The sequence below is a fragment of the Fundulus heteroclitus genome, chromosome 14, assembly GCF_011125445.2.
Source record: "Fundulus heteroclitus isolate FHET01 chromosome 14, MU-UCD_Fhet_4.1, whole genome shotgun sequence".
Taxonomy (NCBI): domain Eukaryota; kingdom Metazoa; phylum Chordata; class Actinopteri; order Cyprinodontiformes; family Fundulidae; genus Fundulus; species Fundulus heteroclitus.
In genome coordinates, this window is record NC_046374.1 from 33,249,041 (window position 1) to 33,357,089 (window position 108,049).

At 40.6% G+C, this 108,049-nt stretch overlaps 3 protein-coding genes and 3 long non-coding RNA genes across 6 annotated transcripts; 3 read left to right on the plus strand and 3 right to left on the minus strand.

Moving 5' to 3' along the window:
• The first annotated feature begins 4,551 nt into the window (after positions 1 to 4,551).
• On the plus strand, positions 4,552 to 11,982 carry LOC118565847. The gene is made up of 4 exons (XR_004932655.1): positions 4,552 to 4,891; positions 8,256 to 8,356; positions 11,538 to 11,589; positions 11,696 to 11,982. It is a non-coding gene; the product is annotated as an uncharacterized LOC118565847 (long non-coding RNA).
• Positions 11,983 to 11,991: 9 nt separating this feature from the next.
• Positions 11,992 to 18,386, plus strand: LOC118565849. Its single transcript, XR_004932657.1, has 3 exons — positions 11,992 to 12,037; positions 12,105 to 12,182; positions 17,532 to 18,386. It is a non-coding gene; the product is annotated as an uncharacterized LOC118565849 (long non-coding RNA).
• A 5,394-nt stretch (positions 18,387 to 23,780) lies between these two features.
• On the minus strand, positions 23,781 to 51,663 carry LOC105920089. Its single transcript, XM_012855595.3, has 11 exons — positions 51,453 to 51,663; positions 48,378 to 48,467; positions 38,256 to 38,321; positions 37,316 to 37,446; positions 35,305 to 35,395; positions 33,069 to 33,098; positions 31,948 to 32,027; positions 31,760 to 31,850; positions 31,553 to 31,657; positions 30,369 to 30,548; positions 23,781 to 24,091 (listed from the first exon to the last, which is right to left on the minus strand). Exons 1-11 carry the CDS (start codon positions 51,481 to 51,483, stop codon positions 23,955 to 23,957), a joined length of 1,032 nt encoding a protein of 343 aa, XP_012711049.2. The 5' UTR covers positions 51,484 to 51,663; the 3' UTR covers positions 23,781 to 23,954.
• LOC118565854 lies at positions 39,657 to 40,324 on the minus strand. Its single transcript, XR_004932666.1, has 2 exons — positions 40,273 to 40,324; positions 39,657 to 39,778 (listed from the first exon to the last, which is right to left on the minus strand). It is a non-coding gene; the product is annotated as an uncharacterized LOC118565854 (long non-coding RNA).
• Positions 44,091 to 47,827, plus strand: LOC118565822. The gene is made up of 2 exons (XM_036146852.1): positions 44,091 to 47,291; positions 47,786 to 47,827. Exon 1 carries the CDS (start codon positions 44,493 to 44,495, stop codon positions 46,815 to 46,817), a length of 2,325 nt encoding a protein of 774 aa, XP_036002745.1. The 5' UTR covers positions 44,091 to 44,492; the 3' UTR covers positions 46,818 to 47,291; positions 47,786 to 47,827.
• A 19,478-nt stretch (positions 51,664 to 71,141) lies between the features above and the next one.
• LOC105920088 (protein FAM160A1) lies at positions 71,142 to 101,299 on the minus strand. Its single transcript, XM_012855594.3, has 17 exons — positions 101,126 to 101,299; positions 94,493 to 94,745; positions 92,909 to 93,098; positions 92,599 to 92,820; positions 91,492 to 91,654; positions 90,218 to 90,329; positions 83,088 to 83,189; positions 81,771 to 81,827; positions 81,527 to 81,613; positions 80,130 to 80,297; positions 79,963 to 80,042; positions 79,631 to 79,803; positions 79,435 to 79,546; positions 75,771 to 77,089; positions 73,954 to 74,132; positions 73,766 to 73,886; positions 71,142 to 71,750 (listed from the first exon to the last, which is right to left on the minus strand). The coding sequence occupies exons 2-17, from the start codon at positions 94,595 to 94,597 to the stop codon at positions 71,518 to 71,520; spliced, it is 3,423 nt and encodes a 1,140-aa protein (XP_012711048.2). The 5' UTR covers positions 94,598 to 94,745; positions 101,126 to 101,299; the 3' UTR covers positions 71,142 to 71,517.
• Positions 101,300 to 108,049: the final 6,750 nt, after the last annotated feature.

Sequence of the window (108,049 nt, forward strand, 5' to 3'; positions counted from 1 at the left end):
TGAAAGAAACCAGCGGAGCATCGTGAACGGCGGTGGCTTTTCAGGATTTCAGGATTTCTTCGCCCTCAGCTGTACAACCAAGAACTGGCGTTTAGCCATAAACCACATTTACATGAAAACAATGAGCAGAAAATTCCAGATTGTTCCTTTTTCTGCATCATTTGTAAATTACCTGCATGTTGCTGATTTAATGACAACAGAAGAGATACTAGCATGTAGGAGTAACTCAGAATGGCTCTTTCTTTCTACAACATAGAAGAGAATTTAGGCATATTTAATAAACGAGCTGGTACCAAGAAGCTCTTCACGTTAGGCGGTATCAGGTTTCTGTGTTTTTAACTCAGATGATGGTGGAGATGAAGTAAAAGGATCCATTTATCCTTGGGAGTAACAGGAAGATCTCATGGGCATTGTGGGAAATCCTCGTGCAAATTAGCAGACAATATAATGCCAGGGAACGTAGAGCAAAAGCAAGCGGGAGCGTCGTTTTTTACAGCGATGGCTTCCATTTTTATGGTCCTGTAAAGACAGAAATGTGCATCAGCGGCAGGTGAAGCACGTGACTGCAGAGACGTCTGCCTGCAGGATGCAGCATGAGCCCGAGCTTTAACTTTCTGTCTGCAGCAGGAAGTTTGTTCATTGTGAATCATCTACAGCAGCCCAGATAATAGAGATAGCATTTAACGGGGCTGTTTACCCGGCTAAAATAGAATAAATCCCACTTTCCTGGCGTGTTTGAGTGCCACACTTCAACTGTCTTAACAGTAATTCCCAGATAAGTGCTGCAATTTGGGGAAACAATCAATAGCTGTGCCGGCATGCATGGATAAAAAAGCACAACAAATACAAGAGAACGGCCAATAAAGACACGATGAAGCAGAGACAGGCGTGATGAGGGGAGCAGGCTGGCTACATTTCTGGAAGACCGACTCAGAAAGGATTTATTATTTCATCTATTTGTATTAGTTTTATTATGCTGATGTTTTATTAATTGGTGATAGCTTTATTGTATTTTTGTTTGCTAGAGCTGGCCGGGGTATTTCTGTATTTTACCAGTTTTTATCGGTATGCAGCACTTTGATCAACGGTGTTATTTATAAAGGTTTTCATGAATATGGTTGTATATTATTGTGTTTGTTCGTTGATTTGTTTACCACCGTTTGGCTCTATGACACCCATCCGTGGAGGACTAAAGTTTTTGCCAACCTCACTTTTATATTAATTTTCTTTCAAATATATTTATATGTTTTAAGTTGATGTAAAGGCGGTGATAGATAGATAGATAGATAGATAGATAGATAGATAGATAGATAGATAGATAGATAGATAGATAGATAGATAGATAGATAGATAGATAGATAGATAGATAGATAGATAGATAGATAGATAGATATCAGTGTATTTAATGCTATGGAAAAGCATCTTATCCACATAATCTCCTTCATAGTGAAGTAGGAGTGATGATGCCAGGGGCTTTATTTTCTTTTCTTTTTATCATTTAGATCAGATGTCAGTTTGGTCCTGTTCTGTTTTATTTGTATTTTTGATCGGGCACAACCTAATGCACCCTTTCATCCCCCAACAGCAGCAGAAGGTGCGACTCTAAAGCTTTCCCCACAGATCATCATCATCGACCTTTACTTAACCACGAGAAGACTCCTTGAGATCGAAGATCTTTTACAAGGGAGTCCCGACAATGAGACAGTTAAACAGGTAGTTACAAAAACACACAGTATCATATCAATAACATTGTTAAATCGTTAAATCAATTTAAACAGTGGCATATAGACTGTCTTTCTGCCAAATCATTTATAAGAGCCTTGAAGGAATAAAGAGGGACCGGCTCTTTGAGATGAAGTTCATCCTGAAGCAGATTTCAGGCTGATGGCGCTGAAATATGAAACGCTTTTCTACCAAATTTAGTGCAAACTCTGGGCACAGCCAATTAAAAAACGTCCTGTGAACACAGCTGATGTACGACACTGTAGGCTTCTGATAAATGAGAGAAAATCAAATAAGGAGGAGATAGTTTTAGTAAGGCCTTATAAATGAAAAGATGCCAGAGAATCTAAGGTCGCACGGAAAGAGAAAATCAACCAACCAGATAAAATGAGTTCCAGCTACAGCTGCGATTACTTAAGTATTTCTGCTGCTGCAGTCATATTTTGGTTGTTTAAGTGTTTTAAATGAAAATAATGATAGAAAATTATTGTGATGCGTTTAGAGATACAATCAGTTAATGTGAAGCCAGCGGCAGGAGACCTAAAAGTCACAGACCACGATGAAACTGACAGTTCAGTTTAATTGAGCAGATTTCTTTGTAGTTCCTGCCCACAGTGGAGAAATGACTGATGCAATTCTGTGTAGGGCAACTAACAGTGACACAGATAAAAAGATCTAGTTTCAAGTCACGATGGGAAGATGGGACGATTCACAGAGGGTGGACAGAGTGTCCCTGAGCCAAGAATTAAAAAAAAAAAACATTTATATTTCAATGCAGGGATTTGCATTTGGATTGGATTGTCACATTTATGCCACAGTCATTAAAAATAAGTTATACTGGAGTTTAAAAAGAGGAGGAATCCTTTTCTTCTTCATAAGTTCAGCACAATAATAAAAGGAAATTAGTTTTCAGAGCCACACGCAGAAACCAAAATGAGAAAAACATTTATTTCAGGTTATAGATTTTAAGTTGGAGCAAAGCGGCTCATTGTTTACTGAGGAGCGAAGTGGAGATGTCCAAACTGCTGGGAAACGTGCGAGTATGTGGCAGGTGAGGGTGAACAATGGTTTACTCACCTGAGAAGAGGAAGTTAGCTCAGAGGAGTTCAGGTGGTGGCGGAGGTGGAAGAGGGCACACAGGGAGGTTGGTGGGGTTTGATTTTTCCAGGGGAATCCAGGTTAGGTATGCATAGAGTGTAGAAGAGGTGAAAGCAGAAGGTTCAGCTAAATAAAGCTGGGGCTGTTCCTGCTGAACACCAAGGCTCCCACGCTTGATTCAGGAGGAGAAAAAGCATGACAGGTCACATCTGAACAACCTCCCTGCCTCATTCAGGCTGCATCAGCAGACTGTTTTAGTTGGCCTGGCGTAGCTTTGAAACAACGCAGTGATACCAGTTCAACGTGGAAGTAGTGGCTCCATGTCTCCCCCGCACAGTCAGTAATATTTAAAGGATGTCGAGGATTTGAGCATAAGAGAACAAGGAAATGATGTTCACATGGTGCGTGCAGGACGCCTTGTTTACTCTCTGATACAAGGTACAAATAGTTTATTATGAGAAATACCGTTCCTCAGTTTCCAACTGAACTAATCTAATTATGATTCTGATGCCCTTTTCTGTAGCAAAGGAAGAAAGTCTTCTTAACAAGCAGTTAGAACTTAGATAAGGGTCTGCCTCATGATGTCCTGGAGTGAAGCGTTCCCAGAAAACACCTTCAGTGACATGAGTCCAGGCGGAAACATGGCATCAGAGCTACCGCAGCTGAATATAGTGGAAAGCTGTGGGCTCACTGTGCCAGATCCCTCATTATAACCTGAAGGATAACTGCATAAAATGTAATAAGAAATATGATGCTAGAACAGACATTGATGGAAGTGAGGGTGATGGTTAGGAGGATTTCCAGCCCAGATTTATCCTCTGCGCTCCAGGACAATTGTCAAAAATAACAATAAAATGATGCAAATAGCTGCTCAACACATAATAAAATGATCTCAGTGCTTGAGATTGTTTATAAGACTATTAATATTTTTTAACATGCCATTCTAATAAAATGTAAACGAAACAGATTTTTAAACTCATTACGCACCGGGATGTTTAGAAAGATGCCTGCTTCGTTTCCTTCTTGATTGAAAATCTTTTTAGATGTAAATGTAAAAAAATAAATAAATTATGTAGTGTTTGTTTCATCACACTTGGGATCTGTTGGGATCCATTCGCGCGGGTCTATCTAGAAACAAAACTGGGTTTTTACAACAGAGCAGCCAGCAGTCACGGACTCTACGTGGAGTTTCTGTTGCAGGCCGCAGAACTTGTGGAGATGCGACACTTTCAGCGCAGATAGTATTTTCGTCAGACTTGTGGTAACGACCACAGAGCCGTTTACCTCCTCAGGACGTGTTATATAAAAAGTTTAACTTTAACTCGCGTTATAATGTCTGCCTTGATTGAGTTTAAACATCAGTGATTCGCCCCAATAAACAGTCTCGGTATGTTGAAACAATCCTGTACGCCGGAGATTTGTCATTTTAACCGAACAATAAAGTAACGGCGCAACTCTAGTCGTTTGGAAATGAGACGGAGCGGCCTGGATCCTGGATGCGCTCCTCCTGCTGAATGCGCGCTCCCGACGCTGGGAGTGTAATTTCTGTTGAGGATAATGATTCATTTTGGCACACCTGTGCGCTCCGGTGCGCATATATGAGCGCCGTTTATGTGTTCAGTCAGGCAACAGCAGAAACACTTCTAATTATATACATTTATTCACTTATTATGATTTTGTATCATTAGTTATCTATGTGGGAGTGGATGTTTCAGCCGTGGATTGATCTGATCTGATGAGACACTCTCCCTGGCTCCGCTACACCTCGCTGCTGCTGTAGAGCGCAAACCGCAGAGAGTTTCCTTAGAAGAGCGCTATTCCGTTTCCGCGACTGGGCACTATTCTCTCATTCATTTCTCCGAACAGTGTGTATTTATTCACGCTCGCCTCTGATTGGCTGGCACTCGTTGGCCCTTCTGCAGCGTCAGTATTCACCAATAACTCCGCTTTGATGGCGACGAGCCCGCTTTGACACTCGGCACGGATGAGGAAATGTGTTTCCCCCCCCTCTTTGCCACTGACCGGGATTCGCAGCAGACCCTCATGACTTTTGTGACCTGCTGACATCTTGGTAAGACTGCAAACATCCACTTCCTCATTGTAAAAGCCGCTCTAAAGCGCCGTGCAAATGTTGGGTTCAGTGTGCGCTGCCGTTCCGCTGAATGGAAGCGTTATTATGGTTCCAGCAGAATAAATCCATCCCAGATAAACGCTGTTAATGCGTTTTGACTGGCAGGAGAAATAATTATCATGCAGCCTCGGTTAGGAAAAGGAGGAAGTGTTTCTTCATCTTGGTTTGCATCAGATTTGTGGCGTCACGTTTGTTCCTGCACGCATGCAGTGATGGAAAGTAATTAGCTCTTACTATTGTGTGCGTAAAGACGAAGACAAGGAAATTATGCTTTAATTTTAGATGCAACAGCATAAAATAAGCACCGAAAAAAATCCTCCTCCAATAGGAAATAAAACACATGCGCGCATGTTTCCAGCATCCTTAGAAGTGGGACAAACTCAGGACCTTCTGGAGCTGATTATCCCACTTTACCCACGCAGTAAATGTTCAGACATTGTGTGAAAACTGTTTTAGATTTAAGTTTTCCGCCTTGTGCAGATTAAATCTCACCTGTTAACATATAAAGTCTAAGTTACATTCAGAGCAGGACTAAAAAAACACTGTCAAGATGTTTCAGATGATAACTTCAAAGCAATGGGCGAACACATAAACGTGATTAATAACCAAAACAGTCTGCCATCATTTCCTCAATATATTTAATAAATAAATTCACCCAGAGAAATCAGATTAATGATTCAGTTCCTTTTTGGAGATGCAGAGAAGACTGGCTCCTAACTGTACTGACCGATGGGAGAAACTCTGGGATTGGAGGCAACTTCTTCCAGCTGCCTTCTCTGTAACCTTTAGTTAGAACAGCATAAATAAATTTACCCGTTTTACAGTGTGGTCGAATAAAAGCAACAAACTGAAGCTTAAAGGAGGACAAGAGAGCAAAACCTTCTAATAATGTCTGATTTTTAACGGCTAATATTGTGTGAGCTTTCATTAAAACACGAGGATCACAAAATAAATAATTTATTTTAAAGTTTTATGTTGTGTTGCACTAAATTCATGATGGAGACAGGATTTTATGCCCACCAGTAACGGGGCACAAAGGTGCAGGTTGAATTCCCTGAGAGACACGTGCTCTGACTGACATCCTGATCCAGTTTTACTTCACTGTAACTCCAGCATTTGTTGGATTTATTTAAATTTATTTAGCTCTATAACGCTTCACATGTTTAATTATCAGCAGCGCACATGTAAATGTGTCTACTCTGCAGTTTATGGTTTGTTTTTATCCCCTAACGTCATCAGTATGAGCCACAGTCTGACAAACTTTATGCGTGGACTAAAAATCAAGTCTGTTTAATTCAAGATTGTATGATTTTTAATATTTCAGTAGGTCTGGGTGTCGATTCATATTTCAAGAGTCGATTTGATTTAGATTCTCAACATTTAGAGTCAATTATTTTCTATCCGATCCAATCTCCAATTGAATGGCTGCTATTAAAAACCTTTTTTTAGCTCTTGCCTGATTGAATGCATGTGGAGATATGCAACATGTCGATTCTAGTATTGTTATCAAGATTGAGCAGCAAATGAATAAAGTAATGGTAGTTCATAAGGACCAAACCCTCTCCCTTGTTGAGGCAATTGCTTTTAAAAAAACGCTGATGATCCAAACAGATCCAGGATAGAAAACAGAGACACCAAAAATATCTACAGCTGCTATTTAGACACTAAACTGGTGCATTATTAAAAAATTCACCTCCTGGAGTGGAGAGTGAGCCTTAAATGCAGACGCTTAAAAATGCCTTTAATGTGGAAAATGCTTTTTCTTTTTAATCAATATTTGGTTGTATGAATCAATCTTGGGGATTAATATAAGAATTGATTAATAATTTTAAAATTGATTTTTTTTTAACACAGCCCCATGTTTCACATTCATCTTCTTATTTGAGTTCATTTGCTTTCCATTGAAACTGCTTTAATTTGCCCCAGTAAAGATAAAATTAATAGGTTTGCTAGCTGTCTAAATGAATTTTATGTTTTTTTTTTTTTTTTTAGTTGTAGTTATTTCGGTTTATTCTGATTAGAAAAAGTCTTTCTTCTGTTTTTTTTTTTTTTTTTTTTAAGTTTGGCAGTTGAATGAAGAAGTCAGCAGATGACTGAAAGACGAGTCATAGAACATCTCAGGGCGGCTTCTTCCTTCACAGTCACCTTTACAAAATGTCACTTTAAACTCTTCACTGTGCAGAAAATAAGCTTCTCAGAGGTGGAGTTAACTTCTCTGCGCTCAGATGCTTCTGGGGATGTTTAACCAAGCAGTGGAAACGTGGACTGGAGGAGAAAAGACGAGTATTTTCCTGCATCAGGCCCGCTGCTCCGTTGTCCTCTTTTCCATCAGCCCACGTCCAACAACCAGGTCCTCTGGAGGTTTCAGCAAAGCTCGTTTCTACTTCAACAACACTGGATTGTAAAAAAAAATAAAAAATTACTGACTTTTGAGCTCCAATTTATAATGGAGTAAAACGTGAGCCCATCTGTTCAACAGATGATATTATAATTTTAAACCGATTGGCAGAAAGAGAATTAAGACGTCAGCTTGTCAAAGTCACTGGAGCCGTCAGTGTGAGGGGATTATAAGAGAGCCTTGCTAATGCTCCTCATACCTCACAGAAAAAGGGGGCAAAATTTCCTCTGAGATGAGAGGAAGTTTAGAAAAATACCCTTTCTAGGTTTGGTGGCTGAACTCCTGAATCAGTTTTTAGGAGTTCACTCCTCAGTGAAACACCAGGTGATTTTTTTTTTTTTTGGTGACCTTCTTTTCCTGCATCATCACCAGTCATAAAGACACATAATGACATCAGAATTGGCCACAGTGACGCTTAAACACGTTGTTTGGTGTCTTTGTTTGTCAAAGAAGACAAATTTAAGTTTTTTTTTTTTTTTTTATCGTTCTTTTTGTTCGTCTCTTTTCTGAGTTGCTCAGATCACACGTTCGCTTTGTAAAACTCTCTGGGGCCTTTTAAGCGCATTTAAATAAAATCCAATTAGGAACTATGTAGTTTTAAATTCTTTAATTATTTAAATCTTTATTACTATTATTTAATGATTTAAATCGTTTAATTGTGAGTTAACTTTACTTAATGGCTGTACCTTCCTGTGGGGGGGGGGGGGGGGGGGGGTGGGGGGAAGCTGTGGGGAGCCTTTTGTTCCTTTTTCTGCTTTGTGCCAACATGGCGGCTCATGAATTGTAACCTTACATCGGTTTGACACCAGAACACTTGTGTGGTTTTCATGGATTTACCACAGCTTTCCTTTTCAACTGGAAACTGATTGTCGTGTAAAAACTAACTTCCTCTGCCCGTTTCTGCAGATCCAGAAGCGGCGTGTTGATGTGGAGACGCAGCCCCTGGCAGGAAATGCTCCGGTCAGCGCAGGACGCCGGCAACGTCTGGCGCTAAATCTCCAGCTGAAGTAAGTGCAGACTCCTTCGCTCACAGCGCGACTGGCCTGTGAGTCAAAGCGTCTGGAAGCGCGCCACGTCCGCATCTACAGACGTTTACTCAACGCAGACATAAACGCTTCTGTGAATTTATTGCTTTTAAAGAGGAATTTGCACAGTTTACATCCCAGAGTCTGAGTGATTATACAGCAAAGCCGCCTCGATGAGTTCAGAAAACAAGAAGTGGGTGGAGGAGTGCGGTTTTATCTCTCTACTCCACAGGAGCGTAGAAACACTCACCGGCCACTTTGTTAAGCACACCGTGCTAGTTCTGGGTCGGGTCGTCTTTGGCTTTCAGAGCTCTCAGTTCTTTGTGGCACAGACTCAACAAGATGCCGGAGTCAAACTGATTGCATAAAGATCAGCAGGCTGTCTTAGAAAAAGAGGGAGAAAACACAGAGAGGGGTCAATGATATGTATGGTTGGTATGATTCTGGCCGGCTCTCTGCTCCCCTACTGTCCTGTAGCATCTCCTAATTCTTGTTACCTGCGGTCCTCTGGCAGCAGCTCCAGCCTGAAGATCCAGAACTACAGCTCCGTCTGGGACGATCTCTGGAACGCCTTATAGGCCTGTAACGCTAACAAATTTAGCTGGACCATAGTTATTTTCTAAAACTTACTGCAATAAATCACGTTATTGTCACTTGGACACCTTTTTCAACTAATGTGATAGCGCCATAATAACGCAAGTACGTCATCTGGACCTGCCGGCTCAGACAAACTAAGCGTTTGGCGTCATTTGGTTTAAATCCCAAAAACTCTGATTCTGCAGCGGTCGTGTTTAGCCTTGACACCAATTTAATTTCTTTTCAAACCAGCGTTTCTCTGGCTCTCATTTTAACTTTGAGCCTAACCCAGGGGTGTCAAACTCATTTTGGTTTAGGGGCCGCATTCAGCTTAATCTGATCTCAAGAGGGCCACACGAGTTAACTCATTGCAAGATTAAATAGAACTAATAAATGTGGACTTGTTGCTTTTTATATTAAGTTAATTTCACTTTTACACAATATATTATGAATAGCGTTTTTAAGAAAAGTATGTGCAATTTCAACAATACTTTTACTCAGTTAAACATTTACTTAAGTGCATTATGCATAAGAACTGATCACAGTGATAATACAATGTTGAAAAACATTTATTCACATTTTTTGGAACTTAAAAACACTGTCCTGCATGACAAAATACATCAAACAGATAAAAATTAAGAAATGATTTGAATTTTTCCACACCTGAAGCTTAATCTGCTAATTAAAACACAGAGCCCCTCGTGGACAATATAGGAACTGCATATTTTCAATTAATTGAAGTACATGTTTTTTTCAATAATTGTTTTATCATTCTCTTCCTTTTATCTTGTCCACTTGTGAAAGTCAAATCTGATGAGCTCTTTGTGGCATCTTATTGCCACATTGCCAGACAGGACACTGGAAAAAAATAAAACTAAAAAAAAATTATTATTTTTTTTTTTATATATAATGATAATGCATTTAGCCACAGGGCCGGACTAAATTTTTCGGCGGGCCGGATCTGGCCCGCGGGCCGTATGTTTGACACCCCTGGCCTAACCTGACACAAGCTGGGCTTCCCTCACTGCATTACTCAACTTCTGGATGGATTCTGGTTTCTAGAGCTTCTGTGTGGGTTCCCTCCTGCCAAGCTCCAGGTAACACCAGACGCTAATCTAGTGCCAAGACAACTAGTCTGCCCAGCTCAACACAGGGGACAAAGCTACTAAGCAGCGGTTCTTCAGACGCCTCTGCCTTTCTTTGAGGCGTCTCCAGCCTCCATTAGCGCTGCACCAATGTCATCGTCCAAGGTTCCCGCTCCTGAACTCAAGCTCCGTCTGGGACGACCTCTGAGCCACACGTGAACTTTTGCTCTGCACTGCATGCGTTTTGTTTTAGTATTATTATTATTCTCACCCTCTCTCCATGGCCCCTCCTCCCATCCAACCTGTCTGGGTTGAGTTTTGTTGAATAACATCTATCCCTATTTCTCTGTTAGCCACTACGCCACAGATCCTGTCCAGCTTTGCTGCAGTTACCGACCTAGATCTGCTACAGAGCATCTGCCCAGTGTTGCCTGTGTGCCCCATGCCTAGTGCCGTCAGCGTGTTTACCTGCTTCAGGGCTAGTTCATTTCACACTGCAAAAAGAGAACTAAAAGTAAGTCAAATTTTCTTGAAATGAGTGCATTTGCGCTTGATTTGAGCAGCTAAATAAGATGATCTGCCAACCGAATAAGATTTTTGCACTTAAAAATGGAACAACTCATCTCCATCATCTTATTTTCAAGTAAATATATATATAATTATCTGAGTTTAGGAGTAAAAACACAAATTCTATTGGCAGATAATCTTGTTTAATTGCTCAAATCAAGGACAAAAACACAAATTTCCAGAAAATTTGACTTACTTTTAGTTGCCTTTTTGCAGTGTATAAATAAAAACGCAACACTGCCAGCATTGAGTATCGGGTTTTCAGCCTTGAAGGGCACAAATTCAGTCCATTTATAATTGTATCATTTACAATTATAAATGGACTGAGTTTGTGTACTGCGCCAGTAAAGCCACTTTAACGCAGATCAACTGAGCCACACACTTTCATGCACCAGTAGACGTATCGGTGGTGATTACTTTTCACCTCCCTGCTGCGCTCCACAAGGATATACAGCAACTCTTCAGTTTTAAGGAGGATGCTCCATATGTTTGTCTGTTTTTCACAGGAGTTAAAACTCTGACACAAACCTCTCCTTTTGATTTTTTTTTTTATCTTTTCCCAGCTCTAATGTAAAACAAAAGCTGGACACATTGTTTATTGCCTTTTATTCGTTGTGTGTACCTCAGGAGTATGTCCTGAAGGGAATGCTACCACGGTAAGACGCAGTGGCAATAAAGAATCTTGAATTTTAAAGCTTGTTCTGTAACCGCTGCTCATCTTTGGTTAAATCTGTGATTTGTGGCTTTATTATTCATTATCATTCATTATGAATAAATAGGTGTAGTCAAATGTTTTGTAAGCTTTGCAGAAGAGATTTAAGTGCTGTTAAAGTATTATTTTTTTTTCAAATTAAGAATGGCAGACGAATATTTAAATGTATAGATTTTTCTTTTTATGCTCATTTCTAACCAGAAACTTAATGAAACTGTTGCAGGAGAACACGATGTGGGCGCTTGTTTTCCCAGCCTTCATCTGTGGTCTGTGGGGTCAGTTTTTACGCACAGTAATCCTTTATTATTTTTATTCTAAGGTTATGCAATTTAGATTATAAGTATGCATGAAAAACAGTATTAACGTTGTCTCCTTTCCAAGGGATGTGTGTCACGAAAGGCTCTGTGGTCTACAGGGCCAAAGAAAACGAGACCGTCACCGTCGAATGGAGCCTTCAGCAGGAAACTGATTTACCTCTGATGAACATGATGTGTGAATTTCACTCTGACCCTGTAAAGATTGTGTACGAAGCAATAGGAGGCTCTTTTGGGTCTCCAGATGAGCAGTTTGTGGGCCGGGTTCATTTTGACAGAGACGCTCCCAGAGAAGCAAAGATCAGACTCAAAATGTCCCGACTCAAAATGGAAGACTCTGGGAATTACTGCTGCTACTTGAATGCTAATTATGACAACGTCGCTTGGAAGTGGGGACTTCAAATAAAAGGTAAAGACTCAAAATTCAGGTGATTTCGTACAAGACATGAAAAATGACACTGTTTTTTTCCTTACAGAATACTTTGATCTGAATGTCACGGCTGGAGGAAACGATGATCTGTCAAACAACACCACTAGCTACCCAACCACTCCAGGTCAGTGGATTTCAGACTTAAAGGATAAATCACCCCCCCAAATCGACTTTTCTTTGCTAATAAACTGTTGGCATGGTTGTCTTATAGTGCTAGCTGTATTTCCTGGTGATTATTTTTGACAAATTACTGCATATTTGATCAAATCCTGCTTTACTTGTCTAAAACCGTCAATGTTGCGCCCTCCAAAGGTTTAACGGGTGTCTTACATTGAATTTCAAATCAATATTGATATTGGTTCAAAAGTTTTTCTGACGTAATTTGGGGAAACGGACGTATCATTGGGGTATAAAAACCGATCCATCTTGTGCCTCCATAGCGAGTTAGAGTTTGGGTGGTGAGTTTTGCGGACCATCAATCGAGTTTCAGGTTAAAGATTTATTAGCTTAGCATTCAATTAGTTTATTTAGCTTCTTTTTTTTAGCTTTTGCTTGTAGCTTAGCCCTCACCCCCCACTCATTTCCTGGGCTGCCAGTCACCGCCTCCTCTTGGCACATTTTTCAAGTATGAGACTGGTATGGGGGTGAGATACACTTTAAAGGCTAGAATTAGTCCTAAAATTTTTCCAGGGCCATTTACGGTCCTTGGAACAATGTTGTTAGTCCCCCGACAGCAGTTCAGAATCTGTAGTTCAAAATGGAAAAAGTTTGGCCCCCCTGGAAATGGAACTGATGCAGATGGAAACTTTTTGTTACCCTTTAGGACGAAATTTCTATTCTTACATGAAAAAAAATGTATTTACAATTCAAAGTATTGCTCTTTTGCTAGTATTATTTTTTGCTTTGCATTTTAACATTATAATAAATAGAACCATAATCCTCCAGCGTATTTTAGCTTAGACAAGGACACACATATTCATTAAATGTACCTAAATACAACAAGGGTTCTAAAAGATACTTCTTGATTTATGTTGCTGGTAATAGACTAAAAACTTTTTCTAGACCAACAAAATGGAAAACATTCGACCCAAAATGTTTGAATAGTCCCTTTTCCATTGCAAGACCGAGGATTTGGTTTCAGTGGTGTCAAAAGCACACACATTTGTTACTTAAGTAGAAGTATAGATACTGCAGTTTAAAAACACTCTGGTAAAAGTTGAAGTATGAGACTCTGTTTTCCAATGACAGATGAGGTCTGAAGGTGTTCTTTCTTGCCTAAAATCTTAAAACTACTTTTCGTGGTAAAATTTGGGTATAAAATCAGTAGATTTTTAAACTCATCTCCTAATTGCTCTTTACTCCTCTAATTGCGAACTGTTTTGCCATGCAGCACAGAACCCGACCCATTGACCAAAGACCCAGGCTTGTTGAAAAGTACTACCCTCATACCAGGACCTTTTTGGTGGAAATGGAAATGCATGCTGGGCTTTCGGAAAAGGATGGGGCCTATAGTCATGATCCCAAGGCATTGGTTTTGGTTCTTTTTTGTGTGTTCGCCTCCCCCAAATGCCAGTTGAAGCTATAGTTGTTAATCCTGTTAAGAAACACTCTTTGTTATGCTGGGTAAAATTGCCATTCCAGTCTGAAAGTAATTAATGCATTATGTATTCACAAAAGGAGGTAAAAAAAAAAATACTTCTCCGTAGGAGATGGAGGCCTTTAAAAACTAACCAATTTTTGCTGTCCGGTCCAAAGGGCATTGACTTGTCAGAGTTTTAGTCCTGCTCTCACCCCTTCTGTCCCTCAAGTTACAAGGGAATCACCTTATCTATTGGTTGTCCCCACGCCCGCCGACAGGGGGGGGACAAACGGGTCAGTTGTCCCGGGCCCAGACAGAGGGGGGGGGGGGCCAAAACGGACCCTCTGATCATTAAAATAATGCTTCTAACTGCAGCAGCAGTCTGTGTGTCCCGGCTCACTGCTGCTCCCCCTCCCCTCTCGTACATGGCTCAGTGGCGCCAGCCAATCAGCACGCAGGCTCAGTCTGTCCCGCCCACTCAGCTTCTCTTCACTCAACACACAAACAACCGCGCGGCTCCTGTTGAGACTGGGAGAGAGACAGCACAGCGGAAAAGCAAGAAGAGGGGAATAAGCGGCGTTTGGCTTTGAAATCAAGCTGTATGTTCTGTAAAAAGCCGGTTAAATGCAGTGGAAACACAACAAATTTATCTAAGCACGTGAAAACCCATGAGCAGGAAAATATGGAATAACAGAAAAGGAGACGAAACTTCTCTCATTGCCCCGACAGACCCACAGACTGACGTCACTGACTGAGGCGTTTCAGTCCTTCAGAAAACATCCAGGTGGATCAGAGTGTTCATCTTCAGCAGCACTTCATGTTAACTTTCAAAGTAGATATTATCTATCATATGCTACTGGAGCCCACAGAGAAAATGTAATTAAGACCTTTTAAAAACCTTTTAAGAAGTACATATATACAATTAAAAAGTTTTATTTAGCTAATCCTTTATTTATCTCACGATGGGGAAATTTATAGGATTAAAGCAACAGGCAGGTGCACACAACACAGACATAATTAAAAAAGGATTGAAAAATATATGAGGTGGATTAGGAAGAAAAAAAATTCATATTATTATTATTATTATTATATAATTGTAATAATAGAATAGAAATCACAAAACCCGAAAGGTCAACAGTTTCATGATACATCAAGCTAAAATGTCAAAAGTATCTGTGACTGTTGTGCGTTTAATGGCAAAAAGAAAGCCTTTCTCAGAGATTCAGAGGGCAGAGAATTCCCAAAGTATCTAACATATTCTACTTCCTGCAATGGAAGGGAAAAAAATTGTTAGGGACTGGCTAATATACAGCAGGTCAAAAAAAGGCCATATTTTGACGGCAGTGCTGCTGTTCTCTAATGAAGAAAAGATCATCTAATGCACTAAATTCTATAGATGGGTTGAAAATATCCAGTATAAAATACAGAGATTTTCAGGGCATGAAGTATACAGTTAAGTTGACTTGTGTGTGTGTGTGTGTGTGTGTGTGTGTGTGTGTGTGTGGTGGGTGTGTGGTGGCGGCAGGTGTAGGGGGGGGCCCCAAAAAGACTGTGTTGTTCCGGGCCCTAGCAAAGCTGTCAGCTGGCCTGGTTGTCCCACATGTCAATCAGTCTGACGTGATCACCAGTGTACGTGCTTGTTCCTTTTGATCCGCTTGCTGGCTGCGCCTGTGCACATCTAGTGTTTATGTATCGGGTTAGCTTAGCGGTTAGCTTAGCAGTTAGCTTCGGGGTTAGCCGTTCATTGTAGCTCCGCTGTGCTCACCGTATACTTTGAACATGGCTGAGAGCTGCAAGAAGCATTCATGTTTATGAGAAGAAGAGGAAGGTCTCAGTAGAAAGTAATATGACTAGAGGGGATTTGGGAGATTTTTTTTTTTTTCCCACGATCACCCTGAAGAGCGGAAGAGCAAGGTAAGATGGTCCTGCGCATGTGCTGTTATTCAAAAAGGAACTGCGGAAACTTCTGGAAAAATTCTACCATTGGGTCCTACTCTGCAAATCATGACTAGGAAACCGTACATCTTTCTTTTATTAAGGCAAACGTCTAAAGCCCTGTCTCGATCCACAACAATTTCTCCTTTTCCACTTTGTTTCAATAAAATATTGCATGTCTAATTTATTAATTAACATGTAAAAAATAATTGCCTTGTTACTAAGGCAGACCTTTGAACATCCATTTTCTCATGGCTTCAATATTCATCAATGCCATATTACTTCAACACTGTATTTATCACAGTGAGTCATTAGCAATTTTTCTAGAATCTGTAATGAGGGAAAATTGTTTCAAACATCTAACGTATATTTGAATAGAATAAGATAAAAAAAAGAACGTGCAGCACATTAGGATTTAGGATCTGAGTGGGGAGTAATAAACAAGCAGCATAGCGAACGGCACATCGATGCAGGGCGACATTGGTCATAAAAAAAGGATAAAAAAACAAGTGAGAATGTTAAGACTAAATCTACTGGCTGTCAAGAAGGTTTCCTGCATAGCCTTTGCATGTTCTCCCCGTTCATGTGTGGGTACTTTCTGGGTGCTCTGGCTTCCTCCCGCAGTCCAAGAACATGATTGTTAGTTTACTTGGTCTCTCTAAATTGCCTTTGCTGTGAGTGTGTACATGGCTGTTTGTCCTGTGTGTCTCTATGTTGCCTCTATGATGGAGTGCTACATACTGTTCTTTCTGTTTTTGTTTTTTGTTTTTTAGTGTTGCTCATGCTGCATGAGAAAATGTAAAAAAAAAGGGAACGTACATGACTGCATAAAACAGCAGAGCACAGCTCCCTAAAGGTTATGCTTGACACACGTACGTTCTGTGTGGAAATGAAACGTGCTGACACATCTGCAGCATTTGTGCGCCGCCCTTTGAAGTTGCACTTTTCTATGAGACTCTAGAGGGCAGTGTTGCGCTCCTCCACCAAGCATACTACACCCCACTACTAAAATAGTAGTTATTTTCACCATTTAAGACTCTTATTTTCCTCAAAAATAAGTCTTATTAAGTCCATACTACATCAAAAATGGCATAATATGGCCATGTGTAACGCGTGGATGCTTGACGCACATACGTTCCACGAGGAAATGAGACGTGCTGGACACGTCTGCAGCATTTATTCTCCGTGCAGCTCTTCCTCTGCAGTAGCACTGTTGTCCTAGACTCTATGTTGCGCTCCTACGCCCAGACTGATACAACCAATTACACAGAGAAGTAGAGAACATAGTCGTTTCCAACATTAAAGCCTCATGCTTTCTTCAAAGAGTGAGGTAGAAATAGTTACATTGCGAGTGCATCAAGCATAAAGCACGTTTAAAGTAGGCGTTAGACTGCGTCTGCATTTCTGTCTCAGTGGTCTGGACGTAAACAATGTTGGACCAGTTCCACAGCAGACTTTTTTCTCTTGTACTTTAAAATTTTCTCATTTCGTGTAATGTAAATTCATCTCTAGCGATTTAGATTTGTAGAAAGGAAATCAATCTCCGACTCTTTGTTGTAACGAAATGCTAAGCTGGCCAATCTGATCATTACGAAGCAACAGAATTTGTGGGAAGACTAAGCGAGGAAGTTGTGGAGTGATGTAATGGTTTCACATTTAGAAGTGAGGGAATTATTAAACGTGTGCGACGAGTAACTGTAGAGTAACTGTAAAGGGGGAAAAAATGCTGCTTCAGCTAGTCATTTCTCTCATGTATTTAACTAGATGCCGTCGCTACCAGTGGGAATTTCCCAACTTAAGTCAGTTCTCCAATTTTAAAATCTTACTAAGATCGCACCAATACGTGTTTCTTTTTTTTTTTCCTAGTGTGCCTATTAGATAACCTGATAAAGCTGCTTAAGAATTTAAAGTTTCAATTTTTGTGATTTTCGGAAACATTTCTGCTTTTTCTCCATGCAGATGCTGAACATCCTTCTACAGGACCAGACCAAAACATTCGATGGGGTATACGCTTATCAGTCGGTGCAGTACTTTTGGCTGTAGTTGTCTTTTTGTTCAGCAGAGCTCGAGCTCGAAGGAAGCTGAAGATCTACATCTGTCCAAACATTATATAACAGCTATGCTTTCTGTGACTCTGCCTTAGTCAGAGAAAAGGAGTTCACTCTAATTAAGCTTTCTGCTTCTTTAAGGATGGAAGCTGAATCAGTACTGCTCAAAACAGTTAAGAAATTACACACAGTTGTGGAAAACACTTAGCAAATTCTTTAAATGTGAGCGAATGAGGGGGAAATTTTGCATTTGAAGACCATTTTCAGAGGAGTGGGTGTTTCCGTTTCATGTGCTCCTACACCCCTCCAAGCCACACAGCATGCACCATGTCTGTGTTCATTAGCTACTGCAGATCTTGGTCCTGCTGAAGTATAACCAATGCACAGAAATCAAACCAACTCTAATTAACTAATTTCACCAGTCTATCTAAAAGCATCTTTTTTACACTGAATAACAATATTTTACCTGTAGTAAAAGAAACATCAATAATAATAATTAACCATTGCCGTTTTGGTCAATTAATTTACGCACCTCTGCTAATTAATCTTGATCCAGGATGTTTGAGTTGAGCTAATTATGTCAGTGGAACTATATGTTAATTAGTTCATTGAAGTGCAAATGTGATTCTTGTTGTTTTCTTGGTTTTGGTCCTCCTGTTTTCCATCCACTGAGGTGTGCAAACGATAAACAATAGATTAGCTTCTGTGCACCATTAGCTAATGTCTCTTTGCGCTTTCTTTGAGATGGACACAGTGCAAAAAGTGAAAAGACCGAAGAACACATTTCAAGTCAAAACTGCGATTTGATGCACTACAGGGCTGCAGGAAAATGTTTCATATTGAAAGTTCATTGACTTACTCTAATCAAGTGATGGATAGCGAGTAACTCCATACGTGGGTTGCTTATTACTGCACCTCTTGAGTGAATAATGATTCAATGAATCCACAATGTTATGGAAAAAAAAACGTTACAGTGTTACATTTTTAAACTTGAAAAAAAAAACACATGTTTTCATTGCCCCTGCTCAGACAAAAATGTTCATTTTTAGTTTGGTTGTTCATTCCCGTTTATCTGCAGGGTTATTGTAACTCTATGTTTTTCTAAGTGCTACATGTTTTTTTTTTTTAAATAAATAAAAAAAGACAACTACCTGATAATTTAAGAAAATTGTTTTTTGAGCTTGAATGTATATTTGATGTATATGCTCTTAAATGTAATAAACTTGAAATTGTCATCAAACTATGAAGTTTTATTGTGTCTAAAACTTTCTGAGATCTTATAAGAAGCCCACTAACCTCTGCATGTAAAGGTCACTAAACTAGTTCCTGACAGCCACAGTTTTTGGTATGGGCCATATTGGCAGCTGCCCAGGGTGGCATTAGAAAGGGGCTCCAAAACCATCAGATTAAAACATTCTATAACTTGTCTCTCCTGTTTGGATGTGTATTAATTTGGGTTGTATTGCGACACTGACTAATATTTAGTCATCTTCTGCGTGGGCCCCTCCCCGATCTCACTGAATATCAATTATATTTCAGCCATTTTGGAGCCAGTGAGGTCTAGGACATAAGGGTCTGAACCTATAATGTAGGTTTAAAGATGCACCCAACTTTTTCTTTTGTAAAGACCTCGCTCTTTTAAGCCTGTTACATGCTCCACGAGAAGCAAGACATTTGTTCTTGTAGCCATGCCCTGGGAGTTCTCGCTGCTGTTCTTGACACATCATCCAGGCAGAATGAAACCTTTAGGAAGATCACAGCATGTAGTAAATAATTAAATGACCGTAGATGTTTGCAGTTCATTTTTTTAAAAGCAATTTCTGTGTGTACGTGGTTGCTCTGCTACTTTCAGCTGCCCTGTGCTTGGCTCCGTCTCTACTCCTGCTTTCCTCAGTCTTCACGTTTCACTGAAAACAACATTTAAAAATTTTGTCCTTCTCTTCCTGCCATGTCTGCCATTGTGGTGTTGTGTTTGTCAACTTTCCACAATCTTAGCAGAGGTGGGACACAGGAGGCAGGACGTTCTGGGAAGTCAGCAGCTGAGTTTCTTCTGAGTTTTTAATAGTCAGAGCCATAATGAACTTTGTTCTTGCTCTTGCCACCTCGAGAACAAGAACTAATTTCTCGTGGAGTATAGGCTACGTTTACACTGCGACCCATGTCCGTCGTTTTCATGGCAGGTTGAACGGCCCACTTTACGATCTTTTCCACCTCAAAAGAATTTCATTTGTGCCACTTCCATAGACGGTATTAATCTGGATATATATCGGATATTTTTTAAAGCGTTCACAGTCTGAACGGCCATGTCCCATTTCATCCGCCGTTTATGTCACTCTCCTGGCTCCAACTACACATCCACACAGAGCAGTAGCATTTTTAAAAGCTGTGCTGCTTTTTCTGCTGCTTTTTCTCTGACCTTTCTTCCTCTTGCTCTGACGTGGTCTTAATATTGTCAAGGATCTTTTATTGTCACCATGTTTTAGTCGAGGCAGACACCGGCTTAGGATACACAACTCCCACGGCTCCCAATGCTCAACAATTTCATAATAACGCACAGATGCTGGCCGATATCCACGGGTTTTTTTTTTTTTTTTTAAACAAACCTTTATTGAACACTTCTAGAAACAATTACATTCACCATTACTTCTGTAAACTCATATGGGTCGCTTTGCGGTCTTGAACCTCTCCAACAGTAGTCTGATGGCGGTTCTATTTAATAAAAAAATGAAAGAATGAAAAAAAAAAATCAGAATTGAGCATCAATGCCTGCAATGTGAACGTAGCCTAACAGGCTTTAAGGCGACCGCGTGGGCGTTTTTCCCTCCCGTGCAGCACTCAACCTGGCACCCCCTGCTTGTTACTGGATTTTTTTTTTTATGTGTTTCGTACGGGACTGCAATGCATTTTATCCTGCGCCAGAGTTTAGATCATTTCCTGTATTTCGATCTGCTGGATCTGTATAGGATTTCATTAATTGAGCTCTGCTGCAGGATTTCATGTTGATCCGATCGCTGACTGACAAACACATAAAATACCAAAAGGTTCAACGTATCCATGGCATCTTTTGGTGGTTTAACCGTGAAAACGGCGAAAGTGTAGGAGATGACATCACAGTCCTGGTTGCCCCCTGCTATATATTGACTTATTTTGTTGATGGAAGTCAAAATTCAAGTCAAAACTGCATGGGGTAATTTTAACTAATTAGATTTGCCAGTGTATGTGAAAAGTGTGTTCAGTGCAGGTAAGGTGGGATCTTCTTTTAGGCACGCCATGCAGCTTCTCACATGCAAAGAGAGACGATGATCAGGTAAAAATAGAGCGGGAGAGTGTTCAACCAACGGTTTCCTCAGTGGTACAGGAAGGCACACAGAGCAGGTGGGGGACCCAGATTTAAATAATGCAAACACATCATGTTGTTCTGTTTCTTGTGGTTCTTGTGGTTCTGGGTTCGCTTGATCAGTGAAAGGTCAAAATAACATCTGAATGATTAGTAACGATCAATTTTTGGGAACCAAAAAAGAATGAAGACAAGTCTCTGGTGGAAATCTTGAACAGAAAGTAATTTTAGCCTATTTCTAATTTAGGCTAAACCATAAAGACTCGCTCTAGGTCTGAATGAAGAGCTCCTTGGGAGGTGTTAGCTCTTAGACAAGCAAAAAGAGCCAAATGTTTCTGAAGAGTCACTTTCCATCACTTTATTTCACCCTTTCTCTGTCTCTCTTTGCATTAAATGAAGACAAACTAGAAAGCAGGTTTAGTTTAAATGTATAAACTGCTATTTTAAAAAAAATCGGTCTGTACTTGTTTTAAGATTGCAGCTGAAGATATTCTGGCACTTTGCTGGTTCTCACACAGTCTGAGGAAGCCGAGAAGGGGAGCGACTGATGTTTTCTGGCTGCAGGAGTCTCTGTAACGGGATACAGTTCGCATTGTGGACTCAGATAGGCATGCCTCTTCTAGTTTGTCTGAAATATTAGTGAAACGGAAACAATTTAAATTGCAGAGCAGAGGACCTTCTTGCTTTCGGGGAGTTTGTTATCATGGAAACTGATTTGTTTAGAAGCACAGGAAAAAAAAAAGAAAACTGAGTTTTACTTGTGGTTGCATTGCTAAGAGACGTTAACCAAACGTAGGAAAATATAAACTGATTCAACATATTTTGCAGGTGAAAGTGTTCATCAGTGCAGAAAGACGTGACTTCAAGCCGAACTAAAGGTGTAAAAAGATGCGAGTGCTGGTAGAGGAGTCAAAACCACTTGGCAATTACTGGATGTACCTGGAGATTCCCCGTGAGTCTATTTCTCTGTTCTTCTGAAGTTTTTTTTTTTTTTTACACGTTATGAGTAAAGAGAAACGTGAGCTAATTTAAAATGTGACTGTGAGGTAGAGATAAGTAATCAGTATCTTACCAGCAGGCGAGATTTTCAAAAGTCGTCCTGCAGAGATTTCATTCTGTTTCATGCGAGTACTTCAAAAGTCTCTCCACATCAAATAATTACGCTAACCGTCACATTTATTTGAGCGCATATATGGTTGTTCTGCTTTGAAGGGCTTTAAGGAGATTGTTTTGTTAACCTGTTATGAAAAGCCCTGCTCCAAGCGGGACCCCCCCCCCCCCCCCACTGCAAAAAAGATTTAGCCTTTTTTATTTTTATCAGGGCAAAATAATTTCAAACTGGTTCAAATCTTACAACTGAAAACGTCAGCATTCATAATTTAATAACCACACTTTTTACATTCTCTTTGATTTCATAATAAGTACGATCGCATCTATCCAATGACTTTTTCTCAACTGCAGACTTTGGTGTATTAAAATCTGCTTTGAATCATTTGTTAAAAATTACAAAACTATAACAAGCGATTTTAAAGAAAGTCTGACCCAAAAAAAGAAACTTGTTTGCATATAAATGAATGAGTTTTCATTTTTTTATTATTTTGAGTGCAAACTATTTAGCAAATTGGATGAACATCTTTTGATAAGGCAAATAAGAAAAAAAGCATATTAAATTTTTGAATCCACAATAATTTAAACATCCCTTTCCTAAAGAAAATCTGACATATTTGTTCAGTTAAAATTATCACATCCTTTAGAGCCAAAAAATACGGTAGAGGATTAGGGCCACTCAAAAAAAAAAAGTAAATAAATTAATTAATTAATTAATTATGAGAAAAAGGTCCGAATTGAGTAGACTTTTTTATTTATTTTTTGAGTGGCCCTAATCCTCTTCCGTAAAAAAAAAAAAAAAAAAAAAAAACACACTCCCAACACAGTTTTATGGCTATTTTTTTTAATAAATTTTAAATGAATGTATCAAACGGGAAATATTAGAGAGATGAGACGTATAGAAAGTCCAATTTTCAAGTTTAATTCTAGGCTAACTAAGGAAATTAGATGGCCTACAGAAAATAGCCACAAAAACGTTTCTTAATGCCGTTTGTAGAGAATAATTTGTTGAATCTTATCTATCCGTCATTTAAGACCAGAACTGTGTTTATTTTAGGACAGCTCCTTTTACATGATGTAATGAAGGTACTCAACACAGAAAATCAAGAAAAACAATTTTATTTTAAACAAACCTTAAACAAAATGTGCTGCAGTGACAGGAAGTTTGATTCATACATCGTATAATTCAGTCAACTATAAAAGGATATAATTTTATTCTGAACATTACCAGCTCTGTGTGTGTTACATAATAAAGCTTTTAAATAAAAGAAGGTTCTGTCAGTTTGGGCCAAAGCATTAATTAAAGCAGAGGCTCTTTAGTTTGATTTTTGCTCTATAAAGAAGTAATTCATAAATGTAATTAGTTTAACACAGTTCTTCAGGATCAGAGGTTTCAAAGCCTCTGAGCTCTTTGGTTTGATGCAAGGCAATCTTCAGAGATACAAAACCCAGATTTTAAATGTATGTTTGTACAAAATTTTACATGTTGAGCGTAAATTAGGAGACAACAGCTTCCAAGCATCTTATTTATACAGTTTGAGAAACAATCATGTGTAAAAAAAAAACCCAAAAAAAACAGATTAAGATTTTTACAAAAGCTAAACTAAAACAGAATCTGACAAGAAAATATTGTGTCAACTCAGACATTGTGAGTTGAAGTAATTTTCTGGATTTTTTTTTTTTAGTCATTATAAAAAAAAAAAAAAAACATAAAACCATCCGTGAAAAAGAACAAAATTCAAGAAGTCGTCGTGGACAAAGTTCAAGCTCACTTTGAGCTAGCTTTGTGTTCATCTTGTTGTCGTTTCAAGTAAGCAGGGAGGCCTTTTGTTGAAAAAACAGAGAAATCTGAAAAGATCTTCTGCTCCTTCTGGTGCTTCCATGTTGACGCTATGAAGAACCGGATGTAGAGGAGGAGAACGAGGAGAAGGGGAGCACCGAGGAGGTCGGCTGAGGAGAACTTAGCAGCTCGGACCACGCCGGCTCGTCCAGGTTTATTTCCACAAATGGATCGCTGGAGCAAACCGCTAAAAAGGAGCAAAAAAAGGTCAGAGATAAGTTTAGATTTATTTAATTTACACTAAACATAACCTTTTCTTTTTATATATTTACAGCTTTTAACCAGTATAAAAGATGTTTAACGTATTTTTACACATTTTCACTTAATACAAGTTTCCATTTCTCCCCTCTTTCGTTTAACTTTTGGTAAATCTAAGCAAAAACCTTTTGCTAAACGTTGATGTTCTTAATTCTACTTGTCTTTGAACTGTAATATTTTGGGAAACATTTGATACATTATCCTTTGTAACAAATATTTGTTTCCACTCAGATAAAAAAAACTTTCCAAAAATGCTTAAAAGAACAATTTAGACAAACCTCTACTCCAGAACTACAGGCCCATCTCAAACCTCCCCTTTATCAGTAAGATTATTGAAAAAGCTGTTTCAATAATTAAACACCTTCTTAACTACGACCAGCCGCTTTGACGTATTCCAGTCAGGTTTCCTCACCACAGTACAGAGACCGCCCTTATCAAGGTGTTTAATGACATCCATATAAATACAGACTGTGGAAGAACCACCGTGCTGGTACTATTGGATCTCAGTGCAGCATTTGGATCTAGAAAAACTAATCCATGCGTTTATATTTAGTAGAATTGATTACTGCAACGGTGTTTTCACAGGCCTGCCTAAAAAGTGGATCAGACAGCTGCAGCTGATCCAGAACGCTGCTGCCCGCGTCCTCACTAAGACTAAGAAAGTAGAGCACATAACCCCAGTTCTAAAGTCCTTACACTGGCTCCCTGTATCTCAGAGAATAGACTTTAAAATACTTCTGTTAGTCTATAAATCCCTGGTTTAGCACCTAAATACATCACAGACTTGTTATCAGCGTATCAACCCTCCAGACCACTCAGGTCTTCTGGCTCCAGCCTACTCTGCATACCTAGAACCAGAACTAAACATGGAGAAGCAGCATTTAGTTCCTATGCTCCGCTTATCTGGAACAAACTTCCAGAAAACTGTAAAAGTGTGGAAAGCCTGAGTTCCTTTAAATCAAGATTAAAAACACATTTGTTTAAAATTGCCTTTGACTGTTCTAGTTAAACCGTTTTACTGAAACATCATTAGTTAAACTTTGTAGTCCAACTGTTTCTAATATTTGCTTTTAGTCTCCATTTTCCCATGTTCTATTTTGTTTCAATATTTCTAAATTTTATTCCAACTTGCATTTATTCTGTCTTTATTTTCCTGTATATTAATCATGTAAAGCACTTTGCGTTGTCTCTGTACTGAAATGTGCTACAGAAATACATTTCCATTGCCTAAATGCCTGAATTATGCGGCTAGATGGCGAAAACATTAATATTTAATAGTGCATGAAAATTCATAGGGAAGTCTTCTGATTATGCCCAGACGATGGCTGTTGATTGACCTTATCAAACATTAAGATAAGATAAGATCTTTATTGATCTCACATTGGAGAAATTCACTTGTCACATCAGCTCAATAGTCAGTCAATAGTCAGGAGAAGGTGCCAAAAGTAGGAAAAGGTGCATCAGTTGTATACAGTGTATCTTCCTATATACAGTGGATCAAAAAGAAAATTAGAAAAAATAAGAATAAAAATACAAAAGAATCTGAGTAGGCAGATGATTTCAATGATGTCATGTGTACTTTCCCAGTTTTATATATATATATATATATATATATATATATATATATATATATATATATATATATATATATATATACACTTCTGCTGCTATCAACAGGTGAATATATATATATGTATGTATGTATGTATATATATATATGTATGTATGTATATGTGTATATATATATATATAGATACACACACATATATATATATATATATATATATATATATATATATATATATATATATATATATATATATATATATATTTATTCACCTGGTGATAGCAGCAGAAGTTACCTATTTCAGGATCATTGCACAGGTTATAGCACAGTGTATTAAATAGATTATTGCACGTTAGTTATTGCCTAAAGTTATAACAGTTGTGGTTACAGTTATTGATAGCAGCAGAAGTCACTTCTTTTAGGATAATTGCACTGGTTATCGCACAGTGAATTAAATAGATTATTGCACATTGGTTATTGCGCATTAGTTATTACAGTTATGGTTACAGTTACGGTGCAGCATTGTATATGCAGGACCTGCATAAAGTAAAAAAAAGATTAAAGGGTCTGTTTAGTGCACTAAATATGTATTTCACAGATGACACAACCGTAAATCCTCCAGCAATGTTGAGGACCCCGCTGACCCTTTAATCACGCAGTCTACCGTCCTGCAGTCCAGAAAGACATACCGGTAAAAAGAACAGGCAGAAAAATGAACCACCAACCCAAATCTAACCCTCCATGAGAAAAAGGTGGCTTTCCCCCTCTGGGTCAGGTCAGTCTCTGCCTCAAGATGATTAGTTTAAATTATCGAGAGAGCGAGAGACGGACGGGTAGACCGGAGCTTCATCTGCAGCAATGCAGGAGCTGCTCTGGTCTGTTGTGGGAAAGAAAGAGGCGAGCCAAGAAGGGAAAGCTCTAGATTTACCGCTCCGTCACCTCTGGTCATTTAGTATGAATCATGGCTGCTGCTTCTCCGCATCAAAAGGAGCAAGTTGTTAAAATCTGATCAGCAACGCCTCTGGGTCTTTCCATAGGAAGGATGGTTAGCTGCCCTAACCACCAACCCACCAATCAACATCAATCATGATGTATGTTAACAGAGATGTGATTTGTGTTTGAAAAGCCCATAGATGATCTCATCCTTATCATTACATCAGCCACTTTCTGCCCCCCCCCCCCACACACACACACACACACACACACACACACACACACACACACACACACACACACACACACACACACACCATTTACTGATACAATTGATCTAGTCATTAAAAACCCCTCTGGGGAGAACTGGGACTGAAAATATGATGTAACGTCGGTTCTTCCAATTTCCTCACGTGGAAAGAAAAAACTTGCCGTGTCAACAGTTTTCCATCTAGCAGATGTCAGCAGACGCATGCTTGTGAAGCAAGAACAAAAACATGACACCGAATGGCAAAAGAAAGAATTAGCAAGATATCCCCACATGGCATAACTTTTTGATTCAGAAAACTAGAAAGTGGATTAAAACAGACAAACTTCTCCGTTCGACTGTTTCACTTTTACTGATGTTTAATTTCATTGACTGAACTAAATGGGAGCAATTTATGTCCTAATGCAAGGCTGGCTGTAACGAAGAAAAGCTCCGGCTTATTAAAGTTAGTCTGCTTGTTTCTCTGTCGGGTGTTGAGATAAAACGGGTTAAACATCTAAGGTTAGAGGTTAGAGGTGTTGTTGTTTTTTTTTCATGTCTGAGTGATTCATAGGTCAGACCTAAAAAGACCTTTTCAAGGGGAAGAAGTCAGAAAAAGGACTAAAAAAAATGTGAGAAAAGCACCCAAAGAAAACGAGTTTAAGAACTCCTGACCACTAATTACTAAGGTCTCTATTTTTAATGTCTTTAAGTGTTGTTACATGGGTGGCAGAGAGAGTAATGCAGAGAAATAACAGTTGGATCGGGACTTTTACTCGTTGCTGATGGAGGGAGTCTGCCACCTACTGGTTACATCAATCCCCACCCAGCAGGGTAAAATGTTCCTTTGATATTTTAAACCTGCTTTAAACACCTTCAACGTCCTAACGCACAGTCTGATTCCTCGTGGACACTCAGGACCCATTTAGTCCACGCTGTCAAAGAAGGACAGAAACATGATGCCAAATGGGGAAATATTAATCTACTTTAATGTATTTACCAGAAATGGGGCCGAGGCATTATGGTCAAGTCTCATGTGGAGGCCCTTGGTTTCACTGTCAAGTCAATAACAAGTGCTAATTAGCTAAAGGAGTGTTTTTAATATCAAAAAGCATCTAAAGCACTGCTTTTATATTAGGGTTTAACATTTCTTTTAGAGGTGTTCTGAAGCCCTGCAGTGAGTGGTAACTTGTTCAGGGTGTAGGCCACATTTTGCTAAATGCCAAAAGGAGCATTTCTGTTGATCATTCCTCCCAGCTGCAGTCAGACTGTATAATCTTAGCTGCTCCCAACAGACATAATATGTGTTTAAATCATCCTAATTGTTGCACAGGTTCTGATTCAACCATTAATTGTTTATGTTTGCAGATGCTTAGAAAACTGTCTACGTCATGCAGATCTTTGCAGAGGGTTTTACTCTCTGCACCCAGATGCTGAGGTAACTTGAACGCGCCTTAGCTGGGATGCTGCTGGACTATCATATATATTATATAAGCTTTGTTTGTTATGGAATTGTATGTATGGCAATATTGCATATTGTATTGTCATGCATTAGTAAATAGGCTGGAGGTAATGTTTCCACTATAAAATAATTTAGTTTTCCTTTGGTCAATAGTTACTCTGATATTTAACATTATATTATATTCTACGCTTAGTGTTTTTTCTCTAGCGTTATCTTTGGATTAGACAGTTCACATTTCTTATTGTTTTCTCTTTTCCTTCCTGAATGACTAATAATTTTGTGTGTTTTACACTTTCACACCCTTAATTTCCCCATTAAGGACATTAAAGAAATTATTATTCTTATTATTGCTGGCATCTGGGATCGTTAACCCAGCTGAGACCCTGGATATGATGTCGCAGAATACAATAAATCAATTAAATAAAGCATAATTTACATGGTAGTGGCATAATTCAAACGTCAAATTTTTATCAAAATTATTAGTGGAAGTAAATGTGTTTTTTTTTTATTTATACGCCTATTCTTCTTTAAACCTGTCAAAAGGAAAAAACGTGCTAGAAACCATGAGGCCTGTATGAAAAGTGTTCAGATGAAACATGAACTAAATCATAAATTGATAAGTTTTTGGACGTAGCTCTCCACCATTGATCCCTGCATGTAGCACCATGGGTGGAGGACATGGATCAACATTTCATTTGTACAATTATTGTTGTGAGTTAATTAGAGCATCAAGTCTTTTCCAACATCATTAATTTTCCATTTGCTAAATATGTGACTTGAGTCGAGTCATCAAAACACTTCATCTCTGCTTTTTACAATGTATTTGGGTTTTTGATAATATTCAGCAAGATACTAAATTATATTTTCTGGCATTCAAATCCAAAAAGGCTGGCTCCAGCCTACTGGATCAATCTTCAAACTAACTTAAAGTATTCCGATAGTAACCAGACTTCAATTATACTTAAACAGGTTAGAATTCAGTCCAAAATGATTCATACATCTGAAAGATTGTAAATAATTTTCATTCTACTTAGTATTTTGAAATGAGACATCTTCCTCCTCGGAAGATCATGAAAAATCAGCCAGTTTTGTTAACATTTTGTTCAAAAACAGCATGTTGACAATTATTTACGCCCTTATCAATGATAACGGAAAATATATTTATCTCTGTTTCAAGCAGTCGAGCCCTTCTTATACCTGCTGAGCAGCTTTTTGAATGTTTCCAGTAGTGTTTCCGCAATTTATGTTCAGCGATGAGCTCCAGGTCTTTGAGGTTTTGGAAGGCCTCTTTGCCATCACCCTAATCATTAGCTCCCTCCACAGACTCTCTATCTGTCGGATTCGAGTCTGGACACCCAAATGTTAATGTTGCTTTCAGTCAGAAGAAACATGGTGAGTGAAAATAAAATATTTATTATTGTTATATTAATTCAATATATTCAACTTAAACCTGCCAGGGGTATGAATAATTCTGGGTATTAGCTATACTTTTTTCTCTTATTTCATACATCAGAATAGATACTGGAGGGTTTTTTGCTCTTGGAACTATGCGTCTGAAACAAAGAAAAAGATTTCCCATTTTTACTGAAAACAATAAAAAATGCTGTCATGTATAAAACTACATTTTATAAGGGTTATTGTAATGTTCAAATTTAACTGAAAACTATTTGATTCTGTCGTATTTAAGGCCTATTTATTACAATATAAATTTGAATACTGGAAAACTTCAAACGAGGCATTTTAGAGTAATCCCTGTTCAACTTTTCTGAGTTATTTTCCAACTGGAGCTTCTCCCCGTTCGTTTCCAGGCATGACGCAGAAAAGGAGGTTTTCTAGGGCTTTAAAGGAATTTTTTAAGGATGCTGTGGCCGTTGGAAATGAGGGGCAACATGTGAACTGGGATTCATCCCTAATCTGAGTTCAGTTATCAGAACTCTGTGTTTTTTCCACCAATACAACTTTAGATTTTAGAGGTCTGCTCATATGCACCAGCTTACACGGATTGTTGTTGTTTTCGTTCTTCTGCTGCTGCGGCGGCTCCTCGGATGCGTCAAAGAACAAGTTGTTGCTGCTCATCTGGTTGGACTTCTTCTCGTCCAGGAAGTCCTCTGACAGGGAGCTGCTGTTGCTGGAGGAAAGGTTCTGCGGGTCGCTCGCTGCCGCCGGTTCCTGGGGAGCTGCGGGAAGAGCAACGAGTCAGAGAGAGGGAGCCGCTTTCTGTCCGGTTTCCAGACTCGTCATTAAATGTTTGCCTAAGCTTGGATGCAAAGTTCCAAAAAAAAAAGTAAAAAAGCAAAACAACTGGACTTTTTTCCGAAGTTTGAAGTCGTTTCGCTTCCCATCCAGAAAGTTTTTTCAATTCACAATGTCTGGAGTTCCAAGTTTTATATCATTGCCCAACAAAGGCCTTATTATGGTTTGGATAACATGCAAATTAAACTGAAAATGGTCCACCCCTTAGTAATGGGGAGTCGTTAGGGTCATTGTTGGCCTGTCTTACAGGGGAAATGTTGTGATCCTACATGGAGGAGAGGATTGAGGTGAAAATTGGAAGGAATCAAACCTATAGCTGTGTTGTAAGTTTTTGAAAGCTGAAGCCTGAGTCCTCCTCCTCTGTTTAAAGTTGGTTTAAACAGTTGGTAAAGTTGGTTAAATCACCTCCATGCAGGTGATCACAACATCTCCCCTGTAAAGCAGGCCATCAATGACCCTAACAACTCCCCATTGCAAAGGAGTGGACCAGTTTTGGTTTAACTTGCATGCTATCTAAGCCATAACAAGGCCTTTTTGGGCAATAATATAAAGCTTGGAACTCCACGCTATTACTCCAGACATCTTGAATTGAGAAAGCTTTCTGGATAGGAAGCGAAACGTCTTCAAACTTTGGAAAAAAAGTCCAGTTGTTTTTTTGTTTTTTTACTTTTTTTGAATGAAAATGACCTGGATGACTGAGAATCATCAACAGCAACTTGGATGCAAAGGTGTGCTTATCTCTAAAACCTCTGTAGTTCACGTTGGGACACCTAGGGGGCAGTATTCCCCACATGTTTGGGTTCAGTCTGTGACACAACCGTAATAGCTTAGCTATTTGTCAATGGTTTCTGTTATTTAAATATGTTAAATTGCTAAAAATTAACTGTCTGAAAGCAAACAAAAGCAGACAAATAAAAGATCTTGGTACCATTTTCTTCACTGGCTGCCTTTTCCTGCGTTGGTGGACTTGTGCCGTTGGGTACCGGTGTGGTGGGGGGGTCCTCTGTGAGCCCATCTTTGGGAACGGGTCGGTCTGAGAAACAAACACGTATAACAAAGCGTTCTTAGTTGGGTTATTGTATTTTTTTTAGAAGTTTTTAGACATTTAGATGGAGTCGGTCAAGCACAGACGTACCCAGATCATCCAGGTAGACCTGACCAAAGGTGCCAGTGGGCTCGTAAGGGTTGCTGACGGGTACGGGGCGCTGCAGATCAAACGAGTATGTCTGGAGAAAGCGAATGGATGAACAGAAAAACATGTTTTAGGAGGTAGAGTTCTGCTGCGTCATGGTGTGAGGCTTTTATTATGTGTTGGTGTCTCACCCTGGACGCCCTCCTCAGCATGTAAAGGATAATACACAGCGTCACGATCAGAATGATCATGAACACCAGGATTCCATAACCTGTGGAGGGAAAACAACGAGAGTGGTTCTGAAATGTAGGTTTACCTTTCCAAGCCAGATGATCTACCAATGATTCAGATTTTAGAGTCACCCTATAAATCCAAATTATTTCTGAGACCTCTACCTCTTCAACAAAGTCAGTATCATTCAGAATGTACAGTTTTCAACATGCAGATGAGTATGTTTTACACTCCCTCTATAAAAAAAAAAATTCAGAAATCATGAGGAAAATGTATTTTTGGTCTAATGTATCAATTACGATACGAATAAAATTTGAGTCTGACATTTTATTTAAATTTTTCTTAAACGCAACCAAAGAGATTTTTCCGCCCCATGACCTGTATCGGGCTTTAAAGGGTTAAAACAAAGACTATCTGGATGGTTTGAAATATTTCTGTTGTTCTGGGTTAACTTGTCCTGCGTTGTGTTCATCACTACAACAGCTAGGGGTCACTAGAAAATTACCTACATGTACACTGCAAAAACAAAACTAAGAATAAGAAGAATTTTCTTAATATGAGTGTATTTGTCCTTGAGTTGAGCATGCAAATAAGATGATTTGCCAATGGAATAAGATTTTTGCACTTAAAATGGGAACAACTCATCTCCATCATCTTATTTCAAGTGCAGGAAATCGAATTATCTTATTTTAGGGATCAAAATGCTCATTCCATTGGCAGATCATCTTATTTAACTGCTCAAATCAAGGACAAATACAGTAAGTACAAGAAAATGTGAATTATTTTTAGTTCCGTTATTGCAGTGTAGTCTTGAACCCTCCGTAAGGGATCAGCCGAAACCCACAAAACAAAACAAATACATTTAAAACGAAAAGCATCTACGGGTCAGTTCTGAAGCACAAATGACTCGATTCTCTTTGCATCTATTTGTGTATTGTTAGAATCTGTTTCAGAATGATGTCGCCTGGTTAAACCATCCAGCCGGTATCGTGGCGTTGAGACACATCAATGGAAATTAATTCAAAGAACGATGAAACTATGACAGAGTGAAGATGTACTCAGCAAAAACAACCAGACTTACCCAAGGATGAACCGGACGCAGCGACAACCACTGAAAAAAAAAACATAGATTTAGTTATTCACTTAGGATTAACCTGATACAGGATCAGTTTTGTTTATTTATAACTTTAGTTTGATTTATTTGCTGATAAAAGAGCAGGCGGCGATTTTACTGGACAAAATAAATATATAAACCTAAGAAGAAGAAAAAGAAACACAGCCTAATATTCTCTAAAAACAAAACAAAGAAATAAAATGTTGCAGAAAGCTTTCTAGTAGGAGTGCTACAGTTTAAACACTGCAAAAAGGGAACTAAAGGTAAGTAGAATTTTCTTGAAATTAGTATATTTTTCCTTGATTTGAGCAGCTAAATGAGACCATTTGCCAATGGAATGAGTATTTTTACCCATAAAATAAGATAATTAGATATCCTACACTTGAAATAAGATGATGGAGATGAGTTGTCCTTATTTTAAGTGCAAAAATCTTATTCTATTGGCAAATAGTCTTATTTACCTGCTGAAATCAAGCAAAAATGCACAAATTTCAAGAACCTTGAGTTCCCTTTTTGCAGTGAAAATACATCGAAACACTGCTGTTCCTGTTGTGTCTTTGTTTTATTTTTATCTGTAGCTCATTAATAAACAGTGTGAATTCATTCAGTACTTGTAAAGGCATGCTGACCACTCTGAAACCATATTCACCCAGTCGCACTCATCCATACACTCATATGCAAACTAAGGTTAAGTACCTTGCTCAGGGGAATATCAGTGTGTGACAGAAGAACCTGGAGTCGTACCGAGAATCTTTTGATTGCAAGGCAACTACTCTATAATAATAATAATAATAATAATTGTTATTATTATTATTATTATTATTAATATTATTATTATTATTATTATTATTATTATTATTATCATCGTTGTTGTTGTTGTTATTGTTATTATTATAATAAGTGGTCTAAGTCTATTATTATCAACTCCATGCATGCAGTGTTCTAAATGTACAGTTCCTAATACATAGTGTGTTGTAGTAGTTTAATAAATAATAATAATAACAGTTATTTTTATTAATTATTATAATTAACATTTATTATTATTAACAATTATTATTAACAGTTATTATTGTTATTATTATAAGTTGTCTAAGTCTATTATTATCAACTCCATGCGGTGTTCTAAATGTACAGTTCCTAATACATAAATAGTGTGTTGTAGTAGATTAATAAAATAATATTAATAATAATAATAACAGTTGTTATTTTTATTAATTATTATCATTAACATTTATTATTATTAAAAATTATTATTAGTAGTAACAGTTTTTATTATTATTATTATTAATAATAATAATAATGCACAGAAAACAGGTGTTCTGTGCATTAATAGGTGCTCCAAAGCTATATTCATTGCGCTACCCTTAAAACGCCTGAATTGTCCGATTTGAATGACCAGTCAGTAAGAAGTGAGCAAAAGAAGCTTAAAGTGAATCATTGCCTTTCATCAGCACTTTGAATCATTTGTCATTGAAAATTGCTCTATAAATAACCTTGCTTTTCCTTTGCGTCGTTTATTAAGCTGTAGCAGGTTATAAATTCAACTGAATCGACGCATCTGTGGGAGTCGCAGCAAAGAAAAACAGCATTTCTCAGGCGAGGGAAGTTCCTGCTCATGCTGCTGCTCTCAGCCAATCACGGCGCTTGTATTTCCTATCCTGCACTCAGACGGCTGCACCCAAAAGGCTCCAGCATCTGTCTGACATTATACTCGTAGTTTGTCCTACGATATCCCAAAGGCTCATTCACTGAATCTCAGAACGTGCCATCATGCGCTCTCATCCAAACTTTACCATCCTATTCAAATGTTACCAAAACTGCAGGAAGCGCAACAACAAATGCATAAATAGATGAATTTGACATAAAAAAAAAAATTAAGAAAACGCTGTTGACATTTGCACAATTGCTGTAGCTTCTTGATGTCTCTGTACTCCGTTTAGGGACCAATTAAAGCAGGTTATCGTGCATTTCCTTGGTGGTGGTGGTGGTGGTGGGGGGGGGGGGCAGCAAAGTTGCAAGGTTTGGCTGTGTTCGTCCTCTAACTTGTCTGCCGGGTTAAACTCTGCGTATTTGAACGTGTTTGTGTGGCTTCTGGCGAGCAGTTAGAGAGAACAACGCTACGCGAGGCGTTGTGGTTTGATGCACAGGAAGACAGACTGAGGCAGAGCATGAAACTGCAGCCTGCACCGAGCTGTAGAAGTACCTGGGCTGGAAGAAGTAGGAGCTATTGTCGTTGAAGCCGACGCACTGGTGGACTCTTTAGTTTGGTTGGTTTCTGCTTTCTCTCCCCCTGTCTGTCAGAAAAGAAACACAACCACATCAGTTTGTGTTTGTTACATCAAGTGAAAATGACATTGTCACATTTGAAAAGCCTCTGCTCCTGTAGTTCTCAGTACAGGCTGCGTATTTGAAGGTGGGCTTTGCACCATAACCCGGATACTCATTTCCTGTCTGTTTGGTGTTTTTCTAGAGCACTAGCAGTGGTTTGGGTTGATAAAGCTCACATAAATACATGCAAAGCTTTTTAAAGAAGGTTTTTTATGTAACACAACTTTGTGAGCGACTTCTAAAGCGCCACAGCTGCCTTTTAGGTGCCCTGATGTGAAGACCTGAGGTTAATAATTACATTACATGCTGGATTTGGTGCAGTGATGGAGGACTTATTGTATTTTTTTGTGTCAGGGCCTTTTTTCATTCAAGTGTTGAGTTTCTAATACAGTTTTACGTTGACTACTTCCCCGTTATAAATCCTAAAGACTTCCTTCTCACTCTCAAACTGTAAATCTTAAAGAATTACCTTTATTTATTCAACACGGAACTATTGAATAAATTGGCAACAGGAACACACCTAGTCCCTCTGGTAGTTCCTACACTACAGCCTGGGGCTTTTCTCACACTAACTTGTGATTTATGTACCGTAGGAATGAGCCACAGCAGAAACTAGATCAATTCTAGCTGGAAAGCCGAGATTAAAACCAGGACGTTTTGCATTGTGAGAGATAGAAACCAGTAATCCACAGTGCAGCAAGCTGAACCTTGATGGTATTAAAGGAAACTATATTGAACAGGGATGCTTCTGTACCTAAGGTACAGAAGCATCCCTGTTGCTTCTGTACCTTAGAAGAGCCCGTTCTTTAAAGGAGCATAGCGTAATTCCCAGGATTTTAGCAGACATCTGCCCCCTCTGGTGACAAGTTGAAATTACACCAGTGTCGTGCACGAGCATGGAAGAGAGGGAAAAGCATCTGCAGCTGCGACTGCAAAGGTCTTTAGTTTAGAGAAGTGACGACTTCTGAGGCAACAAAGCTATAAATATGAAAGTTAGCCCGTGTTCTCTCGTTAATGCATCGATTTTTGACGAAGACTCAACAAATTAGCCATGAACTGACCAATGGAGCCTGTAGTGGTTAACTCATTTTATACGTCGGGCCATTGTAAGGGCATGTATGGGAAAGATGATAAATAATATTTAACTTCAAAACTTGCACTATGCACCTTTAACTTTACTGCACAATATTCAAGTGGTGGATAATTAGGGAGGATCTTTGTCGCTCTTTGTTTAGTTGAAGCAAATGTCCAAAAAAATGTTGGATCTGACAAAAACCTCTATGAAATAAATGCAGTTCTCACAAGTGCGAGTTAGCAGTTTTGCACCAAAGATTTCAGAAAAATTTTGATTGAAGCCAATTAATCTGTTATTGCCTAAAAACATAATGAATATTTGGGTCTGTACCAACATATAGTCACGGAATTAAGGGCTGCACCATTTCATGAAAGCATGTAATTTGAGTGGCACTTTTACCGATTTCTTGACTGTTTTGTTGCTGTTCAAGCATCACTACGTCACCGCTCCTCTGTGTCAGCTCCAACATCTCCACTAACTGAAGACACATCGAGTGTTGTGATCCAGGGCAGAGACAGCCTTCCAGACAGGCAGAATATTGTTTGTTTGTCTTTATTCAAGCGTTCAGTGTAAATGCTGAACATTATAGCGTTTGTCCTTGAATAATTTGCAGTGCAGGTCCCCAGATGGGCCTTGAACAACATAACGCTGTTTAAAAGACAGTACAGTATGGCCCTTGAAACACAGTATCCTGCCAAATGTTGCACGCAAAATGCACTGCAGTGACGCAACCACAGACAGACATGTTGTGTTTTTTTAAACCTACACCTATTAAATGAAAAAAGAAACTTAAGTTGGTGGCATTTCTTACCCTGGTTGCTGATGATGTTGGTGAGGTCGGGGCCACTGTTGTTGGTGTCAGTGGACCTGTCTCTGATGTATTGGTAGCCTCCTCCACGGTTTGGTTGAGGGCCAGCCGTGTTTTAGAGACATTATGACCTCCTGTGGCAAACGTAAAGGAGACAAGAATTATCCAACGCGTGTTTTCTGATTAAGCTTCCCAGATGAAACAGCTAAAGACTTGAAACTGGTATCAATGCTCTAAGGAGACCCATAGACCGGAAAATAGCAGCAGAGTTTTCAAAACGTTCCAGAATTTCTTGAGGAGAAATCATATTCCTGCAACTTAAAAAGTAAATTCATGGCAGTTCAGGCCTTTGGATGTAAAGCAGGGGGTCCTCAGTCTTTTTGTGTTTTGTAGGCATCTCCCTGAGGGTTCTGTGGCACGTGTCGATGTTTGGAGGAGTTACAGTTAAGTAAAAACTTAGTAAATCATCTCGTTTAGGTTCCAGGTAATTCTTTTGCAAGCGTGTTGCTTCTGACTGGTACTAAAAACAAGAACTTGTTAAGGTTGGGCGCTCGTCACTAACAATTAATCATCATTAGGAAAGATGCATAAAGCTGAAGACAACAATTATACAAAGGGTTTGATTACGCTAATGACAGCAAAGATTTTTCACTATAATATAGAGAAGGGAATATGTAAATGAAAATCCTTTTTTTCAATGCGGTTACTCCTTTTACATTATTTTATTATATGTTCAGAGGTCCCTGTCTCATATCTGATCTGAAACAAACTTTTTGGTTCAATGAAATTCACTTTAAATCTAAATCTTTCAGGAGTTTGAATACCAGAAATATAAGTCCTCTGGCCGGAAGTCCCGCAGAATGAGCAGAAGAGTGTAGCTATGGATAGATGACACAAAATATCTTAATCTACAATAAACAGACTCATTGGAGAATAACTTTACCTTTTTCATCCATGTCAGGGTCCACAATCTGTGTTGTTTCATTTAGTTGTTGGGTAGCAGGCGGGTCTAGAAATAAACCAGAAACGAAATAAACAAACAAACAAACAAAAAAAGGATTATTGAATTTAAACCTGGAAAGCAGATCATAATAGTTCGGTTTATTACAAGGGGGAGAGCAGACATTAGCAAATATGCTATCAGGGTTTACTAATTAACACAGAATTTTACATATTGGATCAGGACCTTTTAATTTAAGGAAAAATCTGAAATATGAGACTGGACGTTCTAAGAGAGCAGTAAGATGAAACAAGAAGCTAAATGTTAGAACACTACAACCTGAGATAGGAAATACATACTTCATCTGCATCTTTGTTTCTCTTGTTACCTAAGCAAACTTAATTAAACTTTCCGGTAGTTTAATTTAGACTGACTCCAAACATGTCCTGATAGTCACAGCTTAATCCTGAGACCTGGTGCTTATTGTTTATCTTGTTAAATTATTAACTTTGGTAACCATAGCTGTGTAGAGGATCTGAAACTATTTTAAACTGTAGGCTAGACAGTGTATGCAAGTAAAAAATTCCCTTTTGAAGTGTAACTCACCCCAAAATCAACTTTTTTGCATATAAACTGTATAAACTGAGCCTAAGGGTGCTACTTGAGAGTCATTGTAATTATTATTTTTTCCAGATTTTCATGTGAAATATTTTAGTTTGGAAATATTTTACTTAAAATCGTCTTAGTTGCCCTCTTAGCGTTGAACAGTGGCTACTGCAGTTTAGTTTTCCTACTGGCTCAAACGGGACATGCTTTCGTTGTCATAGCCCTGTCTTTAAGTATACACCCCCCCCCAAGTCAGACTCTGCAATCACATCGGGAGCAATGATCAATGCTTAGCCTTTGTTATTGCTTTGAGCGTTAAGCGACATTAGCAATGACGCTGCTAACGTCACTTTGCCACGAAGAAACTGCAAACCATTCTGTCCCCCACTGCCTCAGCAGCACCGGCTTGAGGCGTGGCTGAGTCAGTGCCTTAAGCTTTCTAACCCGCTGGACCCCACAAAGCCTCCTTCTACTCCTCCGGTGACGACAGGGCTGAAAAATCCACCAAATGTGTCTGAGGGTGGAGTTGTGCCTTTGCATTGGGTGACCGGAGTCTTATGCCTCCCAGTCTTATACTTGAAAAACGTGCCAAGAGGAGGCGGTGCTAGGCGAACCAGGAAACGTGCGGGGGCTGGGCTACTAGTAAAAGCTAAATAAATGCTAAATAAGCTAGCTGAATGCTAAGCTAATGTGGCGCACCCAAAACAGGTGACCACATTGGTCATATGTTTATTAGTAAATGAATATGATCTCTATGTACATATATATATATATATATATATATATTTACACTGTCGCTTTAAGGAATGGCACAAGCAGTTGCGTTCCGGTTGCTATGGGAACGGACCTCCGCTCGCTCTCAGATCCAATTTGGGAGAAAACATGGAAAGCTGCTGTGTCTAAATCTCCTTTCATTTCACCTGTCTTTCAGGTCAGTAATGGGTAAACTGTCCATCTTTACATGTCTGTTTGATAACTGATTGTAGTGTTGTTTATAATCTAACAATAAGAGTATAAATAGAAAGTTTGCCGTTGATCGAGGCAGTTAGCTGAGGTAGGCTACTGTAAACCGTTAGCCAGTAGAATAACGGTTTAACTGAAATAACGGTTTAACTGGAATAACGGTACTGCAGTCGGTTAACTGCCGTCTCTTGGTTCATTTTCAGGTAACATAGCATGTTGAGCTCCGACACTCTGCTTGTTAGAAGTGGTTTTGTATGAATTGTTATGTATGCATTGCTATTTACTATTGTATATTTGTGTATTGTGTGCTTTGTGTGTTGTGCACCACACTGGAGCTTGAGCGAGACAGTTGATGCACAGGTGTTTTGTGGTTTATTCTGAATAAATAACTCAGATCCAATTTGGGAGAAAACATGGAAAGCTGCTGTGTCTAAATCTCCTTTCATTTCACCTGTCTTTCAGGATATTTAAATTTGTTATTACAGTCCCATATTTGGGACCTGTAACAAATTTTGGGGGCTCGAGTCCGGGATTGGCGCCACCGCTGACAGCTGTTGGAGGACGCCAGTCCAGTGATCCATGAACCTGTGGACCAGACGGTGACGTGTCATCAGAGTGAAGAGGGTCTGTCCGAATCCAGGGCGTCTGACTGCTGCCAGAGCGAGGGAGTTCGAGGACCACAGACATCTGACAACCGTCCACCATGAGCCACGAGAGAAAGAAGCTGGTGTGGTCCATCAAGAAGGGACTGTTCCATCTGTCTGTTGATGAACTGTTCCAGCTTGCAACTGACATCACGCCAACACCCGACCAGGACCTAGCTAAGTTGCACCAACATGATGACGAGAGTGGTATTGAGTATTTGTGCTCATACATGGACAGTGTAGCTTTACTGGAATTGGAGGATGAGGGCATGTCGCAGTTACTTCTGCTAAAAGACCAGGTTGACAAAATGATTAACAGCCATAGTCAGAGTGTGGGTCGTGGGGGTAGTGGAGATTCTAATGTGTCTGATATGAAGGTGGTATCTGATGTGAAAGTATCACCGGTGACATCTGAGGTTGCACGCATGAACACCCAGGGTACCAGTATACACACTGCGACAACAGATTTAGCTTCTCAGACCAAAGATCTTGAAACACAGATTAGTAAATTGTTCACTGTGTACAATGAACTCAAGCTAAAACAGAGTAGTGCTCCACCCACCACGCACATGGTAGACAATCCACCCACTGCTCGTGACAGTAGCCAGTTTCGCACCCCACATGACACACTGCAACTGCACTCAAACACCTCACACACCACCTATAGCACAGAAAGCATGATTGCCCTTAAAGACCTTCCCCTCCTACAAAGGAAAGAGTTCAAGATACATGGTGGGCAAATTGGCGATAACACTTCAGAGATCAGTTACAACAACATCACTAGGCAGATTGATGAAGGCCTCAGAGAAAATCACACTGAAGGTGAGATCACCCGCGCTGTGCTACGTGTCATAAAGCCTGGCAACTTCAAAGACATGCTTGCTAGTAAAGAGGACCTGACGGTAGGTGAACTTAAGAGCTTCCTTCAGTCACACCTAGGAGAGAAAAGCAGCACTGAGCTCTTCCAGGAACTCATGACGGCCAAGCAGCACGAGCATGAAACACCGCAGCAGTTCCTGTACAGGATGATGGGGCTGAAACAGAGAGTGATATTCACATCCAAGTGGGCGGGAGCAGACATCAAGTACGAGGCACTAACAGCACAGAATGTGTTCCTCCACACCATCTATCAGGGCTTAAGCGAAAAGCATGACTACGTCCGTCGTGAGTTAAAACTCCTCCTCTCCGACCCTGCAGTCACTGATGAGACACTCTTGAGGCAGGTCACTAAAACAACAAGTGAGGAGAGTGAGAGAAAGCGACGCTTGGGACGCAGCACCCATCCAAGAACCGCTCATGCTCAAAGTACTGAAGCCAGCAGCAGGGACGAGAGTGCAGGGAAGTGTACCGCTGACCACAAGGACGAGCAGATTCATGAGTTGAGTGCTCAAGTACAGGCCCTGACCCAGGTAGTGAGCACCCTTCAGTCCAGTGCCTCAGCAGTGAAGCCAGCAACCTCAGAGCTTCAGCCACAGTGTAACTGTGGCTGCCCCAATAGGCAGAGTAGACCACTGAGGACAGAGAGACCCCGTGGCTGCCCCAGTTGTGTCGCTAATAGCCGTCCTGACTGCAACCACTGCTTCGCTTGTGGGGAAAACGGACACCGTGCTGTGGGATGCCTGAAGAGGACCAAACCGTCGGGAAATGCACCCCGGTCACGGCAAGGGGACTACCTGTGATCGGCTATAACGTTCAGTCCCATCAAGGTGCTGATATGCCAGGTCCAGCACGGGTTAATTACAGCCGTGCCATCCCCCCCCAGCCACTGACTGGTGCAAAGTCATCAGCAGAGCGAGTGGCCAAGCTTATCGGGGAGAAATGCACATTGAAATGCAATCTCAGTGGACATGCCGTGACTGTACTTCTTGACTCAGGCGCTCAGGTCAGCATCATCAGCCATGCATGGAAAGAAAAACACTTACCTCAACAACAACTGCGCCCTCTCAGTGAGCTTATGGGTGATAGGGACCTTGACCTTACAGCTGCTAATGGTGAGCCAATACCATATGATGGATGGGTTGAACTTACCTTTAACTTGCCTGGAAATGAAGATCCAAGGCTCTCCATCCGAGTACCCTTTCTGGTCAGCCGTGTGAGCCTCACAAGACCCATCGTAGGCTTTAATGTGATCCAGGAGCTAATCCAAGGACGGGAGGGCGGAGTTGAAGTGGTCACTATCGTTGCTCAATTGCTGCAGAAGGCCATGCAGATTGAAGGGGATACAGCTGAGGCCATTGTGAACTTTGTGCAGACCCAGGAACACACCCAGGACCAAGCATTGGTGAGAGTTGGCCGGCGGGATTTTGTCATCCACCCTGGCCGAGCTGCTCACATCAGATGCAAGGTGCCTGTTGAGTTCATCTCACCAGTGGTGCTGTTTGAGGTCAGCCAGGAAGACCCAAGACTGGAACAGCTAGACCTGGGTGATGGCCTGGTTGAGGTCCACCACACCAGACGGCCTTTTGTTGAGATCCCTGTATTCAACCATACTCAGCACAGCATCTCACTCAACCACTTTACAATACTAGGCAGTATCCAGTCAATTGACAAGGTGGTAGAGACAGACCAGAGGCACAGCTTCGAGGTAAACAGTGTCAACTCACCTGAGCTTGTTCCTGTTGGGGAGTATGACAAAGACCGAGCAGAGCCTACGTCCCAGCTGTGGCACCCTCCTGTTGATATAAGCCATCTAACAGATGAACAACAAGCAACAGTGAGAAGAATGCTTTATGAGGAGTCCAGCGCCTTTGCACAGGATGACAATGACATTGGGTGTGTCCCAAGTCTCCAGATGAGCTTAACACTGAAAGATGACATCCCAGTGCAGCGATCCTATGCGGCTGTCCCCAAACCCCTCTACAAAGAAGTCAAGGAGTATATCCAGGACCTGCTGGCTAAGCAGTGGATCGTAAAATCAAAATCCCCTTATGCCGCTCCTGTTGTTTGTGTCCGCAAGAAGGATGGAACCTTGAGGCTTTGCATTGATTATCGACTGTTAAACCAAAAGACCGTTCCAGACAGACACCCCCTGCCCCGTATCCAAGATCTTATCGACACGCTGGGTGGGTACAGCTGGTTCTCAATCCTAGATCAAGGAAAAGCCTACCATCAAGGTTTCATTGCAGAGGGGTCACGGCACATGACTGCATTCATCACCCCATGGGGCTTGTATGAGTGGGTACGTATCCCTTTTGGCCTTTCCAATGCCCCAGCAGCATTCCAGAGGAGTATGGAGGAGATGCTCAGCTCCTTGCGGGACGAATGCTGCATCCCCTACTTAGATGATGTCCTCTGCTATGCCAAGACGTTTGGAGCTCATGTGGAGGCACTGAGACATGTTTTGAAGGCCCTCCAGCTCCACGGTGTGAAGCTCAGACCAACAAAGTGCGAGCTTTTCAAGAAGGAAGTTCGCTATGTGGGAAGGCTGGTGTCTGCTGAGGGAGTAAGACTTGACCCCAAGGATCTGGAAGCCATCCAGGCGTTGAGGACCAAGACCCCGACCACCGTGGGAGAAGTCCGTAAGCTGCTAGGGTTCCTCAGCTATTACCGGACATATATCCAAGACTTCTCAAGAATTGCCAAGCCAATGTATGAACTCTTGCAAGTAAAACCCCCTGCCACTGGTACGCCTCCACCCAGAACAAACAAGGGAAAAGGAGCACAGCTGTCATCCAGGACTCCTGTCCAGTGGAGGGAGGAACATCAAAGGGCCTTGGACCAGCTCATCCATGTCCTCTCTAACCCACCAGTACTTGCCTATCCTGACTTTAACCTCCCTTTTGTCTTACACACAGATGCGTCAGAAAAAGGACTTGGTGCTGTGCTGTACCAACGGCAGGGAGGGAAACTCAGAGTAATCGCCTATGGGTCCAGAACACTCACGCCTGCTGAGCGCAATTACCACCTTCACTCAGGCAAGCTTGAATTTCTGGCACTGAAGTGGGCAATATGTGAAAAATTCAGGGACTACCTCTTCTATGCACCCCACTTCACTGTGTACACGGATAACAACCCATTGACATACGTGATGAGCACTGCTAAGCTGAATGCTGTTGGTCACCGTTGGGTGGGTGAGCTCGCTGACTTTAGGTTCGAAGTGAGATACCGACCGGGAAAAGCAAACGTGGATGCAGACACACTGTCAAGGTTGCCTGTGAACATCAACAGCTATGTCGACTCCTGCACAGAAGAGCTGTCAAGAGACACCATTCTGGCAATGTGGGAGGGCAGTAGGGCAGCAAAGCAACAAGACGTTGCTTATGTGGCTGTTCTGAACCTCTCACAACGCCCAGCATCTCAGTCACCAGAATTGCTCCCTGCCATAAGCCATGCCGAACTCATGAAATCTCAGCAAGATGATCCTGTGATCAGTCAAGTCATCAGACTGAAAGAGAACACCAACATACTGACGAGTGACATGAGAAGAGGAGTAAGTGGCCTGGCCAGGAAACTACTGCATGAGTGGGGGAGACTACAGCTGAAGGATGGTCTGCTGTACAGGGAAACCAGTCAGAGAAGTCAACTTGTCCTGCCATCTCAGTACCGATCCTTGGTCCTTAAACACCTCCATGACGACATGGGTCACATGGGTATGGAAAGAGTCCTGGACCTCGCTAGAGACCGGTTTTACTGGCCCTACATGAAACAGGATGTTGAAGCTTATGTGACAAGGAAGTGTCCCTGTATCAAGCAGAAGAAACCGGTCTCCCACATCAGAGCACCAATGGGGAGCATTACCACCAGCTCACCCCTAGAACTTGTGTCCATTGATTACCTGCATCTAGAACCTAGCAAGGGAGGCTTTGAGTATATCCTGGTTGTTGTAGACCACTTTACCAGATTTGCCCAAGCCTATGCCACCAGAAACAAGTCCGGGAAGGCAGCTGCAGAGAAACTTTTCGATGATTTCATTCCACGGTTCGGCTACCCATGGAAACTACATCATGACCAAGGGAGGGAATTTGAGAATGACCTTTTCAAGACCCTGCAACAGTTGAGTGGAGTGGGTCACTCAAGGACCACTCCCTACCACCCCCAAGGAAATCCTGCAGAAAGATTTAACCGCACACTGCTTCAGATGCTCAGGACCCTGGAGGAGAAGGAAAAGGAAAGATGGAGAGAACACCTACCCCAAATCCTCCACGCTTATAACTGTACCCGGCACGAGGCAACTGGATTTTCACCCTTTTACCTGATGTATGGCCGTCACCCACGTCTGCCTGTGGATATGATCTTTGGCTTGCTGTCTGAAGAAGAAGCAACTTCCCCAAGAGGCTATGCAGAGAAATGGGCCTCTCGGATGCAGGAAGCATACAGACTCGCCTCAGAGAACAGTCAACAATCCAGCTCTCGGGGAAAGAGATACTACGACCAACATTTGAAGGGTGTTGTCCTTGAGCAGGGTGACCGCGTCTTGGTGCGGAACATGAGGGAAAGAGGGGGCCCTGGAAAGCTAAAGCCGTACTGGGAAGACACAGTTCATGTTGTGAGGGAGAGGATCGCAGATGGGCCGGTGTATAAAGTGTCTCCAGAAACAGGTGGAGGTCGAGTACGAACTTTACACCGCAACCTGCTTCACTTGGTCAACGACTTACCTGTGGATTTACCCCAGTCATCACAGAGATCACCTGTCAGAGAAGGAGGCTCACCGAGACACCTACCTGCTCTATCAACAGACCAGCCACGACAGAGAGCAAGAAACAGCTCTTCACGCCACACAGAGAGACAGAGTGAGTGGCGCCCGAGTAGTGACTCCTCCGACAATGAGGATGAGCCTCGATACTGGTTGAGGATACCATCAAGAATGGAGTCTGAGAACAACCAAACCCAGCCTCTCCAGGAAGAATTCCAGAGGACCTACAGTCCAGTAATCTCCCCTCAGAGACTCAATGTACCTGAGCAAATCCTGCCTGAAAGGGAAGACCAGTGGACTGACAGTGTACTTCCAAGGAGAGAGAGCATGCCTGTAGTAGAAAGCAGACAAAGTGAACATAGAGCACTCCAAGAGGAATACCTACCCGTCAATCCAATGCCTGCAGTAGATGGACAGGAAGATGCCATGCAGGAGAGGCCAGTAACCCCTGAAGCAGTCAGTGAACAGTCCAACAATGAACAGTCCAGCCCACTACAGATGCGGAGGTCAACACGTGAAAGGAGGCCTGCCCAGATGTTCACGTACAGCTCCTTAGGACAGCCCTCTTCCCAACCCCCAGCCAGTTGCAATACAGTAGGGGCCTATGGGACGCCGTCAATGCCACCATGGGGAGTGCATACATACCCCAGTTACTTCCAGACACCACTTCCATACCTTATTCCCATTCATAGTATACCTTATATGTGTCTGGTGTACTGATTGGCCCGCATACATACACTCACACACATGCACACACACACCTACATACTTACCTGGGACTGGCCTGCAGGGTTGAGCAACAGACAGATACACATACATACACGCACGCGCACACACACATGCTCAAACACACACATACTTACCTTTAGTCACACAGAGATTCTCACTAGTGATTCTTAGGTTTAGTTGCTGATAGTAGCAAGTGTCAGGAGCCACTTTTGAAGTTGGGGAGCGTGTGGCGCACCCAAAACAGGTGACCACATTGGTCATATGTTTATTAGTAAATGAATATGATCTCTATGTACATATATATATATATATATATATATTTACACTGTCGCTTTAAGGAATGGCACAAGCAGTTGCGTTCCGGTTGCTATGGGAACGGACCTCCGCTCGCTCTCAGATCCAATTTGGGAGAAAACATGGAAAGCTGCTGTGTCTAAATCTCCTTTCATTTCACCTGTCTTTCAGGTCAGTAATGGGTAAACTGTCCATCTTTACATGTCTGTTTGATAACTGATTGTAGTGTTGTTTATAATCTAACAATAAGAGTATAAATAGAAAGTTTGCCGTTGATCGAGGCAGTTAGCTGAGGTAGGCTACTGTAAACCGTTAGCCAGTAGAATAACGGTTTAACTGAAATAACGGTTTAACTGGAATAACGGTACTGCAGTCGGTTAACTGCCGTCTCTTGGTTCATTTTCAGGTAACATAGCATGTTGAGCTCCGACACTCTGCTTGTTAGAAGTGGTTTTGTATGAATTGTTATGTATGCATTGCTATTTACTATTGTATATTTGTGTATTGTGTGCTTTGTGTGTTGTGCACCACACTGGAGCTTGAGCGAGACAGTTGATGCACAGGTGTTTTGTGGTTTATTCTGAATAAATAACTCAGATCCAATTTGGGAGAAAACATGGAAAGCTGCTGTGTCTAAATCTCCTTTCATTTCACCTGTCTTTCAGGATATTTAAATTTGTTATTACAGTCCCATATTTGGGACCTGTAACACTAACACATAGCTAACCGTTATGGAGGCACAAGATGGAGCTGCTTTTATACCCCACAGCGGCAGAGCTACTGACACGACAGTTTCTCCAAGTCACGTCACAAAAACTTTTCAACCAATAGCAATACTGATTCTATATTCAATGCAAGACCCCCACTGAACCTCAGGAGGGCGCCACACTGACCGTTTTAGACACAAAAGCAGAATGTCAGCATATATGCAGCAAAATAGTCAAAATAGTCACCGTGATAGGTAGATGGCACTATAAGAAAACTATGTTATCAGTTTATTAGCAAAACAAAAGTTTATTTGGGGTGAGTTACCCTTTAAGTCTGAAAAGACACGAATGCTAATTGGTTTAAAATCTCAGATTCCAGTGTTAGTGTCTTTCTGTAGCGTCCTTCACTCTTGTAGAGGTAACATTGGTCTGGATGTGCGAAAAGTCTTAAAATTAATTTACCCCTCATTATACAAGCATAATCTTTCACTACGTTTTTGTTAAAAATACATTTTACATATATTACAATGTTTTCCATAACAAATCGTACCTTTAGTAAGCCCATTTTTATCTGTTTCCACCTCATTATGACCCGTCTCCGTTAGATTCTGAGCTCCCGCAACAGATGGAATTGCTAGAACTGCAACAAAACAAAGAAAAATGCAATTAAATGGAATATTCAAAAATGCATTCAATTGTTGAAGGGACTAGCCAAGCCATACAAGGATTACTGAAGCAATTTCTTCGTTTGCATTATTTCACAGTAACATATGTGGGTATGCATATAGTTTAGCGGAAACATTTGACCTCTGCAGCTTCTTTTAGCTGCTGCTGTTTTTCAGATGTGTGAAAAAAAAAGACAAATGTTGGTGCAAAATGTGAGCGAAGAGGTGTTAAAAGTCTAAGAAAGACGACAAACCTTTCTCAAGTTCTAACATGACTGTACATGTTTATCTGCTGAAAACGTAAAAGTTTGACTGATGTTTAGATCAAACGAAGCATCCTGTTAGTGCATTTGCTCAAGTTTTACATACATATAGATAATATATTTTAAATCTTAAGCTCGTAGAGATCCAGAAACATCCTATGCATGTATGTGGATTGTTGTGCAGCTTCTAACACATTTGGACTACGGTTGAAGTCAACATCGTCCAGGGTGTGAGGTCAGTGGTGACTTGTGGCGGCGGCCCATTCTGCATCTTTGTCGAAGCAAACAAAAAAAACTGTTGCTGAATGTGTTAATATCTCTCCTGCCGCAGAGAATAGGCGTCCTGAACAGCACTCATGACCCGATGTGGCGCTTGCATTCAGCGATGCACAGTTAGGCCTCGTACACACGCAGCCGGCTATTTATAAAAACGAATATGTCCGTCACATCGTTTTTTAAAACAATACCGTACACGCAGGATCGTTTTTAGAAGAGTTTTAATTCACAAAAAACCCGCTTAAATCCACCACTGACCGATGTTTTAAACATGCCAGACACAAAGTGAGCAGTGTACCGCAAAGCTGACACCTACGTCAGCCAGTCAGACTCCTTCAAAATAAAAGCGATGTTAAAGAGCATTGGGCCTTAAGCACTTTTTCTCCTTTGCAGCTCAACGTAATGGAGCAGCTAGGCTTGTAAAAACGGATAAACTTAAAGCATATGAATCAGCTGTAATGCTTTTACTTTGATGTCTCAATATGGAGGTGAAGACAGGAAATGCTATGCTTTGCCGAGGCAACATCAGTTGGAAATAAATAACCAGAGATGCCGTAGGTTAGTGGATTTGTCCAGTTTAACCCTGATGAGACACAAACTGTTGACAGTCAATCACAACAACCATGCAGGAATCAGGTCCTTTGACAGCATTAATTTTTTTACTCCACTATGGCCGAGTCCATAACGATGACCGCACATGTGACGTCAGCGCCGTGGTGCGCCAGACTCTAAAACTCCGTCTTCTCATGTACACACGCAGGCTCAAAGACGGAGTATTTAGAAATCTCCACTTTGGCCGGAGCTTTCAGAATCGTTCGTTTCTAGGGACGAAAAACTGCGTTTACGTGTGGAAGAAAGGCCAAACCGCATAAAAATATATCCGTTTTCCCAGACTCCCGGCTGCGAGTCGGCTAGGCCTTATGTTAGCATGGCACAGCTAAGCTACAAGCTGACATTTGTATTTAGTTCTTAAAAAGTTGTTTATCTCATTGGGCTTTCTATTTAGATATGATTGTGCCAATATAAGCTAAACAGCTGCTGAGCTGAAGGGACACCGTTTTTGTAGTTTAATACTTGTTCTAGATCTTGTAGTCTCACAGACGCTGGAGACCTGCATCTGTTTATAAGTAAGTTAGTGAGACAAAATGACCTGGAAAAAGTTAAATAAACTCCCTGATGCTGTAGTTGATGCAGCTCCTTGGTCATCGTCAGTCATCTTGTGGTGTTGATTGTTTTCATCATAATTAGCATTAAACAGCAGCTCAGCATTTCATTATTAGGATGGAAATGTTGACAGACTGTTGCTTTATTTACATAAAGGTTTTCCCAGATCATCTTCTTTCCACTGGCCTCTTTTTTGAGGTCAACAAGGAGTCATACCTTTGTGTCTCAGCCTTCTGCTCTCTCACACCATCCCACCCAACTCTGAGACCCTTATCTGACGACTTCCTCATCCCTCCTCTCCTCTGGACGTTAAATTGTAATTACTCTTCCATCATTACGGGTGGTGTCTTATTCTAAATGATCTAAAACACATTTTATCTTGATTGAATCTGACACCCTTGACAGGGAATAAGGTTCTGCTTCTATCATAGCCTGATTTTAACCACTGAATCTACTAAGAATCGATGCATTAAATCTCTATTTAATGATGCAGCTTAATGAACAGGACCCTAAACAATGCATGCATGGACTTTGGAGCAGCTACAAGAAACAATTTCTGTCTTTTCAGATCAAACTTCTGAAGCATTTTCACTTCTCTATAGTGTTTTATCTCTGATTAAAACCTACTTTCAGGCTCTTTGGATGCAACCGTCAAGGCTTGATGCAACCAACTGGGTTTCCTTAGATAGGAAATTTGTATAATCAATCTGTATAATCTGATTCAATTTGACTTTGTAAAGTGCCTCGAGATGACATGTTTCATGAATTGGCGCTATATAAATACAATTTAATTTAATGTAATTGAACCATCTCTGCTCTTTTCTGACTTGAACGATAATCCTATATAACACTGGCAAAGAACTTTGGACATTTTATTTCATCCTAAGTACAATATGTGAAAGTTTTACACCTTATCACTTTTCATATAAAAAATATAATAGTTTATTTTGTAGAAACCTGAGCTTGCTGTGGCATTTGTGTATTTTATATCACTTCCTGCACGGAAGCCATGAATCATGTAAATGTAGAATAATGACTAAATGACGATGAGACAAGCGCTGGCCACCATAGCTAATTTAAGACCGTTGGGTCACTGTTGAGGAAGCTTCCTGTAGAATTTAGCTCACCTGAATTATTTGGGAAGTGAAAGTTTAAGAGATCAGAGTGTGCTTCTTTCTGCTGTTTGTTAACGAACGCGAAGAGCAAAGCCAAAGAAGCCGAGAGGAAAAGGTCTGGTAGAAGCTGAGGTAAACTCACCCAGGAAGCAGAGCTGAAACAACAGCTTCATCGTTATGGTTCAGAATTCCCTTTGTTTTGTTTTTTTTGTTGTTTTTTTTTTGTTCTTGTAAAGAACGGGCTGCAGTCATCAGCGAGGCTGCAGAGTTTCCCTTTTATTCTTGTAATTTTGTTCCTTTTTGTCCTTAAAGCCTCTTCCTCTGCAGCTTCTCTCAGCCCTTGACTTTTTGACTTGAAGCTCTATCTCTCTCGTCACCTCTCGCTCTGTATCTCCCGCCCTCCCCCCCCCCCATCTTCTCATCTCGCCTTTTTACTCAGCGGCGCTCCTTTCAACCACTCTGCCTCCTCTGTGAGGCACGCTAAGCTCTGCGGTTTGAAGATTTCAAACCGGACCGGCCCGCTCCGAGGCCTGAACTCGGCGCGCTCCTTTGTTGTGAGGTGGAACCGAGGAGGAGAGCTGCGCCTTGTCTGCCACCATCAACTTTTGCCCTTATTTTGTCACCTTGTGCCAGAAATAGACCAAATATCTGCAGAACAGAGAGGAAAATCGGCTAAAAACACTGTTTTATGTGCATGAAATTGGGTCGTTTGGACATTCTTTCTCTCCTCCTGTATTCTGTCTCCCCTCCAACTATCGATCACGTTCTTTCTGTCTTAACCTTCTCCTTACCCCCTCTCCTCCCCCCCATATTTCTTGAAAACATGGCTGTCAGTCTTCTGCGTGCCATGCTTGCTGGGTGCCTCTCTATAAATCACTCTCGGCGTCGCTCAGTAGGCAGGAACTGAGTCATCGGCCACAGAGCGAGCTCCTCATCCCCACAGGATGCAACAGTAGCTCTGTTTTCTCGCTGCTTTCGCCTCACCAACACAGGTGTACGCTATTTAAAAATAAACCTGACTCTTTTTTAAAAAAAATGCTTTGCAGCTACAGCTTGCAAAGTAAAGTTAGCTTTGAATGTAGCTTCAGCTCTGACGGCGTCTCGTTTTCTCCTCTCCTGGCATTGCAGCTCACTAACCTCGAATGGCTTCACCTTTGCTGTTTTGAACCTGTCGGCAACACATTGGGCTTTACAGGCTCTTTGAACGCTTGTTAACACAAACCGTAGATCAGCCGATCACAAGGCAGCAACTCGATGCTTTTAGGCTACTAGATGTGAGGAAGACGACCAACAAGAAAGGGGATTTTAGTCGCTCTGGAGGTGGCTCAGTGGTTGGACTTCAGACGGGCTGGTCTGAGTAATACTGAAACTGGGTTTTTAACGATCGATGCCACCTCGCTGGATTGCACAGCAGGGCTTGAGTTACAGGAAAGTGTTGATGCCACCGGAGAAGAGGGGGCAGAGATGGGGGTTTCACCCCAAATAACCAAGGAGGGCAGATTGCCGTCTCTGATTTTATTCCCACAAGTTCACAGACGACTGAAAGAAAAAGTTTCCTGCTCTGAGCTGCCAGAGTCAGACAGTGAGATCAGAAATAAACATGAAAGGGTAGATCCGTCCTACTTGGTGCAGAGGCGTCGGTAGGATCCTGAAACAATCGAGGCTTCAAAAATACCATTATGGTGACACATGGTGACAATAATGCATACTGTGAAATATGTTGCTCCACTTCTCGGACTAAACCTAAGAAGGATTGCGAATTAAACAACACACGACTAGAATCTTTTTACTTTTGTTTTAATGCATAAATATATTCACTTTGAGACGCTGAAGTAAAGGACTAAAAATTTTATTTTTTAGTCCTTTACTTGCTGAAGTAAAGGACTAAAAATTTTATTTTTTAGTCCTTTACTTCAGCGTCTCAAAGTGAATATATCTAGAGTAAAGGATTCACGATAAAAAACATTTCCCAAACCAGACAATGACGCTGAAGTAAAGGACTGAAAATTTCATTTTTTAGTCCTTTACTTCAGCATCTCAAAGTGAATATATCTAGAGTAAAGGATTCATGATAAAAACATTTCCCAAACCAGACAATGACGTATGATAGTAAAAAGAAACTGAATATATTTATAAAGTAGTCTCATCATAGTGTTTAATGGACACTTTGTTGCTTCAGTTTTGAAACAGTCAAAAAGTATTTATTTGTTTTTTATAAGCGTTGGTCAACTTATTAGATTCCCCCCCAGAAATATATGTATGTATAGAATGATTTTATTTAATGTATTTATGTTGAGACCTCTCCAAAAATATAAGCACAGTTGCTCCACTAAATAAATACTTTACGTCTGACTGATGGCCTTTTAGCTCAGTTTCTGCTGCTGCAACACAAGTTTTTAGATTACACACATGTTTGCAAAAGCCATGTTAGTCTGAAAGGTGTTTTTTTCCCCTATTTAAACATCAATTATTATACATTTAAAAACCTTTTCTTCATCGCTGCAACCTATCTCTGTGATACGGAAGCATCAGACAAGCTCTAAGAGGATAATCATCTCAAGCCGCTGCTTTAATCAAAGTAAACATTTATTAATAATCCAACTAAGCTTCATTTACATGTATTTACTGACGAGACACGTGAGAAATTACCTGAAGTAACTAAAGCAGGATCACACATATGATCTAATGCTCCTGATCTGAGTTTAAAGGGGTTTTCTAGCTCTCACAGGATGAGGAGAGACAGGAAGGAGGATAATATCCATGCCGTTGAATCTTGTCTAATCTGACAAAATTAGTCAATGATGCATCAAAACTAAAAACTGGGGCTGATATTCTGCATCTCCTCTCATGTCAATCAGTCGCAGCACCTTCCTCACCCTACAGCAGTTTAGAAACTTATTAGAAAGGACATGAATAGGCAGGAAAAGAGACAGGATGGAGAAGAAAGTGAACTATAACTTTCCTGCAGGGTTGTCAAGTACATACAGTTTCTGGGAAGAACAGCAGGATGTCAACATTTAACTTCTATTAAAATGACTGTAAAAGAAAAGCTGTTTTTCAGCCATCTGCTCTCCATCCGACTAGACTCAAAGGACAACAGCGAATCACGAGTGTGGAGATGCTGAGTGTTTTGGCGGCACAAGGCCTAAAATTCACCCAGTTCAAGAATCAGGGATCTTTATTTTCATGATGTGTTAACATCATGGCATTTTTGATGAGGCAGATAACAACTCAGGATGCACACAGATTACACGTAGCATGCGTACACAAAAAGAAGTGACGTTTTTACACCTTTTTGTTCATGAAATCACGTTGCTGGGTTAATTTCATCACCCAGCAACGCTTCCTGAGAAGCTTAAGGTGTGCAAATAATGCTTAGAATCTAATAAGACTCATATCTGAGTCAAAAAGTCAGACAGCAGTCCCTTAAAAACGATGTAGATTAATGTGCTGTTGCATGAATTAATCACCAGAACGCTCCATCGCTGATAAACTCGTGCCTGCGGTTAATACTGTGCAATCATTTTAGGCAAGGCAAGTTTATTTATAGAGCCCTTTTCAATAACAACACGATTCAAAGTGCTGTACATAAACAAAAAAAACATTACAGACATAGGAAAAGACAAACATTACATTAACAAATTAATAAGCTAAGTAAATCCTTGACTAGACTTCTTTCATACATTAACAAACATACAGAAAGTCTTAATTTTTTCTGTTAATAATAAGAAATAATCTAAGTATATTCTTGGGGATTTCTGATCTAAAGTGATTTTGTCCACCTTTTCTAAAGCTATAACTAGAATAACCTTTTTTTTTTCATTGTTTCAATGGAACGAGCTTCATCACTAAAAAGTCGAAGCTTAATTGTTTCTATTCATAAAGCTGCAGCTTGATGCCTCTGATCTGACCTTTCTGACACTACAGCTAAAACAGAAATTGGTTTTATTCATAATATTCAAGTTACAGAACTGCACAATCTGTGTGGATGGGTGTCCAGCCAGACATTCCCTGATGAGATAAAATGTGCCAATAGGCATTACCTGTAGTGTAACAGACCACAAGCTGGGCTGGTGGTTTATTTGATCACCAGCAGGGGGCGATAACCCTCACAACTTTGGACAAAAGCTGCTTTTTATTAGTTTTTGATTTAATGTTTCTGAGGTGTTTCCATGATGGAAGTGGGTTAAACAGTGTACTGCCTGGGTGGGTGGAATCTGTGGCAATACCTCTGGCTCTGTTCTGGACTCGTGCTGCATAAACCGTGTCCAGATGACATCCCACAATCCCCTATGCTGTCCTCTTCTGTTAGATTACTCCTCTCCTGTGCCGTGCAGCTCCTATACTGCTCTTTCACTCTGAGACACAAGATGCTTTAAATTGTAGCTCTACAAACGTTTATTAGCAGCAGAGCAGAAAGTTTCCGTTTCCTGAGGAAGAATTGCCGTTGCTGGGTCTTCTTCATCAGGAGGGAGGTGTTCACAGTCCAGGAGAGATCAGAGGAGATGTGGATGTCCAGGAACCTGATACTGTCCACAAGCGTGTTCTGTCCTCCTGGACCTCCGCTAGTCAATTACAACCTCCTTTGTCTTGCTGGCAGGTATTCAGGATCAGGTTCCTGGAGCACCAGTGTGAGATTGCTGACCTTAACCTTATAGAGGGACTCATCGTTGTTGGAGATGAGACTACAGTGATGTCTTCTGCAAACGTCACTACTGTGTTTGTGGGGTGGACAGCAGAACAGTTCCTATATTGAAGATCAGTGGAGCAGATGTACGTTCCCCTATCCTCACCACCTAGAGTCTGTTAGTGAGGAAGTCACTGATCCAGGAGCAGAGAGGAGTGAATAGTCCCAGGTTGTGGAGCTTCAGAGCCAGCATGTCTGGGAGCACGGTGTTGAATGCTGAGCTGAAGTCCATGAATATCATCCTAACATTGGTGTTGGGCTGCTGCTGATGGACCAGAGCTGAGTGCCGTGCTAACGAGACAGTGTCCTCTGTGGAGAGGTTCTCCATGTAGGCAAACTGCAGGCTGTCCAGGCCAGCAGGGATGGAGTCCTTGATGTGCGTTAGGAGGATTATCTGGAAGCACTTAATGATGACGAGGGTCAGCGCGATGGGACGATCGTCATTGAGGCAGGTGATGATTGGTTTCTTTGAGAACAGGAACGATGATGGAGGACTTCAGACAGGCAGGGATCATAGAGAGCTGCTGGGAGAGGATGAAGATGTCCAGAAAAAAACTTGTAATGCTAAGAGTGTACATGAAAAGATTTCATCTCGGGCCGTCATTAAGCTACACCACGGTAGTTTTAAGCTTTAAGCTTCAGTATTTAATCTCAACTATTAATTTCTTTTCTTTCCCAACCAAAAAGTCTGACTTTCTTGTAATCTTCAGTTCACTTCGGTGACTCTCTAGTCTTTCTAAACTGGAGCTGCACAGTATAATTATTCACACTCATCGTAGTAATATCAGTTTGTGCCACTTTAACACTACAAAGATGACTCTGATGCAATAGTTGTCAAGGGAATACAGCTAAAGTGTCGTCATACTTTGGACATGAATAATACGTATTGATGGAGTCTAACGGCTCCTAACGTCCACAGTGGCTGAGCTGCTGCAGATCATGAAGAGTTGTGGGGCATTGTGTAATGGTAGAGACAGAAGAGTACCGGCAAAATGTGGGTTGATCAAGACAGATATCTCTGAGGTCATGGTGACTTTCACAATTAAATCTCTCCCTGGTATTGTGCAGCCCTGTTTCAAGGTTTTTATGTCACAATGTTATCAAACAGTCTTCAGAAAAGTGATTTCCTTTTTTACATTTGTTTTTGCAAATTGGTTGTTTCACTGTATAATTTAAAACACATGCTCACCAACAAAATGAGATTCTGAAGTGACTTTAAACACCAGCAAGAAAGAGTGAAAAAGAAATCAAATTACAATATTTGTGTGTTTAGAATGTTTTCTGGATGGGAGTTAAAGGCGGAAAATGCAGAAGGGTTAAATTTGTTCTATTTAGTTAAATCTTTTTGAAAACATTTGGAAAAAAATTATTTCTCACCTAAATTACACAACCTGGTCACTTTTTATTGGATATGCGTAAGCAGACAAAGTTCTGCAACATGAAAAAAGCAAAAAACACAAATTATATTAAAGGATCCAGGAGGGTTAAGACCTTTATCCGTTTAAAATGAAGACTTAGGACTGAAATGTCGACACAAAGTAGCGGGTAAGCAGGTGAAGATCCATCCGTCCCGTTATCTTCTGCTAACTGAGATCAGGACGCGGGGGAAAACAGCTTCAGGAGAGAATCCCAGACATCTCTCTCCCCAGCGACATCCTCCAGTCCATTCTGGGTTCCCAGGCCAGATGGGATAAATATTTCCCTCTAGTCACTGCTGGGTCTTAACTCCCTGTGGGATGTGCCTGGGAAACCCCAAAAAGGAGACGTCCGCAGGGCCTCCTGATCGGTTATCTGAATGTGGAGAAAAAGCGTCTCTACAGATAACAGAGCTCCTCACCCTATCGCTAAGGCTAAGCCACCCTGGGGAGGACGCTGATTTTAGCTGTTTTCTCCAGGATCCAGTTCTTTTGTAGCCTCGTGAGACCATCCTGATCTCGCGAGCATTAAAGGTTTCACTCGCAGATCAGTCTGGCTACTCTCTGTTGAAGAAAATTTGGAGCCGTTCACCAAACGAACGTCCAATCAGCGTTGGCTTTGAGGCGGGTTGAGGTGTGACGCAACGAGAAGTGCGACAGTTCAGTCTAAAGAACATGGCGGCTTCAGCCGATGAAACTAGCGTTAGCGTGGCTATCGAGCAAGTTTTATCGGAATTACAGAGTATTTCTTTGCTGAGCTAACGAGCCTTTACCTGCAGCAGCAAGAGTAGCTTGGCTTGTGGTTGTGTTTTCATCGTCGCTCTGTTACGAGCGACGACAAATCTGATTGGTTCATTTGGCCCGTCTATCACCAACATAGGCCAATCAGCTAACCAGTATTTTCGCCCCTTCCCAAAATTACTTCAACGGAAGGTTTCCAGATGGATATGCGGAGCAAATCTATCTGGCGGAGTCAGGTTAGTTCTTTTGGCCATGATCCGTACCTCAGGACCAAAGGCGAGGGTCTGAAGGTAGACGGAGCTTTGCTTTATCGATTGTTCTTTACTGCATCAGACCGGAGCAGCACCTGGATTACTACAGACACAGATGGGTCTGCCTAAAACCAGAGGACGCACTGAACGTAAAGCTAAACCCAGTGTATACCTAAACATTTCCCATAATTGGATTTTTCCCTGCAGAGTCGCTGTTAACTTCCTGCTGTTGCATGATTGAGGAGAAACAGCATCATCTGGAGTATTTTGAGACAGTTCAAAGAGTCAGAGCTAAATAAAGAGAGAGGAACAAGATTCACTTCTGTTTATTCAGGCTTTCATTCTCAGGCTTTCATGCACAAAGTTACGATTACAGACACCAGGCAGAGGATGTAGAGGTTGGCAACAGCTCCTCTCTGTGGTGAGTGTTTGGCAGCTGTAAGGAGAGAAGAAGAGAAGAAAACCTGTCAAAGTCAGCCAGGAAGTGGAGGACTACTACTACTTCCTGTTTCCTGCGGGCTTCCAGCAGAGCAGCAGGGTTTCACATTCTAGTATCTGGTGTGAAGATTTAGTGAACCCAGACTGTATTTACTGGACTACATGGCAGAAAGCTGCAGTAAAATTACAGCTTTAAGGCAGAAAGAAAGTAAGTACACCCTCTCTCAGTTCCAGGATTTTGTCTGTCAGGAGACAATTGAAGGATCTCCTCTAAAATCATTTAAATCTACCCACGAGTGCAACATGGAGCCAAAATGGGAAATAAGTGTGTGGAAAAACTAAGTGCACCCCATGATTTGATATTTTTTAGTAATATTAAGTCTTGCTTCTTCTTTTAGCCATGCTAAATGATGATTTGCTGCTGTGTTTGGGATCCTTGGGGCTCCTGCGGCTGCAAAGGAGGCCCAGATAAATAAGCAGCCCTCCACCACCAAGCATGGCGTGTTTAGGTAGCTCCAATATTAATGCTTTGCCACAGGCTTAAACAGCTGTACTTTGGTCTTACCTTGTCCCAGAGGTCTTTATAGCCGACCTGTCATGTTCTTACCTGTACAAACAAGCTATACCTGTTCAGGTTTGTTCTTCAGTGCAATGAACTCTCAGATTAAAAATGTTAAACTGGGCTTATGATGTCTTTGGTCATTCCTCTGAGCCTGGCACTGTTCGCCCACCCTGGGGTGAAGGTGTTTCGAGGTTAACTCCTCATGGGGCAGCTGCTCTCTTGATGTTTGGAAGCAGCCTAAAAGGCCCCTTTCCAGATTTCTTTTCTCTCTGAGGTTCTTGCATAGGTCTTTACATCCTGGCATTGTACCAACACAATCCTGTGTGGGTGACGGTTAGGGAGCATCAAACTCCTGTTTTTATAGAGGTTATTGTTAACTCAAAGGGTCCAAATGTTTGAGGAACCAGGTGGAGCCAGAAAAACTCTCCACCAAGGAAGGCAAAGATGTTTACCAGTGGTTTGAAATGTTTCTTAGAGTGGAAAGGTGAGAAATTCAACTGAGTCCTGAGAGTAAACAGTTGTAAAAAGCAAAAATGGAGCTGGATAAAAATGTCTTACAAAATGTCACACAGATCCAGAGCATTAGACTTGGTGGGCATCTCCAAGAACCGAGGACTCCCTGCTCAGGGAAGATCTCTGGTCTTTAATCTGTCCCTGAGGCAAAGACAAAGTGCTCTACATGAACAGGCTGTCTCTCCCTGCTGGCTCTCCTTCAGGTCTGCTGTCGCCTCCTGCTGATGCTTTCTTCGAGGTTACCTTCTTCTGCCGCATTTCTTTCTTTTTTTTAACCCAGAGCTGCTTCCTGAATAGTGGTTCAGTCCACACATCCGTGTCACTGTTGCATTTAGGGTGCAGCAACCAATAAAACCGTAAAAACATGCAGATACATTCATGTGGATAACACTCTAAAACATTATCAGCGCTTAATCAAACGTCTGCGGTGGCAGCACTGTGGCGGCAGCAGGGGTGCATTTAGTTCTTCACACACAGCATTTTGGCTTCATCTTTCTTTGTTAATAGGTTTTAGCTCTCGCATCTGTGACGGTCAACATCTACCATTTCTAAAAGTTACTGTCAACACGTCCCACTGTAGCTTCCACCTTCTGATGAACAGCCAATAAGCTGAAGTATCTATTTATATATACATTTATATAAATATTTCAGTGGCTGCGGTGCGACTTTGACGTATCTGTAAACTCCCACTGAATGCCACATTTAGAACCAACCCAGGACTCGTCTGTGCTCCTGTCGTTGGTCTGTTTGAATGGGCTGAAACAATCATAGCAGGAGGTTTAACAATGTCAAATGTTTTTATATAGCACTTTAAAAACAGGTGTAAAGCTGCACCAAAGCGCTGTACAAGTTTGAGTTTTGAGAAGCGATTTAAAATTATCCAGGCTGTGGGCGGATCTAATTTGGAAAGGTAAATTGTTCCATAGAATAGGGGCAACAACAGAAAAAAAATAGATCTTCTTTCCTATTAGGGTAGGTCTAAGGAACTGTCAGTAGCAGCTGATGATTTGATCGTAGGGTTCTGGACATAGAATTAAATTTTAAAAGGTCCCGAAGATAAGGGGGAGCTAACCCGTTTAAAAGTTTATAAGTTAGTAAGAGAATCTTAAAATCTATTCGATAAAAGACGGGCAGCCAGTGTAAAGAGGCCAGTACATGCCTTATATGGTCATGCTTCCGGGTTCCTGTAAAAAGCCATTCTGCTGCATTCTGGACCATTTCAAGTCGCTGCATCTGTGATTTATCCATGCCTCTATATAATGGATTGCAGTAATCCAGGAGAGATGTAATGAAGGCAATGATAAGTCCTTAAAGTCCTTAAAACAAAAATAGGATTTAACTTTTGCTAAAATCCGCAGGTGATAGAAACTTGATTTAACGGCAGAGCTAACTTGTTTATCTAGCTTTAAACAAACGTGAGCAGGTTGAGTTAACCTGAGGAGAGAAGGGAGCGGGAGTCGTTCACAGGCGTGGTCGTTGTGCTTTGATATTCATTTTCTCCAGAGGCTTCATCATCTTCATATTCATATCCATCAGGGTCGGAATCGTCTTCCAAATCCCCCGCTGATAAAACGAGTGAAAAACCTGCAGAACGTAAAGAGAACCTGTAAATTAAAAACGTACCAAACAGATCCTGCAAACGTCGGCAGCGACTTTCCTTTCTTAAAACATGACAAGTTTCCAGGTGAGAAAACAAATGAGTGCTTTAAGATCTTAAATATAAATTTGTGCAGCAGAAGGGTGGCTCACTGTTTCCACAGCGTGCACTTTCCCCTAATATCTGTGGTTTTTAACACCCTTTCACCTCTATCTTTCTGCCAACTACAAGCAGGTTTATCAGAATGGTTCAGGTATTGAATCAGCAGCGGAAGTTGACTGCGAGATCAAATCATGAAGGTGTTAATTTAAGATCTTCAAACACATGAAATAATAACTCTTGCAAGATGTTTCAAGAAGTAACAGCATGATAGACATGAAACCCATGAAAATTGTTCATATTTATTAGGCCCATTCCTTAATAAATCACAATAAAACAACATAAAAAACATTTTAGAATAAGTACAGTCATGCAGCACAGTTTACCTGATTTAGTTATTATTTTTGAAGGTTTGCACGACTTAAAATACTGATTAGGTTCAGGGATGTTTTCTGTCTGATCTATATATGCCCTTGTCCTTTAAATCCTACTTAAAGGACAGGGACTTTTTTTTACATCAGTAAGTAACTTTAAAATTACATGTGGGGTTCCCCAAGGGTCCATTCTGGGTTCCCTCCTATTCAATATCTACATGCTCCCTCTAGCTCAGATAATAAAAAACAACAACAGCTACCATAAGTATGCAGACGACACACAGCTTTACATCACCATGTCACCAGGTGACTATAAACCAGTTCAGGCACTGAGTAAATGCCTAGAAGAAATCAATACGTGGATGTGCCAAAATTTTCTTCAATTGAATAAAAACAAAACTGAAGTAATAATATTTGGACCATTAGAGGAAAGTTAGCACACAGCTCCGGCTGCTTCAGCTAGGAACCACTGATCAGGCCTGAAATCTGGGAGTAGTGATGGACTCAGACCTGAACCTCCAAAAGCATCTAAAGACAGTTACAAGGTCAGCTTTCTATCACCTGAAGAACATTTCCAGGATTAAAGGACTAATGTCTCAGCAGGATCTGGAAAAACTAATCCATGCGTTTATATTTAGTAGAATTGATTACAGCAACGGTGTTTTCACAGGTCTGCCTAAAAAGTGGATCAGACAGCTGCAGCTGATCCAGAACGCTGCTGCCCGTGTCCTCACTAAGACCAAGAAAGTAGAGCACATAACACCAGTTCTAAAGTCCTTACACTGGCTCCCTATATCTCAGAGAATAGACTTTAAAATACTTCTGTTAGTCTATAAATCCCTGAATGGCTTAGCACCTAAATACATCACAGACTCTTCTGTCTCATATCTGCAGAACCAGAACCATGTAAGGTGCAGTGAGAAACTCTGTACAGGAAAACATACAGTACATGAACAGTGGAGTCATGAATGAGACAAATAATGCACCAGTGCAGAGCACACAGCCCACTTCAAACAGGTGACATATTGATTAGAGTTAAAGCACTTTTCTAAAAACTGTCCCTGAGTCTATTAGCACGTAATCTCAGCGCTCTGCTTCTGCAGCCTGGGTGCAGCAGCTCAAACCCTCTGTGTCCTCGGTGTTTACGGCCCCTCAGAACGCTGTATGCCTTGTCGAGATGGGAAGACTTGGCCATGGATCTTCCTATGGAGTGGCCTAGTCAAAGTCTGCACTGTGGTTTTGTGTCACCCTAAACAGACCATTCACACTTCAAAAGCCACCAATGCAGCTAGATTAAAACGTGCAAACACTCAGTTCCTCAACAATGACGAGAAGCACTTATTTGCAGCTTATTAGGGAACGATTACACCGTATCAAAACTTGGAAGACTTTTCGAGCATTAAGTCATTTATCACCTTTTTAAAAAGCATTTGTTCACCCATTTTCCTCTTAACAAGTGACGGAAATTAAATCTTGCACTTGCTGGTGTCCAGTTCCACTCAGAAGCACCTTGGAAAACCTTAAAGGCTCTGACTGTTTGCTGCTGATTATAATCTGCTCCTCCGTTTCTTTGACTAAGGTGCCAAACACTACCTCTGTTTGTCGTCCTCTGTTTTTATAAACCAGAGTTTGATTAGATCGTGCCACAGATTTAACGCGGATCCTCCTCTCTACAGTCTAATCAGTACCCGGTACCCGTGCACAAACGCTTCTGAAACTGGAACAGTAGTGGTAGCTTGCACCTTCAGCGACTCCTCTGTACCGCAACAATGAAGCACGTGCAGCCAGGATACGGCGAAGCCTTTCAAACAGTTCACCTCAAAGAGACTCACCGAGAGCCAAACCCAGCAGGAAAACCTTCATCGCATCCATCTCCGCCGCCTGGTCGCCTCCAGCCGACAGCTGCTCGGTCCTCGCCGCTGCCTGTCCTCCTGAGGAGTGATCGAGCTTTGGAGAGCGGGGAGATGAAGTCAGCAGCACAGGAACTCACTAACCACAGCGTGACCTCATCAGCAGCTACGTGCTACATACAAGATATTAAAGAATAAAGCAGATGTGCGACGTGTTGGTAACAGAACGCATCACCTTGCATAAGGAGTCACACCTCTAGAGCTCACAACAGACTTTAATGTATTTCAGCAGGAATATGTGATTCATCAACGCAGAGCGGTGGTGTTAGGTTTTTATAACTTTTATAGGCCAAGAGGTTTATTTTTTAATCTCATCTATCCACATGCCTGTGGCCTCTAATGGTGAGTGTTGAAGTGGGTCATTGGTTCGTTTTCCATCGGTTACCAACAGGTGAGTGATATAAACTCAAAGAGAACTCCCAATGCCCTTTTAGCTCAATCAATCAATCAATCAATCAATCAATCAATTACCCAATCAATCAGTTAACCAATCGATCAATTAACCAATCAATCAATCAATCAATCACTGAATCAATTACCCAATCAATCAGTTAACCAATCAATCAATTAACCAATCAATCAATTAACCAATCAATTAATCAATCAATCAATTTGTCACTTTGGTGGCCTTTTGCGGTTTGAGTTTCAGTGAGAATGACGATGGAAGCAGAATCAAGTGGAAGCAGCAACAAGTTTATTCGTTGGCAGCAGCATTCGACCTTACAGCCTGACGACCAACAACCAACAACTTCATAGACACAATCACTTACTTAAAAACCCACAGCTGTTTAAGGACTAAACCATTCCGCACCAGACAATTTACTGCTTTCACTTGTAACGTACAATATGTATCACATAAAATATACATTTACATGTTCCCACCTGTTTTTTAATAAATATTTTATATTTTAGACTTGCACCTAAAATCCCTTAAAACAAATGTACAGAAACTCCCCATGTTCTCCATGATCTCTCCTGGAACCTATAGACGGTGTCTGGACCCCCGGTGAAGTATTTGCCCAAACACCCTGGAGAAGACATAGAAAAACAGGTGAGTCACCTCATCTTAACACTTTATACTCACACTTTTAACAGATTTTACACCACCATTTGAGTTTCTGAACAGTAGACCTTAGCTCTAAATAACAGTTTTCACAGACATCAGCTGTGCAGAGCCTGACACAAAAGGCTACATGCTACATATTAAAATATTCAATAGATATTGAATAAATAGTTAAAACTTCTTGTGTGCAAATGGTTGTTGCTGTGTAAACACATGCTCAGAGTTCTGCGCTAAATAAAGTGCTAGTTAAAGTGCAAAAGTACTCTTAAAGTGCAATACAAATGACTTTTATAAAAACAGTTGCAGTAATGAAGACCCCTTCATTACAAGATCAATTAATCAGCTTTATTTCTAAAACACATTTTAAAAACCACATTGGTGACCAAATTGCTGTACAATAAAACAAGAAAAGGTTAAAAAACATACAAAACACACACGCACACAACATCAAAAGCCAAAAACAAGGTTCACGGCATGAGTATTTTAAAATGCCATACACAACAAGATCAGTGTGTTACAAGCAAGGAAATGAAAGTGTGTTTTTAAAGGAGATTTAAAAATAGGGAAAGAGGGCTTTCTGTTCTAGTGAACAAAAATCCCTGGGAGGATGAAAATCCTTAGCCCACCGCTTTGGATGCGACGGACCACCAGAGAAGAAACGTGAGCCTCTGAAAACATCGAGGCTCAGAGCAGAGCAGCGAGGATCTTAGGTTTCAGGAATTCAGTACAATTCATTTTAATTATATGGCGCCAATTCACACATCATCTAAAGGCACTTTACAAAGTCAGACTCCATCAGTTCCTCCAGGTTGGTCAGAAAGTTTCCTCTCTAAGGAAACCCAGCAGGTTGCATCAAGTCTCTCCAAGCAGCATTCACTCCTCCTGAAAGAGCGTAGAGCCACAGTGGACAGTCGTCTGCATTGTTGATGGCTTTGCAGCAATCCCTCATACTGAGCATGCATGAGGCGACAGTGGAGAGGAAAACTCCCCTTTAACAGGGAGGAAAAAAAAAAAAAGCACAGAAGCACGGATCCAGGAAAACCTTTTATGTTGGAGAGGGTGATGGCAAACTAGTTTCATAGGCGTCTGTGTCTGGGACAGAAACACCGCTAAGCAGATGAGCTCTGAGCCAGGTTTCAGGTCAAGAAGATGAAAGAGAGAACATGCAGTTAGTCGCAGGGAAAGCTCAGCCAGCAGCAACGTCTGAGACAGAAACAGGGTCAGACTCTGAGAGACGGGACCAGCTGCATCATCTGTAATATGAAGTTGTTGGCAGCAGTAGCTCAGATGATCTGATCCCCAGGATGGAGTCACAGCTAACAGAGCGCCAGGAAAGATGTAGCTACTGTGAAGAGGAAATAACAGAGAGAACGAAAAGTTAAAGGTTGAAATAACAACAATTAAGACAAAACTGGTCAACAGTAAATAGATCTTAATGTCCTCCAGAATAAAAAAAGTAACATTTATAGTTGTGTCTTTTTATATAATTAATCAGCGCACAATTTCCTGATATTTGCCCCCCGTATCACTTTCTCAGTAGAAAAGAGGAAATTGTAAGTAAAATTACTTATAAACAAGGTTTTAATTTTATATTCAGGCTGTTTATGCATCAATACAGCTTAAAGTAACCCTCAGGGACTTTTTATGGAGCTTAAACAACTATGTCACCAAAATATTTTCTGGCACTCGGAGCCTGAATGCATGAATTAATTAAGATAACTAGCCGATGTTCAATCCAAGCCGTTCTCTGGTAAATGCATATAGCACATGGTGATGTTGTGACAGTGCAGCACGATGCAAAGCGGGTTAATCGTGTCGATGAGGATAAAGCAGCAAACAAGCAAACTGCCCAGCTGTGGCGCAGATAGCGACAGCAGACATGTCATAGATGCGACTCGCTCGACTGTGACAAAGGAGGAAGAAAGATTCTCTCAGATAAGGGAATTTAGATCTTATTTACTCATCAGATCTTTGTGGGTCCAAATCTCCATCTTCTCCTCTGTGACGTTCTGCTTCTGGCTCATGTGGCGCAAATATGAGCAAAACACTGTATGCAAACATTTTTACAAAGGATATCTTCAAAGCCCCCGCTGTCATGTGCCCGAATAGTAGAAACTCAACAAGATTTTTCTATTTTCACCAGAAAATATTGTGGTTGACTATATCCAGATTGACTATCCTCTGGATTTACATGCTAGCCTCATGATCCACCATCTTGTATTTCCTTTTTTAGTACCACTCACGTCTCGCTGGTACATTAAACATCTGTGTTTGTTGTTTCAAATCCACCTACGCCAAAAAAAAAAACATACTCACACGCACTCACTTGAAGACATTTAAAGCAACAGCATCCTGTAAAAAGAACGGTGGTTAGTTGGTGGTAAAGTTGATAACTAGGATCTTTATCATTGTTCTGACTTTAATGGATTCTGTTGTACTTTTTTTTTAAAAACTATCATGTGGTTTGCTGTTGTTGCTCTGCTCAGGATGAAAAGCCTGAAGTCATGAATGTTAAATTTGCTTTCATATCAGCACAGATGGACCCATACAGACCAAGAGACGCCCGAGCCTGATTCTGGTGTTGCTACACTGCAAAAGGGAACGAAACGTAAGTAAACGCTTCCTGAGATGGGTGTTTTTTGTCCTTGATTTGAGCAGGTAAATAAGATTATCTGCCAATGGAATTAGAGTCATTAAGATAATTAGATCCACTGCATTTGAAATAAGATGATGGAGATGAGCTGCTCCTATTTTAAGTGCAAAAATCTTATTCTATTTGCAAATCATTTAACCGTGCTGCACAAATCAAGGACAAATTCATTTTAAGAATTACTTTCAGTTCTCTTTTTACAGTGTCGCTGTCAGTTCCTGTTGTCAGGGTGCTGTGATCAGAAATGTTTAATCTTATGACTAGCTTTAACAATCTTTAATAAATGTCTTCAGAGACATCATGTTTGCTGAAGACTAGACTCGTTCCTCGTTCCTCATGATGCCGTTTGTTCTCTGATGATCTTTAACCAGCGTCTGAGGCCAGAAACAGAGCAGCCGTAGTTACGCTGAGATTAAATTACACCGTCACCCACATCCTAATCAGGTGACTTCTGAAGGTAATACTTTGCTCTGGATGTTCTTAAAACGGTATCTGGTTTTGATTTGTTCAAACGGCGTCGCTTTTGCCAGGCACCGCTTTCAGCGCAACCGATACAGCCAGACACGTTGGCCGTAAAACCCTGAATTTAAAATAAAGACAAAGGTCTGCAGCTGGTGTGATTGTTTGGTCATTGGATTTAAAGTGAAAGTTAAAAAAAACTAAATATTGAGGAGGACTCAGCGCTCCAATTAGCCAATCGTAGGGAGGTTGTGTAGGCGATCTTGTTGGCCTTTCGCTCCTGGTTTCATGCGTCTGACATGATCGCGCCGTCTGTTAAACACCTCTCACCATATTTCACACCTCGCAGCTCAACCAGACGAGCAATTTCACTTGTTTGCTGCGCACTGAGCAGCAGCCTTCTGCTCGTACTTTAGTTTAAGGTTCTGGCTGAGCAGCACAGGGTTTCACATGAAAACATTAAAACGATAAGGTCAACTTTGTGGAAGAGCAGCATTCTTAGCTATCTGGCACGTGAAGCTCGTGTTTAATGGTGTTGTTTCTGTGGGTGGAAGCCCTGCCTTCAGCCCTCTGCAGTATCATTACAGCAAACTGCAAAGATAAGATTTTGCCCCAACTTATATCTCCTGTTATCACAACTCTAAAGGCTGTGCAAGCTCGCCTTCAACAAGAAGATGTACGCTCAGCTCTTGGTTCACTGAGCGCACAGTCCCAGCATGAACCAGTTCAGCCGTCTGTTTTATTCTATTTTATTCAAGGCACTCATAGAGGCCTATTAATTATCTCAATGCTAAGCCTCTGCTAGCTTATTTTCCTCTGTTGTATCGTGTCCTGTGTGTATTTGATCATTTTAACTGTAGATTATATAGGCAGACGCCCAATGGACCAGCGCTGCCTGCTGGAGCTGATGTTCCAGCTCGGCCGCCATCTTGGATGGGTCATTTTTACCCCATCTTCACACAGTTTGGTTTGTTACAAACAGCAGAGATGTGGTTATGATACAGGACGCTGTCACACTAAAAAAAAAACAAAAAAACAATGTATTTCATAAATGCGTGCTCTTTAACAGACAGACATATGGCATATGAATGTATAAATATGTAAATTCATAGTGAAATATTTTTATTTATGCTATTTCACAAAGAGACGTGTGTTATGGCATATTGTTAAATATGTAAAAAAAAAAAGTGCTTTCATGCTGAAATACTTTGTTTTATGCTCATAAACAAACAGACATGCGGTATTACATATACATCAATGTATTAATTTAAACATTTTATATTTTAATAAACAACTCGGATTGTTTATTTAAATTTATTTCACTCTCACATGTAGGAGCCTGAGCCTTCTCTACACACCAACAATAATTTCTTTACATTTCTAGAATAGTGTTCTTTAAAATTTCCAGGTCATTCCAGTGTCTTACACCCGGCTTCCAGTTGTTGAAAAACAACTGTTTTGCACAACTTCTTGTATCTGCTTGTACTCTGTAAGTCCAGGGTACCTAATTTGGCAACATGGTTCAGCCTTAAAGTGTGAAACGCAGCGCTAAAAAAATATAATTCTGGTCCATCTATGGGGTTTCTGTACCGTTCCCACTGAGTAAAAACTCATCTTCAGAACCAATGTTGACTCAAAATGATCATCTGCATCATGTGATCTACTTTCACTAGTTATCCCTGTTTATTACAAACATAAGCTGCAGAAAATACGGGTAAAGTTGCTTCCTCTGCGTTTACTCCCAGCGGCTGCTGTGCCAGCCTGGGAGGAGAGACCCATCCAAGATGGCGGCGATGCAGGTTGTGCTCCAGTATGTAATGAAGCGTCTACACAGATAATGTCTATGATTTTAACAATATTGTCATTCTTTTATTAAACAAGGAAGTTTTCATTCAGAGCTGTCCAGAGAGCCACATGCCTCTTGCCAAATGGCTGCTGGTACAGACACCAACTCCTGGTGTCTGTATCACCGGAACGTTTAAATAGAATGGATGGATGGACTTTGCCAACTGACTAGATTTACTTAACTCATAGGTTGTTAATTTTTTTTGGTGAATTTATTGTGCCAAAGGGTGCATTTATATTTATTACCTTTACTAGGGGTGCCAATGAGAGTATGGGATGCTGTATGTCATAACAATTACTCCAGTCCAGAAACGTTTTCTTGCAGATTACTTTGTGTCTCTTGCTCACTTTTTGTGCATGACTCCAGAAGCAGATTTGTCACTCTGAAGTTCATGCATGGACACAAAACAAGGCTGCAAATAAAAGCAATCGATGCAAACCTGCCACTGTAAGTGAAACGTCCTGTTTTTTTTTTGTGTTTTTTTAGTAGATCTGAATCAATTCTCTCTCTTAAAGGAGACATATCATGCAAAATCTACTTTTTTAATGTTTAAATGCATTTTGTCGGAGTCTCTCGGAGTGCAGAAAAGTTAAATGCAGTCTGTTCAGGTGCTGCATAGATATCTTTATATTCTTTTTGGGTAATATTTTTCAGCCTGTTCAGTTTTCTCTAATTTGTATAATGTTTTTGTTAAACAACTACAGAGCTGCTAAACAAGGTCTCGGACTTCCAGCTAATCGATTTTGTGAAACCGACATTTTCCAAGTCCAAGCTGAAGGATGCTGAAGATATAAGTGGATAAGTCGAAATGTCCATATATTGGGTGTATTAACCAACACAATTGATTACACCGTCCCAAAGCAGACTACAAAAATGGCCGAACGGGAGGGGGGGCGGTTGGTGAAATGCCTCCTTTAAGGGGCCGTACCTCAAAACAGGAGTATAAAAGGGGAAAATTTAGGTAAATTAATGAGGAATCCAGACCAAAGCAGTGCAGTTCCACTTTATATAGACCACAGCTGAAGGGTTTAAATGTGAAAAGAACTGAAAAAGAAAGATATGTCCCCTTTAAGTAAACCTAATCTTCAGCTGAAGTTACCCAGAGATATTTTCAGTCTATTTATAGTTTCATTTAAGTCACTTCATGTATGAAAGATTCTTTTTTTTTTTTTTTTTTTTTTACATTTTTCTATATATTTTCCAAATTAAATTCTTCATGAATGCTTTTATGTGTTTTATAAACATATGAGCGCAAATGTGTAAGAAAACATGGACAACTATTTTCAAATATTCCATAAATTTATATGTATAAAAAAAAGATTTTTATGACAATCATCTTCAAAATAATCTCCTTCCAAACATTTTATAAATATAATCCATCTACAACACGGGGAGACATTTTCAAGTGCTGTCAGGGCAAAAACAAATACAGTTGACATGTAGAATTTCAAAGAATAATTTACAGTAAAATGGCAAGTTGTCCACTTGAGTTGCATAAATTCACAGGTTGATTTGTGAGGAATGTTTAAAAGCTGATCAGTAGTCGTTAGCAGAGGACTTGAGCTCTAGAGGGTCAGATTTCTGGGTCAGTGGATGAGCGGATCACCGCTCTGAGCAGCAGTCCAGGGCCACGCTGTGCTCCTGGGCGATGGCTGCCAGCTCCTTCAGGAACTCTGCGTACAGAATGACGGCGAACACGCGGCTCTTGGCCTGGGGGGGGATGGGCGGGCAAGGGGGCAAGACACTGAGAGGAGGCAGAGGCAGGGCGTTCCTCACCGAGCCGTTGGGTAGCGACGGATCCAGGATGATGTCGCCGCCCTGAGACTGGAGCGCCTCTGAGAGACACAAGATGGAGGGAAAAGTTTAAATAATATTATTAACACAACGGAATGAAATACTTCATAGTTTATCTTTCAGCTGGAGCAAACAGCTGATTTGCTGGAAGTTTCAGACTTTTTGGCTTTTAGTATGAAAGAGAAGACGTCAGTCATTAGCTTGGAGACGGATTTCCTGCAGTAAATAAGATTTACCACAAAACAACTTCCTCACCGAAAAGATTATGCTGTAAAGTATTGTTTAAGCTTCAAGTCTCCCATTCCTCCTTTTTTATTTTGTTGTAAAGCAGCCAGACTTTTTTTAAGATTTTAAACTGCTGGGAATGAACCGTTTTCTGTTCAGTCATCTTAACAGAACAGCAAATTAGTTTTCCAGATTTATAACCACATTCAGTCAAATTACCAAACTACGTTTAAAAAACAGCATTTAAATACAAGCCTACTTAGTTGATTTGAAAATGTTGAAAGGACTTTTTTAAAGCAAGAAAAGAAGTTCTACATAGCGTTTAAGGGAATTACTAAACAATGTGCCAATATTTGCTGCAGTTTATGAGTATTCAACCTCATTGCTGCTAAAATGTTCATGTCTAAAAAGCTTATATGCGTTTGAAATGTAGAATTCCAATATTAGTTTATTGGTTGAACAGAAAAATATATTTGGCAGCTTTTCAGGCTTCGGTGATTTATAGGTCAGAATTAAAAAGATTTAACAAACTAATTATTATTTTAAAAAACATATTTCTCTGAAAACAGGCAGGTAATAAACTAAAATGAAGCCAGTGTCCAAAGAAACACTTTGAATGACTTTCAAAAAGCCTTTGAATCTATAGCTTAAAACTACATTAAAAGGTGACGTGGCTGCTTCAAAAGAAAATAGTAAAGAAAACAGGAGCTGGTTCAAAATGTTTCATGTGCATCTGGTTGAGTTATCACAGAAAATACTTAATATTATATCCTGGTGTTTTAGGAACTATCAAAACTCAGATTATGGCAAATAGGTGGACATAAAAAACACAGATTTGAAAGTAAAACTATGTTTCCAAGTATTGGGCTAATCATCCATATCATACAATAATGAAACAGATATAAAACCCTGCACCTGTATATCAAGTAATTTAGTTGTACAGCCCTGTCCATATCCACAGTAATGGTGACCAAAGTGCTTAAACAAATCAATATACAAACAACAAACATACAGAACTAAAAGAGGAGTTTGTTGTAGAAGATCTGGACGGGTTTGCATAGAGTCCTGATGGTGCACCTTTAAGAAGAACTAAAGCAGAAACTAGTGTTGCACCGATACTATTATCGGACGGGGCCCCAATCCAGCACTAAAATGGTGGTATCGGTATCGGCGAGTACCAACAAATAGGCACCGATACCATTTTGATGTTTCTATGTCACTTGAACGCAGCCTTCTCTCTCCCGACTAGTATTATACATGTTATATAAGTTCATGAAAGCTGCGCTATTTTGGCATTTGAGAGCCAAAACTCAGGGTTTAAAAGAGATTATTCAGTTATTAATGTAATTTTACTGTCTTACTGTTGCACTACTATTATACATGTTATAATTTCACAAATGTTGCACTATTTTGGCCTTTGAGATCCAAAAGTTTATTCAACTATTGTCATCCATTCCAGGTAGGCAATAAAAAGTTCTACTACCCGAAGTAGTATGCAGTTCTTCATATATAGGTATCGGTTATCGGGGCCAAAAAATGGCATTGGTGCAACACTAGCAGAAACCCTAAACTTTCTCCTCCAACATCAGTTTCTGACCTCTTAACTTGCCTAAAATGATCAAATATCCCCAGAAATAAAACTCCTAAACCTCATAGATGGCCTTCTTAGAGGAGCTGAAGCTCTTGTAGCTGTCAATGCCATTTGAAGGCCTTTGTCTCAAATTCCCGTGTCTGCAGAGGAATCTGGCCCAATACTTTTGGCAAAGCAGTGCAACCTGGGTGTTTTCCACCCTGTTCATCTGTGTATTGACATTTGAGTGTGTTCATTAACCTCTAAATTTGCCATCCTGGTCTTTAGCCAGCAAGAACCTCCAAGCCTGGGTGACCAGAGCGGGATATTCAGGTCTGTCGTCCACGTAGCGCTCGATCTGAGCGTGCACCGACACCAACACCTGCAGAAAGATTTCATTAGTGTCTGAAGCTGCTTGGCTAGCGGCGGACCCTCCGTGTCGCCGGTACCTGGTACAACGTCCGCACGCCGTGCTGCTCGCGGGTTTCCGTGCTGAACAGGAAGGATCTCAGCAGAGGCTGCGGGTACGACGCCAGCTGGGCCAGGATGCCGGTCACCAGCAGGTTGACGGCTATGGAGTTCTCCAGGAGGTTCTCCAGTCGGGACAGCAGGACACTGATGAAGGGGCCTGTGGTGTTTTTGGAGATCACAGGTGGATGTAAGACGTGAGCGGCAAAGAGAAAACATTCAGCTTCCTTTAGAGATTAATGGCGAACCTTCTGATGCCAGATTTTAAAGTCTAACTCTTGGACTGAAAAAAAAAATCCTGAAAATCGTTGAATAACTTCCAGAACAAGGTAAACTTTGAATATTCATGTATCAAAAGTGTTCAAATTAAGTTTAAATGTGAAATATTGCGCATTTTTTACACCGATTATGGTATTCCGCGTTTGAGTGCCGCCTTCGTTTACGATCGGCCATTTCCGACGTGTGACGTCAGTTCAAGAACACCGAGAATGCGCGAAGCGAACTTGCATAGAAACACACATTGTTTACATTGTACAACCGGTACGGCGAACAAGGATATATGGATGTTTTCCAGTGTCTTCTTTCACACATCAAATCTGCTGATCCACGTCTACTTTGAGCAAGCGCTTTTAACTAAGTCCACAATAAAATGCCTTCTAGGTGCGTAGTTGTTGGCTGTAGTGCAGACCGCAGTGAAGTTGGTTTGATATTGGACATTATAGCTGAGCGGAGTCAGCGGGATCTAGCTCACGGTTGATCCGGTTGAAGGACTCCGATTTCGGCCAGCGTCTCTCAGCTGCTCCCTTCTCCCATACGTCAACAAATCTGATTTGATTTTAGTTTCTCGAGAGTGCTCCGCTGACTCCGTGGAGCTTGAATGTCCATGTCAAACCAACTTCACCGCAGTCTAGTGCAGGCCAGAAAGTAGCGCTACATACTTGGCCGGTGGATCAAAAGGTCTGAAAGAAATGGGATAAATTCGTAAAAGAAACGCAAAAGGACTGGATAGCAGGCAGTGACAAAAGTGTGTTATGCAATTCACACTTCACGAGCGAGGATTTTGAGGGTTACTTACAATGGGGCATGGCTCTATGTCTTAGCAACGTTAGCTATAGTCTCCTCAGGTTCACCTTGTTCAAACTCCGTTTCTTCGTATATATATTCGGTATCGGAGTCGCCGATGCTTGAGGTGGAGTTTGTAGATGTATCAGACATTTTTTTTAATAAATTTTTTGTATGTAGAGTAAGAGTTATAAATTAAATTTAATAAATCGGTAGCGAAAGTCGTAGTGTTAGCAGCCGGATGCGCGGTACTAGTTCTGTTTATGACGTCACATTACGGAGCAGCCCGATTGAAAAATGTTCGGCTCTTTCGCTTATACAGCAAGTTTTATCGAAATTACTTCCAAACGGCGCACATAATTCACATATAATATACATTTCTTTACTCTGGTGACTATTTGAATGCATCTGCGTTAAAATACATTCAGTCCAAAAGCTAGATTTCAAGCTTTGATCTGGTGTCTCGTTTAACCCTTTCAGACCAAAGATCTTCTGAATTAAAGACCAGAGAAGATCTTTTCACTTCATTTGCTCCTGTCATGAGACCCTTTAAAGCAGCACTTCGGCAGCTGTACTCCTGCCCAGGTTGATTTCATGTGAAAGGTAGAAGATGGTGTGCCAATGGAGGCTGTCTCCCATTTGGAGGGTAAGCGTGAAGCTCAATGTGTGCATTCAGTACGTTTCTGCTGCTTTTCTAAAACTTTAGATGAATTTTTTTAATAAAGCAAACACAAACCTGTAAACGGAACTCCTCGTCTCTTGCTGCCTTCCTCCTCCTCCTCCTCCTCCTCTTCCTCCTCGTCCATGGATTCCTCTCCTCTCTGCTCGGCTTCCTCCCACGACGAGCCGAAACCAAAGTCGGACATAAGCTGCGCCTCCTCCTCGGCGAGTCTTTGCCTCAGGGCTCGGACACGTCGCCTGAATGTCCCGATGTCGTCTGTGATGTCATCGCCGTCAGGCTCCGCCCCCAGAGAGAGCATGAGCTCGTAGTATTGGGACAGGAAGTCGTTCTTTTGATCATCAGGAGGCCTTGGGCCGTGGGTGTTTGTTGTTAAGAGACGATGTGACTCTGGCTGTAAATGATCGTTTGTCATATTGTTCGTCTCTAAATATGCAGTGAGGCCTGTTTTAGGATGCATCTGCTCCTCGCGTGCTGTGTGGTTGTAACTTTTACAAGCCAGGACGCCATTCTGGTGGCTGTTTTGTTCGCAGCCCTCAGTTTCTTGATCAGAATCATCACATTCGCTGATGATGTGGTTATTTACGTCAAAGCCATTGGAGACAACGTGCGTCTCGCTGATTTCGTCTCCCTTCGCTCCGTTCTCAAATCCCTCGCTTTTCCTCCTCGCTGGTCCGTCACACTCCTCACTCTTACTCCTCTCCTCCTTCCCTCCGTCCTCGCTCCTCCTCCGCGTTGACATGATGCTGTTGACCGTCTCAATCACCGTCTTCCCAGTCAACGATAACATCGCCGACATAGTTGTCGGCGCTGAGGGCGCGCGCTGAGTTTTTGAGAGGTTTTTACGTGGCGGTCTGTTTGCCGCCTTCATCCGTTCAAACATGGCCGTCTTGGTGTCCTTCTGAGCAACGAGATCGTAGACGATGGCATCGTCCTGAAACTCTGATTCCTCCACGTACGCGCCGCGCACCAGCCTGGTCGCAGTTAGCCGCATCTCCTGGATGTGCCGCGGCAGCAGCGGCGTCGGAGGTAAGGGTGAAAGCCTACATCGGTCCGACTCCACACATCCGTTTGGCGGGTTAAAGATGGCTGACGAGGAGGCGAGCTCCTCCTCTGCAAAGATGTCGTCCCACTCCAACTCCATGGCGGAGCTGGCCCTGCCCGCCTGGTTGCTGGTGGAGACGGTCTCCGAGGACGAGGGCGTAGGGGAGAGGGCTGAGGGGGGACGGAGGACAACCACGGAGCAGATGGAGTCACTCTTTAATCGCTGCATGAACGCCTCCTCATCTTCTATGTCGTCTCCCGGTGTGTCAGATCGGTACTCCTGAGGCGGGGGGTCGAAGCCGTCATACGCTGCCGACCAGAACCTGCAGGCTCTAGAGGTAAAACAGACCAGAGATCAAGACACGTTAATCTTTTCTGGAGAAATCTTTTTACTTCCGAAAGTTTGCTTTGAAAAGATGTGAACAATGCTAATATCCAATTCAAAATTAAATTTTAATATTATAACATCAGACTCTGCATTTCCCTGCTGCTTTTTTTGAGAATTACAACATCATATACCATCACCGGCCACATTATTAGGTACAGTTATCTGTTAAATAAATGGCAACTCAGCCAATCACATCACTCTGACAACTTGCTGCAGATCAAAATGAGCATCAGAATCACACCTAAAGGGGATTATAACGTGAAATTGTAACTAGTTACATTTACTTGAGTAACTTTTTGAACAAAATGTACTTTTAGGAACATTTTTATTGCACTGTACTTTTTACTTTATTTAAGTAATACTATTACTTAAGTATTGAAACTTTTGAATAAAATTTCTGGCTGCTCTACCTGCTGTGAGTAACTTCATGAATAAAGAACAAACTTGTTTTCACCAATAATGCATCAGAAAGAAACCCAGAGTTTATGTTAAAGTGAGACTTCTTGTTTGTACACGTGCTTTGTTATTTTAATGATATTTTCTATATACTGAGCTCGTTGAGCCATTTGGAGGGGAAAATGGACGTACAGTAAACTATATTGTCATTAGAAGTACTTTGCACTGTTCTAACATACTGTATATATTAACTGCTGTAAGTATTGCTTTAAGGTTTAATGTAATAGAAATTTTTCTTTTGTATTTAGTAAATCTTTTGTCTTTAAAATACCCAAATTTGCACATAACCTTATATTCTTTTTGTCTGTGCGATTACATAATTTTTAAATATTAATTCATCAGCTGTTATAATTAGTTACTCAGTACCTGGGTAGCCTTCTTACTGAACACTTTTTACTCTTATTTGAGTAATTTCATGGCTTTTTACTTTTACTTGAGCAAAAATATGTCGAAGTAGTGCTACTCTTACTTGAGTACATTTTTGTTTGGCTACTCTACCCACCTGTTTGTTCTAGACAGAGTGTTTTTAGAGAGCTACTGCAACAGTCAGCTGAATAAATCAAATAAAACCTCATTTGGGATGTTTTGGAATTCAGTTTGATTCAATTCAAAAATACTTTATTAATCCCAAAGGGAAATTAAATAAAGGGGACACTGTCCTGGACACTGAGGGGTGTTTTTGACGCCTTGTTGAATCTACGCCACAAAAGACTTAAAGCAGCTCTGAAACCCAGGACTGGCTAGATGTTCCTAATAAAGTGGCCGGTGAGTGCACAACTTAGTGCCATCCAGTTCACCTTAATAAACATGTTAATATCATTTCTGTCACTGGTGTACAGAGGACAAAGCTCTAAATGGGTCAAGTTGTCTCTTACATGCTACACATTGTTTAATCTATACAATGAAATGTAATGATTGTTATTCCTATAATAATCTTCACAAGAGTTTTTTGTTAAAATATGAGGACAGAAGACATTTTTATCAGCTTAACAACCTTTTTGTTGAATTTGCAGAGGAATAATGAACTTGAATCAAGTTTATAATATTCATTTTGGTTTGCTTTACTATATTTGTATCACAACATGGGTCTAATTTGACTCGACAAAATATTTCAGCTCTCTATTTATAAATATGTGTCATTCATTAAGTGTTGTTGTTTATTGTTAATCACCTTTTTTAAAGAGGAAATTGCATTAAGAAGAACAGAACATTATTTATTTATGGCATTATTTGTCTTACCTAATAATACTCAAAGGTTTTTAAAAAAGTACTTACATTGTGTGCTAACAGAATAAAAAATATACGTATGAAAAGTATGTATAAGTATGAAAAATCACAACTCTTTACCTTTTCCTACTGTTGTAATACATAGTAGCAACATCTGTCCAGCAGATGGCGCTTAAGAACCATTTTCAATCTCGTTTCTTTGGCTTTGCGTGGCATAAAAGACATCTCTTTAACCTTGACTGGTTGATTTAAGTGTTAAAACGTGAAGATACTTGACATTTTTATCATTTTCCTACAGGTTGTGTGTGTTTCATTCGCTTCAAAATCAGATTAAATGTACTTTTCTGCCTTATGAGTCTTCGCTTTTTACATTTCCCCCGAGTCTGTGTAGTGACTCTGACTGCTCAGCAGGTGGCGCTAAATGCCTATTTACACATAATTCTGCAGCTAATTGTTCTGATAAGGCGTAGAGTGGAGGAGCTACAGGAAGAAATGGTCATTTGTGGTGTTTTGGTTGTTTGTTTTAGATGGGGAAAAAAAATACTACACACTAGTTTTGCATTTTAAGTCATAACCAGAAGCCGGCAGGACACGAGAGCAGCCGACCTGCAGGAGATGGAGATCGCCTGGCGGGCGTCCCACAGGTAATGGATGTAGTTCACGTCCATCAGGAAGTCCAAACCTCGGCAGTAGGCAACGCTGTCTGAAACCGCCAGCTCTGACACAAACACAAAAACTCAGAGTGAGTACATTTGTTTCCTGGAAGAACTCTTTGTGGTTCGAGCCGTAACGCCGCACTGACCCGCTCCTTTAGGCCAGTGGATGTGCTCGGAGAGGGAAGGCGCGCTGCTGAGGGCCGCCGGGCACCAGGAGGGCATGAGGAGCAGGAAGGAGGCGGCGCTGGAGGAGGAACAGTCTCTCTGCTTCAGGGAGCAGCGCTGCCTCCTGCTCAGGTGGTTACAGGGAATCAGGTACCTGAGGAGAGAACGTCCATCCTGCTCAGTGCTGCACACTACTGCCCCCCTGAGGCCAGGTGAGGAGAAATCTCCCCTAAAACATCTAACTTTAAAGCTCTTAGGAGAAACCAGAGCGACATGGCATTGACCGGCTTACAGGTGGACGCTTCAGACTGACCTGAACACCAGCTGCAGCATCACGTCTTCGCAGAAGAGACCAATGAGCGTTCTGAACAGAGCCAGAGACACGGTACCTAGCTGAAGGCGGACAGGGGAGAGGTCAGAAGGTCTGGGGCATGAGAAACAGGCGAGGGGGGCGGGGGGGGGGCGTATCACCGGTGGTACCTGGAAAGGCGTGTTGACCCTGCTGACCAGCGTGTCCAGGACGTAGACGCCGTCGTGTTGGTGCAGCAGCATGAAGGACAGGAAGGTCTGCAGGAGGGCGGGCTCAGAGATGGAGCGCAGGAACAGGTCCAGGTACGCCGTGGTGGTCATCACCTCCTCCACCGTCAGCTGCCAACACAGATGATCAGAGGTGAGTAATGACATTCAATCAGGACCTTCGTCTACGCCTGTTTTACATCTGAATTACTAAAGGGGACACTGGAGAAGAGCGATCGTCTCCAGAAAAAAACAGCTTTAAACAAACCTTTAGAAATCAGACCCAGGAATGTTTTACGTATTTTCTAACGTCCTCTTGCATTTGCTACATCATACTTAATGCCCACTAGACGCAAAACATGTCAGTGCGGCGTTAACGCAGAACTTTCGATAGCCAGACCAAAAAAAAAGAAAAAAAATCTATTGCATCATATACAGAGAGCAATAAAAGGGTTTTACTCTACTCACAAGCAGGTGACAGGGAAAAAGAAGCATGTTTACCCGGAAAAAGTTGCCTTCTTATTGATGCACCGATCGCTTACTGTGAGGAAAATAAGTATTTCAACACCCGGCGACTTTGCAAGTTCTCCCACTTAGAAATCATGGAGAGGTCGGAAATTGTCCACTGTGAGAGACATAACCTAAAAAAATCAAAAATCCAGGAGTCATAATGTATGATTACTGCTGCAAATAAGTATTTGAACGCGCCTAAGGTGAAAATGTCAGACCCCTCCATGATGTCTAAGTGGGAGAACCTGCAAAGTCGCATTGTGTTCAAATACTTATTTTCTTCACTGTATCTGCACACTGCAAAAACGGATCTAAAAATAAGTAGAATGTTCTTAAAATGTGTGTTTTTGTCCTTGATTTGAGCCGGTAAATAAGATTATCTGCCAATGGGATGAGTATTCTGACCCCTAAAATAAGATAATTAGACATACTGCACTTGAAATTAGATGATGGAGATGAGTTGTTCCTATTTTAAGTGCAAAAATCTTATTCCATTGGCAGATCATCTTATTTACCTGCTCAGATCAAGGACAGATACACTTATTTTCAGAGAATATTACTTATTTTAGTTATGTTTTTGCAGTGCATCAAAGGTCCAGCAGTAACGTCTGGGAGCCAACGTCTCTAATTAATTAAAAATAATAATAATGTTTCCGTTCTTCGGACGTGCAGTAAACGGGCCGAGCAAAGACCTCCCCAACACTTGACCCAGGCTGGCTTCACCAAAGCAGTTCATAGAAAGGTAAACTCATTCATGCAGCAGAGGTGATTAAATGAGTGAATATTTACTGTCACTCTACCAAAACAGTGACAAGAGTTAGTAATATATGACGTATTTAGAGGCCTGTTACCTTGTGGAGGGCAGGAGCCAGAACAGGAACGAGGAAGCCCTGGTAGATGTAGTCCAACAGCTGGGCGCGGATGGAGGGATGAGCCACCTGAAAACCACGGGCAAAGAAAGTGTGACCCGGTCTGATTTCATAACGAGGACGAGGAAACCTCTGGGGACGGAGTGAATGAAGGTTATGGTTGATGTCTGGTTCATGCAGGGGACAGAGGAGTGCGTATATTCTGTGTTTCAGCGCTGTTTTGTACCTTGGTAACGGCGCTGCAGAAGTCCAACGAGTGCAGGAAGTGGACCAGAGCTGGAACCTGTTTACACAAGATAAGAATCACGGAGTCAGGCTTTCACACACATCTTCTTAGCGCTGAATCACCTCAGAATGCTACATTTTAAACGGTATTTATCTGGGATTTCTGTCATAATCCCACTACCTTGGTCTTTGCTTTTGTTTTCATAGCTCATACACTGCAAAAACGGATTTAAAAACAAGTAAAATGTTCTTAAAGTTAGTCTATTTGTCATTGATTTGAGCCAGTGAATAAGATTATCTGCCAATGGGATGAGTATTTCTACCCCTAAAATAAGATAATTAGACACCCTGCACTTACAATAAGATGATAGAGATGAGTTGTTCCTATTTTAAGTGGAAAAATCTTATTCCATTGGCAAATAGTCTTATTTACCTGCTCAAATCGAGGACAAATAGACTAATTTCAAGAAAATTTTACTTATTTTTAGTTCTGTTTTTGCAGTGTAGCTCCATTACTATGACGTCTAGTAGTGTCCTGATACTGGTGCTGGTATCGGTATCAGGCCCGATACCAGCGTCCAGTACTCATACTCCTATTTGTAAAAGCAACCCGATACTCTGAACCCATACACTGCAAAAACTGATCTAAAAATAAGTAAAATGTTCTTAAAGTCAGTGTATTTGTACTTGATTTGAGTAGGTAAATAAGATTATTTACCAATGGAATGAGTATTTTGACCCCTAATATAAGATAATTAGACATCCTGCACTTGAAATAAGATGATGGAGATGAATTGTTCCTATTTTAAGTGCAAAAATCTCATTCCATTGGCAAATTACCTTATTTATCTGCTCAAATCAAGGACAAATGCATTAATTTTAAGAACATTTTACTTATTTTAAGTTACGTTTTTGCAGTGTACCAATCTTGTGCTTTGTGCTGTGCAGAGGGGCAAAAAAAAAAGACGCCTTTTAACACAAAAATGAGACATAGCATTTCAAGACTACACCTGACACAGAATTCAAAGAGTTTGTTGCAACACAACCAAGATTGCAACAACTATTCCAGAAACATACCTGAAGCTCTTACCGAATGTGTGATCTATAAATCTCAGTTTATTAAATATTCAGTATTGGTACTTGGAATTGACAAGTATCTAAACTGAAGTACTCGGTCTGGAAAAAAACTGGTATGGGGGACACTCCTACTTAAGTTATTTGAGCAACGCCAGCATTAGCAGCTTGTTTCTAACCCTGGAGCATAAAAGCTGGTAAACGTTGATGGCGACGGCAGGCCGCTGACGGTGAGCGTCCTCACCTGCTGCCAGTCTGCAGCCTCCAGACAGTGCCAGTCCTCGCTGTAGACCTGCAGCCTGGCCGGAAGAGACGAGTAGAGCCCAGACAGACCCGTGGCCAGGACCTGGGGACACACGGAACCAGAAACGGGTCAGGGACTTTATGGGAACAGAGTTACAGAGAGCCTGGAAGCGTGTGGTGAGGTTCAGCAGCATTAGGTCAGATCACAGACGTCTCAAACTGCCACACCCTCATCTTGCTCCAGAGGCAGGTTCCCATGCAGGCGTCGTTCAGCTGGATCCAGTCCTGGCTGTCAGGTACTGCTTTTATCTCCTTAATGGACTCCAGACAGTGGCCCTGGTGTCAGAGGCCATTCATTTTAATGGCTATTTTGGCATCAATTATTTTTAGGAGATCCTCCCAGGGGTGAACTTCCCCTTCAACATGGATTTCTCTATCCCAGCAAGCTGGTTCTTCCCAAGTTCCTCAGCATAAAAAACCTTCTTCCAGCTGACCTTCTCCTGAGGACGCAGTATAATAGCTCTGAACCTCTGCAGGAAGATTATACTGTTATACTGTAGAAAACTGGACTCTATATCACATGTGTCCTGAATTGTTTACATCTCAATTGCTGTACTGTGAAATCACTGCTGTACTTTATCCTGGAACTGTCCTGCAAAGCTACTTTATTATCCCGCAAAGTTACTTTATATCCTGCAAAGTTACTTTATTATCCTACAAAGTTACTTTATTATACTGCAAAGTTACTTTATTATCCTGCAAAGTTACTTTATTATCCAGCAAAGCTACTTTATCATCCTGCAAAGCTACTTTATATATCCTGCAAAGTTACTTTATTATCCTGCAAAATTACCTTATTATCCTGCAAAGTTACCTTATTATCCTGCAAAGCTACTGTATTATCCTGCAAAGCTACTGTATTATCCTGCAAAGCTACTTTATATCCTGCAAAGCTACTTTATATCCTGCAAAGCTACTTTATATCCTGCAAAGCTACTTTATATCCTGCAAAGTTACTTTATATCCTGCAAAGTTACTTTATATCCTGCAAAGCTACTTTATTATCCTGCAAAGCTACTTTATTATCCTGCAAAATTACTTTATTATCCTGCAAAGTTACTTTATTATCCTGCAAAGTTACTTTATTATCCTGCAAAGTTACTTTATATCCTGCAAAGTTACTTTATTATCCTGCAAAGTTACTTTATTATCCTGCAAAGTTACTTTATTATCCTGCAAAGTTACTTTATTATCCTGCAAAGTTACCTTATTATCCTGCAAAGTTACTGTATATCCTGCAAAGCTACTTTATATCCTGCAAAGTTACTTTATATCCTGCAAAGTTACTTTATTATCCTGCAAAGTTACTGTATTATCCTGCAAAGCTACTTTATTATCCTGCAAAGCTACTTTATTATCCTGCAAAGTTACTTTATTATCCTGCAAAATTACTTTATTATCCTGCAAAGTTACTTTATTATCCTGCAAAGTTACTTTATTATCCTGCAAAGTTACTTTATTATCCTGCAAAGTTACTTTATTATCCTGCAAAGTTACTTTATTATCCTGCAAAGTTACTTTATATCCTGCAAAGTTACTTTATATCCTGCAAAGTTACTTTATTATCCTGCAAAGTTACTTTATCATCTGCAAAGTTACTTTATTATCCTGCAAAATTACTTTATTATCCTGCAAAGTTACTTTATTATCCTGCAAAGTTACTTTATTATCCTGCAAAGTTACTTTATTATCCTGCAAAGTTACTTTATATCCTGCAAAGTTACTTTATATCCTGCAAAGTTACTTTATTATCCTGCAAAGTTACTTTATCATCTGCAAAGTTACTTTATTATCCTGCAAAATTACTTTATTATCCTGCAAAGTTACTTTATTATCCTGCAAAGTTACTTTATTATCCTGCAAAGTTACTTTATATCCTGCAAAGTTACTTTATATCCTGCAAAGTTACTTTATTATCCTGCAAAGTTACTTTATCATCTGCAAAGTTACTTTATTATCCTGCAAAGTTACTTTATTATCCTGCAAAGTTACCTTATTATCCTGCAAAGTTACTGTATTATCCTGCAAAGCTACTTTATATCCTGCAAAGTTACTTTATATCCTGCAAAGTTACTTTATATCCTGCAAAGTTACTTTATTATCCTGCAAAGTTACTGTATTATCCTGCAAAGCTACTTTATTATCCTGCAAAGCTACTTTATTATCCTGCAAAGTTACTTTATTATCCAGCAAAGTTACTTTATTATCCTGCAAAGTTACTTTATTATCCTGCAAAGTTACTTTATCATCTGCAAAGTTACTTTATCATCTGCAAAGTTACTTTATTATACTGCAAAATTACTTTATTATCCTGCAAAGCTACTTTATTATCCTGCAAAGTTACTTTATTATCCAGCAAAGTTACTTTATTATCCTGCAAAGTTACTTTATTATCCTGCAAAGTTACTTTATCATCTGCAAAGTTACTTTATCATCTGCAAAGTTACTTTATTATACTGCAAAGTTACTTTATTATCCTGCAAAGTTACTTTATATCCTGCAAATTTACTTTATTCTGAAATCAACTGCAATTCACTGAAACTCTCAAGCTGTATGCAAACGAAAATTTTGTTCTGTACGCACTCTGTGCATACAAAATGACAATAAAGTTTGTCTAATTATAAGCATATATTTGCGCTCAAGTTGTTCTCTATTAATAAAACTCCATGTGGATCAGCAACACATGGATAACCAGAGTGATCAGCTTCACTACCAGCACCAACATCAAATCAGAAAGCTGGTATATCTCTTCTTTTTTTTTAAATAATATTCATTCTTCAATGGGAAAGATGCACTGAAGCTGTTTTCTCTTTATTGGTGTTTTCTGTTTGTCGGTGTTTGTTTGTTGTTGACCTCTTTTCATCCTCAGGTAGGCACAGACCCTGATAACACAGGCAGGCTTTTATTCAGATCACATTCCTGAGCAGATTAGCAGAGATTTAGGGCAGATGGGAGGAAATTTGAGTAATTTTCAAAGCTATTTATAATGACAATTGCTTATTATTTTTGACTTTTAGCTAAAGTGAATAATGGAGGCTCAAATTGTCCTTTAACCTTCAATATGAGTCTCACTCACACACACTCTCTCTCTCTCTCTCTCACACACACACACTCAGACAATGGGTTCTTCAAGTATGTCAGAAGATACAACCCTCCACATATTGGTAACAAAAAACCCTTTTCCAGGAACACAAGTCCTGCTTCTTACTATTTCTAACGACAAATTTTTTCCCCTTGCCAGGTTTACCAAGCAGATCAGCGCTCTGCAGGATTTCAGCTAAATGCTCACGTCTCCAGGACTCTTCCTGCTGAAGGTTGCACTGGAAAAAGAGCTTTGACTCCATCTAATCTAGTGGATTTCTACCTCAGACAAAGAAAAAGGTAATGATGAGACCTAATACTTACAGAGACATCATAAAGCTTGTCGTTACCCCAGTTTAACTGAATGTTTGTGTCTGAGTGAGGCTGTTTCAACAACAATGATAAGTTTCCAACTCTGCTCAAAAACTGAAAGGATGACTCTTTAAACAGTTTAATATAAAGTCAGATAAACTCCTGGAGTATTAATCTGGTCGGTTCAGCAGTGGACTGAGGTTTTACGCAGTGTCAGCTGCAACATAATGAGACGACCCCAAAACAGGAACGATTCTGCCGGTGGAGGCCACAGAAAGGTTTTCTCTCCTCGTTTTATTTGACATCTCTTCAGTAGTTTTGCATCTGATCAGGGTCAGAGTCGCTGCTGGCAGCATGAGGCAATACTCGACCAATACCAGAGGTTGCACAGGCAGTCCAACTCTAGAAGAGCTGCACGGGACCGATGGATGTCCCTAACACATCAGCAGGTCCGGTATCTGCTCCTTTGTTCTAGCAGAACCAGGATCAGTCCTACCAGAGTCCTACAAACGGACCTCCAGCGGGCCCCTGACCTGAATGTCTCTGACCAAACCATCAGAAACAGGGGAGACTGAAGGCCAAACATCCTAGAACCTGGTTAATAAAAATAAATTAAAAAAATCACCATATTCTAATTTTTTGTGCGTGTATGGAAAGCTGTTATGCTTCACTTTTCAACCACCTTTAACCCTCGTTTAGCTTGAAATCATCCTAGTTTTTATGTAACATCAGTGAAGAATTTAGTTTCAATCCAAAGTAAACTGAAGAAGGAAAAGAGCCTGGCAAATAGGGCTGGGCGATATGGATTAAAAAATAAATCTCTGATTTTATCATACCAAATCCGATTAATCGATTTTTTTTCCTCCTTTTTGTTTCATAAAAAGAAATTAAAGAAATTATTTTAAAACCTTGCTTTTATGTCAAGCATTTCGTCAGGGAGTTGACCTGAATTCAAAGTGCAACTAAAAACAAGCTGTGAAACATGCTTGTAAAACAAGATGGCAGCCATGCCATTATAAACAATGAAAATATAACAAAACATTTGCTGCTAGTGGTATTACACATTGAGCTAAGAACAGGCTTCACTGCACTTGTGAACTTCAAACTAAGAAAAAAAAAAAGTAAATAAGTAAATGAAGTACCTCGTATTATGGTTAAAAAAAAGTTTCCACTTAACAATATTTTGACAATACAATTGCCTAAACATATATTCAGCATCACATGCTGTTCTCTTCATGGAAACCCAATGAGTGTATTGGCAAAATAAAATCCAGATTTTCCAAAAATTAAATCTTAAAGAATTGTAAATTCGAATTAATCGATTAAATCGATTTATCGTCCAGCCCTACTGGCAAAATCTTATTAAATTCCAGCTTCATTGTGTTTTTGATAAGTAATAATAATTGAACTTTATTTATTTATCTCACAATAGAGAAATTCACTCACTAACCACTAGGTCACCACTCCCCCTTGAAGCAAAGTAGTGCAGCTTTGCTTCAGTTTCAGTTCATGTTGATGTCATTAGTTGACTTCTTCTACTTCTCTCAGCCAAGCACAACCAGTCCTACAGAAGTAGTAGTCACTGATTATTCCCTCTAAACAGAACGGCTAAATAGGTCTCTGGCTAAATTTTGATTCTCAGTCTGTTAATGTCTTTTTTAAATTAAAAAAAAAGGTTAAAAAATAAAACAACTGGACTTCTATTCTGAAGCTGAAGACGTTTCGCTTCACATCCAGGAAGCTTTCTCAATTCAAAATGTCAAAGGAATGTCCAGACTCCTGTTTGTATTCAATCCAACTCAATCATATCTATATAGCGCCAATTCACAACACATGCCTTCTCAAAGCACTTTACAAAGTTAATTTAATCAAATTCTTCGGAAAGATTTGTATTATTTCTGATTTTCCAACAAGCTAAATCATGTTCTCCAAATTAAGATCTCATGCCTTACTAACAATGAGCAAAAAGAGCAAAGGAAAACATTTTGATAAAAGGTACATAGAGGTTGGAGGAGTGAGAAAAAGGAGACTCGTCATCCATCCTCCTCGGTGGTCAACAGCTGGAGTCTCGTTAACGATCGGGCAGCCGTCCAATCATGTGCCGCCTTGTTAATCCCACGCTGTGTGGACGGCCCAATCCCCGGCTGATTTACTAATCTGCTCCCTTCACAAAGATTGAGGTCAGAGTTTGGTCACGTGACCTGAAAGCCGGAGAAGTCCAACACAAACACGGTCACAGGTGGCACGTGCTGAGCCGAGCCGCCGCCGACACCTCTAAGGTTCTCCTTACGTGAGGTACCAACGCAGAAACTGCTGACAACAGAGCCAACATGGCTGACACGGTTATCTTCTGCTCAGGTCCCCGAGATGAGACCTTTTTGCTAATGTTTGTCCATTTGTCTCATACTTCTCTTGTTTCATGGTCACCACACTGCAAAAATGGAACTAAGAATAAGTCAGATTTTCTTAAAATGAGTGTATTTGTTCTGAATTTGAGCAGGTAAATAAGATTATCTGTCAACGGAAGGAGTATTTTGACCCCTAAAATAAAATGATTAGATATATTCACTTGAAATAAGATGATGGAGAGGAGTTGTTCCTACTTTAAGTGCAAAACTCCTTTTCCGCACTGCAAAAACAGAACTAAAAATAAGTAAACTTTTCTTGAAATTAGTGTTTTTGTTCTTGATTTGAGCAGGTAAATAAGATTATCTGCCAATGGAGTAAGTATTTTTACCCCTAAAATAAGATAATTAGACATCCTGCACTTAAAATAAGTTGCTGGAGATGAGTTGTTCCTATTTTAATTGCAAAAATCTTATTCCATTGGCAGATTATTTTATTTACCTGCTCAAATAAGGTACAAATACACTAATTTCAAGAAAAAAAGACTTATTTTTAGTTGCGTTTTTGCAGTGCATCGGCAGATTATCTTATTTACCTGCTCAAATAAAGGTCAAATACGGCCATTTCAAAAATGTTTTACTTACTTTTAGTTCAGTTTTGGCAGTGCAGGTTGAGTTAATTCATCTTTAAGTTTTCTATCGTTATTCAGGCCTTCTGCATTACTTTGCTCACGTCAGTCTTTTCCTCCACTTCGCTGCCATTCCTTCCTGCCTTTCCCTCATTAGCCCCCTCGGTGTTTCTCTTCCTCCCCCTCCGCACACATGCAGTCCCAGGAGGAGGCATTATCAGCTCATTAGTTTGTTACATAACTCGCGATAATGAGATTACAATCCAGAGGGGAGATGAATGCAACACTCTCCATTCATTTGAACAGCCGTCTGATTCATGAAAGTCTGTTAAATAATCACTGATCACATTCAACTAGTGGGAGTGTGTGTGTTTTTTTTTTTTTTTTTTGTCCTGAAAGTTAACGAGGAGAAACTAAATATTTTCTATTTTCTCCACATCTCAGCCTTTTTCAGATCTATTAAATCCTCCCTTTATCCTTCTCTGCTCACAGCGAGGTTTATTAAATGATTTAGCTTTGCTAACAGGGGTGTGAGAAGGATGAACGGGTAGAAACATGAGAGAGATTGTTGAGGCACGCGGAGATGGCCGTGAAACGACCGGCCGTCTCCTCGGCCGCCTTGACGAGAACCATCAAGGACTCGGCCTGTCAGTGCCGGGGGATTTTTATGTAATTATCATAATATCTGCGTTCTGAGCACTTACGGGACAGAAGTAGGTGTTCTCGGCGATGTGCTGAGCAACCCGGGGCTCCGAGGCCGACAGAGACATGATGAGCAGCAGAGCATCCCGGGCCTGTTGGCCTACCAGACCCTGCCTGGAAGATAAAAAAACACACAGGCTGTCAGGACTTCCTCCCTAAATGTCTAACACCTGAAGGTTAGAAAATCAGCAGAAGGCTGCTCTTGTAGCCTGAAGACAGCGATTGTTTTAAAGGAGAACGTTCCTGATATTCAGAGCTCTTACCTGTCCTGACTGAGGAGAACTTTCACCCTCTAAACTCAACACTGAAGGAAGCCAGGAATCTCTCCTGCTACACAGATATTACCTGAACAACCGTACCAGCTATAGCTTTAACCATGGGCGGCTGGTGTAAGGGGGCTAGTAGGGCTGAGCCCTCCCTGGTGTTTACAATAAAAATAGTAAAATACCTAATAGACACAAATTAAAAGTGTAGGCTATCACATTTTGTCAAATTTACAACAAAACCAGTGCCAAACAGCCTTGGGGAAATCCCAGGGTCTTTCCATACACTGCAAAAACGGAACCAAAAATAAGTAACATTTTCTTAAAATGAATGCATTTGTCCTTGATTTGAGCAGGTAAATAAGATTATCTACAGATGGAATAAGATTTTTGCACTTAAAATAGGAACAACTCATCTCCATCATCTTATTTAAAGTGCAGGATGTCTAATTATCTTATTTCAGGGGTCAAAATACTCATTTCATTGGCAGATAATATTATTTGCCTGCTCAAATCTAGGACAAAAACGCAAATTTTAAGAACATTTCACTTATTTTTAGATGTTTTTGCAGTGTAAGGCTAATTTTTCCCAGCCCCGTTAATTTATTGTCTTTCGTGGTTCAGAATGAACCACGGCCTCTCAGCTTGCGGCTCATTGGGGCTTATTTTGTTCAGCCCAGTTTAGCCAACAATAACGTGCATCGAGCGGGAGTCTATGTGGGTGTGGTTTGATGTGGACTGAGTCAGTACGATGGCGATCAAGATTAACATAAACGAGGTGGACTATTTATTTTCTCACCCGTTTACTTTAACATCTTTCATCCATCCATCCCTCAATGAAACATGGAGGGTTATTTTAGTGCAGGGTTTTTTTGTTTTAGAGCATAGAAAGTAATCTAATGTGGCATTAGCACCTACTGTTGAACCCTGTGTCAAGACGTGATTGATCTAAAAGGACCCGGATCAGCATGGAGGACAAAGAAACTCCGGACAGGGACGTCTCGGGTGCCCACCTGTGGGTGTACGGTATGAGCAGGGAGAAGAGCAGGAAGTTGGCGGCGCCTTGGTCCTGACTGGTGTGGAAGAACAGCTCCAGCACGGACGGATCCTTGACCAGAGCCACGCAGAGCTGGTTGAGCAGCTGGACGAGCTCCGCCTCCACCACGCCGCCGGCGTCTGCGGGACGAAGCGTCCAGGTTAGAGAGTTAGCGTCTCGCCGGCAACACATCCAGCTGCTGATCTCAACTCTTAAAGTGTCGGCAAGCAGCTGGACTATCTCTGAAGGCGCAGCAGTGTCCGTCTGAACTTAGTTTGAATAATCAAGGCTCTAAACTGACAGGTTATTAGCTGTGGATCTGAAATCTGCAACTAATCTACAGTGTTTGCCTTAATCTCAAAACTTTCCTTTTTGACAAATCTTCTAGTTAGAGTGGCTCATGTTACCCTGAGCTACCTCTATAGTTATGCTGCTATAGGCTTAGGCTACTGGAGGACATCAGGGACTATTTCTCTCACTCTGCTGAGTTCTCCTACTGCTCTCCAGTTTTGTCATTTCAGCTTTTAACTTTTTGCTCTCTCTCTTTTTTCTTCATAGTAGGTACACCTGGTCTGGCGTTCTGTTAACTGTGACATCATCCAGAGAAGACGGCTCACCCGCTACTACCATCTAATGTAGAACAGATTACTAGATCAATGTGTGCTTCTGTGCTTTTTGTTTCTCTTGTTGTGTCTCTGCTCTGTCTTCTGTAACCCCAGTCGGTCGAGGCAGATGACCGTTCATACTGAGCCTGGTTCTGCTGGAGGTTTTCCTTCCCGCTAATGGGTGGTTTTTCTTTCCACTGTCGCTTCATGCTTGCTCAGTATGAGGGATTGCAGCAAAGCCATGTACAATGCAGACGACTCTCCCTGTAGCTCTACGCTTCCCCAGGAGTGAATGCTGCTTGTCGGGACTTTGATGCAATTAACTGGTTCCCTTATATAGGAAATTTTTAACCAATCTGTATAATATGACTGACTTTGTAAAGTGCCTTGAGATGACATGCTTCATGAATTGGTGCTATATAAATAAAATTGATTTGATTTGAATTGAAATTGAATATACAACCGGATTACCCACTGACCCGTCGCGGCTCCAGCGCAGGAGGTGAGCAGCATCATGAGGGGCCGCAGAACCGGTTTGTGGTGCAGCAGAGGCTGTCTGGCCTGAGACAGCAGCATCTGGTACATCCGCAGCTGCTCCAGCTTCATGTCCTCCGTGAACTGCCTCCTCAGGCTCCACAGGAACAGCCGCTCCATCACGCCCTCCAGCACCACGAACTCCAGGATGGGACCCATGGCTCCTCCTGGTACCCAGCACAATCACACCGCCGTGAGGAGACGCAGAAGCCGTCGCCGCCGCGGCGTGAAACCGTGGGGACGCTCCGCTCCTACCTTGGCCCGCCTCCTCCTCCATCAGCAGGAACAGCATGTGCTCCACGTAGTTCTGCACCGCGCTGGCCTCGTCGGCGGGGATCGGGCCCAGGTGGAACGTCCGGGAGCCGCCGCCATGGTTACCAGAGAGGAAGCCCAGCGCCCTGGAGACGCTGCGGCTCGGCTCGTGCTTCTCCAGGATCTTCACCACCTTCGCAGAGACGGTACACGACAGACGGCGTGAGGACGCCCCCCTGAACTTTGTTTATTTCACTTTTTACACAGAAATATGTTAAAAAAAACTAAGTAAAAGAAACAAATAGGAAAGCGCAGGGAATAAGATATGGTATATTACCAGGTTTATCCCATGTAACTTAATGCTTATCACATCTCTTTAATGAAAAAATTGTCATTTCAGAAATAAATCAATAATAATAATAATAATAATTATTATTATTATTATTATTATATTATTAAGAGAAATTTTGCATTCTAGCATTTGTTTCTTTTCTATACAATGCTCTTTGAAGCAGAAAGGTTTTGGTGTTTTTCATGTTTTCTTTTGTTTCTGTGTAAAGCACTTTGAGTTGAGTTTGAATGATGCTATATAATATTTTTAATACTGTAAAATGTAATTACAGCAAATATTGGATAACCGAGACAAGATGGATGTAAATGCTGTAAAAAAAAAAGATTAATTAACAGAACTGATGCACAATCATTGTAAGATAAGTTAAGGGGCAGATATCATAAGATTGCTCTTCTCTCTGCTCCTTTTCATTCATTTGATTTGCTAGTGTTGTGTGTATGAATTTTAAAGTTATTTTTGAATGAAATAAATAAAAATGTCAGAGGGATGTAAGTGCATTTCATTATGTAGAAAAATGCTATTTAGATCATAGCTAAAACCACATTCAACCATTTTCACAAGCAAGAGATGTGCACAAAACCCTTAAAAAAAAACAAAAAACAAAAAAAAAAACGTCTTTCCCTGAAAAGCTAACGCTGCAGTCACTGTTTGTTGTTTTAAGCGTTTTAATTGTTCCTGTGACTCACTTCCTGACTTATGCGGATCAGCACGTCATACCCTAACCTCAATTAATGGTCCCTAGACTCTTTGTCCAACTTTAGCAAAATTAATATACATGTAGGTCTGAATCAGACGCACACAATCATTTTGTGACACACAGCCGACCAGCCGTGATGAGGAAAACGGGACGAGCTGAGAGGAGGAGGCAGCAGAGGCAGTAAAAAACGAGAAGTGAATCCTAGGGCTGGACGATAATTCAACAACATTATATATTGATGATAGAAAAGGTCAATAAAAAGTTCAATAGAATAACAGTTTTCCTTCCTTATTCATTCTAGCCATGTAGGTTAATATTACAGTCATTACATCCTCCCAACCAATCACAACGCAGACTTGCAGTTTTGGTAAATTCAGGTCGCTAACAGCATAAAATGGTCAGGGCTGCACTTAAAATATATGTTTTTAATTTGTTGATAATTATTAATATGGATCAATATCATTTCTATTTTATCTATATGCTTTTTTTTCCTATATCGTCCAGCCCTAGTGAATCTCTTCTGACAGATGTTCATCACCTGCATCCAGTGGTTTTTGAACACGATCATGCAGGTCTCCGGATCCACGCCTCTCAGAGTCAGGGACTTCTTGCGGTTGCCCCCGACAACCACCGAGGCCATCATCTTGGACCGGCCGTCAGGCAGCTACACCATCTTCCAGGTCGACGTGAGGAGGATGTCGGCGGCTGGCGGGGGAACCTGGAGGCATCACCCGCCGCCGTGGGTCCAGACTCCACCTCTCTGTGTCCGGGCGCAGTGAGCCGCCGCCGTTCTGCAGAGGAAGCTTCGGTAAATTAAAGGCAGAGTCCACCAACAACACGTGAGAAGCAATTCAGTTCAATTCAATTTTGACTAAATAGCACCAGTTCATGATACATGTCATCTCAAGACACTTTATGAAGTCAAATTCAATCAGATTAGACAGATTGGTCAGAAAGTTTCCTCTCTAAGGAAACCCAGCAGGTTGCATCAAGTCTCTCCAAGCAGCATTCACTCCTCCTGAAAGAGCGTAGAGCCACAGTGGACAGTCGTCTGCATTGTTGATGGCTTTGCAGCAATCCCTCATACTGAGCATGCATGAAGCGACAATCCTTATTATCTATTTACAACTGTACAGTATGATCATTTGCCCAATTCGGCCGTAAAGCTTTACTTTAAACTAGCTATTTTCTACATATTTGGTGTCTGCATGTTTGAGGCTCCTCACTATGAATGCTCAATCTTAATTTTGTCCATGGATATCTTTATTTGTGTCTGTGCATTATTATGGTTACTTAATGACAAAAAACACCCATAATTCTTTATTCTAGGTTGGCCGTCAAATAGGGCTGGGTATCATCCAGGATGATACGATTCTCGATATGTACGATGAAACGTAGGGCTCTATGAAACACAGAGAACCAGCCAGTTTATCTCCTGTGTTTGTGTTCAGAGTCTAAGGTTTTCTTTAGAAAAAGCAGAGCCTGGATCTCCAACTGGAAATGTGACAGAAGGGAGGAAGAGAATCCACCGTACGAAGCTTATCTGACGAGGAACGTGCTTTTTTTTTTAAGAAATGAGAATATTGTTGTTGTGGTGAAGTTCATATCTTTAAAGAATTCAAATTGATAGAAAGGTGCAACACTAGGGCTTGATGATACAGAAAAAAAAGCATATTGATAAAATATAAATCATATTAATCGATATCCATAATTAAATCGATACCTGACCATTTTATGCTGCTGCTTAGCGATTTATTTTCAGACACAGACAAACAAACACTGAATTAAAACTCAACCAACTTTTTAACAAAGAAAAAAAGAACGTGTGCTCTCTGAACTCTTTGAAGGGGGGCTTTGTTCCTGGGTCTACGTTGTGATTGGTTGGGAGGATGTAGTGATGTAATATTAATATAATATATTAATATTATGGTGAACTGGCTTGTTTTTTTTTTTGTTTTTGTTGTTTTTGTTTTCCTCTTCATTAAACCATTAATTAACATAATATATTAATTTATATATATATATATATATATATATATATATATATATATATATATATATATATATATATATATATATATATATATATATATTAATTAATATTAATATATCTGCTACATGAGAGCAAAAGGAAAGACTGTTATTGAACCTTTTTCTTTTCTGTCATTTATATACCTCTATCGATCGATATATATTGGTATTGATTAATCGTCCAGCCTTATGCAACACAGCGCCAATTATTCTGTTTTTTATTAGCTCATAATTATTTTCCTCCACCCCTCCAAAGAAGGTCCATCCGTCCATCAGGTCGTGTCAGATCCTCTCTGCAGCTCATTCCACCTTCCAAGGTGTTCCCAGGCTAGAAACAACCCATTGTTCTTGGGTTGAGAAGTCGTGACCGTAGAGCCCAGAGAAAAAAAACAAAAAAAACAAGGAGGCACGCTGACAGAAATGCCCTAAATACCTGAACCGGAACAGAGGCTCCACTGAGAGCTCCTCGCCCTTATCTTGACGACTAAAGCCTACAGGGGGAGCTCACCACGGCCGCTTCTTTGGGTCATGATCCACATCTGGTGACCACAGGTAGGAGCTGCGACACAGACGGACCCATAAAGCCAGACCAGAGCAGTGTTCACGTTACCACCGACACCTGAAGTCCCCCGCCTGGGTCACTAATCACAACCACGGCCTCGATTCAGCTGTTAAATCAAAGTGTTTTGACCCACATCTCTGAATAGTGCGCTCTACAAAGTAAGTAAATGGACGTCCAACCCTTGAACACGACTCTTGCATGTGGCGTGACCGTGAACAAATAAAGAGCGTCCACGTATTGTCCACATGTCCCGCTCTAAGATGTTGTTTGTTTTTTTAAATCTTGCAGAGATTTGAGGCTGCAGGACTGTAATCCGTCACAAAGAAATGTATTTTTAGCTCTGCTGGATTCCAGGGCTGCAATGATTTGTAACCAAACGATAAACCGCTTTAAAGATATCAACTTATAGCTGCTCAGCGTTTTGTTCTCCGTTCTTGAGTTGAGTTCTCTTTTTTCGCTCGATTTAAAGCATTAACATCTTTCTATGTGGCTTTGATTCTTCGAAGTCTTGCTCTGATGTCCCTCCCGGTGACCTCACGTGAAACAGGAAGTAGAGGCCGTCGTGCAGGGACGTGCAAACAGGAAAAGGTGACGGAGCGTCCGAGTCCCGCCCTGGGCGTTTCCCGGGAAATTCCAGGAATACCCAGCATGGAGGACTCGAAGATATCTCAGCGTTCCTACCTCTGTTCTACGTGCCAGGGGGGGGGGGGGGGGGGGGGGGGACGCCGAGGAGCCAACCTGACGCCTTTTATCCTGCAGGAAAGAGACGACATCCAGGGACCCTTACGCCACATAAACGTCCCCACAACAGGAGTAAAACAAAGAGAAACTAACTCATCCTGCACCATCTGGACGTCTAATCTGAGTTGGATTTTGTGGGATAAACCGTTGGGATTTTGCTCCTATTTCCTGCTTTTGACCTTGGATGCGTGGACGTTTTTCTCTTAAGGTCGTCCCATTTTAGATCAGACGGTTACACGCGGCGATTTGTGGACTGATAGCAGCCTTGCGGAGCATAATTTCCTTTTTTTTTTACGTTAGATTCGTTAAGACTCAGACCTCTTGTCTTTGGGGCTGGGCTGCAGAAATAAATTTGGATTTTTTTTTTTTTTTTTTTTTTTTAGAAAATATGCAGAAAATTGTCTGCTCAGACTCAGGAACCTCACCAAACAGACCTGGCTGCATTCCTGCAAGCTGACGTAGCTGCACACGTCCAAGTGAAACACCCAACCGGCAACGCCACGCATGTCAATGGTGGTGTCTCCAGACTGAAGACGGAAAGTTTAGCAGGACAGCTCAGTTCACTGGGCTTTACTCGGATACGCAACATGCAGATAATCCAGAACAAAAGGCAACAGCAATGATAATCTGTTCTACTCATTTATAAGGATATGCATAGTTTTATATTAGTCTTTACAAAGCAGCAGACCATTGATTTAAAAGTGTCTGATGTTGGGATGCGTGGATTCTTGCAGGTCAGGACCAAGCTGACTTCCGGACCCTGAAACGCCATCAGGGCCTTTAAGGTTTGAATCTGATCTGAGATAAGAGCTGAGGAATGTGTCGGCTCAGTGAGCGTCCTCACAGCAACGTCTGTCTGCCACAGAGATGAGGGGGGGGGGGGGGGGGGGGGGGGGCGTAATCTGAGATGAGACGGCGACGTTTAATCCCTGACCGGCTTCTGTGTTTGTGTGTCTGTGTGGGTCAGACGGTCACATGCCTTCACACAGACCACAGATTAAACCTCAAGGCTTTTCTGGCCCAGTTTTAATTATCAAAGGTTCGATGTTTTTAGTCTTTAGTAAAAAAGGGTTCCGTATAACTGTAGCGGTAAAGAATGTTTTTCATTATTTAAAATGTTCTTGCTTTATTCTGGACCCTAACCCTGTGAGCTATCAGCAGTGTGTGACGACAGCTGCTTGTTTCTCACGTGAAAACACACAAACAGAAGCAAACAGCGACGGAAACAGCAGGCCTGATTAACAGAGCCTAAAGAGAATCAGATCTAATTTGACCGACCGACACCACTGTGTGTCTTTTAGTAATTATGAATCTGAGCTAACAAAATCACACATGGGGTTCCCCGAGGTTCCTTTCTAAGGCCACTTTTAATTAATATCTGTATTGTTAATAGGGGTGCTAGGGTGGTCATCTAAATTGCAGGAAAACAGCACGAACAGAAGACATAAACTACGAAGTAAAAAGTAATGTTCACCTCTGTTCTCTCATTAAATGTGTCTGACTTTTAGTTTTCTGCATTCTCATTTCATTTCAGGTTTATGTGGGATTGTTTTGTTTTAAGTAAGCCTGATTTTAATGTTTCAATAGCAAAGGACACCAGATGAGTGAAACTTTTGGCTTCCATGTGACTTCATGCTGATCTCTAATTGGTTACTTAAAGATTTCCCCCCTGCACTCCTGGCCAATCAGCACCTTTTGTGTCATTCTTCATCCAAACAGATTAATTTGTGACACCTGTCAATCGTGGCTGGAGGATATAGAAAAATAGCATACCAATAAAATAAATATCAGATTGATCGATATGGATAATCAAATTCTAAACGTATATTTTAAGTGGCGGAATATCAAATTTTTTTAGATATGGAGTCTATTACTGAATAATGACAATAATCAGTTCACCTTAAGAACGTTGCCAGAATAAAGAGTTTCATATAGAAATAGAGAAAAACTGCTGCAAGCTTTTTCCCCCAGAAATCTGGTTTTATTAAAAATCAGAGAGGTAACTACAGGTCATACATAATGCTGCTGCTGCCTGACCCAAACCAGCAAAACAGGCTGCAAACCAAGACACTGGCTGCCTGTTTGTCACAGCACATCCTTTAAAATCTTCTTAATGGTCTTTATGTCACTGAATGTGTCGTGTGAACGTACGTTTCAGAGCTGCCGATGAGGCATGAACCACGAAGACCCCTCGGATCATCAGTCCGGCCCGCTCTGTGTTCCCAGGAGGACTAAACCGTGAGCGGGAGCATTTAGTTACTGTCCTCCTCAGATCTGGAAAAACTCTATGAAAACCTGAGAGCTGCAGAAACTATTGGCTCCTTTAAATGGGGATGAAAAATGTTAATGTTTGCTGCTGCTGTGCCTTAACGTTCAAATATTACTTTATCATTAAATTCCTCTCAAGCTCCAGCCTTTGCTTTCTAAATCTGCATTTCCATTTCTTTAATTTTCTGTAAGGCTTCATTTTGCTAATATTCTTTTAGTGTATTAAAAGATGTTTGTGAAACTTTTAGTTTGCACTGAGCTAATTTGTCTTTTTGTTTTGTTTTTATAAATATTTACAGTGGATTTCCTTCTATTTTCTTTAATTTTACTTTAGCTTACGTATTAATCTTGTTTTGGATCCACCTTTTGAAAATAAAGTGACGATGACAGCTGGTTTCTTTCCGTTAAAAGAGAGTTGTTCTCTCCACTATCCCCTTGTGCTTGTTCTGGATGGAAGTGAAGATTTAACATAATCTGAAGGTTTTATTAGATAAAAAGCTTTTTAATTACTGCCCTGAACCAGATCAATTAAAATAGTATTTTAACTTCATTAAAATGTCATCCTGTTTGGCCTTTGGGATGTGTGGGATCCCCCAGAATGAGCTGGAGGCTGTCGCTGGGGAGAAGGATGTCTTCCCAGGGACATCCTCCAGGTACGCGGAAGACAGTCGTTAAGTTCCTTTTCCCCTGGGGTTTAAATATGATCTTTTAGCCACATAAATTTGATAAAAAACACAAGAGCATGCGATATTTAAGTAGGACATTTGTGTTGAGCTTTGTGAAAAGAGAAACACACAAGAACATTTCCGAATCAGCCCACATTCACAGCTAAGAAGCTGAACAATAACATATTTGTATCATTTTTTAACATTTAAAATGAAATATTTATCTTTTTATACAGCAGAACAAGCAGCCCCATGAGGAAAACCATCAAACCACCATCTCAAGGGGCAACCTACATTAGACCAGGCCTGTGAAATGTGCAGGAAATCACTCAGTTTATGGACAAAACAAACAAAAGTAACGGTGATGATTTCTGTAATTTGAAATTCTGCTGTTAATTAGCAACATTTCCTCAGCGGGAGGAGATGAAACAGTCCCTCCATCCTTCCCTAAACTAAACATCTGCATTTCCTGATTCTGTTTGGACACTGAACAGCAGCACTGAGCTGCACTCAGACCAGCACAAAGCTGTTTTAATGTGTGTTCAGGTCTGTTAGGGCCCTGCTGCACCTCCTTCATGCTGGGAGCGTAACACAGGTGCACCAGCCTGAACGTCACAGAGAAGATGGAAATACACCTGGATGTGATAATAAACACTCACTGAAGAGATGCGATCTTGTCCTGATTACTATCAAAAACATTTCTCATTATTGTTGATATTTAAGAATAAAAAAAAAAATGAAGCAGAGCATTTTTATTTTGTGTAAATGATCCGTCTTTTTTTCTAATATAGTATATTTTATACTATATTTTATCGTCTTCGCTTTATTTTATGAATCAACCGTACAGTGTTTACCTCTTGAGTCTTATCTGTGTCGCTGTGATTTAGTAAAAAGCGTCTCTTACCTCTGTGTTCTCTGTCTGCTGTTCCAAGTGGCTGAAAGCGCCTAAAAAGTTTCCCACAGCTCGTTTTAGATGCTGAAAGGTCTGTAAATCCACAGGTTTGTCGGGTTGAAGCTCTCAGGCTCTGTTGTTTCTGAGCCCTTTGCCATTTATGAGGCGTTAAGCGGCTCAGCTGCCAATCATTCTACTGCTGCCCGAGACGGTCGCTGTAGCCCCGCCCCCTCCGCGCACTAACTCCGCCCACTTTGAATGTAAGCCCCGCCCCTTCTCAATGCACATCATAAACAAAAGTTTGCTTTATACACTGGATTTTAGCTTTTTCGTCACTATTAGAAGCAGTAGTTGCTTTAGTAATAGTAGGATGACCTTTTGTCTTTGTTGCATAAAGTAAAAATCTGTAAAAGTGAAGCATAAATTAATTTAGGATATTAATTAATTCCAAATGGCCTAAACAACAGAAGATTCAAACATTTTGTCCATATGAATATGTCAGACAGAGGGAGGTTAATATGTCCCTATTCAAGTCATCTGAGCTGCATTCAACATTATTCTCATTATCTGGTGCTCAAAGCAGTCTTGTTTATTGTGGAATGCCAAATTAAATATATTAAATGTATAAAAATTAAATATATAGAGTATAACTATATAGTTACATGAACTACCTCTTACCATAAAACGACTGAGTAGGAAAAAAACATTTTATTTTTTGATGCATTGTCAGACTAAACCTTTACTATAGTAATACTGAGGCATATTTTACTGCAACATCTTTTTTATATTTTGCTAAAGATTTATACACCACCAACCCACAAACGGATTATTTGTCGGGTGGTGGTGTATTCCTAGCTTTGAAATATCACATTTAATGTTATTTATTATATACTTTTTTATTGCACATTCAATTAAGTCTTAATTTCAATTAGATTATTTACAGCCTTTGCTTGGGCTATTGTTTTTATTTTCATCAAAAATTAAATGTAAATTCAAGAATATTTCTTATTTATTTGTTTTATGTATAGGTATTTTTAAATATATTTTACATTTTAATGTCTTTGTGTAATAAACATGCATCTATTGTGTTTTTCTCAGCAATGTAATTAGAATTCATTCAGTTGTTCACTTTCTAGAACATTTTTAATCTTTCTGTCTGATGTTCGCTATTGTTTAATTTAATTTAATCGTTTTCTGCTGTGACAGCTTTTTCCACGCTGTGGTCTTAACCTCTGTTAAACATCTCACTTTGTGTTTCAATTAACTTTATATAAAATGTCCTCTAATGATATTTGATTGATTGGTCGATTATTGTTTTTATTTTTGCTGTTTCTTCTTTATTCTATCAATTTTCCTTTATTTTTCCTGTTTTTCTTTTCTTTTCTTTTCGTTTTTTGCAAAAAATTCTTACCAATTTGTACAGATTTGCTGATCATTATCATCCATCAGAGCTCATTGGAGCGCCTTATGTGTCTTACAGCACCATCTTGTGGCCAGATCTTAAAACTGCATTTATAATCTGTTGGTTAAACAAATTTTAGAAAATATAACAATCTGTAAACGATGTTATTTAAAACCTCGTTTAATTTCTTTTTTTAAAAATTAAAAAAAGTTTGTTTTTTAAAAAAAGTTTGATTTTTAAAAAAAATCAACCTGGAATCATTTTATTACAAACATGTTGCCTATTTTTGTAAAAGAAAAAGGTAAAGAACATGCTAACGATTTAAAATGTCTTACACAAGTAAAGGTACAACCAAAGGAATAATTAAATCTGGTTTAGTTGCAACAACTTCTTGGTTTTCAGTTTATTGTGGCCAGTTTCAATCTGTATCCCTTTCTTGTTATTGTTTTATTGGCTAAAATTACTTTTAGCTGCTTTTAATTTTATTCCACTGCACTTGAATTGCTCATAATTATTTCATGAGCATACAGTGGACTTCCATCTGGTGCTATTTGCATATTTAATATATACTCTATTGTTCTTTAAGTTGTCAGGTCATTCATTGGTGGAGTGGTTAGAAAGCAGGGTGCGTGTGTCCTGGAGAGGCTGCAAGGTTCTGGGTTTGAATCCCGCAGACTGACACTCCCTGGGTGTCACACCTTAGGGATGGGTTAGATGCAGAGGAGGAATTTAATTGGAATGTATATTGCAATGACAATAAAGATGAATTATTATTATTATACATCTCTAACCCACTCTATGTGGTTTGTTGGACATCTCTGGAGGCATTTTGGGCCTGTCTTGTATCTCTTTTTAAAGTAATTATTTGTTTATTTTTAATTATCAGTATTATTCTTTGTCCTACAAAGGGAACAACTACAAAATATTAATGTTTTTATTTGAAGAAAACCATTAACACTGAAGATTGAAGAACTCTGAAGAAACATCAAATGTATGTTTTCATCAATAAACTTAAATGGTAGATTTGATGTAGTGCTCTGAACGAAGGACATCAATTAAACTCAGAAAGTAGTAACTAAATCACAATAAAATTTTTCAAAGGTTTGTATTGGTTCTTTTTTAGGTTAAATTACAGAAACAATATAAAGATGTAACAGAAAACAACAAATAAGAAGGGGGAAGTTACAATACAAAACATACTTTTCATTCTGTTCACATTTTACTGAAGTAAAGGTTCTACCTAGACTACCTTTGTATTATTTGCACATGTCCCGGTATGTTTCTGATACTTTCCGCAATAGCTTAATTTCTTCATTGTTTTTTACAAAGAATATCTTTTAACTTATAATCTTTACCCAAATAAACAAAACTTTTAATTTCTGTACTTTCAGGCACTCCATATTTCTTAAAACCACGATATTTCTTGCTTTCCAAAGCAAATCTTTTATATAATTGACTCTTATCCACCAATATAATTCATTCCTCTACCAGTTGCCCTAAAGCAGTCCATATGCAATTTTTTCACAAGTTAAATCCCACATATATAATTAATTTAACCACCGTAACACATGAATCCACACTCTTAGGGCAAATCTACATTTCAAAAAACACATGTTTCTCTGTTTCTTCATCTCCACACTTTAATCTCAGATGTTAAGGACTTCTAGTACAATTAATTCTTTTCTAAAACGCTCTTGTTGGTAAATATTCCAGCGCTATTTGCCATGCCAGGAGATTTTTAAGTTGATACATTTGCCACATGTTGTCAATACTCTGCGTCCAACCCAAACTAAATCCCACAGGTTTAGCAATATTAGACATTATAACAGCATAAAACTCAGTTTGCTTGCAGGGTGGCTTGGGGGCTGGTGCCTATCTACAGCAGGCATTGTGAGAGGGGCGGTACACCCTGGACAGGTCACCAGTCCATCACTGGGCCAGTATAAACATAAAAACCTGAAATATTTTCCTTTCATTTATTCGCTGTAGCTCCATCTCAGCCGGTCGTCTTCTACAACATCTTCACTAAACCCACGAACCTTCGCTGCAGTCCTAACTCAGCTCAGAGGTCAGCAACCTTATTGATTCAAAGAGACCCTTGTCCCTGTTGTTAAAGGGAGAAATTTGTCTGGTGTCAGAAAAAGATACTGTTTTTTAATGAAATTAAACTAAAATTAATTTCTGTTTTAACGTTTTAGAGCAAAATTAATCATCTAACTTTTACAAAGAAGAAATCCCTTCACTTTGTCCATGAGGAAGGCAGAGGGCGCCCTTTCCACAAGTTTAGGAAACAAAGAAAGATAGGGAGCCCACTGATAAATGAAAAGAACATAATAATCATAAAAAAATTACATTAAAAGACTTTTAAAAGTCTTGTGCACTTGGTGATCTTCAGTTGTGTATGTTCTACGCAGACATTGATCAGCTAAAACCATCATTTCTTATTGCCTTGATAACTAAAAACATCTTAATTGGTTTTACGATAGCCAGACTGGAGGAGCCAAAGAGCCACGGGCCTCTGCTCCACAGGTTCCTCCTATCTTGCCGATGTACCCTCTGTTCTCTATGAATCCTCCGTCTCTCCTCTGTCCTCACCATCTAAGCTCTAACTAGACCTGCTGTAGGATTTTTGTGGCACTGGAGGCTTTTATTCCCAGTGATCAGACAGGAAAGTAGGATGCGGGAAAAAAAGGGGGCAGACATGCAGAAAAAGGTCACAGGGTAGGGAATTGTACCATGGATGGAGGTCTGGAGGACTGATGGTCTCTCTATATGGGCCACCCGCTCTACTACGTCCCAAGTTTCTCCTCCCAACATCGGAGCATCTTGAGCTTCACCTCCTTTCGTATTGTCAGAGCCACCGTCTGTGTGGCTTGGTGCAAGGCTGTCCCTACAGCTGTCACTCTTTAATTTATCATGAGCACACTAGGCGACCAATTATCCATCCATTTGTTGTCATAGCCGGTTATTCATGCAGGGTTGGTTGTGGTGGGGGTGGGGTGGGGGTGGCGGGGGTCATTGGTTACCGCCAGTCCATCCAAGAGACAAATCGGGGAAAAAAATGGCCATCCAGACACAAACCTAACGGCAACTACAGACCTATTATCCTAACGGTCATGTTTTTGGACTGTAGGAGTACCCGGACAGAACCCACCAATGAACATGGAGAATATGCAAACATGCAGAAAGACTCCATGCCAGGGTTAGAACCCAGGACCTCCTTCGAGCAAGGCAGCAGTGCTACCAACTAATCATGTTTCACTTAATAATCTAAACTAAAGGTCGTATTCACACTGAGCCCCTTTGGTCCACTTGTTTAGTTCAGACCTTTTTGTTTTCCCCCACTCGGTGCGGTTTGCTTTTACATTGCACTTTTTTTTTCGCACCTGAACTATAACTTGTAACAGAGCCAGGTGTGTGGTCATCGTTGCTCCTGTTGGACAGAGACTCTTAGGGCGGGACGTTGCGCCGACCCGGAATAGAAGGAAAACCATTATGGAAAACCTGCGTGCAGCTTCACTGCTTTGCATTTATGTTCTGCAGCTGATCAACCATTCTGAGCGTTAAGAGCGGACATTGTATTCCTGACTTTGAAGCAGCATCAGAGAACGCGGCCCGAAACCCGAAGGAGTCCCACACCGTGCTGGCGGCGGCGTTGCTACGGAAAAGGTATGCTTTCAGTTAGGGGTGTGCAAAATAATCGTCATGACGATGCATCGCAATTCTAATTTTCGCGATATACTGCATCGATTCTTGATGCCAAGTATCGATTATTAATTTAAAAAAAATAATAAATAAAATTGCATGAATAGTTGGCGAACATCAGCCAAAAACAAGTGGAATACAACTTCACTGGTTTAAAGGACCACTGAGGCCATGTAAACGACACTGATTATCTTTATTTTGGTATTTTAACTTTTATAAATCCTAAACATCTTTTGTCAGTGTGTCCACTCCAGTAACAGTAATATTTGTTTTCATGGCAATACCTCCAAAAGTCGTTGCAGTAAATACAGCTGTGTATGAATGCAGTTTCTTTCAGTTATGTATCAATTGAAGACACTATCTATACACAGCCAGTCAGCCACTGGTAATGGCTGTATTTATTTCTAACAGTGTTCAGTGAAAATATCACAATGCATCGCGATACATCACAATAATTGAAGTATCGTGATGCATCGTGATAGAATCGGATCGTGGCATGTGAATCGGGATTCGAATCAAATCGTGACTTCTTTGGCAATACCCACCCCTACTTTCAGTACTGGCTCAGTCCACTACGCTGGCTTGTTGAGTCCAAAGATGCATGTTGTCTGTAGTTGGGTCGGATTAAGGCCGTTTCGCATTCACAGAACCGAACCGCAGTCCAAAGTTCTGTCCAGTTCTATGGCGTGGAACAGAGTTTGTTCGAGTATATTCACCCCTGAACAAATGGCCAAACTAATTCTGGTCTGATTAAAGGTCCATTCATGCCCTACGTTTGGCCTACACGTCCCTATTTCTGTCCGTACGTTCTATCCGTTGACTCCTTCATACCTCCGTCCGTTGAGGTGCACAATAACCAATATGTCCTCTAGGTGGCAGTGCTGGGCGCCAATAATTCGTCATTGATCAAACATGGTGACGTCCAAGACGTGATTTTGTTGTATTTTCTCCGTAAGTAAACTTTTTGTTTGTCCCTGTGCCCCGGACACGACACATCATATGTGTGGGTAGTTGCGGACAAGCTCCGCAAGTCGTTCCTCGAATCCCGCCATTGTTTAGAGCCCAGAATTATAACCTTCGTCGTGATTTTGTTGACATTTTGTACTACAAACTCAATAGCGCCCCCACCTTTTCCGGTAGTATTGCTCCGTATTGATCTGTTTCGTCCGTAATCGTAAGCTCCCAATTTTCGTGTCAAAATACGGACGAAATCGACGGTTAGAACGTATGAAACACTCCACATGTATCCGTATCCGTCTTTTACGTGAGGTATGAATGGGCCTTTAGTCTGACATCATTCATCCTACGCAACATGCATGCACCTATTTCTTTATGCTTGACTTGAGCGTCAGGGCGCGTTTCTTCTGTCTAAAGAGAAAAGCAGTATTTCTTGCTACATTTATACAAATTTTATAAGCACGACACACACTAGATGCTTTTTGTTAATCTGGTGGCCTAGTGGTTAGCAGCGTCTGATCTGATGAACGTTGAATTGGAACTTTTTCCCACTTTGAAAAAGTTTGCATTTGAACTTACCAGCAACAGAGATAGATGGTAAAAACTTATCAATTAAACCAAATATATTCAAAGTATGTCTGTTGTCTAGATTTATCCTGTATTTTCTTTAGAAGATATGGAAATGTGGAGAGATAAACCCCACCCTTATTTTTTTTTTTATCAAAGATACTCTGTCTGCATCATAAAATAGCAAAATTATACATTCAAGGGACTGCAAATAAATGTATTGTATTTACTTTGCATTGGAAGTAGAAGTGTCACTGACACTGACAGTATTTCAAATATTAAAATCAAACTTCAACAAATGTACA

Coding starts and splice junctions, on each gene's coding strand:
- LOC118565822 (XM_036146852.1), top strand. CDS start 44,493: ATGAGCACTGCTAAGCTGAATGCTGTTGGTCACCGTTGGGTGGGTGAG.
- LOC105920089 (XM_012855595.3), bottom strand. CDS start 51,483: ATGAAGCTGTTGTTTCAGCTCTGCTTCCTGG. Junction 32,028..33,068: donor TGCGTCCGGTTCATCCTTGG/GTAAGTCTGGTT, acceptor TTCCCTCCACAG/GTTATGGAATCCTGGTGTTC. Junction 31,851..31,947: donor TGCTGAGGAGGGCGTCCAGG/GTGAGACACCAA, acceptor CGCTTTCTCCAG/ACATACTCGTTTGATCTGCA.
- LOC105920088 (XM_012855594.3), bottom strand. CDS start 94,597: ATGATGGCCTCGGTGGTTGTCGGGGGCAACCGCAAGAAGTCCCTGACT. Junction 90,330..91,491: donor CTCATACCGTACACCCACAG/GTGGGCACCCGA, acceptor TTTATCTTCCAG/GCAGGGTCTGGTAGGCCAAC. Junction 79,804..79,962: donor ATGCTGCAGCTGGTGTTCAG/GTCAGTCTGAAG, acceptor TTCTCTCCTCAG/GTACCTGATTCCCTGTAACC.